Genomic DNA, 129,484 nt, shown 5'->3' with positions numbered 1-129,484 from the left:
TAAACAAATAAAAGGCATCATTTGCTAAGCGATGTATGCGTGGATTCTAACCACACTGTTAAGTTTTCTACCTACTTTTACATATTTTTAATATAATTGCCTAAAGAAAAAATTTAAATACAACGAACTTCACTCATTTATGAGATCTCTGTTTAACTTTGAGTCATTTCTTTTTTTCTGTGGAATCGTAGGGAAGAGACTGTTTTATTCTGTTTTAATTATTTATACAGTAGCAGCCTATTATCTGCCAGGTTATTTCAAAATCTGTGGGATTATTTTTTATTTTTATGTTTAAATCGGTTGGTGTTGGTATGTAACTGGCCCAGCCATCATACATTTTCTGATTCCGCCACTGTACCCACTAAATACTTTCATTCTTAAAAAACACTCGTTTGGCACATTATTTCCACTTTTTTACTGAAAATAAATTAGTTGTTACTGTGATAATTTAGAGGGCAAGGAACGATTCTACATGTATGCCCCACAAGCGTTAATATGCCCGCATATTAACAAGGCAATGCCGAAGCACAAGCATGGGACATAAGGTATGTGTCACAGATTGAATGAGGTTGGAGAACGGCATACATAGACGACATTTAGAGACGACACGGAGAACGACATATACAGACAACACGGAAGACGACATATGCAGACGACACATACATACATACATACATAGCAAAGGCAGACAATTTCAATAGACATATACAAATGTATTGTATAAAGCAGACAACATTATTTTGACACATTCGGAACCTCATAGTAAGAGACATTGGGGCGTTACCCATTCTCGAAATTAGTTTGCAGTTATTTCAGCCATGCAGTTTGTACACATGCACGCACGCGCACACACACACACACACACACACACACACACACACACACACACACACACACACACACACACACACACACACACACAGACACAAAAACACTTACATTCAGTCAAATTTCTGTGGCATTTTGCAAAAACAGACATTTCAAAATGCATCAAAAACTACAAAAGATTCTACTATTTGAAATAATATTTATTTTTAATGACCTTTCTAATGTTTATATAAACATAAATTCACAAAATGTATCACTTAAGTACTGATGTTGAGCAGTTGGCCACATCCAGTAAAATGAATGGGTCTCTATGGGCATCTGCTGGTCGAAGTGATTTATTTCCTAAACTGTAATTTTTTATGGTTTTTTTTTTCTAAACACCAAATGGCTGGATTCAACACATAACATCTAGATCAATATCTAAAAACAATTTAAATCAAATTTAGATAATAATTTATGTGAATTTTCCATAAAAATTGATATTTTCCAAGCAAGCTAATGGTGTAGTCGAGAAATTGAGTGGTAAACAGGTACAAAAGTACATCATATCTCCCAAAACACAGCATTAATGTGTAGATGGGAAGTAAATGAAAAAAAATTATATATTATTTGTATCATTAAAAATGTATATATTTTTTGTAATGACTCTTTTAATTTCTGGGGTCATTTTTAACCCCAAGGAACTCTAACGTGTACAGGAAAATAGGGGCTTATGAGGGTTAATACGTATCTGTGTCATAAAAAAAATATAAACATCTTTTCCTATTTTGCCTGGAAACGCTTCCAACACGCTTGCGTGTCACATGAAAAATAGGCGTTGGTTTTATTTCTAGCATGCACACATTTCCTTGTCACGCAGGCAGTGTGCAAGTTCTAACCTGTTAACATGACAAAATAAAAACGCTCACGCCACCCAGCCAGTGTCCCCGGTCTCAGTGTCCTAAAATAGGATATACAGCAATTATACTGTTTAGCATTATTGGATAAAAAAATCTGAAATCAGAATGCAGTGGCCAAACTGATTAAGTATACAGAGAACTTTGTAATAAATCAAAATCTAGAATATAATGAAATGTAAATAAAAAGACGAATTAGTCACATCCAATTCAAAATTGTTAACAGAGTAGACGCAACGATGTGACTGACTTCAAACGCACAACTGCAGCTGCGCTCACTCAAGGTGATTTTATTAACACTTCAATCACATTAGGTACACACCCACATTAACACTCACAGGTGTCTGTGTAGAATGATTCAATCAAATAAGCAAAACAAAAACAAAACAAAAACATAATACAAGTTGAGAGCACACAGTTAACACCCCCACTTGCTCTCACATGACAATGAAAATACTGTGACAGTAAGTGCATTTAAAGCAGGGCTTGTTTGGTGTCACACAGTACATGATGGTAAATGTGACCAGTCACGGAAAGTAGGGACGCAAGTCGGATCTGGGCATTTTGAGTTATTCACAGATTCTGAAAGTGCAGTTTCTAAGCTTTCCAACGATGTGTAACACATGGAAATCTGATAAGATTTGGAGAAGTTGTGGCCATTTGAATATAGGAACTCAGAAATACTCAATCCGAGAAAATCCGAGAAAGGGACTCTTCTTTTCAGCTGGGGGAGACAATAGGGCTCATTTACATCTCATTTAGCTAAGCCATACCCCCTGTAAAACCCTTTTTGAGATGTTCTAGCATCATATGTAGTATTTTATGACCAAATGACAACCTGCAAAAATAAACATGACTCTTTTACCTTTGTGGGGATCACAAGTCGAATCCAGTCTGTTTCAGATTATCCTGACCATATTTGTCCACAAATGCGTATAATCCGTGAAATATAGATTGTTTACATCAGATTTCGCATGAATGTCTGGTAATACAATATAATATATAATCTGAAGACTATTTAAATCGTAACATGTAAGGGTATATGAGCTTACACTCCGTTAAACACATGAACCCGCCTTCAAAGTTTGTATTTAAAATAGGGAAGTAGTATAATAGATCATCCAAACAGCGCCGTCGAAAACGTGACATCCTTTAGAGATGTTACCAATGGCTCGCTCGTTCCTCCATCAGCCAATGACTTCATGGAAAATATTGATAGACAAAACATGTAGCCAATTAAATGAAGAACACAACGATATCTGTGTAACTTCTGTGTGTCTGGACTCATGTTGCGCTGCAAGAACTGACATAGAAATGACGTCAAAGTACCGCGAGAGCGAGTCAAAATTAAACTACTGCGTAAGATTTCTTGAAGAGCTCTCGCGGTACTTTGACGTCATCCCACTGGGGCGCCGCATAAAGTCAGTGACGCGGCTGACATACGATGCGGCTGACTGTTATTTGTTCCGCCCCATCTTCTTGTATTTTTCTTTTGTTTTTTGCCCCCGAGCTTTACAGTCTGGGGAGACGCACGCTATAAGTTAAAAAAAAAAAAAAACTTAGCAAACATATCTGAGGAACAGGGCACTACAGTCACGTGACTTCACGCTCGAGCCGGAAGAGAAGACAATGCTGAATAAAGTCGTAATTCTGCTATTTTTGGACCTACCTTTATTTTCGATGCATCAACACAATCTTACTGACCCACTGATCTCACATGGACTACTTTGATGATGTTTTATTACCTTTCTGGACATGGAAACATAGATTTTCAATGAAGGGGATAGAAAGCTCTCGGACTAAATCTAACGATAAAACATCTTAAACTGTGTTCCGAAGATGAACGGAGGTCTTCCGAGTTTAGAACGACATAAGGGTGAGTCATTAATTACATTATTTTCATTTTTGGGCGAACTATCCTTATTTAGTAGTCACGCTGTTCCCTTTGGGGGCGGAGGCGAAAACACAAGCTTATCCAGTATGTAAATATACACACAGACAATGACGCCCCCCCGCTGCACGCTAGAATCTCCGGAAAAACAAGCCTATTTTAACCGCAAAATGTACGCTTTTAAATATACAAAAACTGCTATCTCAAACATGGAGAGGCTTCTTCGTGATCTCAACTAACAGATTCTGCAATAAAACGAAAATCACAAATTTTGAAAAAAAACTTTGTTTCTCATTTTCTCGAAACTTGTGCTGCCGACTTGTGCCCCTGGTTTCCGTGACGGGTCACAAATATATATAACATCATTTCCCAAAAATAAATGCAGCAAACTTCATCAGCTTACACTTGGTTGCAGGCTTTGTCAATACTGCTACCATTTCATCAGTTGGACAATACTCTAACAAGATTACACCATTATTTACAGTAGACCTAATAAAATGATACTTGATGTCTACATGTTTGCATCTTTGTCTGCTTACGGGATATTTTGCTAAGGCTATTGTACCTTGGTTATCTTCATATACTTTAGGTGGTGAGTACTGACATTGGTCAAGATTTTCTAATAGATGTTTAATATAGAGACAATCTTGGATGGTTGTGGCTAGTGCTATATTCTGCCTCACAAGTGGACAGTGCGACAGTGGGTTGTTTCTTGGTCTTCCATGAAATCAAAGCACCACATTTGGTTAGACTCACACAATAGCCTGTTGTACTACGTCTGTCATTACTAGCTGCCCAATCTGCATCACAGTATGCTTTTATTCCCAGTGTCTCATTACATTTTGTATAACACAGCTCTTTGTCAATTGTACCTTTAAGATACCTCAGTAAATGTTTAACCGTGGCCCATCCCTTACGAAAATTAACCATGGTTTTACTACAGTTAAGACCAAAAAACCATGCTCATAGTAATCAATTTACCAAAAAAACATGGTTACTACACTTTTACCACAATAAAACCATGGTTAATTTTCGTAAGGGATTGCTCAACAGTTGGCTCTGTGAAATACCGTGCCAGTTTGCTTACCACAAAGCTTATATCAGGTCTAGTACAGATGGTCAGATAGATAAGGCTTCCCACTGCCTCTCTATATTTTTTCACATCAGTCATCTTTTCGGCATACTCAGTATAGTCTAATTTTTGTTCACAGGGTGTCGATCTAGGTTTGCAATCCTGCATGTTAAACCTTTCCAATATTTTCCCACATATTTTGTTTGTGACATTTTCACACAGTTTTCACTCTGGTTGAAATCAATACCTAAAAAATGCATTATTTTGCCCAAGTCCTTCATTTTAATTTTTCGGTAATCATGTGCTTCACATTTCTGAGTACATTTTCATTACTTGCAGCAATCAACAAATCATCAACCCATATAACAATTATCACTTTTTCATTTTCTGTTTCCCATGTGTAAACACAGTGGTCAGCATGATTCTGCTCAAAATGGTTTTTGGTTAGGTACTCATGTAGTACTTTATTCCAATTTCTGCCAGATTGTTTTAGCCCGTACAATGATCTTTCCAATTTACAAACCAATTTTTCATTTGTGTCTGATTTCACCTCATAGCCTTCTGGCTGTTCCATGTAAATTTCATGGTCTATTGGTGCGTTCAGGTAGGCAGTTTTCACATCCATTTGGTGCAGAATCAGGTTTTCTTGCGCTGCTTTTTGCATTATCACTCGGATACTTGTTAAATTAGCTGTAGGAGAAAATGTCTCCTCATAGTCTACACCTTTCTTCTGACTGTATCCTTTTGCCACATAACGTGCTTTGCACTTTTCAGAACCATCTATGTTGTTTTTGATTGCGTAAACCCATCTACCCCCCACTACTTTCTTACCCTCAGGCAAGATACTTAGGGTAAATGTGTTATTTTCTCTAAGTGACTGCATCTCCTCATCCATTGCAGCAGCCCACTCTTTTGATCTGTCTGAGGTTACAGCTTCTGTGAAAGTTACAGGTATGTTACATGTCACTCTATAACAGTAATCTATGTTAATCTGTACCTGATCAGTTTCCTCATCAGATGCCTGTTGAGAAACATAGTCATGGATATAGGCTGGCCTCCTCCTCTCTCTAGAAGGGTACCTTGAAGGCTCAGGCATAGGTTCAACTGTCTGGGTCTGAGGACTGCTACTCACTACTTCCTGTTTGACTGGAACTTGGTCATTTACTGTATTTGCATTCAAATTCTGCCTAGTCCTATTGGCCCTCTGCTCCAGATCATCATCATCATCATCAATATCATCTACAATGGTGGTCTGAGTATATTGCTCAACACAGGTCTTAGAAATAAACCTGACTAACCTGTGCTTTTGCACTTTCCTGCTGTCAGGGAAATAGATAATGTATGCTGGACTGCTTTTGTCATTACCAATAAAAACACCTTTTTCACATCTTGGATCCAGTTTTCTTTTATCTTGTTTATTAGCAAAACACTCTGAACCAAAATTTTGCATCTTGGATAGATTGGGCCTTCTCCCTGTTAACATCTGAACTGGTGTATGTTTGGTGCGTTTGTTAAAACACCTGTTCCTGATTATGGCTGCTGTCTGCACTGCGTAAGGCCACAAACCTTTAGGTAAACCACTCTTTATCAACATGCACCGTGCCATGTCAAACATTGTGCGCCAATTACGCTCCGCTGTACCATTTTGATGGGGAGAATAAGGTGCGGAGGTTTCATGTTTAATACCATTCTTAACCAACAGTGTTTTGTAATGTTTTCCAGTAAACTCAGTACCATTATCAGATCTAAGGCATTGAATTTTACCATATGGGGCCGTATCTGCAAGAAACCTCTCTTTTGCTTGCAGTGTGTCACTTTTATTCTTAAGGGCATATATAAACACTGCTCTGGAAAAATCATCAGTAAATGATAGACATATTTGTACCCCTCTCTGGAATCTGGGTGAATTGGACCTATTAAATCTGTGTGCACTAACTCTAAAGGTCTTTTAGCCCTCACATCAGGTTTTCTGTTTCTAGTTTGTGTAAACTTGCCTTGGGTGCACACTTCACAAGATGGAGGTTTGTTCATTGGACCCTTAATTTTCATGCCATCAACAATACCCTCTAAACTCTTAACATCAACAAAATAACAGTGTCCCAATATCTCATGCCATGTTTTAAAATCATAGCATCCCTTAACTTGGTCATCACATTCATCAGGTACTGTATGCAAGTAATATAGTCTATCATGTACATGTATTGGAAATTTTGTGCATCAGAATGTCCTCGCCTTTCTTGAAAGTCACCGTTGCTCCGCTGTCAGCCGCTGCTTGCACCGAGAATATATCCTGCGGGTAAGAGGGAATTTACAGCGCCCGTCTCAGCATAGTTTTGAGGTGGCATCCTCTGCTGTCCATCAAGAAGACCTCTGCATCACCTCGGCGCTCTGCCACTCCTTTGCACTTTATGCCGTCAGCCAACTCCATGCAATGTGTCCCGGCTTGGAAGTCATCATCAAACCTCTTGAATTTGGTGATATCTGTGACAATATGTGACCCGTCACGGAAACCAGGGGCACAAGTCGGCAGCACAAGTTTCGAGAAAATGAGAAACAAAGTTTTTTTTTCAAAATTTGTGATTTTCGTTTTATTGCAGAATCTGTTAGTTGAGATCACGAAGAAGCCTCTCCATGTTTGAGATAGCAGTTTTTGTATATTTAAAAGCGTACATTTTGCGGTTAAAATAGGCTTGTTTTTCCGGAGATTCTAGCGTGCAGCGGGGGGGCGTCATTGTCTGTGTGTATATTTACATACTGGATAAGCTTGTGTTTTCGCCTCCGCCCCCAAAGGGAACAGCGTGACTACTAAATAAGGATAGTTCGCCCAAAAATGAAAATAATGTAATTAATGACTCACCCTTATGTCGTTCTAAACTCGGAAGACCTCCGTTCATCTTCGGAACACAGTTTAAGATGTTTTATCGTTAGATTTAGTCCGAGAGCTTTCTATCCCCTTCATTGAAAATCTATGTTTCCATGTCCAGAAAGGTAATAAAACATCATCAAAGTAGTCCATGTGACATCAGTGGGTCAGTGAGATTGTGTTGATGCATCGAAAATACAGGTTGGTCCAAAAATTACTTATAGCGTGCGTCTCCCCAGACTGTAAAGCTCGGGCGCACAAAACAAAAGAAAAATACAAGAAGATGGGGCGGAACAAATAACAGTCAGCCGCATCGTATGTCAGCCGCGTCACTGACTTTATGCGGCGCCGCAGTGGGATGACGTCAAAGTACCGCGAGAGCTCTTCAAGAAATCTTACGCAGTAGTTTAATTTTGACTCGCTCTCGCGGTACTTTGACGTCATCTCTATGTCAGTTCTTGCAGCGCAGCATGACTCCAGACACACAGAAGTTACACAGATATCGTTGTGTTCTTCTTTTAATTGGCTACATGTTTTGTCTATCAATATTTTCCATGAAGTCATTGGCTGATGGAGGAACGAGCGAGCCATTGGTAACATCTCTAAAGGATGTCACGTTTTCGACGGCGCTGTTTGGATGATCTATTATACTACTTCCCTATTTTAAATACAAACTTTGAAGGCGGGTTCATGTGTTTAACGGAGTGTAAGCTCATATACCCTTACATGTTACGATTTAAATAGTCTTCAGATTATATATTATATTGTATTACCAGACATTCATGCGAAATCTGATGTAAACAATCTATATTTCACGGATTATACGCATTTGTGGACAAATATGGTCATTGGATAATCTGAAACAGACTGGATTCGACTTGTGATCCCCACAAAGGTAAAAGAGTCATGTTTATTTTTGCGGGTTGTCATTTGGTCATAAAATACTACATATGATGCTAGAACATCTCAAAAAGGGTTTTACAGGGGGTATGGCTTAGCTACATGAGATGTAAATGAGCCCTATTGTCTCCCCCAGCTGAAAAGAAGAGTCCCTTTCGTCTCGATTTTCTCGGATTGAGTATTTCTGAGTTCCTATATTCAAATGGCCACAACTTCTCCAAATCTTATCAGATTTCCATGTGTTACACATCGTTGGAAAGCTTAGAAACTGCACTTTTAGAATCTGTGAATAACTCAAAATGCCCAGATCCGACTTGCGTCCCTACTTTCCGTGACCCGCAATCGACCATCAGGCCTCTCGTGTAGATAACCTGGCTGCGTGGCTGGGATCCAGCCGCCCCATCGGTCACCAGGAACACATACTCGTCTGTCACTTCCTCTGCGGCCCTCCACGTTGCGTCCTGACGCCGTCTCCTTCTGCAGGTTGAGTCGCGGTGTGTGTTGTTTTTGCAGTGGCTGCACCACAGTTTGCGCTGGCAAGCGCGAGATATGTGTCCTTTCAGACCACACCTGTAGCACACCACGTCCGCTGCAGCCTGCTCAGCTCCACGTTCAGTTGAACTTGCGCTGGCGGGTCTCGCTGTCCTTTGTCGCGCCTGCACTGACATTACGTTGTCCTCGTCGGCTGGGGCACGCATCTTCTCGATGTCCTCGTAGCTTCGAAGCTTAGTTTTGAATTCGGCAAATGTTTTTGCAAATGGTTTAAAAGTCTCAGGAAGCCCCTTCAGAACCATAGCTATCAGCAGTCCGTCACTCAAAGTTTCTCCAGCATTTCGTAATGCCGTGATAGCCGTTTCCGCATGAATAACATATTCAGTCACACTCTCGCTGCTTGATTTTTGAAGCGAGGTCAGCTCAGTATACAGGCTTATTACTCGTGGCTTTCCTTTACCTGCATAATAGTCTTTCAAAATCTTTAGCGCTGCACGCCCATCATCAGCTGCCTCCCGCATAACTAGCGATAAACTTTTATCATCCAAGAATTGTATCAATTCTGCATATGCCTCAGCATTTGACGCCGCTTCCTCCGGTGTCTCAACACCCTCGGGCTCCGAAGTGATAATCCATTTCAGTCCTTGCAGCTGGAGGTGACCCAAAAACTTTGTCTCCCAGAGTTCATAATTTTTCTCGTCCCCATCGAACAAAAGCCGCGACCAGCGACCGTTATGTTCTGACGATCTTCTCGCGTTACTCATGGTGCTACTTCAGCACACTATAAAACAAAAAACGCGGTGTATCTTGACTCACTCTGGGCCCATAACCTGTTAACAGAGTAGACGCAACGATGTGACTGACTTCAAACGCACAGCAGCAGCTGCGCTCACTCAAGCTGATTTTATTAACACTTCAATCACATTAGGTACACACCCACATTAACACTCACATGTGTCTGTGTAGAATCATTCAATCAAATAAGCAAAACAAAAACAAAACAAAAACATAATACAAGTTGAGAGCACACAGTTAACAAAAATACAGTACACTTTATTGTTTATTACTTAGTTACTCCTTTTATTGTAGTTTTACTGATAAATGATCATATGATATCGACATCTCATTTTCTGCTATTGATTCAACGCTTGCTTTGTAAAATAGCATGATACTAGTTTTTAATACAAAAATTTCCAATTTTCCAAGGGACAAACACTTTAAAACAGAATAATTCATTATCATATCTTTACAATTGTCATTGTAGACAGTATTTTAAACATCCTATAGCAAACAAACCATAATGTATTCTTAAATGTTACTATAAAACCTACTAAAAATATTGTTTGGATTGATTTATCAATTAAAATGGATTAAGGATTTAATTTAATATTTGCTAATTACCTCTGACCCAACTTAATCATTATCTTATAGGTTACAAAAGGTACGTACATCAATTTACAAACTGAAGGAAAGTTCACATAATAGTTAGAATTAAATAGAGTTGTATTCTGGTTACCTTTATATCTGGTTAACATTATAATAGACTGAATAGAAATTTAGTGAAATTTAGTGATCTACATTTTTAAATTGGATAAACGTGAGTTAATTGTATTGTTTAATAAAAGTACTACTGATTCTCCTGATTCTCCTCCAGGATTTTAGTGAGAGTTTCTAGTGTGCTGTTTGGATCCAGCAGAGTCACTAGAGGGACATTCACACCTCTATCATTGAAGATACGATTCTGCAGAGTCAAGGCTAACATTGAGTCAATGCCTAAATCAAAAAGATGAACATCATCATTCAGCTCATCCATCTCAACACCATTCGTTTCGCTAATCATAAACCTCAAATAATCATGTGGTGAGGATGATGTCATGAGTTGTTCAGGTCTAGAAATGTTCACTTCAGTCTTAATCGTGGCTTCCTCTCCTAATTTGTAAAACCGCAACTTTAGTGGAGTGTTCTGACTGAAAATGTTAATCCATTTGTTTTTGAAATCGAATTTGCATACAACCTGTTGAGGTTTGTTGATCAAGAGGCACTGCTCAAGACTTTCATGGATTTCTGGAATCTCCAAAAGCATAATTCCCTTTTCCTGCAGAAATCTTTGAAGATGGACTTTGTTTAACAAAAGACCAAGATTCAAAGCCCCCCAATTAATAGACTGTCCAGAAAGCCCAATGTTTCTGCGATACTGACAGAAAGCGTCCATGAATGTATTAGCTGCTGCATAATTAGTTTGTGAGGCACTCCCAATGAAGGCAGCAATAGAGGAATAGCACACAAAGTAATCCAGATTGCACTGTATGGTAGCACGGTGAAGGTTAATCACTCCGTTAACTTTTGGCCTCATGACTTTCTCAAAAAGAGATTTGTCAAGATGTTCAATCAGCGCATCATGCAAGACAACCGCACTGTGAAACACCCCTTTGATGGGACTGGATGGAAATAGTTTTCCAATGTTAACAATTGTCTGGTCCACTTTCTCAGATACAGAAACATCACATGGCAGAGACTTAATGACAGAGCCCCAATCATTACTGACCTGACTTATCTCTTGTTGCATCTGAGTGTTTGGATTACTTCTAGACAGAATGACAATGTTTCCTCCTCCTTTCTGAGCAATGAACTTTACTGTCTCAAATCCCAACCCCGTAAGACCACCTGTGACAATATAGACAGCATTTTTCTTGAATAGACTCTGTTTGGCCATTACTGGGATGTCAAACAGCTGGTTCTTGTCTTGACTATTAAGGATGATAATGGGTATGATCTGGCAACTAAAGTATGATTCAGATTCTTTTACAGACAGAAGATCAGTGTCTTGAGATTTCACTCTTTGATTGGCTTTTGCATCCAAATATAAGGGCTTTCTGTCCAAGTGCATGGAGTTCAGCCAACGGTAGATTTGTTGCATTTGCATTTGCAGAGACCCTTTTTGCATTATCTGGGACATGAGGAGGGCATGAAAGCGGACTTCCTCATTTGTACCTCGAAATGTTGTAGTATTGAATGGAAATTCTGTCTGGTTGTCATAGACAAGAACAATGTCTTTAATGCCTTTAACACTACTAGCTATTTCAGCAATTTCTACATTAAAAGGCGGTAAAAGAACAGCTCCCACAACCTCATTAAAATCACAAGACAGCTGATTAGCCTGGGTGCTCACTCTGACATTCCAACCTGATCTGTTTGCAATAGTAATTAACACATTCATCAAAGCTGAGTCAGGAACTGTGGAGAAAATTCCCAGTTTCCATTTCTGTTTAGCTTTGGGTAAAGACTCATGCAGGATCTCCCAAGCCAGTACCATATAAGAGACACAAGGTACATCTTTCAGGAATGAAAGCTTTTTTGCTTTACAGCAAACAGCTGCTGGGATAACTACTTTAGTGGTTGCAGCCACAGGGAAACAAGATACAACGTAATCACCAACTTTAAATTTACTGACATTTTTACCCACAGATGTGACTGTGCCACTGAAGTCAAGGGCCAAGAGCTTATGGTTTTCATTTGTGTGCTTGTTCCAGTACAATGTCTTACCATGATTCAGGTCAGAAATGCTGACTGGAAAGTAATCTGATGAATGAACACAGATTTTACTGAGATGAAGCTCAATATGTTTTCCTTGAATCAGTTCAGTTGAATTATCCATTTGAGTTGCAGAGACATTTTTCAGTATATATGGGTCAGATGTTTGCAAGATAAAGATTTCTTCATCCAACATGTTGATGTTTCTTGAAGAAATTACCATAGTTGGGGGAGGTGTGTGGTTGATTTCAGGTTTGAGAATTTTGCCCTCCTTCACTACTAGCTCTGGATATTTCTTACAGGGGTATGATCTAAGGACCCGAACCAGAGCTTTGATGTCTTCAAAACTATCAGAGCCCATGTCAATCAGCTGGAAGGAATGTTCTGGCAGCTCAGCTACACATGCTCTTATCATGCCAGACAGAACAAACCCAGGATTGATGTAGTCCACTAAGCTCTCAGAGCACCTATAGGTTATTACTTTGATATCGCCTGGGAAATGAAGTGCCCTGAGATATATGATAATCTTTCGAAAAATCTCACAACACCCTGCCACACTGTCCAAGACCTTCTCTGATTCAAGAGAGGTTAGGTTTGCATCACCCCACATGAACAAAATTTCCTGGAAGTTTTTCTTTACATCTGAAATTTTCAGTTTTGACAAAAGAAGTTCAACTCCATCTTCTAACAGTATGTTACTGTTTGATAAAGACACATATCTAGATGTTGGGTCCAAATACTGTTGCAAAGCTTTACCAAGTCCTACCTGGTCAGAAAAGACCAGTGCCTTAATTGGCGTATCAAATGTTGCAACTTCAGAGAGGTTGCTGAAATTGTTATGAAAAAAGTACTCCTCAACAACTTGAGAACGACTTCCAAGCATTCTGATCTTCCCATGCCTGAGTTCAACTAACACCCTACCCTGTTTGTTGGCTAAGCAGCCACAAATATCAAACTCATCTTCTCCCATGTGTACTGCTCTCAGATATACAACCATCTCCTCTTGCAATGGTTCAAATACAGTCAGGCTTCCTATTTGCACAGGATATCCAGGTCTTGCTGATAAACCCCATATAGCTGCAGGAATAAGTTGCAAGATATAATCCAAGACCACAGGGTGAAGGTGATAGTCATGTAATTGAGGCAGTAATTCTTTTGGGACACTCACAATAGATATAGCCTCTCTAAGTTCTTCCCCAAAATAAACATCTGCATGATTTCTGAAGATAGATTCATACTCAAATCCTGCTTGACTTAGATACTTGTAGAGTTCTTCAGCTGTCATGTGGGATGTGCATCTTTTGAAAATACAGTCTAATGAAAGCAACTGTACTTCAGGTCTTCTACCTGGTTTTGATTCGACTGTGCCAAATGCATAGACTGCAGAAGTAGACTGTATTTTGAAGTTACATGTGTTATCAGTCACATGGTCAGAATGATACAGCTGAACTTTTAAATCTGGTGCATTCTGGGTAAAAACGAATGGATTCTGGAATGTTATACTCAGCTGCAGAGAACTTAGTGGGACTTTAGGCTTTGTATATGCCATGTAAGTTGCCAAACCCAATTCTGTATAAAATGCCCCGGGAAAGATGGCAACTCCTCTGTGCTTGTGGTGCTGCAGAAAGGCCACTGATTCAGAGGATAAATCACAGCTAAACATTGAACTGTCTGTACCAATTTGTGTAACTACTGGATGGTTGCCAGTAGGACTGATCAACTGTGCATTAGGAGGAAAGACATCTCTCTTCACATCATCAAACTGGTAACGTGGGTAGGAAATTGGTTCAGTCTCAAAACCTTTGTAGAACACTTCCCAGTCAACTTTGACCCCAAGCTCAAACAGTTTGGAAACAACAGCAAGCATGGTCTCATGATCTTTATCAGGCTGCACTGAGGGAATCACAGTGAAGTCATTTCCCAGAGTCTCAGTGATGTACCTTTGCAAAGATCTTCTTGGACCAATTTCAACAAATATCACACTCCTTTTGTTTTTAGCTGCAGACCTTACAGATTGTTCAAATTCAACTGTCTCCCTGATATTCTTTGCCCAGTATTCACCAGTAATAAAATCTGTGGAACACAAACTAACACCTGTCACTGTTGAGAACAATTCTGTCTCCAAATTATGTGCCTGCAATGAGCCTATACTCTGTTCAACTTTGGATAAAATGGGATCCATCTTATGACTGTGGAATGCTGCAGGTACATCTAAAATGCGAAGGAACAAATCTTTTCCTCTGGCTGAGTTGCTCAAATTCTGTTGCAGCCTGTCAATGTCATCTGCATCTCCTGAGAGTGTGCAAGACTGAGGGCTGTTATAAGCAGCCAGACAAACCCTTCCTGAAAAAGATGGAAGGATTGTCAAGATTTCAGAAACAGCCATATTACTGACTACAAGCATCTTCCCTCCCGTTACAGTGCTTTGCAAAGAACTGCGATAGTGGATGACTTTCACTGCATCTTCAAGTGACAGCAAACCAGAGCAATGAGCTGCAGCAACTTCTCCAATAGAGTGCCCCAAAACAGCATCAGGAGTGATGCCCCAGTGTTTCAGAAGTGTGACAACAGCAACCTGAATAGCAAACAGAAGAGGCTGGACAATCTTTGGATCAGACGGCTCTGTAGTTTTCTCAGATTCATTTTCTAGCATCTCTATCAGATTTAAACTTCTATAGTTTTGCAACAAAGTTTCAATCTTAATGATTTCCTCTCTGAAAACTGGCTCTTGTTTTAGGAGCTGTTTGCACATACCGTGATATGTAACACCATTGCCGCAAAACACAAAAACTAGCTTGGAGTCTGTCTTGGATGGTGCAAGCGTTTTCTCCATAGCAGCAGTAAGTTTCACTTGCAGATCTTCCAATGTTGATATTTGAAATACTTTCCTATATTTGTGTTTCAAGTGACTTCTTCTACATGCAGATGTGTACAGTAAAGACTGTAGATCTGATATTTTCCCTTTGCTGATCTGTTCTGTCATATCTTTCATTATATTCTTCATGGATTTTTCTGATGCTGCAGAGACCACAAAATACTGATGGGCCTTGCTGATCTGCTGAGCTTTTGGCTTTTTTGACTGCACATATTGTCTGACAATTGCATGTGCATTTGTTCCACCAAACCCAAAGTTATTGATTCCTGCACACCTCCCTGAATTGTAGTCACTGATCCATTTTTCTGCTATGGTTGGGATTTTGATATTGAGCGATTCAATGTCTATGCTGGAGTTTTCCACTGAGTAGAACAATGATGGCACTATGGTTTCGTGCTGCATCATCAAAATAACCTTTATGAGCCCCGCAACACCTGCAGCAGATTCTGTGTGTCCAATATTGCCTTTAACAGAACCAATGGTGAGTGGCCCTGACCTTCGAGGTCTTGCTTTGGCAATTACTTTTGAGATGCTACCTGCCTCTATTGGATCTCCAATTGGAGTCCCAGTCCCATGAGTCTCAATGTACTGAACATTAGTCAGATCAGCCTCTGTTGAGTAGATTTTTCTGAGCAACTCCTCCTGCTGTACCATGGATGGTTTGGTGATTGGACTAACGGTGTGGCCATCTTGATTTACTGCAGTTTTGCTGATGATACCCCAAATATGATCATGGTCTTCCAAAGCCTGTCAAAATACAGACAACAAATGGGTGTTTCTTGCAGTAGTTTATCATTAGGTACATTGCTGTCATTGTGTTGTGTTTATATAAGTCAATCTTTTTATTTACTTTTTTCAGAGGCTTTAATAAAACGACACCGCATCCTTCACCTCTGCCATATCCATCAGCTTTGCTGCTGAAAGGTTTACACGTTCCATCAGAAGAGATTAATTTTGCCTTGGAGAGAGTCACAAAAACGGTCGGCTCCAGCATAATGGTTGCACCACCACACAAAGCCATATCACAATCTCCTGTTGAATACAGAAAACCACACAACTTAGGGGGATAGGAGGAGCCTAATGGCTAATAATTTGTTTGATTAATTCAAAGGCAAAACATATTTAAAACATGAAGCATCTAATGTAATTTCCACAGTACTATATATTAGTACACATACAATATACAGTATTTGGATTCATAAAATTTGAAAATCAATTGATCCACATGGTTTGCATGCATATATTTTTTAAACCTACCTTGTTTTATGGCTTGACAAGCTAAGTGAAGGGCGACAAGGGATGAGGAACAGGCACAGTCAATGGTCAGTGAGGGACCAGTGAAGTTGAAGATGTATGAGATGCGATTGGCAGCTATGCTTATTGCAGAGCCAGTGCCTGTGGTGTGGTCTATGTATTTCGGATTATTCCTCACATTTGCCAGCTCAAAGTCTCTGTTCATGAGTCCTGAAAAACAAGCAAACAAAAAAACATGTTAGCTGGCAATATTTTGTCCATAGTCACTTATTGTATTCATATTACAAGGCAACCTAAGGTTAAGTGCTTTGCTCAAAGCAACAATAGTTGCAGTTGCAGGGCTCAGAGAAGCAACAATAGTTGCAGTTGCAGGGCTCAGAGAAGCAACATTTATGTTACCAGCCCTTAGCTGTGGACACCTTGTGTGCTGTTTGTGATGTGACACAAATTAGTTAAAGCACAATTGCACATATTGAGGTCAGGACAAGTTAGATCCCTCTTTTAAATAGGAGGAAAAACTGAGAAAGTGTATGTGCTGAGCTGGATGTGCTGCTGTCTTCCTTCCCCGAGGAAGGCACCCCACTTGTAGTCTTTGGTGACATCAACATTCATCTCGAAAAGCCGTATGCAACAGACTTCATCTCTCTCCTAGCCTCTTTTGATCTCAAACGACTCATCACTACAGGTACTCACAAATCAGGCAACCAACTGGACCTGGTTTACACATGCAACTGCATCACTGACAATATTCTGGTGAGACTGATGCCTGGGGGACATCTCGACATGGATGAAGGAACATCACCTGCAGCTCAACCTGGCTGAAAAAGAAGACTGAGCTTCTCGTCCTCCCTGCCAATTCGTCTCTACAGTACGACTTCACTTTCCAGCTAGATTCATCATCAATCACCCCTTCAAGGTCGGTCAGAAATCTTGGAGTTATAATGGATGACCAGCTGACCTTCACAGATCACATTTCAAAGACAGCTCGATCATGTGGGTTTGCACTGAACAACATCAAGAAGATCAGGCCTTTACTAACTGAGCATGCAACACAACTTCTTGTCCAGGCCCTGGTCATCTCTAGGCTTGACTACTGCAATGCTCTTCCAGCTGAACTTCCATCATGTGCAACTTAACCTCTACAAATGATTCAGAATGCTGCAGCTCTTCAATGAGCCCAAAAGAGCACACGTCACTCCTCTGTTCATCTCTCTGCACTGGCTACCTCTCGCTGCTCGCTTCAAGTTCAAGACATTGACACTTGCTTACAGATCTATCACAGGCTCAGCTCCGTCCTACTTTCACTCTCTCCTATGAGCCTACAACCCTACCATTTAGCAATAAATCTTAACCAGAGGTTGCTTCCGAAGGTACTTCCCATGCAGTTAGTGCATATCATTTTTTACTCTGATTAAAGACACCAAAAGTAACTTTATTATGTATCTTATATTAGCTTATATATTACCCAAAAATACTCCTGTGCGCGTTCCACTGGCCTTTTCCATTGGTATCCCAGCATCCTCTAGGGCCCTGTAGGTGCACTGCAACAAAAGTTTGTGCTGAGGGTCCATGGTGATTGTTTCAGTATTAGTGATGCCGAAGAACTTGTAGTCAAACTCGTTCAAGCTGCAGAGAATAAAAGGTTATTGCTTTTTGGAGTTCAGATCCAACAGAGACAGTTCACCTATAAAGGACAATTCCATCATCACTTATCCTCACGTGATGTTATTTCAAACCTGTATTACTTATTTTCTTTGACGGAACATGATGAGACTTTGAAGATAAGTGCGCTCCAAACAACTTGGAACCTCACTGACTTTCACTGTATGGGAGAAACCCACATTAATTCTAACAACAACCCTATGCCTTAACCCTCTGGGGTCTAAGGGGTTTTTAGGGCCCTAGGGAAGTTTTGACATGCACTGACATTTTTGTTTTTTCAGTTGCTTAAAAACATATTAATGGCAAAAGTCTCATAACACTGTGTTCAGCACAAACTGGGCAACAATATTATGTGATCAACATTTATGTACATGTTTGTATTTTTGAGAGAAAATTAGATTTTAAAGTGTTCGTATCGAGCCTGTCTCCTCTCGTGTTCTTTCCTCATCAGGGGGAGCACGGAGAACAGACTCGCACGTCGGCTTGCAGCCTCCGACTGGTGCTTCACAATAAGTGTCAGTATGGAAGGCTATTAGGACAAAAATGCGTTGATGTTGATGTTGCGGAGCATTGGCTTTCAGCCTCTCACTAGCTGTATCCTCGCGAACCTATGTGTTGGGCTCAAGCATCCACATTGCATCCCCTAAGCGGGCTTCCTTTGTGAGTATTTTTCTGAGGGGTTAATCCTACTAGCCCACGTTTCCCTCAGCAGAGCACTGCTTTGCTTACACAGCCACGCCTGTCCATTCTCAGCTACAGATGTCTTGCGTCCACCATTAGCCCTTAATGGGGCAGTGGCTTCCGCAGCGTTTCTATCCCGCTCAGATAGGGCGCTTCCCAGTCACTGGCACTACTATGGGGTTAAAGGAACATCTCCTTATGTGGAACCGGATGGCTTTTGACAGACACTGGAAGAGGTCAGCCCCAGTGGCGTTTTGGTAGGGATTCCCAATTCGTTGGTCACGACGTGACGTCGTAGTGACCGACTGAAAGGGAACGTCTCGGTTCCCTGAAGGAAGGGAACGGAGATGTCATGTCCCGTCGCCACAGGTGCTGCTCCCTGCTGTCACGGCCGGTCACATTCTCCCTGCTTTCTCAGCGAAAATAAGCTAATTTCGTATTCTGCAGCTGTGGCTTATATACGGGCGGCACCAGCATTATGCAAATACCTCAATGCCAAGTTTATTGCGTTTTAGTAGTATATCGAAGCAGATTGGTCTCTCTAAGCGAGTTCCCAATTCGTCGGTCACGATGTGACGTCTCCGTTCCCTTCCTTCAGGGAAAGTGGGCTACATACGTAACCGAGATATTTTTTGGTGTATTGATTACTATCAGCTAGGGATGGGTATCGATAAGGTTTTAACGGTATTACTACTCTTACCGATACTGCTTAACGGTCCGGTACTTTAACGGTATTCGTATCGGTACTTTGGCCGATGTTAACATTTGATCATGAACCTATGTTCACATGATTAAGTTAATTATGTGTCTGCATTTCATCATTACAAATTAGTTTCTGGATATCATTTCTAAATAATGTACATATATTTGTTAATGCACCAGCGTGAAAGCTGCAGAAAAAATACTCTAAATAAGATATTTATATGTAGGCTATTTTTTAAACTAACTTGAAGTGCTGAGCATTTAGCCAAATAAATGTTTACATACTGATTTTTCTTTATTTAGGATTTTAAAACAAGTAGACAATATGTTGAATGCATTACGTCATTTCTCCCAAAAGAAATCAACAGAATTTTAATGTAAGGTAAGCAAACCAATTAGGGAGATGGTACATTTATATTAAATGAGGTGAACAACGTTGATTCAACATGATTTTAGCATACATGCCTGACAGGCGCGGTGGGCGCGTGCAGCAGGTGACGCAAATTATAGGTCCTCCGAGGTTTAGACCATCTCATTTTGAAAGACCAAGTGCTCGGTAAAGTTGCATGCTTAGAAGGTCGCAGCCCTTGAATTGGGACAGTTTCTGACAGCACGTAATGCACTTCTGAAAGATGCTTTGACAGATTGCTTGTGTTTCCGCCCTTACATGCAAACATCTTGTTGAACTTACCTGTATGACAATGAGCGTTGTCTGCATCAACTCTTGTGAAGTATAACCACACTTTTGAACGTTTTCCTCTATCCGCCATTGTCACTCTTTGAATTAAGCGGGAGTTGTGTGCTACATTTGCGTGTGGCCGTGCGCCACGCTCGTTGTGTGTGACAGACAGCTTCCGCGGCGCACATGAGAGATCTCTCTGATCTCACAGACAAACGTCTTGATTTTATCGCAAATTAGAAATGTTTGGTGAGATAAAATGTGCACGAAAACATCCTTAAGCAAGAATACATAGTACATTTATTTTAATTTTTTTCTCCAGGACCGAAAGCAGAACCGATAGCGTCAGATCTTACTGATACTACGGTCTTTCATAATTTAGCCCCGGGGCCAGTTTAATACCGGGTTTCGGTACCCATCCCTACTATCAGCCAACATTGATATGTGGGCCACACCTGGGTCCTATCTGGGCAGCATGGGTTACATGTGGGCATGGGCTTCACATGGGCAATGTCTGTGGGTCACATATAGGTTTGCCCATGTGGGATGGTAATGTGGGGCCCTTATGGCACCCTTGTGGGCAAAATAATTTTATGCTTGAAATACATGAAATACATACGCCCATCAGCTGCTTTAGTTTTATCAATGAAAGGCTAAAAATAGCGCTGTACACCGTGTGTTTGTGCTAGAGGTCAGAAAAGATGTAAAACACTGATCTCATTACCTCAGATTACATAAATGGGCGGAGAGACAGCGTGTGGCTGTTCGAACACATTAAACCACATGCCCGTTTACACTAACAAGAGTTATGCATAACCATGCTATAGTTAGCCAAGGAGCTATAAAACTTTGAGTTTACACCATAGACTGTATAGATTTAAACAAATATGCTGAATTACCGGTGGAGAAGATAGAAAGCAGGCAACTTTTGCGTCTCTTGAGCCTCATGAGCTGTTTCCATCTTGGAAAACTAACGTTACTCCAATATTGATTTTGGTCTTGTAGTTTTTCCGGTCGCGTTGTCATCTTAAATCTCTTTTTCATTTCCTTGGCGACTTGTTTTAATGTCCTCGAGAATAGGTCTTCAACAAGCTTTCAAATCTGCCTCAAATCAAAGGATTAGATTGCGGGATCATCACGGTGTGCGGCTGTTGTTTAAAGGTGCTCTAAGCGAATTGACGCGTTTTAGACCATAAAACATTTTTTGTTACATACAGCAAACATCCTCACTATCTGCTTGCTGCCTGTCCGCTGATCAAACTGTAAAAAAACGTGATCTCTGTAGACAGCCCAGGCTTCACAAACGGCAATAACAAAAGAGTGGCCAAACCTACAAACAGAAACCATAACAAAGTGTTCCAGCCCATAAACGACAAGAAGGATTTGGGGGTGGGGGTTGGGCGCGTTCATGAAAGCACGGAAGGGAGGGGGAGGGGGAGGAGTTAGCTACGCTCCGTCTGTTTGAAAACAATTCAAACGTCAACAATAACTAACGTCTCACAGATTCGCTTAGAACGCCTTTAATCCGAAGGATTCAGTCTACGCAGGTCGCATATGCAGGCTGCATACGTCATCAAGCCTGGTTTAAGTTAACTGAGCATAACATTCGAAAGTCATAAGCATATTATATCAATTTACAATTAACTAAGAATAATTGTCAGATTTAAAATTGTTAATTTTCTGAAATAAGATGTCTTGATGACCTATACCGCGTACACATGCAAGAGGCTTCAGCTAGCGGCCGGGGTGAGTGTAGTCTGAAAGCGCGAAAGGCGGAGCTTGAATATTTGGAATGTACCTTGTCGGCGAATGTATTTTAAAGATGGAGGCACAACATGGATTCAGCCAGTCGAGTGACTCGCCGGTATGTATTCTAAATAGCAGATTCTACACTTACGAGAATACTTTGATTAGTGGGTGGAAGTAATTACACATGAATGAGCACATACTCTTGAAAGAACACATGGGTTTTTGCTAAGAATTAAGTAAAAAAAAACTACACAGTGAAGCTTTACAGAAACGTTTCAACATTCTGGAAAGAGGGTGATTAGTAGAGTCAAGTGTTTCATATAAGGAGACCTCATTACGATCTGCTCACTGCTGTGAATTTTCACATAATATAATATCGTATTTTATATAATCTTTGCTAAAATAGGCAGACTTTTAAAATTACAACTATAAAGATGATAAACATTTAAACTACAAGAATTCACACTCAGCCGCAAGGATACAGATTCTACCGAAGCAGCAGGAGTCCCTCACAATGGTTACACTTGTAATTTATGAGTTGTGTTTTTAGATAATTTAATACTATGGTGCAAGTTCACAAACTGCACAGCGATGAATCAAAGCAAACGTGCAAGGACGTAAGAGTTTGACTTCATTCATTGTGTAACGTGGGTGCTTTTAAGAAAGCGAAGGAGAGTTGAATCCATGTGCAAAAGAGGTTTATTAAAGTAAATCCCAAGAGGGCAGGCAAACACATCCAGTCAGGTGCAATCCAAAATGTAATCCAATAAACAGGCAAATGGTCAGGGCAGGCAGAAAACAAACAATATCCAACAAAACAGGCACAGGTCAAATACAGGCAGTTACAGGACAGGAAACAAGATAACACTGGGGAGACTAACAAACAGGCTAAGTAATAATCAGCAGTGATATTATCCAAAGGGAGTGGCTTTATACTAGACAAACAGGAAGTGGAAAGTAAAGCATGGCATGATGATATTTCAAAATAAAAGTCAGAACAGGGTGTCAAAATAAAAGTACAAAACACAACATATGACCTGGGTCATGGGGCAGGCTTGGACCTGGGTCATGGGGCAGGCCTGGACCTGGGTCATGGGACAGACGTGGAACTGGGTCATGGGGCAGACGTGGAACTGGGTCATGGGGCAGACGTGGAACTGGGTAATGAGGCAGACGTGGAACTGGGTCATGAGGCAGACGTGGAACTGGGTCATGAGGCAGGAATCGACTAGGGTCGTGAGGTAGGCTCGGATCTGGGTACACCTGGGCCTCCTCCTCAGTGTCCTCTGCCTCCCTCCTGTGTCCGGGTACTACCCCCCCCCAAAAAAAACTTGGGGAAGCTTCCGCTGACCAGAGTGGTGCTGGAGGCGCTTTAGACCCTCCAACTGGAACATGACGTGAAGGTGACTCAGGTGAACCAGACGACCCAGGTGACTCAGGTGAACCAGACGACTCAGGTGACTCAGGTGAACCAGACAGCTCAGGTGGACCAGACGGCTTAGGTGAACCAGACGGCTCAGGTGAACCAGACGACTCGGGTGACTCAGGTGAACCAGATGGCTCAGGTGAACCAGACGGCTCAGGTGACTCAGGTGAACCAGACGGCTCAGGTGACTCAGGTGAACCAGACCGCTCAGGTGAACCAGATGACTCAGGTGTCTCAGGTGAACCAGACTGCTGACTCAGGTGAACCAGACGGCTCTGGTGACTCAGGTGAACCAGAAGGCTCTGGTGACTCAGGTGAACCAGACGGCTCTGGTGACTCAGGTGAACCAGACGGCTCAGGTGACTCAGGTGAACCAGACCACTCAGGTGAACCAGATGACTCAGGTGTCTCAGGTGAACCAGACTGCTGACTCAGGTGAACCAGATGGCTCTGGTGACTCAGGTGAACCAGACGGCTCTGGTGACTCAGGTGAACCAGACGGCTCTGGTGACTCAGGTGAACCAGACGGCTCTGGTGACTCAGGTGAACCAGACGACCCAGGCAACTCAGGTGAACTAGGTGGTTCAGGTAAGCCAGGGGATTCAGGCGGTTCAGGTAAGCCAGGCGATTCAGGCGGTTCAGGTAAGCCAGGCGATTCAGGCGGTTCAGGTAAGCCAGGCGATTCAGGCGGTTCATTTTTGATGGGAGGTGCGGGGGCTCGGGCCTTCTAGTCATGGTATCAGGTGCAGGAGACACAGGTTCGAACCCTCTAGCCGTGACAGGAGGTGCATCAGATGATTCAGACACAGGGGCTTGATGAACACAGTAAACAAAAGAGCAGAAAGCAAACCAGATGACTCAGGTGTCTCAGGTGAACCAGACTGCTGACTCAGGTGAACCAGATGGCTCTGGTGACTCAGGTGAACCAGACGGCTCTGGTGACTCAGGTGAACCAGACGGCTCTGGTGACTCAGGTGAACCAGACGGCTCTGGTGACTCAGGTGAACCAGACGGCTCTGGTGACTCAGGTGAACCAGATGACCCAGGCGACTCAGGTGAACTAGGTGGTTCAGGTAAGCCAGGGGATTCAGGCGGTTCAGGTAAGCCAGGCGATTCAGGCGGTTCAGGTAAGCCAGGCGATTCAGGCGGTTCATTTTTGATGGGAGGTGCGGGGGCTCGGGCCTTCTAGTCATGGTATCAGGTGCAGGAGACACAGGTTCGAACCCTCTAGCCGTGACAGGAGGTGCATCAGATGATTCAGACACAGGGGCTTGATGAACACAGTAAACAAAAGAGCAGAAAGCAAACCAAACACACCACAGGGCAATGGCAAATGCAGGAAGCACAGAGTTCATGAGACATACCTCAGTAGCATTAGAAGTCACAGAACAGGATACAACTTGATGTGAGATTCGGGACGTCTGTACTGACACCATCTGGGTATCCAGCAGACTCGATCTCACTCCTCGGTTTAAGGGGTGAACTGTAAAAGTAGGTGAGGCAGCCATTTTGTGCAGTGGCTCAGGTGTGACAGCCATCTTGTGAAGTGGCTCAGGTGCAGGTATGAAGGCCATCTTGATGGCAGGTGCAGGGTTAACAACAGCTCTCTTCAATGCAGGTGTGGTGGTGACGATGGCTCTTTAGATCACAGGTGTAGGAATGGTGGTAGCCATCTTAAAAACAGGTGCAGGTAACATGACAGACATCTTAGGTGCAGAGACAGGCATGGTGGCGGCCATTCTAGAAACAGGCATGGTGGCGGCCATCTTAGAGACAAGCATGGCTTGAACAGGCTTGGGCAAAACAGGCATGACTTTTACTGGCTTTTGTGAGGTGGTTGTGGTTGAGCTGTAGTGTTCCTCATCTACAGCTCCCACGGTGAAACCAAAATGAACCAAAATGCAGACACTATATTGAGGAGCACATGCAATGTCATCTAAACGATATTATAATATAATATTTTGAAAGACAACATGTTCTGAAAGTTGCGCTGTGCAGAAGATGGATCAGCAAGGCCACCTTAATGCACGGGCCTCCCAAGTTCAGGGGCCACCCATGTTCACGTTCATGATGAGCTGAAAAAGTCATATTGTTTTGTAACTTGTCAGGTTTTCTGTCAATCATTCTAATTGCACGTTACATGGATGCTGATTGGTCCTTGTAACTTACTGTGAAATAAAATCAGTCAGACGTAACAGATTTTTTTATTCCGTGCAATGTAATTAAGTGCGCATTGTCATCTTGGCATTCCTGCATGTTAGACTGAGTGTGACAGAGAAACTGGAAATAATCCACCAACAAATGAAAGAGTAATTTCTGAAATTTCATAATAACCACTAGTGAGGTGCAGGTCTCTTTCGCTTTTGCGTGTGCACTCACTTTCTCTGTGCTCGTGCAGCTGAGTCTCTGGCATGCAGAAGTCTCTCCAACCGTGCGCAAGAAACTGTGCCGCCAAATAAAGAAACGAGTTCCTGCACATAATGCTGTTAGTTGTTATAAAGTTTAAGTTTACTCGCGTTTATATCAGTGACGCGTCCGCAGCTGGAGTGATGTAGTTTGACGCGACGTTAGCTCACAGTACACACATCTTAGAAAGACGAGAAAGAGACGCAATGGTAAAGGTGCAAGTCTAAGAATGTAAAGAGCGAAAAAAAAAGAATGTAAAGAGCGACAAGACCATCTCAAATTATCATCCCCTGATAGCACCATTCATATTTATAATCTCCATATCTAAAGATCTTATATACAGGTATGTTTCCTGTCTGTTTTGTGCATATTCATACTTGTTAGTTTTACATGCTTATGTATGCATAAATACTAAATAAAATGCATACTATATCTTCAATAGCCTACAAAATAAATAACTGATTAAAAAACAAGATTCTGGCTATAAAGACTTATCTTTTGTTATCATTAGGGCATTTTCACTTTAAAACTAACTTTAACTTATTATATTTTTTAAACTATTTGTGTGCATTTAGTAAGTGAGTGGCAATTTTCTGCAAATTTGTATATTCCAAAAACTATTTAAACTTAAAGCTTATATATACTTTCACACATTTTGGTTTTATTATCACCACAAGTTGCTGTGTGTGGTTGTTAAATAAACTAGTCTTGTGTTTAGGCTCAAGTGGGCTCAGTAATATGTTAATAACGAAATTATGGTGTTTTCTGGGTCAAAGAGGGAAAACTCACTGTTGTATGTCTCGAAAGAAACAAATGCATTTTGTGATGTAGATTACTTAGATATTACACTTAAAAAAATCAAACTATAAATTGAGGGGATGGGGGCCCTACAAAACCTTTCAGCCCCAGAGCCTCACATTAGGTTAAGGCGGCCCTGCGGATCAGGTATGAAGTTTTCAGGCTTTTGCGCTGCACAGATAGAGAGAGGTATGCGCTGTATACGTGGCGTTCATTATTCATACAAATAGCTATTCAGACAGTGGTCTATAGCCATGTAATGTGTTTATTTTATGTTACTAACACCCAAAGTTCATAAAAAAAATAGTTGTTCAAACACAATTATTTCAGTCCCTCCAGGATTTCATGATTTATTTTTGCGATCAAAATGACGGTAATTTTGTGGCAGTAATTTCCAGAAATTTGAACAAAAAATTTATATTTTTTCTCTTCAATTAGGATACCAATGCTTGTATAATATTAAATTAGAAGTTCTCAAGTAATGAAATAATTAAGCAAACAGTCAGTGATATAATAAGAACAGAGAAACAAAATGAAAATATGACAAATAAATACAACTTCAAGATACAGATACACTGTTTGTTTTTTGATTAACCTAGACAGCTGTCATACAGTGGTTTTAAAAAGTGGGTTGCCAGGATGATTTAAAGAAAATGTTATTAAAATAATTAACCACTTCAGGTGCATAAATATTTGATAAATGTTTGATATTAATGAGAATATATAAATCAATCCTTATCGCCAACACTGAGAGAGTTGCGTTGCATAATCTTGTTTTTTAAAACGTTTGAAAATGACTTACCTACAGTACAGTAAAGCACAATAGCCACAAGTCCAAAGCTACATTTTTTCCCTATAATATGTGTTTACTTTGTGTGTTATTATTATGCGTGTATGTGACCGGACCGTTCAAGTGCAAAGCCTGAAAGGAAAAAGATCGGTCCTCACGCGCTGACGGAATGCGCACATGTTTGCTAACGCGGAGATTAAATGATAGTGAACAGATGCCTTTCTTTTGTGTCCCAAGTTCCCAACAACTTAATACAAGGACTAAAAAACAGTAAATTGAAATGCATTATTGCTTCAACCAGTTTTTGGCATTTATGTGAGACAGCAGGTGTCGCACACAGCTCACACAGATATTTCACGTATGTATCCTCATGAGAATAATGCATTATACTAGATAACAATTTAAAACTTTAAAATTAAAAAAGATAACGTAGTGAGATGCGGGGTTGCTGGTAATGGGGTGCAGCATGCTGGAGAGAGATTGAAGTAAAATAAAGCCAGAAATGTTTACCAAGTTGTCTAACTCTGTATCAAAGAATATTGGATAATTTTATAAAAAATATAATAAGACATTTTACATTTCTGCTATTATTTTGCCATGATATAACAAATAATGCAGGTTGGCAAGACATTTCTTTTGATTTTGCATTTTTCCGCGATCGCGGAAAAGTTAAATTATATGCTGATTTAGATGGTCTGTTTGTATGCATAATATTCTACTATTACAATTAAGGTATTCAAAATCATTGCCGTACAGCACATACACACAACATAAACTGCTTGTAAGTGCGTCTCCCACTAGCAGAATAACAATAATATAATACATTTGGTGCTAATCGAGGTTGGTACATGTTCACACCTTAAATGAACCGTCCAGAGTTCGTTTGGAACCGGACCGAGACCACCTCTTCAGCTGTCAAACTGTTCACCTTTCAATTTCCTCTTCATTGATAAATATAGTATGACGGTAAAACAATTCATTCTATTTATTCAATTATCTGGACTAATATTTTGCCAAGGAATCTGAAGGCAATAAAAGATGCTAAATTAACAGTTAAGGGGACAAAGAGAGTTCCCCTTCTCAGCTCTGATTGGTCGATTCAAACTTGGATGGGCAGTTACTCCCCAAAGTATAAATACTGGCAAAAACTTTATCTCATCAGTTAGCTGTTCTTTCATTCGACTCATCTCTTCTACAATTGAGCTCTTCCAGCCACCCCTCCCCCTTTGGGGGAGGAGGACAATGGGGCCAAGAAGCATCTTCTTTGTTTTGTGAGTTTTAGGCCAAACTCACCTGAGTTTTTGACCAAGAATGGATTTTCAACAATCAGAAAACCACCAACTCACATCTAAACCTTTCGGAACAACTCTTCAAATGGACTGGACGCTCGGTTCGCACACCGACAACCTGGTCTGTTTTTCCAGCATGAAAATGCTACAAGCCATCTTCTTCCACCTGAACCTAAGACTTTCAAATGCCTTCAACTGCACAGACATGCAAGTATCCTATATCTTAGAATATAGCTGCGTTTAAGTCGGTTAAGTAAGATGAATGTGGTTTATGCAACTCTCTCGTGACGCCGCCGCTGTCCATCGGACACGGGATTCGGTTTGTTACCGATCCCGGTAGTACGATGGAATCGGATTTGCTTGCAGTTGGTGAGCAGATTGGTTATAATAGTATAGCTTATGCCTCCCGAATGAACAAGGCGGTGGTTGTTTTTTTGAAAGAGGAGCGTCTAGTTCATGAGTTGATTGAAAGTGGTATTTTCATAAATGATTTGTTTATTCAAGTTTCGCCACTATCAGTGCCATCCACAAGAATAGTCATATCAGGGGTTCCACCTTTTATCCCTAATGATTTGACTGAGAAAGAACTATGCAGATTTGGAAAGTTTGCGAGCGGATTTAAAACAGTGACTCTCGGTTGTAAGGATGCGCGTTTAAAATATGTGATTTCACTACGGAGGCAAGTTTTCATGTTTTTGGATAATCCGACAAATTCTTTGGACATCTCCTTTAAGGTAAAATATGATGGTGGACATTATATGGTTTTTGCTAGTTCAGGAAGTATGAAATGTTTTGAACGTGGTGATGTGAGGCATAAGCGTCTTAATTGCCCACATAGAGAACATGCTGAAAATGCAGAGCATCCCATTGAACGACTGAATGTTAGATCAGAGGAAACTGAAGTTCCCAGTAATGTTTCTATTGTGCAGGATGAACAAGTGCATAGAGAAACTAATGTGGAAGCAGAAAAGAGTACAGATGAAGTAGCAGCTGAGGGACTGGAACAGTCAACATCTGTTGATTCTGTTGTCATGGTTTCAAAAACTGTTGAACATACAGGGAGTAAAATTGATGAAAGTGAAAACTTGAGAGTGGGTGTATCTGTGCAGCAGAATGTTCAGTTTGAAACTAAGGAGAAGGAAGGGCAGTTTTTGTCAAATAGTCAAGTGAGTAGTCATGTAGAAAGTGATATGGATGAAATGGATCAGGATGAGTCGGATGGAGAAAGTGTTGATGGATATAGTAAGATAAGAGATTTGTAGGATATAAATCATTTTCTGGATGAAACATTTGAACAGTCTGTGAAGGTTGATGATTATTTTGCTGACACAGACAAATTTATCAGGTCAGCAACATTATTGCAAAAGATGGTCAGTTTTGATTTATTGGATGAAAGGAAGAGATACCGTTTGAGAAAACATGTTACAACTTTGAAGAAAGCAGCTAAGTTAAATATAACTAGGAAGGGCAAAAAGGCTTTAACAAAAATAAAATGATGTCAACCTTTATCATGAATAACGCTTGGAGGTTACTTTTTGGTTGTCTGTCCCTCTTTCTCTTTTTTTCTATGGGAGGTCTAAGAATGGGCTCTTTGAATATAAATGGTGGGAGGGATAGACAGAAGAAGGAAATGGTAAAGGAGATAGTTAAAATTAACAATCTTGATGTATTACTTTTGCAAGAAACTCATAGTACAATGAAAGATGAAGTTGATTGGGGTTTATTTTGGGGAGGACAACTCTTTCTAAGCCATGGAAGTTCAGTTAGTGGAGGGGTTGCAATTTTGTTCTCTAGTAAATTAAAAATAAATATTTTAAGCTCTATTGATATAGTTAAAGGTCGAGCTTTAATGACTAAAGTTAATATAGAGGGTTCATTTTTTGCTTCATAAATATTTATGCACCTAATGTTGGGGCTGAAAGGAAAATTTTTTTAATGATATTAAATTTTTTTTAGAAAAACATGATTGTGATTATCTTATCTTTGGTGGTGATTATAATTGTACGATTGATTTTAATGTTGATAGGATTAGTGAGGAGCCACATTTACAATCTAGCAAAAACTTAAAAAGTCTAGTACTCCAATTTGATTTAATAGATGCATGGAGAATTAAAAATCCAAATGTGAAACAGTTTACATGGGTAAAAATGTTGGATGGTAAAGTGAGCACAGCTAGATTGGATAGAATTTACTTGTCACAAGATTTAAGATCAAAACTAATTGACAGTAAAATTATAACGGTTGGCTTTTCAGATCATCATCTTATTGTTGTGAATTTACTTTTAAAGCATGAAGCTAATAAGTCTCAATGGCATTTTAACAATAAGTTGCTCCAAGATGTAGCTTTTTGTGAGAGCTTTAAGATTTTTTGGGAGAAATGGAAGGAAAGAAAACATTATTTTGAGTCACTAACTAGATGGTGGGAAGTTGGCAAGACTCAATTAAGAATTTGTTGTCAGCAGTATACTTCTTTTTCTACTGTTATGTTAAAACGGGCCATAAATGACCTTGAAGAGTCTATAAAACAAATTGAAAGTCAGATTTTAAATGGTGGAGCTGCTGAAAGTAATGAAGATTTACAAAAGAAAAGAATGGCATTGAGTTTTATGTTACAAGAAAGGGTTAAATGTGCCCTTGTGAGGTCAAGATTTATTCAATTAAAAGACATGGATGCCTCAATTACTTTTTTCTTTGATTTGGAGAAATCCATTGTGAAAGATCAGAGAATGTCATGTCTGAGATGTCCTGATGGGAATATTACAACAGATGGAGTGGAAATGAGGAGATGTGCAAAGGGCTTTTTATACAGACTTGTATGGCAAGGAACAATGTGATGAAGACTGTGTACAGGAGCTGGTGGAGGGTCTTCCCAAGCTCAGTAAAGTTAAGCAAGCTGAGCTGGACAAAGAAATAACTCTGGAAGAACTTACTATAGCCGTCAATCAGATGAATTCAGGGCGTGTTCCCGGAATTTATGGACTTAGTATTGATTTTTATAAGCACTTTTGTGGACTTATTGGACATAATCTACATGAAGTTCTTGCGAGCTCCTTTAAAGACAATTTACTTCCCACTTCCTGCAGAAGAGCAGTTTTAGCTTTACTTCCTTAAAAAGGAGACTTCAACTTAAAAAACTGGAGACCCGTAGCTCTCTTATGTACAGACTACAAAGTTTTGTCTAGAGTTTTGTCCAATAGACTGAAGCCTTATATAGGCTTGCTTGTACACAGTGCTTTAAGTGGCCCAAAAGAAGTGCCGGTACTGTATTTTTTTTTGCTGACTGGACTTCTATATTAAAGGGGTTTTATATTCAGCAGTCAACAGACGACATTGTAAAAAATAATAAATCCTTATATAAGTTTGTGGATTTGCTTGAGCTAGAAATAGCTATTGAACATACATAAAATGTGCAAAAGGTAGATATATAAGTAAAATTTTCAGCATGGTCAAATGCTAAAACTAGTTGTTCAGATAGAAAGAGCTTAAAGACAAAAACTTTAAAATGACACCAAGACCATGTCTATGGGTTCAAGAATAACAAAATACTGGCAATTTAAAACTAGAAAGTTGTCACTTTATTTTTTCCCATTGTTTTCCATTTTGCGGGTGGTAAAACTACTGTGCGCGTCGTTCAAATTCATTGAAATTTAGTTGGGCAGTGTCCCAAACCAAAAAGGGCGCTAAGGGCCACTATTAGTATGGTTTTAATAAAGTATTATAAATATGATGTGTTATATTACTACCATCAACTTAGACAGGTGATTATAATGGGAAATATAATAACTAGAATTAAAGTGTGACAAAAAAATATTCAATATGATTTACCTGCTGGCTTGATGGATCTTTGAATCCATGTTTGCAATGTTGAAATGCCTTTAGAAGCAGCCTCCCTTTCCGTTCTCTGTCTTTATTTTGTGAAGGCATTTGTGTTTTTTGTATTTTTTGCCTACAAAGTGTGCCAACAACAGCAAATTTAGTGTTTATATTAACTTAGATCTGATCGGGAACATTAAATCCATTAGACAAGCGATAATAGTAAGAATGTGGATATTTTGTTGTTGTTTGCTTGCTAAGTTGTTAGCACTTTTACATTTTACAATACATAAACAAACTTCCAAATGAGTAATTCTGCGGTTTAACAGCTGATATAATGTAATAAATCTACCTGTTAATGCAACGAACTTCAGAAACTGTCGTCCAGGCAGAGAGTGCACACAGAGATGCTGCGGAGCAGCGGGAAAACACGAAGTGGATTAGCGGAATCAGTGGATCTTTAGAGATCTTTAGGATCTTTTTATAGATCATAACCTTTGCGTGCGAAATTACGGAGGATAAAATATGGGAGATTTAAGGGAAAATACTAATACGGGAGGACGGCGGGAAAGAAGGGTAAAATACGGGACTTTCCCAGCCAAAACGGGATACTTGACAGGTATGGTGAGTCACACCTCTCCACACCACATTGAGGCTGACTGACAGCAAAGGCGACGCATGCGCTTTTAACTTGTAAACTCAAGGGTGTATGGGTAATGTAGTCTCTGCTCTCGGTGGGACGAATTAGGAAGTGTACATTGTGAAGAGCGCTCTGAAAAGCGCCAGCGTAGCCAAAGGATTAAAACCTCTGATTTAAACAGATGTGCAAATTAGCGTTCCTGTACGCTAAAAGCACGTTCTGGGCTCAGGGAGAGGTGGTGGTACGCTCAAGAGCTATTTTTAGAAGTGGCGGTACTGAGTACCGGCACGTTCTGGCCCACTTAAAGCACTGCTTGTACATATGGATCAAACCTACTGTATCCCAGATCGATCTATAATGGACTATTTATTTTTAACAAGGGATATTCTGGATGTGTGCAAAGTGTATGATCAAAAGGTTGGGATTTTATCCCTTGATCAAGAAAAGGCCTTCGACAGAATTGATCATTATTTCTTGTTCTCTGTTTTAAAAGCTTTTGGGTTTGAGGAGAGCCTGGGTAAGCCTCCTTTACAATGAAGCTTCATGTATGGTGAAGGTGGGAGGAGGGCTTAGTCACCCAATAGCAGTTAAAAGGGGTATAAGACAAGGTTGTCCTATTTCTGGGCAACTTTATTCATTGGCTATTGAGCCCCTTTTATGTTTTTTAAGAAATAATTTGACTAGTTTTAATTTGCCTGGCTCTAAGTTTGACTCTCCTCTGGTTGTTTCTGCATATGCTGATGACATTAATGTTTTTATCAAAAATTATGATGATGTACATGAAATTGTAAAGGTTTTACAAATTTATGAGAACGCTTCTTAATCGAAGGTCAATTGGGATAAAAGTGAGGCTTTGCTAGTTGGCAATTGGGAAAGGGTTTTAATACTCTGTCTACCTGGTGGCTTGAAATGGAGAAATTATGGGTTAAAAGTTTTAGGTATTTTCTTTGGCACACAGCAGTATGTTGAAAAGAACTGGGAGGGTTTAATAGAGAAGACCAGTGCAAGAATTGCCAAATGGAAATGGTTATTGCCACAAATGTCGTATAGAGGACGTGTTTTAGTCCTTAATAATTTTGTTGCTTCCATGTTATGGCATAAATTTACGGTTTAAATCCACCAAAAGCATTGGTACAAAGTTTGCAAAGAAATATGTTGATTTTTTTTGGTCGGGTTATCATTAGGGGTCAAGCCCCGAAGGGGCGAAGACCCCTATTGTATTTGTTAGTTTTCTTATTATTAGTTATTCTTCCGTTTCTTCTTCCGCCATTGCGGTCTATGGCAGCCCATAGAACCGTACGTAGGAAAGTTATGAAATTTGGCACACTGATAAAGGACAGTCTAATGTGTCCCCACAGCAAATTTGGAGTCTCTATCTCCAACCCTCTAGCGCCACCAACAGTCCAAATTTGCACTTACGTTTTTGCTTATAACTTCTGATCCGTAAGTCCTAGAAACGAAATTCTTGTTTCCTCTGATTCCTTGGCTCAAGACGATTCGATTTGACCCTATGACGTCATTTTCCGTCATGGAAATTTTTCCGCCATTTTGAATAATTCGTAAAACCTACTTTTGCGAACTCGTCCTAGAGCTTTTGCCCAATTTCCACGAAAATCGGTATGCAGCATCTACAGACCCTCACGGCAAAAAGTTATGGAATTCATGTCAATTCGTCCATCCGTTTGTGTAAACCGCGCCAACGAATTTTACGTAGAGCGCAAAAAAACGGATTTGAGGCTGTATCTTTGCCAAACTTAAGCCTATTGACACGATACTTGGTACTTGTGATGCGAGTCAGGAACTTAGGGTGCATGCAGAGTTTCGTCACAGCGCCACCTAGTGGTCAGACTTATGCTTTAAACGCCTATAACTTTGGCTCCGATTGACGTATTTTCACGGGACTTATTTCTTTGGAGTTCTGAATAGTTGCCGAGTCCAACGATACCAAACATGCCAGAATTCGCCTTACGGTTAACCCTGCGCGGCAAAATAGCACTTACAAAACACGTGCGAATATCTCCGCGAGCGTTAGTCCGATCGACTCGAAAACGCCATAGGAAGAACATTGCATTACCTTCTGAACAAAAAACTCTATTGGCGTTATATTAAAATTTTCATCAGAAATGGCCGAAAATTGCAAAAAACGAAAAATTACCTTTACATTTTGTGTTTTTTACACATAAATGGTTATAACTTCGCAACGAAAACAGATTTTTTCACCAGATTTGATACGCTGATGTATGAGCAGAGTCTGAGGCCACACAAAAAAATTGGTATGCCTGAACCACTAGGTGGCCCTATAAATGAACATAATCTTTCATATCAAGCAAGCCCTATGGTCATACAACTATTTCTTTACTGAACTAAAGTGTATAGTCATGAAACTAGCTAGATGTAACGCAGTCATGACCTGAGGTTGCATGCACGATTCTGTCATAGTGCCACCTAGTGGTTTGGAGATAGAAAATAGCTATGTTTGCCTAAAACTACTGCAACAACACATCTAAAACCATGAGTCATCATGGATTCTTCATTTCATATGGCTTGGACTATAATCACTGGTGGATGTGAATTTACTCTCTAGCAACCAATGAGAATACCTTATCAACCGTTTTTGAAAGAGCTTTGTCTTGGCATCAGAACATCGTAGAGACATGGGGATGGTCTCTTTTGACTGATTTAACTTGTTGTAACATGTTGTGACATGTTGTGTTTTATGCCACTGCAAACATCACTCACATGTCCTTCAGTGCTCTAATGTTCCATGATTGTCAATAACAGAAGGACGATTGCAGTAGACAAGAACATAGATTATTTTTGTTGATTACTTTTGTGGTTTTTTCATCTGAAATCATGAGGTTTACATAGGTTCTTTAGTATTCTTATCCAAACTCAACTTTACACCCTTCTGTGCCCTTTTCGGCTTGACCCCGGTATTGCTGCTTGCAGCTATATTTGGATTAGAGCTGTTGCTGTAGACCTTTGTGAGGGGGGACAGGGTCTCACTGATTTATCTTCACACATAGTGGCTTTTAGATTGAAAGCTGCTCAGAGTTTTTTTATATGGAAGTGGTTTAAGAAACTGCTAAGCTGCTCTTACGGAAGGTAGGGAGGTTGGGTTATAGTAGGCAACTTTTCTTGCTAAAATCCGAAGAAGTAGATTTTGGTGGGTTAACACCTTTTTATGATTCCGTCTTACAGGCATGGCAAAAAAAAAGATTGATTAAAAAACTTGTTGATGAAGTCTATGAATCAGTGCTTGATATTTCCTCAACTGTCGAAGAATGCTTTGGTTTAGAAAATAGTTTTCTTTCTTTTCTAATGTACAGTTGGGTGTTTTTGAAGAGTTGGACAAAAAAGAGACATATATTTTATGTGTTAAGTTACTCCATATGAAACCACTGGAAGAAATGAAATCATCGAGGTGGTTTGATATTTTTGGCCCTGAACAGTCCGTAAAAGGCTGTTGGAGATCTTTGTATAAACCGCTAATTGATAAAAGAACTGGTGATCTCCAATGGAGAATAATACATGGGGCTTTTGCTACTAATAAACATGTAGCCCACATAGATCCTAATCAGAGTATTGATTGTCCATTTTGCTCACAAAATGAAACATTGATTCATTTGTTTTGTGGTTGCTACAGGTTGGGATCTTTGTTCAATTTATTGGAATAATGGTGTTTGCTTTGGGAAGAATGTTTTTCTTTTCCTTTGTTTATTTTTGGACCTAAGTATTCTGTCAATAAGAAACAAAAACACATTTTGATGAATTTTGTCTTTGGAGTGGCTAAACTTTCTATATGGCTTTCAAGGAAGAATATAATTCAAAACAAAGGGTCAAAAGAGGTCTATGACATTTTTGTAGGCTTATTAACAGCTCGGCTTAAAATAGAGTATGCCTACTATAAATTGGTAAATAACTTGCAAGCCTTTGTTGACAAATGTACCATTGCCAATGTTCTTTGTGATGTTGATGAAAATTATTCTTTTTTTAAATTATTTCTGGAGTGTGTAAGTGTGATGTAGAAATTTTAATATTCTGAAATGTTGAGTTGTTAAAGGGCGTGTTGCAGGTTAACCACCACTGTCGATTAATGGGTACATAAATCACTCAAGATATGTATATCATTTTTAAAATGTCTCAAAAATGGTCTTATAGACCACTTTTTTACATTTTTGGTATTAACGTTTTTTTTAACGCAATTCGGTGATGACGTCACGTTGGGGAGAAGTGGAGAAAGCCTCAGCCAGAGCCATAGAGATAGATGAGATATTTATTGCCGTTTATTACTTACATATATAATTTGGAAATCATATATACATCGTAGGAAATATATAATGTGTTATACTGCAAAGTTACCATGCTAATTATTATTTATGATATCTGTGGAGATAAATAAAACTTCGCAAATCTGCTGATTTGATCCATTCATGTCCTGACCACCAGGCTAGAGATTTTTAAACATCCTTAATCCACACTTACTAGTCTATCAAAAATAACTAAAATATATTGTTTTGTGAAATAAAAGGATGTTTGTTATATTGTTTATGCGATCATAACGAATCACACGATCATTTTATACACAATAGCAGCGGTCAGCAGCTGCAGCACACTCGGATCCAACCGCATACATACTGTAATAAACAGGCGTTCGGCAGCTTTTTACATCAAATGATGTCAAAGGCTATGCCATTTGAGGAGGAATGATCTAGGGCTGGAACGACGCGTCGACGTAGTCGATTACGTAATTACGTCGATTTGCCGGAAATGCGGCGATGCGTCGCACTGTTTACATTTTGAAATGAAGGCGGGCTTCAGCTCCGACCGGGTGATACAAGTGTTATACCAAACAGACAGAACGCGATCAAAAGTGTGGGAATACTTTAAGCAGAGACCAAATAAAACACATACTGTGTAAAACTGAAATGGCATACCACAGCAGCGCAACACCTGTGTATGATCATCTTAAAAGAAGAAAACCTGGTGCTCTCCGACCTCAAAATGACGAGACGTCAGCGTAAGAATTTGAACTATTACAGTAAGTTTTTATACTTACTCTATAAACAATAGAATCAATACATATTGTGCTTAATACAGCTGCGTTTACATCTTCGTTTAATACGAGCTGCGAGACGCCTGACAGACGCGACATTGCATCGCTTCTGGGCAGTATGTTGAAACAGTAAATAAAGAGCAGGACATGTTTTTATATTAAGAAGTTATGAAATAATAAGTTACTGTCACATTGAGAACTGATAGGCATGTGCCCGCGTGCACTGAAAGCCAGCTGGCAGTGCGGAGTTCCCAATGAACGTCTTTTTTGCGAATATGTGCGCAGATATTACAGAAGCTCGTCTTGTAAGGTATTCCTGACATGCGTTTATTTAAAGTAACAGCGGCGTAAACGCTGTTTATAAAATATTAGAAGATCATACTAACTGAACTTGTTTTTTACCCGGAACTTAAGAAAAGTTAAATGTTAAAGTTAAATGAGAATGCAGTACTACTAATAGTAATAATATTAACAGTAATAATATAACCATTACATTTTATATAAGGGTTCATGAGTCACAATGAACTTATTTTTACTTCAGTCTGAACTAATGCTGAGTTAATGCATGTACTAATCATAAACTAATGTTTAAAATATTAATATATGCCTATTTTATTGTTTAAGGTGAATAATGCCTCTTTTAAAGTGGCACTGCCACTTTATTTTTCATGTTGAAAATTTTGGTTTGTGTGTTTGTTTAATTAAGAAAATGCTTAAATAAAATGTTGGCGTTAATGGCAGATGTTACATTTATTATTTGTTGGGGAATATATGTATTAAAAAATCATTAGACTATTCGATTAATCGAAAAAATAATCGATAGATTAATCGGTTGAAAAAATAGTCGATAGTTGCAGCTCTAGAATGATCACCGTATTTTTATAATGGTTGGACCTGCCGAACAGGTTGAGCACTTTTATATACTTTGTTGAGCAAAGAGGCTGCACAGTTTGACCAGCGGGCTGCGGGAACCGGCCGCACATCACGCCGCCAGACGGTGTTGCTAATATAACTCGAAATGTATAACTATTATCAGATCGCCCCACGGGGAAAGTCCCGACTCTCCCGATTGCCACTCCGCTACTGGCTGTAAGGAAGTGAGTGCGTTTTGGTTGCTGGTCGACCCCGTGAACAGATGTGACGTGCCTCACTCACCTTCCAGGATTTGACATGCTGCCTAAATCCGTTTGTGCTGAAGATCGCATAAAGTTACACCCATTTCAGGCAGGATCATGGACCCCCTCAAGTCAGCACGCACGAGTATGTTAATTTTTGGTTACTTTCTACACGAAGTTATGCTAACGATATGCTATCTGGCTGTCTGCCTATCTCTCTATACTAGCCTATCCGTCTGTCTGTCTGTCTGTCTGTCTGTCTGTCTGTCTATCTATCTATCTATCTATCTATCTATCTATCTATCTATCTATATCTATATCTATCAGAACTGTAGTTTACTCGTCTCTCTATAGTCACTCTCAATGCTCTCAATGCGGCTTTGGTAAATTCTCTCCCCAGCGTGACGTCATGCAGTGCGTTGTGGGGGAAAGGAGAATCATTGCAAACCGCTGTACTTTTTCGTATTATATTCAGTTTTGTGATACCCAACAACATAAAATACAATGGATAACAGTTTAAATGTTTATTATCAACAAGCAAATTGCACAAATTCGTTGAAAAATTTAACCTGCAACACGCCCTTTAATAAATGAACTTTTTCAATCTCTCTCTCTCTCTCTCTCTCTCTATTTCATGTTAAATGTTAAATTCCTGTTTTGTCCATTGTATACTGTATGTCTCATATAATCCCAGTAGAGTAGTCAAATAAATGTGCATGTTTATCCATGGATGCCTTCTGAGTTCTGATTAAATTCAAAGTCACTTAAACTTTTGATCAATGCTACCTCATGCTCCAGATTTCAGCAGAATTGATGTAGCCTACAATTTTAGATATATATTCGCTGGTGAATTAATCAATTAATTGTTACGATTCATTCTGCTAAAACCTACAAAATATATATAGTTAATGATGATTAATTGTATGTATTTGCATTTGAGCTAAATCAACAATTCCCCGAATTGGAATAGTGATAAACAATAATTTCCCTTAACAGGGTGGTGGAGAAAATATCAACATTAATAATTGTAATTATCAATGAATAACTTATCATTATCAAAATGATGATTGGTTGTTTAAACAACACTATTCCGTAACCCCTCCATTTGCTACACTCCGCATGATATTTGATGCAGAAATATATTTCTAAACACATTATTAATGCTGCTGTGAAGCTTTGCCTCTAATGTACAAAACTTGAGAGATCGCAAGCACCGTATACTGACACAGAGTTTGAGTTAGTTAAAGGTAGGGTAACAGATTTGATCCTGAAACATTTTTTGTTATGCTGGTTAAAAGTCTCGTCACATCCGGATATCACTGTGTTAAGTTGTTTAAATGTATTTGTAGAAATGTATGTCATCTGTGAAAGGCGTAGGACCAAAACATGTTCAACAAATAATAGATTTCGGTCCGAACGGACGTTTCCATTTTTGTCCCTCATACGTAAGCATAATTTGAATGCCCAACGTGCAGCGAGTCCACGCAGACACCATACGTCATCAACGCGTTCACATGCGCTCACCTCCTGTCTGTAAACATTGAGAACAGCAAACTTTTCTGCTGAATTGACCGTCTGATCTGTGCGTTTTCATGTGTTTTGTAAGAGGCGTGACTTTGGATGGCGATTTGACTTGCCGTTAGCATTTTTCAAAATGTGTTACCCTACCTTTAAGAGCATTGTATCATTTTTGTAGTAGGTCCTTTTCGTATTTAAAAAATAAATGCAAAAGTAACGTTACATTATTACTAGGTGGGAAGTGATTTTATGTACTGTAAACTCACTAACAATAACAAACATTACAATGTCTGTAGTATCCCACTTGTATTTTAGATAGTTTCACACTAGTGTGTCTTATAGGGTATCCGAATAAATAGTAATGAAAAAGAAAAGAAATAAAGAAAGTCAGATGTTATCGTTTTTAGGCTACTATAATGAACTATGAATAGTAATTGCTGTTACAGTAATAGCCTACATACTATTGGCATTCTACATACTATACATATGGCTATGATTAGTGAAGTCCCCCAAATATAAATGCAACGTATAAAATACAGTCTAAGAATAGTGTATTTAGTGGTTTCAAAACAATGTAGAAGCAAACCACTCAAAGTCACACTCCGTTGAGTACGTTAGTAAGTGGTTCTTAAACTGGGGCCCACCAGATGGCACCAGAGTGAGCGACAGTTTTGACATTTGCGATATATGAATGATATGAGCTGAATAAGTGGGCCAGGTTAAGTATGTTATTAAGGATTAGAGTCATATTTACTCCATAAACATTTATAATGCCTGCCATCTGTTACAATTTAACAGTACTTGATCTATTTAAATTATTGTCTTGGTATATGTCTACTAAGATGGACAGGACACACTGTGTTTTCTATCAAATAAAATTGAGTAGATGTAATAAAAAATCCTAAAGAAAAGCAATAGTCATGATTAGTGAAATCAGGCGCGGAGCTATCCCAATCAGAAAAAAAATACTACTACTCTGTATACACTGTTAAACCTTGCTGTACACTGTAAAACCAAACAGTAAAACTAACTTATAATAGAAAGTACCTGGTACTCAAAATGTGCCAAAAAGTTTAGCTAACTATTATTTTTGAGTTATTCAACATCTATCATAGATTTAAGTTAACAGTAAATAGTTTTTTGAGGTTTTACAACTACACCAAAGGTAAAGAGTTTAGGGAACTTGAAAAGTAGATTCAACCATAATTAAATATTTTAAGTCAAAAGCGGTGGTGGCGGTTTTTACCAAAAAGTGATGTCATCATTGAAAGGGCACTCAGACGTGTTTTAAACGGATGAATTTGCTCTTGGATGCAAATAATTACAATTAGAGTCTGTCACTGCAAATTTACTTCATTTTAAAGTTAAATCAACACCATTGGTTGAGGAGGTTCAGTTCCCAGCATGCTAGGCATGAGCCAGCAAAACGAGAGCATTTTTTAAAATTAAGTGATATTTTATGTGGTTTTTAGTAAACAAAAAGACTCAGGGCCCTATTTTAACGATCTGAAACGCAAGTGCGAAGCGCAACACGCAAGTGAGTTAGTGGGCGGATCTTGGGCGCTGTTGCTATTTTCCTGGCGTGAGAACTCTTGCGCCGGGCGCAAATCAATAAGGGGTTGGTCTGAAGTAGGTTCATTATTCATAGGTGTGGTTTGGGCGTAACGTCAAATAAACCAATCAGAACGCTATCCAACATTCCCTTTAAACGCAAGGGTGCAAGTTCCATGGCGGGTTACTATTATTATGACGGATTTACCAGGCGCACGCCAGGAGCGGTTCACAGCCGAGGAGACCGAAGTTCTTGTAAGAGCAGTCACAGACAGATAAGTTGTTTTGTATGGGGATGGGAGAAACCCGCCCAAATCAGCGTAGGTTAAACAGACGTGGGAGGAAATAGCCACAATTGTCTCATCAGCTGGCATGCCCCTCGTTGCGCCAAGCTTGCCAGCATAAATCGGGCACGTCGTGTAACGGGAGGTGGATCTGCCTCTACACAGGACCTGACGCCAGCAGAGGACATCGCTGTGTCCACCCTCACCGCTGAAAGGGTTTGGGGGCTTTGAATTTCTACTTAAGTACAGTAACGAAGTATTTTTACTTCGTTACATTAAAACACTGGTTCCCGCACCCGTCAATCATCCGTTTTGCGTCTTTTTTTTCGTTGCGCGTCTTGCTTTTTTATATTTTTTTACTCAGTAACGAATATGATTTAAAATGTAGTGAAGTACAATATTTAAAAAAAAACACTTAAGTAAAAGTAAAAGTACAGATTTTAAAAACCACTCAAAAAAGTAAAAGTACACAAAAAAACGACTCAATTACAGTAACGTGAGTAAATGTAATTTGTTACTTTCCACCTCTGCCTTTATCATATAAACAATACCTATGAGAAAGTCAGCACTGAGCTCAGTCTCAACACACTTTCACTGGTATCAAATTTGATGACCCAAACATGATATGTTTCTGTGATTTGTGAACAAAATTAAATGGTAGTTAGTTTACTTGAATATTTTTAGTACTCTGAACTTGTCAGGTTTTACAGTGTTCTGTTAAGTTGTCAGTACTCAAAACTTTTAAGTTGGCAAACTTAGAAAAGTAGCGGCAATCAGTTGCCTCAATTTTTTTGAGTTAGTAGAACTTATCCGGGTTTACAGTGTAGTTTTCTGGGTAAATAACTGTAAAATTGGCAGTATTTAGCTTTAACATCGGTGATAGGTATTTTACTGTGATATGAGGTGCAGTTATGCTGCACTAATAATAAACTACAGTAAATTACTCTTTGCACCAATTAACAGAGGATACCCAAAATCTGTACTCAAGTAAAAGTACAAGTACTTATACAAAAATGTACTCCAGTAAAAATAAAAGTATCAAATCTAATTATTTACTTGAGTAAGAGTAAAAAAGTATTAGATGAAAAACTACTCAAGTAGTTAGTTACTCGTTACTTCCGATCTGATGAAGAAGTAGCGCAAAAGCACTGAATTTCAGACTACTTGGAGGGTTTTCACAAACCTCTCTTTTTAAAAGTCTCATTGTTCTGCTTATATACAAGTAAAGCAGCCTATCTCAGTCCTGCAATGGTTACATTAACATCACATAACTTGTCATTTGAGAAAAAATCTCAAACACACACACAGATAATTTCTGACGGTTAACTCTGTATTTTTTTTTATGTTCACAACACAAACTTGTCAGCGTCTGCCTTTAAACATGCAAACAGTAAACAAAAAAGAACATGTGTGTCTGTTTGTTCTCATGTTTTTATATGAATAGGTTATTTTCATTTCCATTAAAGTGCATTTACTGAACATAAACAGGAGCTTAATAAAAATGATCATTTTAGAATTTCATATGGAACTTATCTGTTTGTGCAAATCAACTCTACATTTATTATAATATATAATACATGTTTCTTTAAAATCAAACTTTATTCTTTTATTTTTATTCATTCATTCTTTAGGAAGGATTTAAATAAAATGCAATCCCGTTTTTATTTGAATGTATTTTCTACACATTAGTGAGGTGTCTGGATTTGTGTATAAATGCAAGACGTCCTTACATTATGCTGTTCAGTTTGTTTAGTTGTGGAGAAATGATATAGAAATGTGCAGATGTGAACGTGCTGTTTGTATGGTTTAACTTACACTAGGTTTTGTCATCGCTTGCACAAGAGTGCATATGGCAAAAAAAACTCGGAAAGTGTGTCACATAATAGTGTTCAAATAGACATTACTGTGACTTACCACTTCAGGTTGGATCTTGAATTCCGGTCGCGCGCACTAAAGGGTGACCCCGCGGTTGCGCGCGCTAAAGGATAACGCAGCCTGTCTCGCGAAACTTTCGAACACGCCCTATAAAGTTTAAAAATTAATTATTACCATTTGAAAGTAGCGCAGTAACGCCGCCAAATGTAGCGAAGTAAAAATACAGTTTTATTTATCATTTAGTATGTTTTTTTAGCGTTTCAGTTTATGGGGACACTGTCTGTGTCCCCGTAAACCACCTTTATAGCATAATAAACATGTCATTATACACTATTCATGTCCTCATAAACCACATAGACCAACCCACACACACACACACGCACACACACAGGTGCAGGTGTCACCGATTTTCCTTGATTGTTTGTTTGTTTGCTGTGGAGCATGCTGTGTTGAACAATTGAATAGTGGATTTATATGTTTAAAAGCTTACAAGCCAACTAAGCTGAAAATGGATCACTCAACTATGAGTAAGTAAACTGTTAAAATATTTGTGAGTGTCTTTGAAGACATAAATTAAAGGTTCCAAATAGCTTACTGATTAGCAAGTGTTTACAATGTACAGATGCAAACTTTGCAATTTGCCTTTTCGCCAACTAAGTGGTTTTTATGCAAATATAAAAATAAACGAACATAGAGCAAATTTTCAGTTTGCGTGTGGAATGCAGCAGTGCTATTGTACATTTAAGAAATTTTCCTCATTACGGTCACATATGCACCGCAATCACAGACAGTCACAAACACAGGACCCACATAGGCATCCCCAGGCGAACCTCCACTCTCAGGTCCCTGGATGTGTATTTGTGGCTAATACTTTTTCAGAGCTGTGCCTCCACCTTCGTATTCATATCAGAGATGGCAAAAAAGTGTGCTGTCCAGTCGAAGGCTGTTCAAAATATTAGTAAGAACATCATTCACCACTCATTTGTCACGGAAGCATAAGCAGCCTGGTCCAGTAGAGCTGTCTTTTCTCCACAGACAGTGTGAGACAGTATCCACAATAGATTTGAGTATTTGATAATGAAGTAACTGCTACAGATCAGTGTCTAAGTGAGGTACCATCAACATCAATTGAAAGCCAAAGAAATGCCATAGATGAAGAGCCTTTTTTACATAACTTGGCTCTGTTTTACCTGAAGATGCAGGCCAAAATGTTGTTGCCTGCTAGTTCTATTCAGTGTATCATTGAGGAGTTTTAAGCACTTCATGTTGATAGAATGCAGGACATGCTTGACTGACTAAAGAAAAAGTTGTTGTCATCAACAGACATACCCTCATGTGATGTAGACATACTTCTGGATGAACTAGTGTCTCAAGATTTGTTAACTTTGTACAATGAAGGTCAGTTAAGGTCTGACAAAACCAGGAAGAACTTCTTCAAAGAAAAGTTTAACTTTGTTGAGCCAAAACAGATTTATATAGGCACTGACACAGCTGGTAAGGAACGCTTTTGTCAATACGTGCCACTTAAAGAAACATTGGCATCTCTGTTTAGGCAGACATCAATGAGGGAACAGTACAAAAAGACAAAAATGCTTGGTTCTGTTAACAAAGTAATGGAGGATTTAAAAGATGGCACATGCATTACGCAGAATTCCATCTTTCATGAGCATCCATCATCATTATCAGTTATCTTGTACCAGGATGCATTTGAAGTTGTTATTCCACTTGGCTCAGGTAGAAAAAAACATAAAATATTGGCAGTGTACATGACACTAGGTGAAATTTTGCCACAAAACCGCTTCTTAGTTGACCTAATGCAGCTTGTCTTACTGTGCAGAGAGGAAGACTTTAAACAGTTTGGTCAGCAGAAGGTCTTTGCCTGCCTTGTTGCTGATCTAAAAGATTTAGAGGAGTCTGGATTTGAGTCCGTAGATGGCACTATTCTTAGAGGAGGTCTTATTGCCATTTGTGAGGACAATCTTGGGTCTCATTGTGTAGGGCGGTTTTGTGAGAATTTCAGTATCAACAAGCATTTCTGTCGCTACTGCCTAATTGACAGAGACACATTTCGTCAGCAACCTTTACATCTTGGCCTAAAAAGAACAAAACAAAATTATGCACATAGTGTTGAACAGCTCACAACCACTGATCAATGTATAATAGAGGGCATCAAGTTCAATTCAGTTTTCAATTCGCTTACTTATTTTCATGTCTGTGGTGGACTCCCTCCATGTGTAGGGCATGATTTATTTGAAGGTACTGTATTGTGGCTGATGACTTGGCAATTTACATTAAACATTTGGTTTCAGTTGAAAAGCACTTCACCTACAATGAATTGAATAGAGCCATTGCACAATTTAGGCATTTAGGAAGTGACTGTAACAATGCCCCCTGCATGGTTAACTCTTTCACCGCCAGCGTTTTTTAAAAAAAGTTGCCAGCCAGCGCCAGCGTTTTTCATGATTTTCACCAAAGTTTAATGCCTTCCAGAAAATGTTCTTCTTTAAATATATAAACATACAATATACCAAATGAAAGAACAGACCCTCTGCTTTCAAACAAAAAAAACCCGTTTCATCCTACCTTCAGTGGTTCTTTTGTAATCAGCTTTTGAATATGGGTAGGTTTCTGCAAAAACACCACATTTTGAGCAAAAAGCAGTAGTTATAGCGGTCCACCATTCGTCAAAGTAATGATTTATGACCCCCTTGACAGGTTGCGTTTTGACAGGTCGTGTTTTGACAGGGGGGCGGGACTATCAATCAAAAGTTGTACAAGCTGTCTAGTTTAGACAGCGAGTGTCCGGACTGTGATCGTTTTACGATGTGTCAATCAACGTGTTGTTTTTCCTGCATCTGTGTTTTGTGTCAAGTGTATGCTGTCATGTTTATTGCTGTCAAAAAAGTTTTATTGTTTTAGACTGTTCAGCTTCTGTCAGTTTATACAACCGGCCGGTGTGTGCTCCCCCTCCCTTCTAGCCCGTGCGATTCTTTCACTGCGTGTCTCACAACGGGGTGCATTGTTGTAAACGAGTAAAGATTTCTAAAAAAAACTCAATGTTGGTAAAATAATTCACCATTACAGTGACAAAAAGTAAATGTTTATTTTAGATTTAGACAAATCATGAACAAGGCTCTGATTAAAACTTTTGATTGTAACATCACATGTTATTTAATTAAATATTCCGTATACGTGTTTAGTTTAAGCAATGACCTAAGCCATAACCTTCGGCGCCGTCAATACTACAATCTTTAGACGAAAGTCTAAACTAAATTAAATTTTAAACGGTTCATGAGTTCCGTGAATCTTTTCATGACCTGCTCTATAGTTTCACGCGTATTAAAGATCACTCTCCAGTGGTGCCTGACAACGCGCCGGGTGAGCGTACATATCTGCCGTTTTAAAATAAACTTAATAAATGTAATTCTGTCCACTATGGCAAAATAGGGGTTTATTTTAGATTTAGGGGATTCTTTCACCAAGTCTCTGATTAAGACATGCACCGATGGTGATAGAGAACTTATATCTGACGTTAATAAACTTTTTAAATGTTTTTAAGACGTGTTCATCCCATCTTAGGGGTTTATTTTTAATTAAATGCTTCTTAAAACCAGGTGTGAATATGTGTATATTATACAACAAGTCTCATATTGTCTGCTCTGACAAAAATAAAGTATTATTTTAGATTTTAGGTAAAGTGGCTGCGTGTATGACAAATACAGCTTGATATAAACGTTTGTTTTGTCAAGAGACTTCTTTAAAGTCACACAAGAATCAAATATTTTAGTTGTAACTGGTTAAACTTAAATCTGATATTTTCTATTTAACTATAAGCTATTTTACTGGTCAGTCAGCGTTCAGAAGCTGAGCTGTGAGCGTCTGTGTGTAAGAGATAATTCACAGCAGAGGGCTGATTGTAAACTAGTGTCTTTTAAAACCGCAGTGGTAATGTGTAATATGGACACTCTGACAAAAATAAAGCTTTTGCTTGTAACATCACAAATTATTTAATTAAATATTCAGTATGGGTATAGCAATGAACTGTGCCAAAACCACCGGGGGCCGACAATAACACATTCTTTAGACTAAAGTCTATTTATTTAAATAAAAGTTGAATCTTTTCATGCCCCGTATTCTGATCACGCCATTAGATCGCGCTCCGGCGTTTACAATAGAACATACGCGGATGCGTGTTCATATCTACCGTTAAGAAACTTTTAAATGTTTTAAAACATTCCCTCTACTGGTTTGAATTCATTAATGTCATCTAATATCCAATTGTGTACATGTGTATTTACGAAAAATGTAACACGGTACGCATTGTCAAAATAAAAGGTTTCTTGAACATGGTATTCCAGCGTGTGTTTCTTGTCTTGCGAGTGCTCGTCATATTTATTGATGTGAAAAAAGTTTGTTGTTTTGTGCTGTCGGTTTCTGGACGGACAGTTTTTATGAGTCTCTCCTCACCATACGTTATCACCCAGCGGCCCTAGTGTGTCTGAACAGCGGTGGTGTTCAGTGGACCGTACTGTTTCTAAAACTCTGTGTTGATAAAATAAATGTAATTCAGCCCCCATTGACAAAAACTAAAAGGTTTATTTTAGATTTTAGGTAGAGCACCAGAGCCTATTTTAGGGGAGACACTGCAGGATCTAAAAGTTTGTAACATTACAAATTTATTTAATGAAATATTCAGTACGTATATATTTAAGCAATGAATTGTACCAAAACCACCGGAGGTCGATCTTTAGACTAAAGTCTATTTATTTTAAACTAAATAAATGTTGAAACATTTTCATGAACAGTATTCTGTTCATGACATCAAAGATCGGTCTCCGACGGTTAGAGAACATACGCGGATGCATGCACATATCTGTCGTTTTCAGAGAAACATTTTATCTAATTTCTGTTTTTTATTTAATGACACCTTAAACCCGACTGTGAATATGTGTTTATTGCACAATAAATGTAATTCTATGCGCTCTGACTATATAAATGTTTATTTTAGGTGTATCATTATGCCACCACCACAAGGTAATGATTAAAACACATTATTGCATAGAGCAATAAGCACATGCGCTCACATATCTATGGTTTTAAAAACAAACTTTTTAAAGTTTAAGACATTTTGACCCCATTTTCTGGTTTTGTATCCACTGTGGATCCCAACCTCTAAGTGTTTATTATACAACAAATGCAATTCTGTCCGCATTTCTAGTTTTAGAACGACTCTGATTTCAACATGTGGGGTTTTTAAAATGAAGCGCCCATGTGACTTTTATGACAAAAGCTATTCGATCTTAATTTTTTAGTTTTTAACATCCAAAGCTTCTTATACACAATCCAGAATTAAACATTTAGGTGTGTATGAGTAAGTTTATATCTAATGTCACATGAGCAGCACCGAGTCACGCTTGTGTCTGTGTGTGCATCCTGTCTGTTTATGTGTGTGCGTGTTTATGCGCCCGTGTCTTTGGGAGGTGTGTGTGTGTGTGTGTGTGTGTGTGTTTGCATGGGGTCTATGATGTCTCTGTTTGTTACTAAAGCCTTGATATTAAGTCTGTGCCCTCATTGACAATAAGTAAGGGTTTTTAGATTAAGGCTTCATTACACAGATACTGATTAAATCATGTTATCCCTTTTTTGCGATTTAAAAAAACTTAAAAGGTTTAAGACATTTTATCTCACATTTTGGTTTTGTTTTTTAATTAATGTAGCCTTAAACCAATCTGTTATCCATTTAGGGAACAATAAAATGTTTGCAAATATTATTTATCAAAGTTGACGACGTTATAAGCCAGGTTGTCACTAACGTGACAACAAACATTTATTTAAAGAAAAAACATTTAACAAAATTGCCATGGCTTACAGAGACACACTAGACTTTTTTTTTTGTGTGTGTGTGTGTGTGTGTGTGTGTGGTTTTGTTAAACATGATTGTGTGCTACCATTAAACTATCTATATCAACAACACCAGATAGGATGTACCTCTACATAACAGTAAAATCATGTACACATATTAAATAGGTAAACCTTAACATTTATTAAAAAAATAAAAATACACTATTCCAACATCCTAACCTGATATTAGGTTAGATTAGGTTTTAAGGTCAATCAGCGTCTTTAGCTTTACGACGTACAGCACAAAACCCCCAGAGGATATGGGTGTGTGTGTGGATTGGTAGTTATCACGTGATAGGGGGGCCCAAATGAGCAATGACAGGATTTTTTATGAAGTGGAGCAGACCCATGGTTTGCCTGAGGGGTTAGGTTCAACTTAGGTTAACATCTATCATTGCGTAATAAGCAAACATGAAATTATATTTTACCTATGGTTTGTTACTGATGTTCCTAGTTTCGCGTATTTTTTCTGAAACAAACTTTTCTTTTCAAACTTAGGCAGCATTCATATATTAGCCTTTTTCATACATTGTAAATAGATTTCTTCACTAGTGTCAACTTATGTGTGAGCTTTTGTAAACTCATCAGACGTTCTCAGGTGTCTTTTCATAATTTGTTCACAGTTTTCTTCGCTAGTGACAACTTATGTCTGAGATTTTTTTTTTTTTTGTAAATTCATCAGATGTTCTTACTTGTGTATTTTCTTAAACAAACATTTTGCTTTTCAAACTTAGGCAGTCTTCATACATTTGTCTTTTCATACGTTGTTCATATTTTTTATTCGTTAGTGTCAACTTATGTCTGAGATTTTGTAAATTCATCAGATGTTTCTTACTTGTGTATTTTCTGAAACAAACATTTTGCTTTTCAAACTTAGGCAGTCTTCATACATTTGTCTCTTCATACACTTGTTCAAAGTTTTTTCTTCGCTAGTGTCAACTTATGTCTGAGATTTTGTAAATTCATCAGATGTACTTACTTGTGTATTTTCTTAAACAAACATTTGCTTTTCAAACTTAGGCAGTCTTCATACGTTTGTCTTTTCATACGTTGTTCATAGTTTTTATTCGTTAGTGACAACTTATGTCTGAGATTTTGTAAATTCATCTGATGTTCTTACTTGTGTATAGGTTGGTTTCACGTGACGTCACATTGCTGCTTCGCGAAAGCGCGAAACTCAGATGGAGGGCAGGAAGTGAAGTAGCTGGATCTGCCGTATGTTAAAATGCCTATGTTTTGTGTAATTTACGGCTGTTTCAATCGGTCTAACCGAGAAAAAGGGAAAGGGGTTTATAGAGTTCCAAAGATTGTCGTTCATAAAGGTGAAAAATGTAAAAATCTCACAAAACAACGACGGAAAAAGTGGATTTTAAGCGTACGTCTGCCGTCGGGAGGAGCAAACTCTGCTAATGCCAGCAGCGATCACTTCGTCGGAGGTATGTTGATATATAACTTGGTTTTTTTGGCTGTGTTTATATAACATTAGGTTGATGTTAAATGCTTGTTTACGTAGTAATAATTATTAAGTAACCAGTAGTCTAATGGACCTCATTTCTACTTTTTAGGCTGCCCTACTGCTTTGTGTGATGCTAAGTCGGATTGAGCTCCGACATTTAACCTCGGTTAACTTACCAAAAACTAAACTCAAATCATAGGCATCTCTGCCACGAGAGCAGATGACGAAGTTTAAGTAACACAAACAAAGACGGTCGGAATGTACAGAGGCTAATAGACAGCTGAGAGCCCGGATCTGACGCAGACAGCCGAGAGCTTCGAACCGAAGCAGCCAGCTGACAACTACTCACAATCAGAGGGCATCAGTGGGAATGGGACATTAAATGATCAAGGAAAATTATTGTACTAAGATGTGTAACTAGCATTATTATTAAATGTTACAAACGTGATTGTCAGAAAATCACCCTGTGTAATTGGACCAGAGAACTTGAATATTTGTAAAAAGGTTGTCAACAAACTCCACAAAAATTCACATAATTCATATTCAATTTTTGAATATTGTGCAAAAGTTGACGAAGATGACAAAGTTCTACACAGGGCTCCCCAACTTCTTAGTTTTAATTCAGATTTTTTAGCTGTGCGAACCCTACATCACATGTGGTCGTATGTCTGTGCTGTCTAAATTTGAATAGTTCATTTGAGTTTGCTAAATAAATGTAAGAGCTGTCCAAATTGACATTAATTAACATTTATATAGTCAGAGCGCATAGAATTACATTTATTGTGCAATAAACACATATTCACAGTTGGGTTTAAGGTGTCATTAAATAAAAAACAGAAATGAGATAAAATGTTTCTCTGAAAACGATAGATATGTGCATGCATCCGCGTATGTTCTCTAACCGTCAGAGACCGATCTTTGAATACTGTTCATGAAATGTTTCAACATTTATTTAGTTTAAAATAAATAGACTTTAGTCTAAAGATCGACCTCCGGTTGTTTTGGTACAATTCATTGCTTAAATATATACGTACTGAATATTTCATTAAATAAATTTGTAATGTTACAAACTTTTAGATCCTGCAGTGTCTCCCCTAAAATAGGCTCTGGTGCTCTACCTAAAATCTAAAATAAACCTTTTAGTTTTTGTCAATGGGGGCTGAATTACATTTATTTTATCAACACAGAGTTTTAGAAACAGTACGGTCCACTGAACACCACCGCTGTTCAGACACACTAGGGCCGCTGGGTGATAACGTATGGTGAGGAGAGACTCATAAAAACTGTCCATCCAGAAACCGACCGCACAAAACAACAAACTTTTTTCACATCAATAAATATGACGAGCACTCGCAAGACAAGAAACACACGCTGGAATACCATGTTCAAGAAACCTTTTATTTTGACAATGCGTACCGTGTTACATTTATCGTAAATACACATGTACACACTTGGAAATTAGATGACATTAATGAATTCAAACCAGTAGAGGGGCTGAAATGTTTTAAAACATTTAAAAGTTTCTTAACGGTAGATATGAACACGCATCCGCGTATGTTCTCTATTGTAAACGCCGGAGCACGATCTAATGGCGTGATCAGAATACGGGGCATGAAAAGATTCAACTTTTATTTAAATAAACAGACTTTAGTCTAAAGAATGTGTTATTGTCGGCCCCCGGTGGTTTTGGCACAGTTCATTGTTCAAGTTCAAGTTCAAGTATGCTTTATTGTCAATTTTCCACATATACAGTACATACATGCAGAGAATCGAAATTGCGTTACTCTCAGAACCGGGTGCTTACAGATAACATTTAAATTAAAGCCTAAAAATCTAGAACAAATATAAATTGTAGAAACAACTATACAATAAGGGAATATGAAAAAAAGAAGAAAAACAAAGGCATATAATAAAATAAAAAAATATTGTTAAATAAAGCAGTGCAAGGCAAATGACAAATATAGTGCAAATCAGTGAAGTGAACAACTGTGCAGATAAAATAAATTTAGTGCAAAACAGATCCGTTAAAAAATATCTTAAGTCTGATTGAAAGTGACAGGGGCTCAGAGCAGTTATTTTATTTAACTGACTTATGAGGTAGTGGAATGACATCTATCATTGAAATACCCATACTGAATATTTCATTAAATAATTTGTGATGTTACAAGCAAAAGCTTTATTTTAGTCAGAGTGTCCATATTACACATTACCACTGCGGTTTTAAAAGACACTAGTTTACAATCAGCCCTCTGCTGTGAATTATCTCTCACACACAGACGCTCACAGCTCAGCTTCTGAACGCTGACTGACCAGTAAAATAGCTTATAGTTAAATAGACAATATCAGATTTAAGTTTAACCAGTTACAACTAAAATATTTGATTCTTGTGTGACTTTAAAGAAGTCTCTTGACAAAACAAACGTTTATATCAAGCTGTATTTGTCATTACACACAGCCACTTTACCTAAAATCTAAAATAATACTTTATTTTTGTCAGAGCAGACAATATAAGACTTGTTGTATAATATACACATATTCACACCTGGTTTTAAGAAGCATTTAATTAAAAATAAACCCCTAAAATGGGATGAACACGTCTTAAAAACATTTAAAAAGTTTATTAACGTCAGATATAAGTTCTCTGTCACCATCGGCAGGGGCGCCGTAAAGGGGGGAAAAGTTAGGACGATTCTAAGGGCCCATGAACTTTTGAGGGCCCCAGCCAAGGACTGTGCCGCACACGCAACCCCCTTCAGCTGAGCCCTCTTAGCTCCGCCCCGTCTTTACTCTGCGTTTTAGCGCCGTCTTCAATCCACGGTCTCACAGTGCGTGTGAACTTCAGAAGAGAACAAGGTGTGTGTATTTACTGCTATTTCCTATGATATCTGCATATGTGCACTTCCTTCCCAGCTAACAATTTTACGTTATAAAAACGTTCCCGGAACATCTTACGAAAGTTTGGAGAACGTTTTTTTTTTAACGTTCTTACAACGTTAAAAGCGTCCAGTTTTTTAGACGTGGTATTAACGTTAATGTGTGGTTATAAGAACGTTATTCAAAACGTTTTTAGAAAGGTTGTTATATTAATGGTCTAATAACGTTTTTAAAAACGTTATTGAAACGTTCCATTCACCATTATATTCATGTTCTCAGAACGTTTTCCTAACGTACGTTACAGGTTATAAAAACATTGTTTAAACGTTCTTACACAGTACAAACGTCCAGTTTTTTAGACGTAGTATTAACGTTATTGTTTGGTTACAAGAACGTTTTTAAAAACGTTTCTAGAATGGTTCGGTTTGTTGTTATGTTAATGTTCTAAGAACGTGTTTCAAAACGTTATTAAAACATTCCAATCACCATGATATTATTGTTCTCAGGACGTTTTTAAAACTGTTCTTGAAACGTCCCATTTGCCATTATATTAATGTCCTACGAACGTTTTTCTAACGTTTGTAACTGGTTACAAAAACATTCGGTTGAAACGTTCTAGGAACGTTAAAAACGTCCAGTTTTTTAGACGTAATATTAACGTTATTGTTTGGTTACAAGAACGTTTTTAAAAACGTTTCTAGAATGGTTCGGTTTGTTGTTATGTTAATGTTCTAAGAACGTGTTTCAAAACGTTATTAAAACATTCCAATCACCATGATATTATTGTTCTAAGGACGTTTTTAAAACCGTTCTTGAAACGTCCCATTTGCCATTATATTAATGTTCTAGGAACGTTTTTCTAACGTTTGTAACTGGTTACAAAAACATTCGCTTGAAACGTTCTAGGAACGTTAAAAACGTCCAGTTTTTTAGACGTAGTATTAACGTTATTGTTTGGTTACAAGAACGTTTTTAAAAACGTTTCTAGAATGGTTCGGTTTGTTGTTATGTTAATGTTCTAAGAACGTGTTTCAAAAAGTTATTAAAACATTCCAATCACCATGATATTACTGTTCTAAGGACGTTTTTAAAACCGTTCTTGAAACGTCCCATTTGCCATTATATTAATGTTCTAGGAACGTTTTTCTAACGTTTGTAACTGGTTACAAAAACATTTGGCTTGAAACGTTCTAGGAACGTTAAAAACGTCCAGTTTTTTAGACGTAGTATTAACGTTATTGTTTGGTTACAAGAACTTTTTTAAAACCGTTTCTAGAATGGTTCGGTTTGTTGTTTTATTAATGTTGTAGGAACAAGTTTAAAAACGTTATTAAAACATTCCATTCACCATGATATTAATGTTCTAAGGACGTTTTAAAAACGTTCTTAAAACATTCTTTTCACCATTATATTAATGTTCTTAAAACGTTTTTCTAATGTTTGTGACAGGTTATAAAAACATTGTTTTAAACGTTTTTTAGACGTAGTATTAACGTTACTGTTTGGTTATAAGAACGTTATTTAAAACGTTTTTAGAAAGGTTCAATCTGTTGTTATAATAATGTTCTAAGGACATTTTTAAAAACATTATTAAAACATTCCATTCACCATTACATTAATGTTCTCAGAACGTTTTTCTAACGTTTGTAACAGGTTACAAAAACATTATGTTCTAAACGTTCTTAGAACGTTAAAAACTAAGTTTTGACATTTTTATAAACGTTGTTTGGTTATGATAACGTTATTAGAACGTTTTTAGAACGTTCCAGTCTTGTTATAAAAATTTTCAAATAACTTTAAAACATTATAATGTTTCATCCCCATTATATTAACGTTTTCCTAACGCTTGCATTAAACTACAAAAACTTTGCTGAAGGTTTTTTGGTTATAAGAACATTATTCAAAACATTTTTAGAGGAACATTCAAGTCACTTGTCAGGGACAGAAGACAACAGAGGCAGAGAGTAAAATCAAACAGTTTATTAAAAGTTGTGGTAAACTGTAATGGTAAAAAATGAAAGTCCAAGTGAAGAGCAGGCACAAACACACCACCCAGTCACAGGTGTATTCCAGAGTATCCAAATATCCAACACAAATGACGACAATGGCTGAAAGCCTCTGGTAGATAGAGTCAGATTAGTCCATGCAGCATACAAACATAGCTAGCACTGGACAGTGTGTTTGTGTGTGAGGTAGGGGTTGAACCAACTAGTCGACTAGTCGACTAGTCGACCTTAATGCCATGTCGTGACGCTTTAAGCCTGAGGTCGACTAGTCGCGTTGATCACACAGACAGTGGACTAAACGCTACTACAGCTAGTCATCTATTTCTTTCCAAGATCTTTTTGTGTGAAGTGAAAAAATCCCTCACACTCAGTTTTTCATAACTTGCCTGTTTGTACTTAATAAACCAATAAAAAACATTTGGCGCGAGGTCACTGTATTTGGTTTCGCACGCTCACAAGGTTTGCGAAAAGTAAATGCTTGAGGCTATTTTTAAAAATAAATTAATAATAGATAAATTCCTTTATTCGAATAGTAAATAAAATACAGCAATAAAATAATTAAAATTAAAGTCTCTCCTGGTTGTGTTCCAAATTATTAACATTATGTCTTTTAGGCTAACAGTTAAGTGCAGAGTAAGATTTGTTTCTGTAAATCCTCAGACATTATTTTTACCACTTAATTAAGTTTTGCTTTGTAGAAAGCATTTCTTTTAAATGAATTTCGTTTTGTATAAATTGTATCTTAATTTTAATAAATGTTTCATCAACCAATTGCATGTATTTAATTAATAAAAAGCAAATATAGCAGAGAATTTAATAACCGGTCCGTGCATGAAGGCGCCGGCAAGGCTCGTTCACTTGCATTGCATTGTTAACTAGAACGCACCTCATCATAAATGAATAAAACGTAGGTCTATATGCCTCATACATTTGCATTAAATATATTTGCTGTATTTCTAGAGCAGACAAGGGCTTTCAGACCTGCCTTAGCCGGTGTGTCTTTTACGCATTCTGAAGGTGCCCGTTTTATCGTGTTGCAGTCTATTAGGCAACTTTTCGCATAAGATGGGTTTAGATTTGGAAATACATGACATCTACATTTCAGTGGTAACAGATAAGGTGATGATGATCATCCTCTGTCTTTATTATTGTTAGCAGCACTACCTCAAACTAAAGCGCAGTCTCTTCGGAGCTGTCATTTTTTTTAAATGAGCCGCGGCAATTTTCAAATGAGCTTCACAAACGACCTTGTACCTAAACTATTTCGAAACTAAGCAGCCATTTGTCCTCCGATTCGGCGCCACGTTTTTGGGACTCATGTTCCACGCTGTAGGGGATTTAAAAAAGTGTGTTTGTTTGTGAGCCGGAGGCAGAGCGCAGAGAGATGCGACAGAGTTGCGAAATTGCAGGCGCGGCTCGAAATGGCTGTTATTTCAAACAGCGTAGCATATTTTAAACCAGCTAATGAGGCTCGGTGGCCGGTCAAGAAAATTTTTAGTTTTCGCCATCCCTAGTTAACATTAAGTTGCAACATAGGAGCTGTATAATTTTAGCATTGTTATGCCGTCATGCATCGATTAAAAAATGCTCTGAAACTGGACTAAGTGTTGCATTGTTACGTTAAGTTGCAACATATGAGCTGTATAATTTTTTTAATTTAAGTTGCAACATAAGCTGTATAATCAGCATCTGTATTAATGTTCTGCTAATAAATTGTGGCATGTTGCAAAGCAGTCCCATCTCTTGTGTTTTGTATGATTGACATCAACGACTAGTCGACGTTGACTCGACTTTGATGTCATAACAGTCGACTTTAAATAATTTGAAGTCGTTCAACCCCTAGTGTGAGGGTCTTAAATGGTGCAGAGATGATAAGGTGTGCCAGGTGATCGTGATTAGTAATTGGGTGATTTTGATCTGGTGAAGTGAGTGAGGGAAAACCTGGCAAATCCGTTACATCACTCATATAAACAAAGTTTTTTATATATATTTAAAAAAATAACCTTCCTTTCACTTAAATATTCTCAAAGTTTTTGTATGTAAATGTTATTGCAATTATATTTGTCTCTAAAATTCCAATATAGAAATTATAAAATGGAAAGCTAAAAGATTATTCATTAGCCTTCCCACCCCACAGTTGAGTCAATACTGGATCATTGAAATAATCAATTAGATTAAAATAAAATGTGACTGAATCACAAAAACCAGTCATAAGTACCACAGGTAAATTTGTAGCAATAGCCAACAATTCATTTTATAGCTCAAAATTTTAGATTTTGATTTATGCCAAAAAGCATTAGGATATTAATCGGACTAGGCATTTTATTTTTCTCATCCTTAAATTTACTTAAATTTCTTTAAATCTAGGGCTGGGCCGATACAACTTTTTCCATGTCTGATACCGATGTCGATACCATAACCTTGAGTATTTGTTGATACCTAAACCTAACCAGTTACAAACGTTAGAAAAACGTTCTGAGAACATTAATATAATGGTGAATACAATGTTTTAAGAACGTTTTTAAAACATCCTAAGAACATTAATATCATGGTGAATGCAATGTTTTAATAACGTTTTTAAACTTGTTCATAGAACATTAATATAATAAAAACCGAACCATTCTAGAAACGTTTTTAAAAACGTTCTTGTAAACCAAACAATAACTTTAATACTACGTTTAAAAAACTGGACGCTTTTAACGTTCCAAGAACGTTTCAACCGAATGTTTTTGTAACCAGATACAAACGTTAGAAAAACGTTCCTAGAACATTAATATAATGGCAAATGGGACGTTTCAAGAACGGTTTTAAAAACGTCCTTAGAACAGTAATATCATGGTGATTGGAATGTTTTAATAACGTTTTGAAACACGTTCTTAGAACATTAACATAACAACAAACCGAACCATTTTAGAAACGTTTTTAAAAACGTTCTTGTAACCAAACAATAACGTTAATACTACGTCTAAAAAACTGGACGTTTTTTACCTTCCTAGAACGTTTCAACCGAATGTTTTTGTAACCAGTTACAAACATTAGAAAAACGTTCCTAGAACATTAATATAATGGCAAATGGGACGTTTCAAGAACAGTTTTAAAAACGTCCTGAGAACAATAATATCATGGTGATTGGAATGTTTTAATAACGTTTTGAAACACGTTCTTAGAACATTAACATAACAACAAACCGAACCATTCTAGAAACGTTTTTAAAAACGTTCTTGTAACCAAACAATAACGTTAATACTACGTCTAAAAAACTGGACGTTTTTTACCTTCCTAGAACGTTTCAACCGAATGTTTTTGTAACCAGTTACAAACATTAGAAAAACGTTCCTAGAACATTAATATAATGGCAAATGGGACGTTTCAAGAACAGTTTTAAAAACGTCCTGAGAACAATAATATCATGGTGATTGGAATGTTTTAATAACGTTTTGAAACACGTTCTTAGAACATTAACATAACAACAAACCGAACCATTCTAGAAACGTTTTTAAAAACGTTCTTGAAACCAAACAATAACGTTAATACTACGTCTAAAAAACTAGACGTTTGTACTGTGTAAGAACTTTTAAACGAAGTTTTTATAACCTGTTACGAACGTTAGAAAAACGTTCTGAGAACATGAATATAATGGTGAATGGAACGTTTCAATAACGTTTTTAAAAACGTTATTAGACCATTAATATAACAACAGACTGAACCTTTCTAAAAACGTTTTTAATAACGTTCTTATAACCACACATTAACGTTAATACCATGTCTAAAAAACTGGACGCTTTTAACGTTGTAAGAACGTTAAAAAAAAACCTTTTCCAAACTTTCGTTAGACGTTCCTGGAACGTTTTTATAACGTAAAATTGTTAGCTGGGGTACTCCCTTCTACAATATTCGATCTGGCCATTTTTGACAATATCGGACTAATATCAATACTGCATATCGGATCGGCTCACCCCAATTTAAATCACCAGAAGATACATTTTTATGCTAACATTTGTAGAATATTCCACTATGCAATGGAAATGTTGTAATGCTTACAATACAATTATAACATTTTCAATGCTACTATTGTAAGAAAGTTACATTGCATACACAATGGTAACGTTTTCAAAGCTACAGTTTTAAAAACTTTACATTACATACACAATAGTAACGTTTTCAATGCTAGGGTATGAAGAACGTTCTGCTCACTATGCAAATATAATGTTTGCAATGCTACCATTTGAAGAACGTTACATTACATACACAATAGTAACGTTTTCAATACTAGGGTGTGTAGAACGTTCTGCTAACTATGCAAATATAATGTTTGCAATGCTACCATTTGAAGAACGTTACATTACATACACAATAGTAACGTTTTCAATACTAGGGTGTGTAGAACGTTCTGCTAACTATGCAATTAAAACGTTGTCAATGCTACCCTTTTAAGAACGTTACATTACATACACAATAGTAACGTTTTCAATACTAGGGTGTGTAGAACGTTCTGCTAACTATGCAATTAAAACGTTGTCAATGCTACCCTTTTAAGAACGTTACATAACATACACAATGGTAACGTTTTCAATGCTACAGTTTTAAGAACAGTACATTAAATACACAATAGTAACGTTTTCAATGCTAGGGTATGAAGAACGTTCTGCTAACTATGCAAATATAATGTTTGCAATGCTACCATTTGAAGAACGTTACATTACATACACAATAGTAACGTTTTCAATACTAGGGTGTGTAGAACGTTCTGCTAACTATGCAATTAAAACGTTGTCAATGCTACCCTTTTAAGAACGTTACATAACATACACAATGGTAACGTTTTCAATGCTACAGTTTTAAGAACAGTACATTAAATACACAATAGTAACGTTTTCAATGCTAGGGTATGAAGAACGTTCTGCTAACTATGCAAATATAATGTTTGCAATGCTACCATTTGAAGAACGTTACATTACATACACAATAGTAACGTTTTCAATACTAGGGTGTGTAGAACGTTCTGCTAACTATGCAATTAAAACGTTGTCAATGCTACCCTTTTAAGAACGTTACATAACATACACAATGGTAACGTTTTCAATGCTACAGTTTTAAGAACAGTACATTAAATACACAATAGTAACGTTTTCAATGCTAGGGTATGAAGAACGTTCTGCTAACTATGCAAATATAATGTTTGCAATGCTACCATTTGAAGAACGTTACATTACATACACAATAGTAACGTTTTCAATACTAGGGTGTGTAGAACGTTCTGCTAACTATGCAATTAAAACGTTGTCAATGCTACCCTTTTAAGAACGTTACATAACATACACAATGGTAACGTTTTCAATGCTACAGTTTTAAGAACAGTACATTAAATACACAATAGTAACGTTTTCAATACTAGGGTATGAAGAACGTTCTGCTAACTATGCAAATTTAATGTTTGCAATGCTACCGTTTGAAGAACGTTTCATTACATACACAATAGTAACGTTTTCAATGCTAGGGTGTGTAAAACGTTCTGCTAACAATGCAATTATAACGTTTTCAATGCTACAGTGTTAAAAACGTTACATTACATACACAGTGGTAACGTTTTCCATGCTAGGGTGTGCAGAAAGTCCTGATAACAAAGCAATTATAACGTTTGCAATGCTACCGTTTTAAGAACATTATCTTACATACAAAATGGTAATGTTTTCAATGTTGCCGTTTTAAGATTGTTACATTACATACACAATGGTAACGTTTTCCATGCTAGGGTATGTAAAACGTTTTGCTAACAATGCATTTATAACATTTGCAATGCTACCGTTTTAAGAACGTTATATTACATACAAAATGGTAATGTTTTCAATGTTGCCGTTTTAAGGACGTTAGATTACATACACAATGGTAACGTTTCCAATGCTAGGGTGTGCAGAACGTTCCGCTAACAATGCAATTATAATGTTTGCAATGCTACTGTTTTAAGAACGTTACATTACATACACAATGGTAACATTTGCAATGCTTGGGTGTGTAGAACGTTCCACTAACAATACAATAAAAACGTTTCTAATGCTAACGTTTTAAGGACGTTTATTAATTGCAGATAACGTTAGGGAAACGTTCTACTAATGTTTTTGCAAGAACGTTTTTGGATAACTTTGGGAGAATCTTTACAGAACGTTAGCCAAAGTTATAAGAACGTTCCCTGTTAGCTGGGTTACTATAAATGCAGTTTACACAATGTGACGCTGGAGCAATACAATGCAGTTTTCTTTCCACTGTAAAGTCTTCGCTCTGTTCACCCCAGTTTAAAAAAACACAAGGTGATTTACGTTCCCTGTTTTATGTTATGATTCTAACGCGAAGTCAGCCCTTATAAGCTGTTTAAATAACACAGTCTTACCCCATGGCGTCAATATTTGACGACACTTGACCATGCGTCAATATGTTGACGCGGAGGGTATACCTTTCGCGTCATTTTTTGACGAACTGGGGACTTCAATACTATTACGTCCGTTGCATTCTCTTTCCTATTTTCTTACCATTTTCGCGTCGGTTTAGGGTTAGATTACGCAAAATTAAACAGTGTACGCGAAATTAAACAGTTGTTACCTGGCGTTGGGGTTAGAGTTAGGTACGCGAAATTAAACAGTTGTCACCTGGCGTTGGGGTTAGAAGTTAGGTTTGAGTAGGGATGTCATTATGTAAATCTAACCCTAAACCGACGCGAAAATGGTAAGAAAATAGGAAAGAGAATGCAACGGACTTAATAGTATTGAAGTCCCCAGTTCGTCAAAAAATGACGCGAAAGGTATACCCTCCGCGTCAACATATTGACGCATGGTCAAATGTCGTCAAATATTGACGCCATGGGGTGAGACTGGGTTGGTTTAAATTAACGTAGCCCGTATAAGCTAATTAACATAAACTAGAAATGCGATCGGTTACACACTGTTTTGTTTTGTAACGCAATATGCCAAGGAAGGATTTGTATGCAGTCGTAAATCGAGTTGGTTGTGATAAAACTGAAATGCAACTAAGGCTAAACTAGTCAAATTATGTATATTAAAGCTTCTCAACTTGCAACAGGGTTAAGAAATCAATGGAAATCTATGTCGTAATCTGCTATAGTTGTCATTCATTTTATTTTAGAGCCCCGTTGATTAAAAAACAGTCTGAAGAATCATTTAATAACAGTATAGCTGTTTTCTTAAAGACTAACTAAACCCTAAACCAACTTTTTTAGTTAATGATCTGTAAGAATGGGGTTTTATTAGTGCTGTTCATTGATTTTAGTAAGTTTTTTGACATTTGGATATAAAGTGTTTCAATACTACAATATATGGTGTAAAAACGTCTGAGTGCTGCCCTCTTCAGGTTGAACGGTGGCTACTGCAGTTGAATTTTCCTATTGAATGTTGGGTCCAAAAAATGCCTCACCAAGCTCACCACGCCGCTTTGGTCAAGCATTGTTGACCCAGTCTTATTTCAGGCAGAATGTACATAGAAAAGATGCATTGTTGTTGTTCGCCATTTTTAAATGTTACAATGTCATGTGTGTAACAGCTCAAGTATACAGTATGTCACTAAGACTGTCTCTTAAAATCAGACTAAAGCCTCAAATCTTATTGTGAGATAAAAAGCATCACAGTTTAATTTCAAGCATTCATTTCACTATGATTTCAATCGCTGACATGACATTACTCAGTCAACATTAAAGATATCAAGTTTATATTTTCACAAATGTTCTTTACATTATATAGGATGATTTTATGTGGAAAACAGTAAATCACAAAGAAATACTTCAGCTGGGTTTTCACAGGCATGGTCACATTTATCTTTAATCTTTAAGAATGTTGCATTTTCTCTGAATATTTGATTTAATGTACTGTATTTTTCAATTAAATTTGCATTGCACTATAAATTATCTTAGCTGCAGACATTTTAGGTATCTATAAATACTGATAACTGTGGTCAAAACAATAGCAAAATAAATAGTTCTGTATTATTAAATTACAGACAAAGATTTTGAATAGCTACAGTAGGTTGGATTGTATGTTTGGTACAAAATGGGTATGGGGGGGCCTGACCCCCTATTTGTTCATAGGGCCCAAAATTGCTAGCGGCGCCCCTGACCATCGGTGCATGTCTTAATCAGAGACTTGGTTAAAGAATCCCCTAAATCTAAAATAAACCCCCTATTTTGCCATAGTGGACAGAATTACATTTATTAAGTTTATTTTAAAACGGCAGATATGTACGCTCACCCGGCCCGTTGCCAGGCACCACCGGAGAGTGATCTTTAATACGCGTGAAACTATAGAGCAGGTCATGAAAAGATTCACGGAACTCATGAACCGTTTAAAATTTTATTTAGTTTAGACTTTCGCCTAAAGATTGTAGTATTGACGGCGCCGAAGGTTATGGCTTAGGTCATTGCTTAAACTATACACGTATACGGAATATTTAATTAAATAACATGTGATGTTACAATCAAAAGTTTTAATCAGAGCCTTGTTCATGATTTGTCTAAATCTAAAATAAACATTTACTTTTTGTCACCGTAATGGTGAATTATTTTACCAACATTGAGTTTTTTTTAGAAATCTTTACTCGTTTACAACAATGCACCCCGTTGTGAGACACGCAGTGAAAGAATCGCACGGGCTAGAAGGGAGGGGGAGCACACACCGGCTGGTTGTATAAACTGACAGAAGCTGAAAAGTCTAAAACAATAAAACTTTTTTGACAGCAATAAACATGACAGCATACACTTGACACAAAACACACACGCAGGAAAAACAACACGTTGATTGACACATCGTAAAACGATCACAGTCCGGACACTCGCTGTCTAAACTAGACAGCTTGTACAACTTTTGATTGATAGTCCCGCCCCCCTGTCAAAACACGACCTGTCAAAACACGACCTGTCAAGGGGGTCATAAATCATTACTTTGACGAATGGTGGACCGCTATAACTACTAGCAGAGATAATTCAATTTTTGTGACAGACTTTTCATAGAGATCCCATTCAGAGCGATCTTTAAAACAGACACGGACATGCAGCCGCTTGCCATAGGGCAATACTTCCTGGTTTAAAAAGATGCGGAAGGGCGCCACCTGGTGGATAATAGCGGTATTGCGGAAAGACGGAAAATCTCGTCATTGGCGGGGAAGCGTTTTCTCTTAATTGGCGGGGAAAGAGTTAAAGATGATACCAGACGACTTGGTGGTTCTGCTGCACAGAACTGGTGTCTCTTGAGGCTCTTACCAATCTATATAGGCCATAAAATGCAAAATGCCATGGACAGTGAGGTTTGGCAGTTGTGCCTTAAACTGAAGGAAATTGTTGAGCTGATTTGAAAAATAAGTCATAATGAAATAGGCGAGTAAGAGTCTGAAAGCAAAGCATCACTACTTGTTGCACTATGCAGACCTTATTCTACATTTTGGCCCATTGATTCGCTTGTGAAGTAAACATTCATATTTTAAGAACTGTGCAAGGAAACTGCATAATTTTGTTCATCTTTGCAAAACTTTGGCAGAAAGGCACCAGTTGCTTCAGTCCTATCTAGCTTGTGGTAATTTATTCCCTCCTAAAATTCAGTCTGTCAGCGAATCACACGAACACAATGACCAGTTATATATTACAGAAATAGAACATTCAATAAGGACAGCTAACTGTGTCACTCAAGAGTACTTCAGAAGTATCAGGGGTTGTTTATAAAGGAACCAAATATACCAATGGCCTTGTAGTTATTGTAGACCACAGCAGGTGTGGGTACATCTTTGGAAAAATATCACTGATACTTTTAAATCCAACTGATGTCTACTTTGTTGTCAAACTGTTTGACTCTGTGCTATTGTCTGACCTTGGAGTTCACTTTCTGCACAACTCTGATCTTAAGTATGTGTGTGTTAATGCTGACAATCTCTTGGATTACTATCCCCTTCCGGTGTATGAAGTGGCAGGCCTTTCTTTGGTGTCATTACATCACTCAATATGTTCTTTTTAACTTTAGATACTGAGCTGATTCAACAAGAAATCACAAAAATTCTTCCAGAATTGGACATTCAAAAATTTAATGCAATAGTCAATCATCTTTGTTTTGTGGTGGGCGTTGAAAGCACACAGGACCTTGCGCTAGTAGAGCTGACAGACCTTCAGGACATCTTATTTCCAATACAATGTCGAAAACTAATGATGGCTTTTAAACGAAGAGTTAAGGCAAATCCATTCTGATTCCATGTTTAATCATATTTTGTGATCATTATTTTCAACATCATATTCCATAATATTTGTAGACTTTTTTCTGAAACACAACAAAGTCCTAGACAATGTACTCCTATAATGTCTCATATAAATGCATTTAATGTTTCACTTTGTTCCTCTTTATGTATTTTTAAAGCATCAAGAGACCAAGTGGATGAGACCCCATTAGAAATCACATTTACCTCATTACCACCACCAGAGTCCTTATCTGAACAGCCATCCACTTCTTACACTCCTCCAAATTCATACTGGCTCAATATGTTTCAGATTCCTTGGAACCACATGCCTCCAGCACTTCTTCATGCGACATCCAATAATGAGAAGGCTTCACTTGGACCAAGAAGAGAATTTATAAGAGTTGTTGTAGGAGCCATAAGGAAATTTTGCCCAAACCCAAGCTTAGCCGACTGTGGGGAAGTGGCAAGAAACATTTTTTCCAAATTTCCCCTAACATTTGGAGACTTTACAGAGGAAGGGGAACAACTGGGGAAAGGCTATAGTTCACTTCAGAGACAACTAAGAACCTGAGTAGAACATGTTAATAGAGACAATGTAGCACACAGGATCCATCAACCAAAAAGAACCAACACAGCAGATCAAGAACAAAACAGCACAACCAAAAAGGTTCGCTGTAAAGTTGATAGTTACGGGTGCATTAATTGGCAAACTACCTTCATGCCAGAAGGAGAGACCTCTGAATCTTTTGAAATGAAGAGCCAGACTTTATTAGAAATGTTTCAATCTGGAGGCCCAAGGTCTTGTGAATTGTCTGAAGTGGACAAACTAATAAAATGATTAATTTATGCCCCCCTCCTGTCATTAGTGACAAAGCACTGGAGTGGCCATATTTATTTTCTAAAAGAGGACTATGCAATCATTTTGAAACACTTACAGGTGTTGACATTAGCAGTTGCCTGAGTGAATACCAGAATGGAAAATGCATCCGGATTGTGAACTACTTTCAAAAACAGACATTAAAATGAAATGCCGAGGTCCAAGCTCTCCTTAAAGAAATTGAAGCCACACCAACAAACAATAACAAGACTGCCATATCAGCCATCCTACTGACAATGAAATACTTCAAAGAGAAGGAAAACTCTGTCTTCATTTTAGTAGATGTAAGTAATTAGTACATTACATGACTAGTAAAGGAATACCTTGAAAAAATTTATATAGGCCCAGTGTGGCCCCCCCTAAATGTGGGGTGTGAAATTATTATTACAAATTTTTTTGCGATTGTTGTTTTTTACATCCGTAATGGACTCTATGCACGGCGTTGCTTGACGTATTTCCGGTGAAATCTCAGGATGCTGGACTACTTCCGCCAGTCATAGAGCTCAATGATATTCAGGAACGTTGGTTGCCAAAATAGCCAAAATAACACTGCAAATTTTGTTGATGGTTGTTTAATTTACATAGAAATAACTTATACTTCACATTTAATACCATAATGACATTTAAAAGTATGAAAGTATATTTTTATAGACGGGAGAACCGAACTTCTAGCCACCACTGGTGTGTGTCATAGTGTTTACAGCATTAGACTCAAGCATGACAACTTCTACACTGCTACCCTGTATCTGCATTAACACTAGTTTTAGAAAGAAATTGCACTGATAACAGTGCTATTCATCTGTTGTTGATATACTTATGAATTTTGTATAATTGTTATCATCAGTACTAGCGAAGATAACATCTGTGGTTATACAAGCAAAATGTTAGAACAGTAAAAAACGAGTATTTTGCGCATTTGTGCTTTATTAATAACAAATGCAAAAGACAAATAGAAAATTCATATCAATGACAACAAGAATAACTTCAGAGAAAAATAAAACACACACACAACAAACTAAATACACGGGGTATTAATATAAACAAACAGCACAAGAAATAAACAAATAATGGAATAGATTTCTTAAATGGACTTTACCATAGTCAATAGTTCTTTTTGCGTTGTTATTTATATCCTATAAAGTTCCAAGATATGACTCAAAAATATCCAAGTAAAAATGTTTTGACAATCGATGTGAATATACAAAAAAAAAAGGTATTAAACGTCACATTTAATATAAGTCCTGCTGCAGTTCGTGTTGCTTTTTCCTCATATAGCAGTGAGATTTCATTTACGTCTTTTAATTTACCTGACACTTTAAGATAACATTACAAAGACATTAATCCTGAATCATAAAAACAGCACAATGTAAGCTCTGCTAGTATGATGAACATATCATAATGATTACAGAGATAAGACGACTTGCAACCTTTCTCGAGTTTGCACATCTGGACAATTCTTCACACATCACAGGTTGTAAATTTGGGTAAATCCAGCAAACGACGAGTAAATTTAGCGATTCTGCCATCACTCCTCTTTAAATCTCCCGTACCGGAAACTGAAGAGCAGCCTTGAGTCAAACGCGGAAGTTAAGCGTGCATAGAGTCCATTAGACAGTAGCATAAACATGGTATTTGGCCTGTTAATGCCTTTAGTGCACACTGCAAAAAATGATTTTCAAGAAAAATAATTCTTAGTATTTTTGTCTTGTTTTCAGTAAAAATATCAAAAAATTCTTAAATTAAGATTATTTTTCTTGATGAGCAAAACGACCCAAGAAAATAAGTCTAGTTTTTAAAGTGTTTTTTTTTTATTTAAGTGATTTTATGCATAAAACATGTATTTAGGGTTTAAGAAAAATGTTCAATATTTTTTTTCTTACCCCATTGGCAGATTTTTTGCTTGTTTTATGCACAAACTCACTTACATTTGATACATTTTGTCTAAAAACTAGACTTATTACTAGACTTAATGTTTAGATATTCTTACTGAAAAAAAAGACAAAAATACTAAGATTTTTTTTTCTTGAAAATCTTTTTTTTTGCAGTGCAGTGCAGAAAATGATATGACAAGAATAAGGTCTAAATGTAACTGGCCCCTAACAGTACAACTGGCCCCAGATTGGCCCTCCCAGTTGAAATGGTCTAGATCCGCCACTGTATAGGCCTGGTTTTACAGATTAAATGTGACATATTTAAAGAGTCTGGAACTAGGCTTATGTCTCGTCTTCAAAGCAAGGAAATACATCTTATTTCAAAAGGAATGACTAGTGGTATTTAATGCATTCTGACTTATTTACATTTTTTATTAGTTTAATTCTTATGCTAAACATGGGCAAAGGTATAATAAACTAGTTGGATGCATGATGTCTTTATGTGCCACATACAGTCTGTTGAAGGGATAGTTTACTTTAAAATGAAAATTCTGACATCATTTATTTATCCTCATGTTGTTCTAAACCTGTATAAATGTATTTTTTTCTGATGGACACAAAATAAGATACTTTGAGAAATGATGGTAAACACACAGCAATAGGTGACAATTGACTTCCATAGTAGAAAAAATATTGTGGTAGTATTGTGATAAATGACTAAGAAAATATTTTGATAAATGATGGTAATCACACAGTTGACGGTACCCATTAACCCCCAGGGGTCCAAAAACGCGGGGACGCGTTTTCTCCTTATCATAGCAGAATCAACTTAAAATACTCCATCATTCCAATCAAATGGACATACAGCCACATTGTGCGCAGTAATAAAACGATCCGAAATTAATTATTTTACACACATTTCAAGTAGCAAAGCTGTATTAACACTTTGGTGACCTGAATAAATACGTAAAATAAAAATAGTCTCAATTATTCTAGCAGTAGCCTATGTGCACAGAAAGCTGTTACTGTACCCAATTATCATGATAATATGGTTCCGATAAGTTGTTTAGGCCTACACAAGAACACAGACAATATTTAATTAAAGTACATAACTGTAAATATTCATAAATTCAACACTTACCAGGATTTTTGAGGAGTTTCTGAGGTGTTTGTAATCATGCAAGAGGCGCAGTTTCCTCTGCTGCGGATTAAAACCCCTTGGCTCTGTGTTTTTAAATTACTAAATGTGTGATCAAAATTTTTTGCCTACATTTACTCAAACAATGTAATGTAAAAATGTTTCACCAAAAATATTAAGTAAATCATAGTTAAAGTTAGGCGAGAAACTTACTCAATTTTTAAAAGTTGAAGATAAATACAAATAAAATTAATTTGAAATGAGCAATAGGCTACAGTTTTAAAATCTTATAAAAGTGTGACATTCACAAATATATTGATTAAAATGTATAATAAATATTTAGGATAGGCTATTCATAAGAAATAATATGTTAGTTAAATACTTCTTTTATTTGAGGTATACACTTTTTTGTATGTACATTTTACACACAAAAAATTGTAGTAATTTATTTTGGTTTGTCCAACTAAAAAACACCTAAGTGACATTAATAGATTTTATTAAGATAATTTAATCATTTATTTTAGTGATATTTACAAAGCCACTGCATCATTTTTTACAGTGCAGGATTTAAAAGAGAGACTTTGTCTTTAAAATCCGTATTTACACATTGAAAATATTAAATAAATTGTGTTTTTATTGGAATGTTTTGTTGTTTTTATCTAGGCCATTTTCATGAAAATTGTATTCCTTTAACAACTGCGGAACAATTAAATAACAGATGCATAGGTGCAGGCAAATGCATATAGGTGAGTCAATGGAAAATGATGTGCAAACACTTGATTTAAATTTCAACATTTACAGTGATTACGTCAAATAATTTTCCATCTTGTGGGTAATACAGTACTTTTTACTTTTGCATTTATAACTGAGACACAGAAAGGTAAGCTACTACAAAAATGATCCTCACACAAATAAAAATTAATACAATCTCAAACTCTGTGTCAGTATACGGTGCTTGAGATTTCTCAAGTTTTGTACATTAGAGGCAAAGCTTCACAGCAGCATTAATATTAAAATTAAAACACATTAAAATTAATGTGTTTAGAAATATATTTCTGCATCAAATATCATGTGGAGTTATCAGTGAGCCCTGCTTTCCGTCACGAACTTGAAGGACTCTTATTCTGCCTGACACAAGGAAGCCGGGCCGCGGTTTGGCCAATCGGATGAAGGGGGCGTTTCGGTGCCGACCAGAGGCGTAAATGAAATATAGAACCTATTTACTGATTTGTAATCCACAAATGAAAATTGAAAAATCGAGCCGTAATCTCATTTTCCATTTTTTGAAATAAACGGAAAAATGAAAAAAATAACCGATTTCCCATTTCTCTTTACATGATTTCAGATAGGATATCAAATTAATAAAACTTACAAGGACCTGTTTTGAATCAATAAATGCACATTTCAAAAGTTATTTTCGACAAATATTAAACTAGAGACAAAATCATGGAAACAGTTTATAGAGCTGAGTTTCGAACTCTGAACGCTTGAGGCATATGTTGTAGTGTTGACCACAGAATATCGTCTAAAGGCTTAACATCTTACACTCATGCAAAGCTTTTTTGATGTAAAATTTTTTCTATTACAATGTTTTATTTTGAAATGTTTTCATTATTTATTACAAAAATAAAATAAAATAAAAAATGATGTTAACCATAACAACCAACTGTAAGCCTATTTAATTCTTAATATAATAAAAAAAAAAATGCTACAACACAGCTGTTACCGACCAGGGATGGACTGTATTTCAGTAGCCTGGCTCCGCCCTCCTACGTGCTTCCGCTTAATTTTCATTTCGCTTCAGTAGTACGTCTGGGACTGCTCTGTAGAGTTTTGTTTTCTCATGCGAAAATCTGCATGACCAATCAGCGAACAGAGGGGGGTGTCTAAGAATAATTACGTTGAGGTTGTGCGTCAGTTTGAGTTGTAGTTCAGTAATTGCAGCGGAGAAAGACGTGAGAAAAGCTATTCGGTCCGCTGTTGCAAAACTGCAGAATATACAGAAGTTAAAGCCGGAGCAAGACCCAGGTTTGCGAAGTTTTGTTTGTCTGATATACGTCACGACCACACGTTAGCGATTGGCTTTGGCAGATCCTGAGTGACTCTGGGCGGATCCAATAGTTTTAAATTTCAACAGAGGACCCTCCTTAATGGAAGTAACACTTTGCAATGGAGCGTGGCCAGACTCTCTGTACAAATGAAATGAATGTACGAGTCTGGTTGGACCAGGCTAGTATTTCAGATATATGTATTTAAAATACGTATTTGATATACAAAATAGTATTTTGTATTTTAAAGCCTTTGGAAAACTGAAATGTAATTTGTATTTAAACACATTTAAGATGAGTATTTTTGTATTTTTAAAATACTCAAAAAACTTTGAGCCAGTCAACCTGTCAGGGTGCTGTTTTCATGCATCAACTAGTTCAGACCAGACACGCCCTTTCTCCCAACCCCAACATTCATGCAGGTGAGCCGCAGCTGTACAACCCAGCCTTAAATCAGCAACTTTTCTGGAATAAGGTGAGGATGTGCTACTTGTTAAATAAAATAGCTTGTCAAATGTGTTTAAAGCATTAACTTTACTGCGTGTTAGGGATGGGTGATATCATATGACAATACATGTCTTAGATTGGTAAGCTAGCGATGATTTTTCAAACTTTTTCTAAATTGTTTACATAGAAAGGCCCATCGGGGTAAGCAAATATATCTCTGCAGCTTTCAGTGGGCATGAATAATTGAAATGTTAGAGTGGGAAAAAAGCAAGAGAGATTGAGTTATTGGGTGTGATGTGAATTGTGTTATTATAACTGTCGCGGAAGGAAATTCAAATTCACTCTTGCATGATAGCAGGGAGTTTAATGCACACACGAGATGGAGTGTGGAACGCTGACCAATTGGCCTACACTTTTAAAAGGAAAACACCACTTGTTCTGGCAAGCTACTGGCGCCCCCTCTCAGCCAGATTGCACTAGTTAGAATGCACCAGTTCAAATGCATCAGCCAGCATGCACCAGGTGAAGTTGATTCACTAATTAGCAGGGCAGACGCAGAGGTAGCTTTAGAGTAGCAGTTTTGAGTGATAACAAGAAACAAAGCAGAACTAACTGAGAACAAAGCACTGCAAGCCTGCCATTTCTTGGATTTAAAGATCCTTTGTGCAGAGTTAAGCTACTACAAACAATGAAGATGTAGCCGGTGAGCTTTTATATCTTTATTCTATGGGTCATTCTTAAAGTGCATTTGGACATTATTTGTTTGGTTGAGGGATTAAGCTTTCTAAAGTAAATTGTTTTGTATAAAAGACAAATGTTTAAAGTATTAAATCTTTAGAATTTAGATGTATTTACTGTGTAAGTGGCCAAATATCTGCTGTTATTTAAATGGTCTGCTTTATGGTAATTTAAAATTAAGCATTTGATCACTGTTAAATCATGTTTGTATGAAATGGTATTTGTCTGTTTGTTTTAAAAAAATAATAATATTTGTATCTGTATTTAATCTGTATTCACCTAATTGGTTGACTGAATGAACACTGCATTGAATTTCCAAATAAAAAAGGGAAAAGGAGAGCAAAAGTGTGGTCAATGAGTGAAACCTAGTTGGATTCTTCTTGTAGTGGGATGACTTTTTCAAGTGAAAGAATTCTGCATATTGTTTACCTTGCAAACAGTGAGGAAGCACTTGACAGTGAAAAACCGCCTGCTGGTTTGGATAAGAGAAACCAAAACCAACTAGGCCTGGAACAGAAACCTGCTAAGACTCTGAATACAGAGGTGTAAATTATCACTTGCTTTACTTATATCCTGCTGAAGAAAAGATGGATGACTCAAAGTCTCTGGAGCAACTTAAAGCAGATAGAACCACAGCAAAACGCCAATTCTCTCGTCTGGTCAACAATGTTGTAAGGATGTGCTCAATGCTGTCTGAAGAGGAGCTCAAAGACAGTTTCAAAAAACTCACAATTGAGGCCAACAAAGTCATAGAAGCCAATGATGATGTAGAGGCCCGGTATATTGCAGAATTAAAGGGAAATGAAGATGTTTCTGTGCTGACTGAGCAGCAAAAGGCTGATATAGAAAAGACTGCATGCGAGTGTGAGGCGAAACTAAAGGAGTTGAAAGATCTTATCCAAAATACACTTTGGACTAATTTTGGAGAAGAGGAACTAACTATGGCAGTAATGGCTTCAGAGGAGGAAGCAAGGCAGGTGTCATCCCTCGGATCAAAAGGTAATAAAGAGGCCTTTGATTTCTTGTTCAACCATCTAGAAAGACTTGTTAAAATAGCAAAAGAGCTGTATGTACAGTGGAAGTGTTGGATTCCTCCAAAACAGAAAGACCTCCAGTTCCGTGTACGAGACCTCGAGCAAGTCCTTCTCAAGTTAATTGCAAGGAAAGCTGATTTTATTCAAGCAAAGGTTGAAGAAGATGCTGTTAAAGTGGGGGCTGCAGCTATTGGTAGCTACTCAACACCTGCCATTAAGCTGAAGCCAACATCCCTTCCTAAGTTTACTGGCATTAAGCGTGACTTTCATCGTTGGAGAAGAGATTGGGAAGCCCTTCAGAGACAAGGGGATCCAACTGGATCAAAAGAAGTTAAAAAGTTTCAGCTACTTGACAGCCTGGATGACAGAATAACGAGAGATTTTCGCTTCATGTCTTATAATACAGCAGACGATATCTTCCGTGTTTTAGAGAACCGCTTTGGATGTCAAACTGCCATTGCTATTGAGATAGTAGAGGAGATCCAGAAGCTTCCAGCTGTTAAAGGTCACCAACCAAAGAAGATAGTGGAACTCATCCAAATTGTGGAGAAAGCCCTTCAGGATCTGAGTGACCTTGGTGACACTGGTGCTATAAAGAACCCATTAGTGACTAAGTCAATCGAAAGCAAACTTCCTGATGCCTTGAAGAAAGAGTGGCTTCTCTATGCAGCTGAGAATAACATCGCTTTAGTGCCAGACAAGCGCTTTGATAGTCTTCTGGCTTTCCTCAAAGGTCAGGAAACTATTTATGAGCAACTGGACCAGTTGAAGGATGAAGATCTATCAAGGAAAGAGACCAGGATCGAGCCAAGGCAAGCTAGAACTAGGACTTTAAACCAGTCAAGTAGCCATCCTTCAGGATGTGTTGTCTGTGGAGATAGTAAGCACAAAGAAAAGCTGTATTTCTGCAAAAAGTTTCGCATGCTTAAACTTACAGAGAAGAAGGATGCAGTAAAAAGACTGGGAGCTTGCAGGAAATGTCTGGAAGTTCATGATGGTGATGATCACTGCAAGACTTCATTCCTATGCAAAAATCCAGAGTGTAAGCGAGCCTCAGACCACCATTATTATCTGTGCCCCAGTAACGAAATGTTTAGAGGTAACACGGGCCGGGGAAAAAGTAAAGTCAGTATAGTGGGAAATGAAGACAGAAGGAGCTATACAGAGGCCCAGGAAGAATTCTTTAGAAAACTCTCACCTGAACTTGCCCAACAATGTCGAGATGCTTTCTCTAATACAGTGTCCAGGACCTTCAATACTGCAGGAAGTCAATCAAGCCTTCTGGCGGAAAATGGCTTAATGGAGTGGCCTGTAATTATGATGCTGCTGGAGGTTAAAGCTAATGATGGACAGAAGATCGGCACTTTAATTGACCTTGCTTCAGACACTAATTATATTACCCACAAGGCAGCTAATCGACTTAACCTCAGGAGTGAAGATATCACACTTGTTGTCCATGGTGTTGGAGGCATGAAAGTTCTTGTCAAGACAAAGCGTTACCTGTTGAAGATACGGGTCGGAACTCCAAGAGGTACCCTCAAGTCCCATCAATTGGTCTGCTATGGTCTGGACAGCATTGCCGATGTTCATAGACATGTAACAGCGGAGCAACTGCAAAAATTCTTCCCTGATGTTCCCCTCAATGAACTGGTGAGGCCAACAGAGATCCACCTCTTGATAAGTCACAAGGAAGGTCAGCTAGCTCCCCAGAAGATTCGCATTGTAGGAGACCTTGTGTTGTGGGGTGGACCACTAGGAAAGACGGTTGCTGGTACCCATCCTGAGTTGTTTGAAGAGATCGCTGTATCAGCTCATACATCCAGAACACATTTTGCAAGGTCTATGAGAACCGCTGCTGTAAAGTATGAAGAACTTACCTCTGTTGTCTCGAGTCATTCCCCACTAAATCAGAAAACTCCATTACCTATCCAAACTCAGGAGTCCAGTTCTGCAGCTACTGCCTGTGACTTTCTGAAATGGTGGAAATGGGACAGCATTGGTGCTGCATGTAACCCAAGGTGTGGAGGTTGCCGCTGTGGAAACTGCCAGCCAGGCGGTAAAGAGATGACCCTTGCCGAAGAAAGAGAGTTAGAGGTGGTGAGAAATGGCCTTACATATGTAGTTGCAGATGACCATAGTGAGAAGCCCCACTGGCATGCCAGATACCCCTGGATAGAAGACCTAACTACATTGCCCAACAACAGAAGGGCAGTTGAGAGCACCTTTTTTAGGACAGAGAGACAGCTGGCCAAAGAGTTGGTATGGAAAGCTGCTTATGCTGCTCAAGTCTATGACATGGTTAACCGCCAGGCTGCAATGAAGTTGTCTGAAGAAGTTCTATGTACTTGGTCCGGACCAGTCTGGTATATTAGCCATCTTATTGCTCCAAATCCGCACTCTGTCACGACACCGATAAGACTTGTCTGGAATAGTAGCCAGAAATTTAGAGGCCTGAGTATCAACGACCTCCTGTTAAAAGGACCAGATGTCCTTAATCAAATTCGTACTGTGCTTCTCAAATTTAGGAGAGGAGTTTTTGCTGCTTTGGGAGACATAAAGAAAATGTATAACTCTGTTTGGCTTGAAGAGAAAGAAGTACACTTGCACAGGTTCCTGTGGCGTGACTCTGAAGAGGAAGAACTGAGTGAGTATGTTATCACAAGAGTCAATATTGGAGACAAACCAGCTGGTTGTATCGCTCAGCTCTCTATGAGAGAGACCGCTAATCTTCCCCAGTTTACCCACCTTAGAGAAGAGCGTCGGGTGCTGCAGGAAGACAGCTATGTCGATGATATTTTGACCTCTCACAACGACTTGGACAAACTTAAAATCATCACAGCAAATGTGGAGCAGATCCTGAAAGCAGGAGGTTTTGAGTTGAAGCCATGGGTCTTCTCTGGCCAGAGTAAGAGAGAAGAATCTGCTGAGAAACAGGAACAAGAGGCAGCTTCAAAGACATTGATCTTGCCAAACCAACTCAAGGATGAGGACAATAAGGCTCTTGGCCTTGGGTATTCTGTAGAAGAGGATACGTTTCATGTTATGGTTGCAATAAACTTCTCAAAAAGTAAGCAGAAGATGCGTATTGGCCAAAATCTCTTGCTGGAGGAAGTTAGAAGCCAGACACCTGACCCATTGACACGACGAGAATTGCTCAGTCAAGTGTCTGGTTTGTATGACCCCATTGGCCTGACAACACCTGTAAAGCAGAGAGGGGCCATTTTGGTTCGAAGAGCATTTCAAGAGGCCAAACCCAAATGTAGCACCATTAAGGATACTTGGGATCTTGCACTATCTGACAAACTTAGAGAAGATGCTATTAACCTCTTTGAAGAATATGTTCAGCTAAGCAAAGTTAAGTTTGCCAGGTCCTTGACTCCAACAGGCGTTCAAAATGAACCTTATGCAGTCACTTTCTCTGATGGCAGTGAACATGCCTATGGTGCTGTCCTGTATTTGTTGTGGGTCTGTGAGCAAGGTGCAACGGTGAGACGACTAGTGGAATCTAAAGCCAAATTGACCCCGCTAGACCACAAGGGGGAAGTAAATAAAGCAGAGTTGTGTGGGGCAGTTTTTGCCACCCGTCTAAGGACATACTTTGAGCAACACAGTCAAATTCATATTAAGCAGTGGTACCACTTGGTTGACAGCCAGACAGTCCTTGGTGCGATCCAAAGAGAGAGCTATGGCTTCCAAATTTTTTTTGCCAATCGGATTGGAGAGATCCAAAGCAGCACACAAATTCAGGATTGGTGGTGGGTCCCTGGACCACTGAATATCGCTGATATTATCACTCGAGGGGCTGGCCCAGAAGACTTGGGGGAAGATTCGGAGTGGCAGCAGGGCCCAAGGTTTCTGAGTCTGCCAGTCAATGAGTGGCCAATCAAATCTGCAAAGGAGGTTACAGTGGCTGCTCGAGAAAGCATTAGGAAGATGCAGAAGAAGTCCTTTGTTGCTGCACTCACAAGAGCTCAAGTGAAAGAAAAATCCCAAGATCGAGAACAGCAAAGACCACCAGCTGGCGCAGCTATTCGAGAGTTGGTAGATGAGAAACGGTTCAGTAATCTAACTCATTTGGTCAAGACAGTTGCTTGGGTCTGGAGAGCAGCCAAAAAGTTTGCAGCAAGAAATAGGATCTTGGGAACTCCAAAGTGGGAGGCAGTCTTGTTAGCAGGAGTTATTACTGCAACAGAACGCCAAGATGCCCTAAGAGATCTCTTTATTGCTGCACAAGAAGGCATGAACTTCCCTACTACCACTACAGACCGGCTGGTAGTTTACAGAGATCAAGAATCCGGGTTGCTGGTTTGTGGTGGAAGAATCCAAAACTTTAAAGAAGATAAAGTCAGTGTTCCCCTCTTACCCTACAGTGCGTTTCAATGTTGTTAGCTCGTGAGGCACATGATGAGGGTCATGAGGGAGTGGCCGCAACCCTATTAAAGATGAGGAAGAAAGCATGGGTTATCAGAGGAAGAAAAATCGCTCAGAAGATCGTTGACAACTGCATAATCTGTAAGAAATCCAGAGCTAAAAGATGTCAACAAGTAATGGGCAACTTGCCTCAAGAAAGGACCAGACCCGCAGCCCCATTCGAGTACACAGCTGTTGACCTGTTTGGACCCTATCAAGTCAAAGATGATGTGAAGAAGCGGGTCACAATGAAGGTGTGGGGAGTTGTATTCTGCTGCATGGCTAGTAGGGCTATTCACACAGAGCTGGTCAATACTATGTCAACTGAGAGTTTTCTAATGGCATATCAGAGGTTTACTGCAATTCGAGGGCACCCTAAGAAGATATGGTCTGACCCAGGAACCAACTTTGTAGGTGCTAAATCTGTCTTGGAAGAACTATATACATTCCTGAATGGTCTGGACAGATCTGCTGTGGAGGAAGTTTCGGCTCGAAATGGAACTGACTGGCAGTGGAAAATTCAACCCGCTGATTCGCCTCATCGTAACGGCGCTGCTGAAGCTGCAGTTCGCATTGTGAAAAAGGCATTCCAGAGTTTGGGAAGAGAGTCGGGTCTCAGTTATAGTGAGTTCCAGACAACACTTCAGATTGCTGCCAACCTTGCCAATGAACGTCCAATAGATGCCAGAGTGCAGAGTCATGAAGATAGTGTGCAATACATCACACCTAATACACTTCTGTTGGGACGAGTATCTTCAAGTGGTGACTTTAAGACTTTTGATTTCACAAGCTACCCTTATAAGAGACTTCATGAGATGCAGCACCAGGTCAACAGGTTCTGGAAATCCTGGAGCCAGCTTGTTGGACCCAACCTGTTTGTGAGAAGCAAATGGCATACCCTAACAAGGAATGTTACTGTTGGGGATATTGTGTGGCTGTGCGATCAGAATGCATTGAGGGGCCAGTTCAAGCTTGGAAGAGTTGTTAGTGTTAACCCTGACCCTGGAGGTGTTGTGCGAGATGTAAAGGTTAGAATCGTTCAAAGCTGTTGTGTCCCTGTTGCAAAATCAACACCCAAGCATCCTGTTTCTAAAGTCCAGAAGGACTTTCAGTCCACAATTTTACACAGGGATGTCAGACGCTTGGTTGTCTTGCTGCCAGCTGAGGAGCAGCTAGGAGGCCTAGGAGAAAAGCTCTGATTAAGTCGCCATTGAACTTGCGATCTTTCCAGCGGTTTCTTGGAAAGATCGAGTGGGAGGTGTTCTGGCAAGCTACTGGCGCCCCCTCTCAGCCAGATTGCACTAGTTAGAATGCACCAGTTCAAATGCATCAGCCAGCATGCACCAGGTGAAGTTGATTCACTAATTAGCAGGGCAGACGCAGAGGTAGCTTTAGAGTAGCAGTTTTGAGTGATAACAAGAAACAAAGCAGAACTAACTGAGAACAAAGCACTGCAAGCCTGCCATTTCTTGGATTTAAAGATCCTTTGTGCAGAGTTAAGCTACTACAAACAATGAAGATGTAGCCGGTGAGCTTTTATATCTTTATTCTATGGGTCATTCTTAAAGTGCATTTGGACATTATTTGTTTGGTTGAGGGATTAAGCTTTCTAAAGTAAATTGTTTTGTATAAAAGACAAATGTTTAAAGTATTAAATCTTTAGAATTTAGATGTATTTACTGTGTAAGTGGCCAAATATCTGCTGTTATTTAAATGGTCTGCTTTATGGTAATTTAAAATTAAGCATTTGATCACTGTTAAATCATGTTTGTATGAAATGGTATTTGTCTGTTTGTTTTTAAAAAATAATAATATTTGTATCTGTATTTAAAGGTTTTTCACCTAATTGGTTGACTGAATGAACACTGCATTGAATTTACAAATAAAAAAGGGAAAAGGAGAGCAAAAGTGTGGTCAATGAGAGAAACCTAGTTGAATTCTTCTTGTAGTGGGCTGACTTTTTCAAGTGAAAGAATTCTGCATATTGTTAACCTTGCAAACAGTGAGGAAGCACTTGACACCACCTTTTTTCAATATGTTCTTCAATCTCGGGCGCAGTAATATTGACGGAAGTTTGAGCGAGAGGGGGAGTAGTCAGGAGTGATGATTTTACTGCACGCCAATGTGGAAGTGCTGCAAACTAAGTGCTCTTCCACCATACAATATAGTTCTTATTTTTTATCCACTTAAAAAAATCACCACTTTTTATTTTGTGCCACCATACTTACTCATGTAACTACTCATGTAACAGAATGGGGAAAACATGGAAGTGTTTGGTGGCTTCTAAATTCTTCCCTGTTTGGATCCTAAGGAATAAATGGGGCTAGGCTAAATGCTAACACATTCATGACACGCTGTGCAAAGATGAAGTACACACAGTAAAATAAGATAGGTATGTATTCATTCGTCTAGGTAGAGGTAAGAACATCGTAAAATATTGAAAAACCGTGGTGTTTTCCTTTAAAGGCGCTTTCACACATGACACGGCAAGTGGTGGAATCAGCACACAGTTGCTGCTATCTCTTTACCGTTGTGCAGTTAAAGCCTTGTTTACACTTTTGGCTCTACTCTATGGGGTGAACCTGCTGAACCCGCGGGCTCCTCAGTAAACCTACAAGACTTTTATGCTTGACGTGCTCTCAGTTGTATAATTCTGTAAATGACAGAGGGCGACTCTTGAGTAATTGTTCTCAAAACCATCAAAAAGCAGCGATGAGAGGAAGTAGTTTTTTTGTTAATTTGTCAAACACTCGTCTCATGAGAAGTTTGTAAATACATGGATTTCTTCACATATAAACTGATTAGGTTGTGGGTCATTTTGACGACACATGAAAAAGTTTTTATGATGTTTTTATAAAACATCACTTTAGTTGAATGGGTGTTCATAAGGTTGACATGACACTTTCATAACCATTACATGACACATGTCATGAATATGAAGGAGATTTTATGCACGTTTATGACAACTGTCACAAGTGTCATTTGTTCAATTATGTCATTTTTATTGCAAGGATGACAATGTTTGAGATATCTTTGTTATAACAACTTGACATTAACCAATTCATCATAACTAAATATACCTCACGCGCACACACACGGGTATATTTAGAAGTTTTATTTAAGATCGTTATGATATTGGGACTATTTCTCCACCTGCAGCTCTGAAGTTCAAATTCGCATGCAGTCCGGTTATAACAAATGTAAAAGATATGAAACATCACTCAACAGCGATATCAATTAAGTGCCATCCTAAAATATGATTTAAAACATAACCCTTTCATTGTTAAGTATGAGAAATTAAAATGAATTAAATCACGTTTAAACGCCACAGAGATATCAGAGCCAGCAGTCGATTTCTGATGCGCTTGCCGAGGCGAGGCTGAGCACATTTTAAAATAGACGCTATCTTTATTAACAACTCTTACAATTACATTTTGTGACCAAATAACAGTAATATTATGAGCATTTTGTGGTCAGGAAACGTAGCTGTCATAAAACCACATATTTACCTGATTTGTCTTAATTAGTTCAGTCAACACTAGCCATTCTGAATGTTGACTGGATTTGAAAATCACCATTCATTTAATGTTTTAAACACAGATTTATCTAGACTTAAAATAATATGTCTTCTCAACTAAGCTCAAACAAGAAAATTGGTTTAACTTATATATTTTTGCCCGTCCAACATTTCATTAATTGGATTTTTTAGAGTGCAGTCACCTCAGCTTCACCCACGACCCGCCTCTTTACCCATTTTCAGATATCCGCGATTGATGCACAGTGACGCGCGGCCAAGATGGCGATGGCAGACACTAGTGCTGAGTTCAAAATATCGATACGACGATACATTGTCATGGACGCCTGACGATACGCGCATCGATACAGCACCTTCCGTATCAATTCGGATGTACTTTTGAACGTAACGTGACGAATTGCTGTTGATCCGTAATCCATATGGAAAGGACGCATGTGTCCCGCGGAGTACGTAGAGTTAAAGGTGGTGCGGTGTACTTTCACTTTGCGTGTCTGTCTCGCTGGCGCACGTGTCTGCATAGTGAGCCGCGTACTTGCGCGCTCTCTCTCTCTCCGCGCCCATTAAAGTCAATGAGTTCAGTATGAAAGCGCAGATATCTTAGCCTATACTACTGCAAAGGGCTTTATTAGCCATGCTCTTATAAAACAGTACTAACGCATTTGAGAAAAAACACGACAAAGATTTGCATTTGAAAAGTGGATGTCTAGAGAAGAGATACAGAGCTACTTCAAACTTTAACTGTCACATTAATAATCTGATTTCTATTAAATTACATAGAATCATAGAAACTTGCTAGGAGGTAGTACTAATTAAAATCATTCAAATCAAAATAGCCAACTATACTGTAAAAAAGCTGTATAAATTACAGTATTACTGGGTATTACTGGCAACTAGCTGCCAGTAACTTACTGTAGATTTTACATTTATGTTATTTACTGACAACAGTTTGTTAGAAGTTAAATGAACATTAAACAGTTTCAGTCTTTATCTTCTACAGTAAGTTACTGGCAACCAGCTGCATAATTACAGTACATTTTTACAGTGTACCTGTTGGTTGGAGCGAATGACTGTAAATTAGAAAGTCATAAGTTCTTGTTATGAGGGCTCATGAATTGAAGACTTACCCATCAATTAGCGCTGCTTTTGCCGTGTGCGTCTTCCCTGCCTTACTCTCGTCTGGATCGTACCATTGAGAGAGCTTAAACCTGTCATCTGGGATTTGAACTGTACAGTTCTCTCCATGAAGGAGGACTCGCCAGAAGTTTTCAAGCCCCTCGCCTAAAATAAAGGAGAACTTACAATGTAAATACTATTAAGGCCAAAATCATAACAAATAATGAAAATTGTTAACAGTTACCTCCAGGAAAATGGCATCCAATGCCAACAACAGCCATTTCTACATCATCATCCATCATGTTTTATGTATGATTTCCAATCTATAGAAAGCAAAAATAAATAATGAGGCAGTTAACATAATATTCATTATCAGGGAGCTTTCTCCTTTATGCATTCTTTGAGCAGAAAAAAATACATACATTTACTACTTATTACTACTAGTCAACCAGAAAAAAAGACCTGTATAATGTAGAGACAATCTGAACATCGGATAAAAGGTGGAATCTGATTTTTAAATATAGCTAAGGTAAAAAAAAAACTTTTTCTAGAAGTAGATATATATTCCACTGCATATGAAAACATTTTTTTTTTAATTGCATTTATTGTTTCTTGAAAATGTATAATATATATAATAGATAAATATAAGCTGAAGCTGCCCAACACTTTTCTTAAATAGTTTCTCTTTTGTATTATTATTATTATTTTCAATTTTGGCATGGAGAACAAGAAAAAATAAAGCAAATGAAATGAAAAATATTGAATTACCTTGTTACTCATGTTGAATCTTGTCTTGTTGAAAATGTTTACATGATGCTGAGTCTACCAAATATGTATTGCGCTTAAGGAGAAGTATAAGATCAAGATTTGTCACGTGACTTCCTGTTAGCTCATGAAACAATTTCTTATAAATGTTCCTTTAAATAGATAAAGTTGACTCAACTCTTAATCACATCTTTATTTCACCCAAACCTCTGAATTAGCAGAATATGAATGATCCTAAAAACTAAACAGTCAGTATTTTCCTTCTCAGTTCTGACAACACAGGTATTAGCTGTTGCATTAGACAAGTGAATATTATTTAGATTTTTTGGATTTACTGTTTGTCATTTTCTTGGCCATTATCTCAGACCCTTAAGGGTTAAGAACCTGGATGTTATATTTTATAGCAATCTATAATTTGACCATCACATTTCCAATGTTTTCAAAACATACTTTTTCTACCTTTGAAATGTTACCTAAGACATATTTTCGGCCAGTGGAGAACTGAGCTGACTGGGCCTGTCCATTCTGTCACCTGATGGTCTTTCTCCTTTAAACTTGAACAGTGTACAGTGTCATGATACCTCCTGTTTTAGCCTAGTAATTCACACCTCAGGGTTAGGAAAAGTGGAATGGGCATGTAAAGCTTTGCAAGAATGGAAAGAAGGGAAACAACAACCAATCAAATGCAGACCTGCAAGACAACCACATGGAGAAAAACACATTTCAGGGGTTTCAGCTTGTGTACGTTTTTGAGGTACCGTGAACTTGCGTGCAGCATAGTAATTGTAGTGGACAACTGTAATGAGAGCCATTTGATTATTATGTTTATTTTCCTAAAGCCGATTAATGGATCATTAACCATTGAATGCCTAGATTAACCAATGTCAAATTGCACTGGTTCTTGAAACTATGGCAAAAACATGTCCCAATAAGAAAGTGCTAATTCTGTTGGAAATTAATAAAATTTTCATGAAGAAAAAGAATCAATGTTATAATCAGGGTGTCCTTTGCACATATGTAAGGTTCTTTTATAGGTTTATTTTTATTTTTTATTAATTTAATGATTATATGCTGGCCCATTGCATACAAAATCAGCTGTCCTCGGTTAAGAGATATTCATTTCAACTTGATTAAAAAAGCCAAAAGTAATAATTTAATTGAATAATATGTTTACCACATGAAAGAGTACATTGTAACATGTATTAAAACTACAAACAGTGAGTTTGAACAATATTTACTATTATTTTGTGATTGCTCAAAATGTGTCCCATATATTCATCACCACCATCAGATATTTATAAAAAGCTATAAAATCAGACAACTACAGGGTCAACTGCATGAGGACCCCATTTTCAAACCTTCAGCTCTACTGCATGCTTCAAGATCACTCAAGCTCCTGTATGTTTGCTATTTTCACTTAAAGGAATAATCTACCCTTTTGCCATATTAAACTATGTTATTACCTCAACCTAGACGAATTAAAGGAGCTGTCCGCAGTGTTTCTACTTAAACTAATCCCTTTTCAATTGCCTTTGTGTGAAGGGGTTGTAATCTCACATTAAAATGATCCACTTTGCAGGTTTTGCTATTACCTCTGAAAAAAAGTATTATTTTTATGTGAAAGTACCGGGCCGGATTTGGCGCGAAATCCAGTGACATCACCTGCATGCGCGCTCCCGAGCCTCTCGCCTCGTCTACTGACTTTGCGCTCAACAGCGACGACACTGATAACAGACTGAACCGACCTGCTCCCAGCACAACACAGACTCCACATATTGTGAAGAAAAAAGTTATCTGCTGAAGCTCGTAAGGCCAAACGTGAATCGGATCAACTTCGGACAAAAACATGGATTAACATTGGCAGGGCATTTGAATTATGGAGAAACCTCCGCTTTGTTTTGGGTATAAAAACAGATCCGGAGTTGGCTTTCATCCTTTTGGACAGGTAAGCTATAACATTACTAAAAAGCATGTCAAATATATTTCGATTATGTGCTTTAGTTTTTTAGATGTTGTTTCGGTTTGCTAGCCTTCGCTTAAGCGTGTTTGCCCAGCCGCGGTCGATCGATGACGTAAAACTGCGGACGCGTCTGTTTGCGTGCGTCCGCTTTTTAAAAGTCTTTAAACTCGTACAGTCTGACATTGATGGAAACTGAGATTATACAGTGTGACATGGACTTAACTACGATATTGATCGCACAGTGTGGCAAGCAACAACCCTAAAGGACTATTTACCTGAGTTTCCTGCATGTTGTGTGATGCTTTCTCCGGTGTGTTACATCTCAGTCTGGCCGTCGCTCATGAGTTCGAGCACGCGCTTGTAAACTTCTTGGTTGCAATCTGAATCATCACCCCTAGAGGCCGCTGTAAATTACATACAGCGCCTTTAATACATGCCTATCTTTTTTCAATGCGTGCACTGTACAGCGCGTTGTGAATGTGTTAGCATTTAGCCTAGCCCCATTCATTCCTATGGTACAAAAAAGTTTTATTTTGTGGCACCATACTTACTGGTATAACTCATCATGTAACAGTCTTTAAATAGGGAAAACATGGAAGTGTTTTGTGGCTTCCCTGTTTGGTACCATATGAATGGGGCTAAATGCTAACACATTCACGACGCGCTGTACAGTGCACGCATTGAAAAAAGATAGATATGTATTAATCATCTAAGTTGAGGTAATACCATAGTTTAATATGGCAAAAGGGTAGACTATTCCTTTAAACTTCTTCATATTTTTGGACACTGCTACTGTGACAACCATAACATGTCAACACCGTCATCTTTGTAAAAAAAATATTAGATTAGATTATGAAATAGATGTATCATTTTTAAAAGAGGTCTGAAGTAGCTAGCAACAGAAGGGAAACAAGATGGCTAATGTGAACAACTCATCTATTTTTTTTATCTATATTAGGTTTTTGTCACCACCGTCAGATGTCACCACCGTCAGGTTTTCTGTCTTTTCTGTCAGGTCTTATGTATTTTAGGAAGTTATGATTTGATATTTGTTCATCACAGTGCTCAGGATTGTTATTTTTTGGACCAAATATTTACATAAAGTTTAAGTAAGAAGCCATTGACTTGAGTGGTATACATTTTGGAATAATGAGGCCAATGTCACCACCGTCAGACAGAGTTTTATTTGTTTTAAATGAATATGCTTACAATATGTTTCTTCGGTGCTGTTGAGTTATTAAATTAATAGTCTCTCTTAATACAAAAATATGTTTATTAAATAAAAAAATCATTACTTTTCTATTTAAGCTTAAAGTAAATGTTGTATGAGTAATAACTGGAAAAACGCCTATTTTATGAAAAAAATACGAACAGAGGAGGTTGCACCAGTAAATTACTGAGCAGCCAAGACCTTGGTCTATAATGATATACCTTGAGATTTTTTTATTTAACTAACTATTTTTTCAAAATCTAAACCTGTTTTATCCAAATTCCTAAGAATCACTGTTTAAAATTATAAAATGAGTGTCTGTGACACATTTAAAATAATATTTTTTCAAGGGTTTAGCTTCATGCAAAAGATGAACGCACTTTTTTAGAATTTGAGCTAAAAGGTGCGCGAATATTAGAAAATGTGACTTATATCTATGTATAGCTTGAACGGATAGTCTGTGGGCCGAATAATAAAAATTCATAAATAACATTCATCATCATCATTGTGATGTGTGTTAAATGTTTAATGAGACTTTCTCCGAAATGTACCATTAGAATTCATTTAGATTCATTTGACACTATTTACCCATTTTTATTATTATTTTTATGTAGGCCTACAATAAAAATAAAAGCTAAAGATGTTTGTGGAGAGTATCATTCATCAGTGTTTGTTTTTCCACTCCAACATTCCCATAATTCCTGCCCACTAAAAGCTTCATGGATAAATTTGCTTACCCCACAAATAGGCCCATCTATGTAAACGATTTAGAAAAATTTCCATCAATTCACATTTTATAAAATCTATATGATATGATATGTAGTTTCATATCACCCAGCCTTAACATGCAGTAATGCTTTAAACACATTTGACAAGCTAGTTGATAAAAATCAACAACCGGTCAAGACTGATTGGCTTACACTATTTTCCTAATTGTCTGTGCTCTTTAATTCTTTTATGTTAAGTAGAATTGATCAAGACATTCTCAGGTGCTGACAGTCAACCAAAGATTAAAGTTACACTGCTCAACTTAAATGCTCAAAAAAATTGACAGAATGACCAACCACAAACCGAAACCATCCTTTTTTCCTACTATGAAAGTCTATGGTCACTTACTGCTGTGTGTTTACCATCATTTCTCAAAATATCTTCTTTTGTGTTCATCAGAAAAAAGAAATTCATACAGGTTTGGAACAACATGAGGATGAGTAAATGATGACAGAGCGCCCGGTTCCCCAAAATGTTCTTATCGCTAAGAAGTTGTTAACCTATTCCTTAACCTCTCTCTTAACTCTATGGCACGATTCCCAAAACGTTCGTATGATAAGTATATCTTCTGTAAGTCACACTTTCGTAAGGTTGGTCTGGACCATTCGTAAGCTCTCTCTTAGCATTGTTTGAACGCAAAACGCTATCGGTGCCACTGTGCAGCAGTCTTTAGAAATCAGCACAGACAGTACAAGTCAAACTATGGTATGTTGACAATGATTTTATATTATGGACATTTTAAGACTTATAATAAAATATGTTTACAATGGACACAGGACTATTTATGCAGTTGACTTTATTTGGTATCAGAACTAATGAATCAAAGACGGTGCCGGTGTTGTGTCGAAGTTTGTTCCCCATCGAAGTCTGTTCTCTCTATGTTTCTCATAGTGTTTTCATCACGTTACATTTAAAATGTATTTAGAAAGTTTAAAGATTTGGACAAAAGCAATAATATCATGTATTCTATAATACAATTAATTAAATAATTCATACATTTGACAGTTTAATATTAGGGTATGTCTAACATATTATTACATTATACAGTTTGTTTTAAAAAGTTATGTTTGCATACATAATACATATATATTATACATATAATATGATTCATACTGTAAAAAATAATTGACTTACCATTAAGAACAATAAAGATACATTACATAAATGAACACATACATCTCAGTAGCCATTAAAACGTTCAATGTATATAAAGAATAAACGTATAATGTGATAAAACGCTATAAATAAACTACACAAATGGGAAACATAGAGAGAACAGACTTCGACACAACAACGGCCGCGGAGCCGCTTAGTCCATGCCAATTTTTTTATTCGGCAACACTTAAACCCTTTTGACATTTTGCCTGACGTGGCTAAATTGAAAAAAATTCGCCTCCCAAGACAACTCATTATGGAGCTGCTGGATCTTCTCAGACCATATTCTGTATTTAACTCTCTCTCTCTCTCTCTCTCTCTCTCTGTTTATTGTAGATAGGTTGCTTTTTATTGAAAACATTAAGCAATGGCAAGCAATACAGCATTAAACAGAAGTAACTGCAGCTGCTTGCCAATCAGTTCTGATTGTAAAGTACCTTACCATTAGTATAAAAGTTTATTACATCATTTTTAAAAGTTGTTAAACCCATGTCAAGAAGCGGCACAAGTGGCACAACTGGATAAGGAGGGTGGATGATTAGCGAGGGATACCCGGTTTGTCTACCCGTTTCAGCCGTACTGACAATTTGATAATTTAATTAGTCTATATTTTACGGAAATACTTAATCTATGATAAAATAACTAAACTATGTTAAAATAAATGTTACTGGAATTATTTTAGTGATGTTCCATTTGTATATAACGTGTTGTCTGTCTTAACGCCGCAATGCACCTTCGTGTGAAGTGGAAAATCAATCTCTGAGTGATCGATCGCAAATAATTCAGCACCTTCACTTGGGACAGTGCCATTGTTACGTCAAACTTAGAGGCAGCGTGTTAAGAAGCTTCCTATACTTCGGGGAACACACTTAGGAACATAAACAACTTTGGTAAGATATATCTTTTTTATATCTTCTTGGTGCACTAAGAGTGAGCGTTATCAGGGAACCGGGCCCAGATGTGTTTTGAAGACCTCTAGCCTATATTACTCGAAGAGAAGTTTCTCAGGAAAGAATGGGATTTAGCTAAAGTTGCTTGTGGTTGGCATCTGCACTGATAGGAAGTTGATCTTTTGGTCCACATGATCTTCAACATGTTTGTTATGATAATGATGGTGTGTAAGGGGTTCCTTCAACGTGCTTACGTTCTATGGGTGACTGGACATTTTCTTCGTTTGCTCCCAGGCTCTGGAATACTCTTCCCATTGAGATTCGACAGGCCGACTCTCTAAGTACTTTTAAATCCTCACTTAAAACTTATTTTTTTAGGTTAGCTTATAAGTGATTTTATTCCCTTTGTATGCATCTTCTTTTATATGTTCTTAAATTTGATGTATGTGTATTTTATAATGTATTTTTATGATTCTGTTAAGCGCTTTGAGATGCAACTTTAAAGGCGCTATATAAAATAAAGTTTATTATTATTATTATACGTAACATTATTTATTAAAAATATTATTTAGCGTGTCAGGCAATACAAAGAAACAAGGGTGCGGTGCAAAAACAGGTGGTTTATTTAAACAGTGAAGGTGATTGGTGTACAAAGTGCTGGTTATATATTTTATATTTGCAAATATTTACAATAATAATTTTAAACAAACAAACAAACAACAAGGAAGGGGAGGAGAGAAGGAACGCGAGAAGCGCTAAATAAAAGAAATAAACAAAACCAAAAAAATTTAACTCATGTTCAATTCTATAAACTGTCTAAACTCAAAAACAAAGAGAGAAAATAAAATATCTTCACGTCCAAGACGACCTAAACTACACTCGCTAACCAAAAAGTCGGGGGAAAACATACAATGGGTGGCACTCGTGCCTTACCTAATGTACTAATACAGTAAATTCAGAAAAACGTAAGTGTTGCAAAATGTGCATCACATGACAATCTTTCCTGTTCACTCCTCTCCAAACATACAAAAGGGATTAACATGTAAACAGATAAACAAGGTAACGTACACATAAGATTACCAGAAAAAGTAGCATAATGTAACAATGAAGTATCAAAATGAATTTTTTAACCCTAAAAGGAGAATAAGTGTTGGGAAGATTCCAGCAGGGGCGCTGCTAAGGATTTTGGGCCACATGAAAAGAATCTTGACAGGGCCCCCAACACAGCTGAGACTTTTTTCATATTAATTTACATAAAATCATGCGCTTTTATGGTATTTTGACTAACAATGGGGTGAGAAAATTGTACTTGAATTAAGTATTTAAGAAAAAAGAAATCTTATTTCACAATTTTTCTCACCCCATTGGCAGATAATTTTCTTGTTTTAAGGACAATTTCACTTAAATTGTAGATTAATTTATATTAAAACTAGACTTATTTACCTATTTACATCTTAATTTAAAATTCCATGTTAGAGTATTCAGAGTTTTAGTTGGGTGTCGAAATAAAATCTTTATGCATGATGTTAAAGGGTTATCTCACCCACAAGTGATCATTTGGTCCTCATTTACATCTTGTCTTTCCAAATTAATATGACTGATAAATCTTTCTTCTGTGTAATCTAAAAAATATGCTGGTAACAACTGTTTCAGTTCCCATTGGACCAACAATTAAACAGAAGTCAACGGGAACTGAAACTGAACTTGCTGGCATCCTCCAAAACAGCTTGTGAGTTATTAACTAAATGTGTGTGTGTTAAAAACAAATCTAGGCCTAAAACGGACCAAAACTTAGATGCACTCCGTTTAACAGAGACCTGGCTTAAAGCAGGCAATTACATCAGTTTAATCAAATCCACCCCACAAGACTATTACTATAAACACGTTCCTCAACTAAAAGGGAGAGGGGGTGGTGTAGCTACAATATACAACAAAATATTTAAAGCAAACCATAAATCCGAACTAAAATTTAATTCGTTTGAAATAATACTGTTACATATGGAAATAACTGATTGTAACAACAAACAGCTTTCGTTCGTTAGCTACCATATATAGGCCTCCGGGCCACCACACAGATTTTCTTAAAGAAATAGCAGACTTCCTTTCTGAGCTTACAGTCACTGGATAACCCAAAAGATGCATAAGGACGTGCGTTTATGGATGTTCTACATTCTCTCTGTATTAAACAAAACGTGTCAGGGCCCACGCATACTCGTAAGCACACATTAGACTTAATTCTGTCACTCGGACTCAATATTAATGACATCGAAATATCACCCCAGAGCGATGCCGTTTCAAACCATTGCCTTGTGTCATACATGATACTTCTAGATAGGATCGCTCAGTCTACAACATGATACAAATTAGCCAGAACAATAATGTCCACCACTAAAGATAGCTTTAAGGACATGGGTTTAACAACTTTATTAGCACTCTTCCAGACCTGTCTCAAATTAAACATGTAGCAGATAACCGTGAAGATCTGGATATTATATTAGAAAACCTGAACAACGTTTGAACTAGCATGTTGGATACCGTTGCTCCCATTCGAAAAAAGAGAATCAAAGAAAAAATGCCAGCTCCATGGTATGACCATCATACTGCAGCCCTTAAAAAGGTAGCTGAAAAATGAAAAGAAACTACCGAAGCACAAAGTTAGAAGTATGGCGTTCAGCATGGAAACAGAGTGTTCAACACTACAGACAGGCTATTAAAACCGCCAGATCTCAGCAAGCTTATAAATGAGAATCATAATAACCCTCGTTTCCTCTTTAGCACAGTTGCGAAACTGACAAGAAACAAAGAACAAACAGAAACCAATAGTAAACTTCAACACAATAGTAACGATTTCTTGAACTTCTTTTCTAACAAAATTACAGCTATTAGGGAAAACATCGTAGCTACCCAAGCAGCCACCACTCTATCCATTAGTACATTTACCACTAGATTACCATATGAACATCTTGATTCATTTAAACCTACTACAATAGATGAGCTCTCTAAACTAGTGACATCATCCAAATCATCGTCCTGTATATTAGACCCCGTTCCCACATCGCTAGAAATAGGATACGTTCCAACAGCTTTCAAACTAGCAGTTATTAAACCGCTGATTAAAAACCCACAGCTTGATCAGGGAGAGCTTAATAACTTTAGACCAATCTCAAATCTCCCTTTTCTTTCTAAAATATTAGAAAAAGTAGTGGCAAGCCAGTTACGCACATTCTTGACAAATAGGCAAGGCAAGGCAAGGCAAGTTTATTTGTATAGCACATTTCATACACAGAGGTCATTCAAAGTGCTTTACATAGAAATGAGAAAACAAAAAAATCAAAGATACATGAATTTAAAATATAAATTAAAAGAAAATAAATGTGATTTTAATAAAAACTTTTAAATGTGTGAAAAAGAGTAAAACAGGAATAAAAGTATAAAACAGTTAATAATAATAAAAACAAGAGAAATAAAAGAATTAAAATAGTGCATATTAAAAATATAGTGCAATCAGTTTGGACGCAGCATAGTGCTCATTCAGTAAATGCATAGCTAAACAAATGTGTTTTGAGTCTGGATTTGAATGTGACTACTGTTGGAGCACATCTGATCTCCTCTGGAAGCTGGTTCCAGCTGCGACTGGCATAATAGCTAAAAGCTGACTCTCCTTGCTTTGAGTAAACCCTTGGTATTTCTAGCTGATGTGATCCTAATGATCTGAATGATCTGTTGGGTTTATATTCAATGAGCATATCAGCAATGTATTGAGGTCCTAGTTATATAATCAGTGTAGAGACCTGAGGACTGGTGTGATATGTTCATATTTTCTGGTTCTGCTCAGAATCCTGGCAGCAGGGTTCTGAATGAGCTGGAGCTGTCTAATGGTCTTTTTGGGAAGGCCAGTGAGGAGGCCATTACAATAATCCACCCTGCTGGTGATGAAAGCATGCACAAGTTTCTCTAAGTCTTGTCTGGAAACAAAGCATCTAATTCTTGAGATATTTTTGAGATGATATTATGCTGATTTAGTTATTGCCTTGACATGACTACTGAAACTACGGTCAGACTCCAGAATCACACCAAGATTCCTGACTTGATTTTTAGTTGTTTGGCCCCAGGTATGCATTCACCTTGAGAACTTCATCTTTGTTTCCAAACACAATGGCCCTCATTTATCAAAAGTGCGTACGCCAAATTTCCAGCGTACACCTGGCGTACACCCAAAACCACGGTGACTTTGATATTTATCAATATGGACGTTGGCGTACGGCACGCTCAAATCCTACGCCAGCTCAGGAGGTGGTGTACGCACATTTTGAGTTAGTGCAGAAATGCGCAAACAATTCCTAACACCACAAAACGCACTGACAAACTAAAATATATGATATATTATGACCCACTGTAAAAAACAAAAACATAGTAATTATAAACTTCAGTGTTTATTTTTATGCAACATGTACTTCAATGTTTAATTTGTGAGACTTTACCAAAGCATTTGATTTGTAGGCATATGTATTCCTTCAGTTGAGAGCCTGGGCGCTTTACCTGACGTTTCAGGGCAAAGCATGTGAGCGGAGCGTAGCCTTGAGCGGTGCGGTAATATCAAAGCGCCTCTCTTAAAATTCCGCTTGCTCAGCACCGCTCATTGAACCCAGAACGCCCTTTGATAATTTGCTAGTTCGAGAATCTGTAAAAACGTCTAGCAATAAGTTATGGAATTCAAGCCTTATACATAAATGTAAAGTAAAAATCAAAGTTAAGATTGGACAGGAAGAAAACATTGAAAGGAAGTGCGTAGAGACTGTAAAAGTTAGCAAATATTCATCCTGGAATCTGAAGCGGCACATTGCAAGAAAGCACAAGGATGTGCTACAAAAACATGGTAATAATGCATCAAACGGTAAGCTAGTTACATACCATTCGATGATAAATAATTAGCTACACATGTAAGGTAAAATGCTTGTGTTGAATGGAGCCATAAATCCGATCATGATGACATGCGGACAAAATCAAATTATTTTTTATGCTACATTATGGACACTTCTTTTTCTTATTTAGTCTAAAGTATGGCCATAATATAAAATTTGTTCCCAATATTCAACAGTTTGTTCCTTGGAATTAATTATTATAATATTTCGTAATTACTATTACAATTATTATTACTTCAAATTATGAATTAGCCTAGTAAAACATGTGGATGTCGTGGAAACAAATTGTTAATTTGAATTATATACGGAGCTCCGTATCAAACTGGATCTTAGCTAACAAACAACTGTATGTAAATACAGAAAAACACACTACAAAAGTTACTACATCATTTTAAAATATTATTTAAAAAAAAACTTAACCGAACCATTAAGCAGACATATAATTTAGATGTAGGTAACAGTAAATAATAATAATAATAATAATAATAAATAATTATTCTTCTAAATATCAATTAAGCGTCATTAATAATAAAAATAATAATACAAATATTACAAAACGTCATGCAATTATTAATGTGTCTTTAATCCCGCTCTTTAAACTCCCAAATAAAACAATTCTGTTTCTTTCCACTTCCCTGGTTTCTCTTTTTTGCCGTCTTCCATGTGTCAATGTCGTAAAATGAGGGCGTGGGGGAGGTGAAGACTTGAATTTATATGGGCATGTTATTCTAATGACGATCGTTTTCAGCCGCGGCATTTATGAAGGGCAGATACTGCTTACACCTGAATTTCAGAGGTACGCACAGCTACATAAATCAGGCCGTGAGAGGAGTGTAAGCATAATGTTACGCCAACATATACGCCCGTTTCTACGCAAGAATGATAAATGAGGGCCATTGACTAAAGTTTTCTCTTTGTTTAACTGAAGAAAGTTTTGGCACATCCAACTGTTAACTTCATGAATGCATTTGCACAGGGAGTCAATGGGGCTGTAGTCGTTAGGGGATAGAGCTAAGTAGATCTGAGTGTTGTCTGCATAACTGTGATAGGCAATTTGGTTCTTTCTCATTATTTGGCTTAGTGGGAGCATATACAGGTTAAACAGGAGTTGGGCAAGAATTGAGCCTTGCGGGACTCTGCATGTCATGGATGTTCACTCAGATTTATGGCCACCTATACTTACATAATAACCTCTCCCTTCTAAGTATGACCTGAACTATTTCAAGACCATCCCAGAAAGCCCAACCCAGTTTTCCAGCCTGTCAAGAAGTATGTTGTGATCGACAGTGTCAAAAGCAGCACTGAGGTCGAGTAGCACAAGCACAGATAGTTTGCCTGTGTCTGTATTGAGGCGAATATCATTTTTTATCTTTATGAGTGCTGTCTCTGTACTGTGGTGCGGTCGGAAACCAGATTGAAAAATGTCAAAGTAACCATTAAAAATTAAGATTTTGTTCAGCTGATTGAAAACAACTTTTTCAATGATCTTGCCTATGAAAGGAAAATTTCAGATTGGTTTGTAGTTGCTCAACACAGTGTTATCCAGGTTGCTCTTTTTCAGGAGGGGCTTAACAACTGCAGTTTTAAGGGACTTTGGAAAAGTCCCAGAGATAAGTGATGAATTTCCACTTCTAGGAGATCTGCTTCTAAACAGTTAAAGACACTTGAAAAAAGATGTTGGGAGTGTGTCAAAGGCGCAGGTTGATGTTTTAAGATGCCGTACTGTTTCTTCCAAAATTTTACCATCAACTGCTTCGAAATCAGACATAGTAACTACTTCCTGATGTTGTGGTCTGACTTGTATGACCCTGGCGCAGTTCAAGGATGTGCTGATCAACTTTCTGATATTATTTATTTTCTCAGAGAAGAAGTTAGCAAACTCACTACTTTGCTGTCTGAGAGCATTTCACTTGGAATGTGACTTGGGGGGTTGTTAGTCTCTCTATAGTAGCAAAAAGAGTGTGTGTGTTATTTATGTTGTTGTTTAAAATATTTGAAAAGGAAGTCTGTCTAGCTTTGCCTAGTTCCACACTGAAAGCACGAAGGCTGTCTTTATAGATATTATAATGGACTACAAGTTTTGTCTTCCGTCACATGCGCTTAGCTTTTCTGCATTGTCTCTTTATATTCTGCACCGCTGTTGAGTTTCTCCAAGTGTTAGGCAAAAAACACAGAGAGATCCCAGTGCAGATGAACAGAAATATTTATTCAAATAAAATAAAATAAGGGAGAGTCAGTAGCACGTCTGGACACAGAGACCACATCGAGGCAGATGGCAAAAAGGCGATTAGCACACACACACACACACACACACACACACACTGGGTCAGAGAGAGAACCACACACGTCCGGGCTCCAGCCACACTTTAACGGACAGTGGGAGAGATATAAGAAGACACACTGCACAGTGAGAGAAATCCACAACTCGCCTGGGCGCAACGCCACACTCGGCAGACGAGAGTAGTGATCCTGTGGCGGGCAGAGAGAGAGAGAGCGTTAGTGGTGCTGAGTGCTGACGGGGAGAAGCTGGACAGCTCCTGAGGCGAAGGACTGCCCTACTGGACAGCAGCAAAGCTGCGGCGAAATCCTCTGCACGTAGATGGAGAGATAACAGTCTTTAATATGAAGAATGGAGCAGAGGACAGCCAATGATATCAGAGGCGAAAATATAATTCTTCCGGGTAGCAGAGAGCACAGATAAACAGGGAAAATAACTATAAACAGACTAGTATAAAAATTTCCAAGACACGACAGGACAAGAATAGAATCTAGCCACGTTAGAAACCGGCGAGTACATACAAAGACGAACTTGCAATGAGACACAAAACACGCAGGGATTAAATAGCAAACCGATTGGGCATCAAAATGAGGGGAAGCTGTGAAGTGACGCACGTGAAGGAAATCACACTGATGACACCCATGTGAGAGACGTGCACGTGTGAAGCTGTCAAAACAGAACACAAAACACAGGGAAACAAAAACACAGCAGCCGGTAAGACCGAAATCATGACACCAAGGTGATTTTTGCCTGCCATTCTTCTTCCTGACTTTTACAGGAGCAATATCATCGATTGCACTCTTAACTTTCGAATTAAAGGAATCAATGAGAAAATCAACAGAGTCTGCAGATATGCTTGGTGTTAAAGATATAGCCTTTTTTTATTATTTGTTTTTTTGAATAGGGACAGATACAAAAAACATAGATATTACATCAAGAACAATCCGATGCCTGTATCACAGTGTTTATAGCCATGGCTAATTCGCAACACCTGTCCCTAGAAGGGCTTTTTAACAGTTAAGATAATATGAGAATAAAACATAAGAATAAAAAACAGCAAGTATAATAGAATGTCCACAAAACTACCAGTAAAAATAAATTTAGTAATTTAACACATCCACTCTAACTCACACAGATGCACACCTCACACACAGCTATACATCTCATAAGACATGATCACACTGCTGCTGCTGTATGAGCCAGGCTTTTGCTAACTTTTTAAAAGTGGACAGTTTAGTTAGAGTCTTTATATTTGTAGGAAGCCAGTTCCACAGACTGGCTCCTTTCACAGAAAAAAACATATTGAGCAAAAGATGTTTTAAAGAATGGAACTTTACAGTTTCCACATGTAACTGCTCTTGTTGATCTGGATGGTTCCAGCCTGTTAACAAATTTACGAAGTGGCTCCGGTGCAAGTCCAATCAAACATTTAAAAAACAACATTATACATCTGAGATTAACAAAATTAGCAAAGTTTAAAATTTTATATTCATTTAAAATATAACAATGATGAAATCGAATAGGCTTTTAACTAACATTTTTAGAGCACGGTTATAAAGCCTCTCAATAGGCTTTAGGGTAGTTTGACTAGTCTGGGTCCAAACAGTGGTGCAGTACGACAGGTGGAACATGATCATAGTGTTCAAAAAAACATGAGCACATTCTAATGTTAGACAGCTCCTAATCATTCTAAAACAGTTCATACTGGCCTTCATTTTTCTTGAGATGTTTTTAATATGACTTTTAAAATTTAACTGAGAATCTAAAATCACTCCTAAGTTTTTTTCTTGTTCTACCTGATCAATGAGTTTGTCATTCATTTTAATGTTAAGGTCATTTATTGTACAAGTTCTTGTAATAGAGAAACACATAGATTTAGTTTTCCTCAGATTAAGTGTTAAACAGGATTTATTCAGCCAATTAGACACTTTCTCAAGACTTCTAGTTAATGTTTTTGTCAGACGAGTGGGTCTATTTACAAATTGATGAAAGTCATATTTTGATGTTAGTTCTTTGAGTTGTTTCCTACTGGATTTATTTTACCAGTTAACATTAAAGCTCCACAGTGTAAGATCTACTCCCATCTAGCGGTGAAAGTCTATATGACAACCAACTGAATATTACTTTCTAGCCCCCGCCCATTCGGAATGCGCTTTAACTCGTACGGTGGCCCGGCCGTGTCATGCCAAGGTTAACATGGCTTCCAGTAGCTACAAAGCAAAAGCAATGAAAAAATATAGCTGCAAGCAGCGATGGCGGGCCCTCGCACGTTTTTTTACCGCTACACGGTGCGTCCGAGAAAACGATGCACGGTGGGCAAAGGCATCAAGTGGGTAAATATCAGTGGGCTATTTCATGTTGCTACTGACCCATTTAGGTACAGTAGGTAAAAGAAACCCCATATTTTGGACAAACGGGGGCGCTAGTGAGCCACTAAAAAGACACTCCTTTATCTGACGTTTTTGTCAACACTTAACAGCCGACAACTCTGATGGGTATGCCAAATTTAAAGTTCAACTAAGCACGCCAAGAGCCTTAAACATGCCTGAAATTAGAGTAAAGTTTGACGCGTTGCCATGGGAACAGCGTTCGAGATGTCAAAAATTCCTTTGCAATTTATCATCTACAATGTCTCGGCATCATGTTGACCACTTCTGGTGTCAATCGCATGAATCCCATACGAGGAGTGTTTAAAAGTTCCCAGCATGTAACTGTCAGCTTTAAATATGTGTAAAAAAGAAAGTAAAGTTTGAAACGTTGCCATGGGAACAGCTTACGAGATATCAAAATCCTTTTGCAATTTAGTGTCTACAATGTCTCAGCATCATGTTGACCACTTCTGGTGTCAATCGCATGAATCCCATACGAGGAGTATTTAAAGGTTCACAGCATGTAACTGTCAGCCTTAAATATGCTGGAAAATAAAAAAGCAAAGTTTGACGCGTTGCCATGGGAACAATGTTCAAGATAATCCCTTCGCAATTTATCATCTACAATGTCTTGGCATCATGATCACCACGTTTGGTGTCAATCACATGAATATCCTAGAAGGAGTATTCAAAAGAACATCGGCATCAACTGAAAGGCTTAAATATGCCTTTAAAATTAAAGTAAAAAGTTTGACACTTTGCCATGGGAACAGCGTTTGAGATATCAAAAATCCCTTCGCAATTTATAATCTACTATGTCTCGACATTATGTAGACCACTTCTGGAGTCAATCGCATGAATTTTCTAGAAGGAGTATTTAAAAAAACATTGGCGTCAACTGAAAGGCTTAAATATGCCTTTAAAATGAAAGTAAAGTCTGACGCGTTGCCATGGGAACAGCGTTTGAGATATCAAAAATCCCTTCGCAATTTATCATCTACTATGTCTCAGCATTATGTTGACCACTTCTGGTGTCAATCACATTATTTCCTCAGGAGGAGTATTTAAAAGTTTACCGCATGCAGCTGTAAGGTTTAAATATGCCTTAAAGCTGTAGTCTACGATGTTGAAAATCGGTTGAGAAAGCCTGAGGCGGTTAGTAAGTTTTAAAAAACTCATCCCGCCCCTCTGTGCTACCTGATCCCTCCCACCGGGAAACGAACTGAACAACGTCACTCATTCAAGCTTTGATCACTTGTAGTAAACATCAGAACAGAGATTTACAGAGCAGTAAACACATAAAGCCTTGAAGGAATGAACAATTACAATTATGATTGCAATTGACGTTATTTACATTCACAACAACGTTTGGCATACGTTTCCCCTCCTGAGCTTCAAGGAATGACTTTGTAAATATAATTACTTTGACCCGTGATACGCGATGCTAAACGGCTAACATTCCAAAGCCGACCGGCAGCATGAGCATGTTGTTGCCAGACTGATAAAAAGATTTATGTAACACCACACACAATCTTTGTAAATATTATTACTTTGACCCGTGATACGCGATGCTAAACGGCTTCAATGCCGACCGGCAGCATGAGCATGTTGTTAACAGACTGATAAAAAGATTTATGTAACACCACACACAATCTTTGTAAATATAAGTACTTTGACCCGTGATACGCGATGCTAAACCACTAACATTCCAATGCCGACCGGCAGCATGAGCATGTTGTTACCAGACTGATAAAAAGATTTATGTAACACCGCACACAATCTTTGTAAATATAATTACTTTGACCCGTGATACGCGATGCTAAACGGCTAACATTCCACTGCCGACCGGCAGCATGTTGTCAGACTGATAAAAATATATTTATGTAACCTCACACAATAAAATTATAAATAGATGCGTACCTGTTCAACAAAAAGTCCGCCGTGTCGGCGTCGGTTTTCAGCCCCAAATCTCCCTGAAGCTTCCTCCAACGGTCAATTGCGGACCCTTTATTGATTCTACTTAGAGTCCGGCGTTTTTCACCCTTTTTTTTACCTCTGCTCTTTCCTCTACAGACTTCCCTTTTCTTCTAACCTTTACTGTAGGGACAAGAAGCTTGCTGCTGTCAGTTAGTTTTTTTTCCATTAGGTAGATGTTGCTGCTTCGCTAGCTAACATACACTGACACAAATGTCATGTCGCAGGCACGAGAGGGGCGGGGTGGTGAGCGATGGGGTGGAGACGCGATCGCGAGGTGGATTTTCAAGTGTACGGGGATTTGATGAGAGCAGTTAACCAATGTAAGCTGTCCGGCCGGACAGTTTACATTGGTCAATTTATCTGCCGTCGTACACCCAATAGACTAAATGGATTTTTAAAATTCTTTTTTCTCTTCATATTGTTAGGATTTTACTGTAGAACCATAACCAGCATCTAAACGAGTTTATTAATAATGAACAATCTTTGAAATCGTAGACCATAGCTTTAAAAATGAAAGTAAAGTTTGACACGTTGCCATGGGAACAGCGTTCGAGATATCAAAAATCCCTTCGCAATTTATCATCTACAATGTCTCGCCATCATGTTGACCACTTCTGGTGTTAATCGCATGAATATCCTAGAAGGAGTATTTAAAAGAACATCGGCGTCAACTGAAAGGCTTAAAAATGCCTTTAAAATGAAAGTAAAGTTTGAAGCGTTGCCATGGGAACAGCGTTTGAGATATTAAAAATCTCTTCGCAATTTATCATCTACAATGTCTCAGCATCACGTTGACCACTTCTGGTGTTAATCGCATGAATATCCTAAAAGGAGTATTTAAAAGAACATAGCATGGAACTGTTAAAAAAATCCAGCTTTGTGACCTACACACTTCCTGGCCCCTGGTGGTGGCGCTATAACCGGGAATCTCAATAGGCACATCGATGCGATCGGAATCTTCAGACGAACAAACACCCCGCATGGCATCACAATAAGATATTTTTTGGCTTAGAAATTAGACACTTCCTGTTTCTCTAAATTCGCCATAAATTCGTCGCCTCGCAATGGCAGAACCGTTTGAGATATCAAAAATCCCTTCGCAATTTAGCAAGTACAATGTCTCGACATCATGATCACCACGTTTGGTGTCAATCCCATGAATCCACTAGGAGGAGTATATAAAAGTTCAACGAATGCATTTTTTAAACAATCCAAAATAGCCGACTTCCTGTTGGGCGGAGCTTAAATGTTAGAGGGCAAAAGTTGTTCGGGTCGATGAGATCTATATGCGTACCAACTCTCGTACATGTGCGTACATTTTTGCCCGATCTGTGCATCAATGTTTTTTTTTGCATTACAGGGGGCGCTATAGAGCCCCCGTGCCACGCCCGTGTTCCAGCCTTTGGATTTCTGCGATGACGGACGACTCTGACGTCTGTGCCAATTTTCAAGAGTTTTCGAGTATGTTAAGGCCCCCAAAAAGTCCAAAAGTGTTAAAAAAAAAAAAAAAAAATATAGCTGCAAGCAGCGATGGCGGGCCCTCGCACGTTTGTTTACCGCTACCCGGTGCCTCCGAGAAAACGATGCACGGTGGGCATGTGCATCAAGTGGGTATATATCAGTGTACTATTTCATGTTGCTACTGACCCATTTAGGTACAGTAGGTTAAAGAAAACCATATTTTAGACAAACGGGGGCGCTAGTCAGTCACTAAATAGACACGCCTTTATCTGACGTTTTTGTCAACACTTAACAGCCGACAAATCAGATGTGTGTGCCAAATTTAAACTTAATCTACGCTGCCAAGAGCCTGAAATATGCCTGAAATAAAAGTAAGTTTGACGCGTTGCCATGGGAACAGCGTTCGATGTGTCAAAAATTCCTTTGCAATTTAACATCTTCAATGTCTCAGCATCATGTTGACCACTTCTGGTGTCAATCGCATGAAAATCCTAGAAGGAGTATTTAAAAGAGCATCGCATGGAACTGTAAGGCTTAAATATGCTGGAAAATGAAAGCAAAGTTTGACGCGTTGCCATGGGAACAACGTTTGAGATATCAAAAATCCCTTCGCAATTTATGATCTACAATGTCTCAGCATCATGTTGACAACTTCTGGAGTCAATTGCATGAAAATCCTAGAAGGAGTATTTAAAAGAGCATCGCATGGAACTGTAAGGCTTAAATATGCCTTTAAAATGAAAGTAAAGTTTGACAGGTTGCCATGGGAACAGCGTTCGAGATATCAAAAATCCCTTCGCAATTTATCATCTACAATGTCTCTGCATCATGTTGACCACTTCTTGTGTCAATCGCATGAAAATCCTAGAAGGAGTATTTAAAAGAACATTGCATGGAACTGTCAAAAAAATCCAGCTTTGTGACTGACACACTTCCTGGCGCCTGGTGGTGGCGCTATACCTGGGAGTCACAATAGGCACATCGATGCGATCGGAATCTTCAGACGAACAAACAACCCGCATGGCATCACAATGAGATATTTTTTGCCTTAGATATTAGACACTTCCTGTTTCTCTGATGTCGCCATAAATTTGTCGCCTCGCCATGGCAGAACCGTTCGAGATATCAAAAATCCCTTCGCAATTTAGCAAGTCCAATGTCTCGACATCATGTTCACCACGTTTGGTGTCAATCCCATGAATCCCCTGGGAGGAGTATATAAAAGTTCACTGCATGCATTTTTTAAACAATCCAAAATAGCCGACTTCCTGTTGGGCGGAGCTTAAATGTTAGAGGGGGAAAGTTGTTCGGGTCGATGAGATCTATAAGCGTACCAATTCTCGTACATGTGCGTGAATTTTTGCCCGATCTGTGCATCAATGTTTTTTTTTGCATTACAGGGGGCGCTACAGAGCCCCCGTGCCACGCCCGTGTTCCAGCCTTTGGATTTCTGCGATGACAGACGACTCTGACGTCTGTGCCAATTTTCAAGAGTTTTCGAGTATGTTAAGGCACTCAAAAAGTCCAAAAGTGTTAAAAAAAAAAAAATAATAATAAATATAGCTGCAAGCAGCAATGGCGGGCCCTCGCACGTTTTTTACCGCTACACGGTGCGTCCGAGAAAACGATGCACGGTGGGCAAGGGCATCAAGTGGGAAAATATTAGTGGGCTATTTAATGTTGTTACTGAGACATTTGGGGACTGTAGGTAAAAGAAACCCCATATTTTAGACAAACGGGGGCGCTAGTGAGCCACTTAAGAAACACGCCTATTTCTGACCTGTTTGTGCACACTTAACAGCCGACAACTCTGATGTGTGTGCCGACTTTTAGGTTAATCTAAGCACGCCAAGAGCCCTAAATATGCCTGAAATGAAAGTAAAGTTTGGGGCGTTGCCATGGGAACAGCGTTCGAGATATCAAAAATCCCTTCGCAATTTATCATCTACAATGTCTCGGCATCATGTACACCACTTCTGGAGTCAATCGCATGAATATTCTAGAAGGAGTATTTAAAAGAACATCGGCGTCAACTGAAAGGCTTAAATATGCCTTTAAAATGAAAGTAAAGTTTGACGCGTTGCCATGGGAACAGCTTTCGAGATATCAAAAATCCCTTCGCAATTTATCATCTACAATATCTCGGCATCATGTTGACCACTTCTGGGGTGAATCACATTATTTCCCTAGAAGGAGTATATAAAAGAACATCGCATGCAACTGTCAGGTTTAAATAAGCCTTTAAAATGAAAGTAAAATTTGACGCGTTGCCATAGAAACAACGTTCGAGATATCAAAAATCCCTTCGCAATTTATCATCTACAATGTCTCGGCATCATGTTGACCACTTTTGGTGTCAATCGCATGAAAATCCTAGAAGGAGTATTTAAAAGAACATCGCATGGAACTGTCAAAAAAATCCAGCTTTGTGACTGACACACTTCCTGGCGCCTGGTGGTGGCGCTATACCCGGGAGTCACAATAGGCACATCGATGCGATCGGAATCTTCAGACGAACAAACACCCCGCGTGTCATCACAATAAGACATTTTTTGCTTTAGATATTAGACACTTCCTGTTTCTCTGATTTCGCCACAACTTTGTCGCCTCGCCATGGCGGAACCGTTCGAGATTTCAAGAATCCCTTCGCAATTTAGCAAGTCCAATGTCTCGGCATCATGATCACCACGTTTGGTGTCAATCGCATGAATCCCCTGGGAGGAGTATATAAAAGTTCAACGCATGCATTTTTTAAACAAACCAAAATAGCCGACTTCCTGTTGGGCGGAGCTTAAATGTTAGAGGGCGAAAGTTGTTCGGGTCGATGAGATCTATAAGCGTACCAAGTCTCGTACATGTGCGTACATTTTTGCCCGATCTGTGCATCAATGTTTTTTTTTGCATTACAGGGGGCGCTACAGAGCCCCTGTGCCACGCCCGTGTTCCAGCCTTTGGATTTCTGCGATGACGGACGACTCTGACGTCTGTGCCAATTTTCAAGAGTTTTCGAGTATGTTAAGGCCCCCAAAAAGTCCAAAAGTGTTAAAAAAAAAAAAATAATAATAATAATAATAAAAAATATAGCTGCAAGCAGCAATGGCGGGCCCTCGCACGTTTTTTTACCGCTACACGATGCGTCCGAGAAAACGATGCACGGTGGGCAAGGGCATCAAGTGGGTAAACATCAGTGGGCTATTTAATGTTGTTACTGAGCCATTTGGGGACTGTAGGTAAAAGACAAACCCCACATTTTAGACAAACGGGGGCGCTAGTGAGCCACTAAAGAGACACGCCTTTGTCTGACCTATTTGTCCACTCTGAACAGCCGACAACTCTGATGTGTGTGCCAATGTTTAGGTTAATCTAAGCACGCCAAGAATTCCTAAATATGCCTGAAATAAAAGTAAAGTTTGGGGCGTTGCCATGGGAACAGCGTTTGAGATATCAAAAATCCCTTCACAATTTCTCATCTACTATGTCTCGCATCATGTTGACCGCTTTTGGTGTCAATCTCATTAATATTCTAGAAGGAGTATTTAAAAGAATATCGGCGTCAACTGAAAGGCTTAAATAAGCCTTTAAAATGAAAGTAAAGTTTGGCGCGTTGCCATGGGAACAGCGTTCGAGATATCAAAAATCCCTTCGCAATTTATCATCTACAATGTCTCGACATCATGTTGACCACTTCTGGTGTCAATCTCATGAATATTCTAGAAGGAGTATTTAAAAGAACATCGGCGTCAACTTAAAGGCTTAAATAAGCCTTTAAAATGAAAGTAAAGTTTGACGCGTTGCCATGGGAACAGCGTTTGAGATATCAAAAATCCCTTCGCAATATATCATCTACAATGTCTCGGCATCATGTTGACCACTTCTGGTGTCAATCTCATGAATATTCTAGAAGGAGTATTTAAAAGAACATTGGCGTCAACTGAAAGGCTTAAATATGCCTTTAAAATGAAAGTAAAGTTTGACGTGTTGCCATGGGAACAGCGTTCGAGATATCAAAAATCCCTTCGCAATTTATCATCTACAATGTCTTGGCATCATGTTGACCACTTCTGGTGTCAATCTCATGAAAATCCTAGAAGGAGTATTTAAAAGTTTCCTGCATGCAACAGAAAGGCTTATATGCCTTTAAAATGAAAGTAAAGTTTGACGCGTTGCCATGGGAACAGCGTTTGAGATATCAAAAATCCCTTCGCAATTTATCATCTACAATGTCTCGGCATCATGTTGACCACTTCTGGTGTCAATCTCATGAAAATCCTAGAAGGAGTATTTAAAAGAACATTGCATGGAACTGTCAAAAAAATCCAGCTTTGTGACTGACACACTTCCTGGGGCCTGGTGGTGGCGCTATACCCGAGAGTCACAATAGGCACATCGATGCGATCGGAATCTTCAGACGAACAAACACCCCGCGTGTCATCACAATAAGACATTTTTTGCCCTAGATATTAGACACTTCCTGTTTCTCTGATTTCGTCACAACTTTGTCGCCTCGCCATGGCAGAACCGTTCGAGATATCAAAAATCCCTTCGCTATTTAGCAAGTCCAATGTCTCGACATCATGTTCACCACGTTTGGTGTCAATCGCATGAATCCCCTGGGAGGAGTATATAAAAGTTCAACGCATGCATTTTTTAAACAATCCAAAATAGCCGACTTCCTGTTGGGCGGAGCTTAAATGTTAGAGGGCGAAAGTTGTTCGGGTCGATGAGATCTATAAGCGTACCAAGTCTCGTACATGTGCGTACATTTTTGCCCGATCTGTGCATCAATGTTTTTTTTTGCATTACAGGGGGCGCTACAGAGCCCCTGTGCCACGCCCGTGTTCCAGCCTTTGGATTTCTGCGATGACGGACGACTCTGACGTCTGTGCCAATTTTCAAGAGTTTTCGAGTATGTTAAGGCCCCCAAAAAGTCCAAAAGTGTTAAAAAAAATAAAAAAAAAAAAAAAAAAAATAATAATAAAAATAATAAATCCGAGCAAAAACAATAGGGCTTCGCACCTACGGTGCAGGCCATTCTGGCCTGCTCCTCGGTGCTCGAGCCCTAAATATAGCTGCAAGCAGCGATGGCGGGCCCTCGCACGTTTGTTTACCGCTACACTGTGCCTCCGAGAAAACGATGCACGGTGGGCATGTGCATCAAGTGGGTACATATCAGTGTACTATTTCATGTTGCTACTGACCCATTTAGGTACAGTAGGTTAAAGAAACCCCATATTTTAGACAAACGGGGGCGCTAGTCATTCACTAAATAGACACGCCTTTATCTGACGTTTTTGTCAACACTTAACAGCCGACAAATCAGATGTGTGTGCCAAATTTAAACTTAATCTACGCTGCCAAGAGCCTGAAATATGCCTGAAATAAAAGTAAGTTTGACGCGTTGCCATGGGAACAGCGTTCGATGTGTCAAAAATTCCTTTGCAATTTAACATCTTCAATGTCTCAGCATCATGTTGACCACTTCTGGTTTCAATCGCATGAATCCCATACGAGGAGTATTCAAAAGTTCACAGCATGTAACGTCTCGGTTACGGATGTAACCCTCGTTCCCTGAAGGAGGGAACGGAGACGTCACGTCGTGACCGACGAATTGGGAACTCGCTTAGAGAGACCAATCTGCTTCGTTTACTACAAAAACGCCAATGAACTTGGCATTGAGATATTTGCATAATGCTGGCGCCGCCCCGCCAGGTGCCTTTATAAGCAGCAGGTGCAAATAGGGAAATTAGCTTCTTTTCGCTGAGAAAGCCGGGAGAAAGTGTGACCGGTCGTAACAGCAGGTGGCAGCACCTGTGGCGACGGGACGTGACGTCTCCGTTCCCTCCTTCAGGGAACGAGGGTTACATCCGTAACCGAGACGTTCCCTTTCAGTCGGTCACTACGACGTCACGTCGTGACCGACGAATTGGGAATCCCTATCAAAACGCCACTAGGGGCTGACCTCTTCCAGTGACTGCGTAAAAGCCCTCCGGTTCCACTTAAGGAGGAGGAGGTAGGTTTTAGGGCAGAAGGCCGGGCACTAGATGTTCCTTTAACCCCACAGAAGTGCCAGCGACTGGGAAGCGCCCTACCTGAGCGGGATAGGAACGCTGCGGAAGCCACCACCCGTCTTAAGGGCTAATGGTGGGCGAAAGTCAACCGTAGTTGAGGAATAAAGACAGCCGTGGCTGTGTAAGCAAAGCAGTGCTCTGCTAAGGGAAACGTGGGCTGGTAGGATTAACCCCACGGAAAAATACTCACAAAGGAACCCGGTGGGACACAATGTGGAGCCCGAGCCAGACACGTAGGTTCGCGAGGATACAGCTAGTGAAAGGCTGACAGCCAATGCTCCGCAACAAAGGCTGCCAAGGCAGCGGAGGAAGAACAATTCAAACCATTACGCATCTTTGTTCTGAAGGCCTTCCATACTGACACAGTTATGAAGCATCAGTTGGAGGCTGCAAGCCGACCTGCGAGACTGCTCTCCGTGCTCCCCCTGGTGGAGGAAAGAACACGAGAGGATACAGGCTCGATACGAACACTGTAAAATCTAGTGAACGTATTAGGTGTCGCCCAACCAGCAGCTCTACAGATGTCTGTTAGCGAGGAACCACGAGCTAAAGCCCAAGATGAGGCAACGCTCCGTGTGGAGTGCGCTCTCAAATTAAAGGGGCAAGGAATACCCTGAAGATTATAAGCCAGGGTGATAGTATCAACTATCCAATGAGACATCCTCTGCTTAGTGACAGCTTTCCCTTTCTGCTGGCCACCATAACAAACAAAGAGCTGGTCTGAGGTCCTGAGGCTTTGCGTGCGAACCACGTTGAGTCGCAGTGCGCGTACGGGGCACAACAAAGCCATGGTTGGGTCTGCGTCCTCCGGGGGCAGCGCTTGCAAGCTCACCACCTTATCTCTGAAGGGAGTGGTGGGAACTTTGGGCACCTAGCCTGGTCTGGGTCTCAGTGAGACAGCAGGACCAAACTAAAGCACGAATCGTCAACAGAGAATGCATGTAAATCCCCTACTCTTCTTCATGGAGGCCAATGCTGTCAGGGTCAGAGTTTTCATTGATAAAAACCTCAGACTCGTAGACTGCAAAGGCTCAAAAGGGAGACCTGAAGGCTTCAGCACCATGGACAGGTCTCAGGAGGAAAGAGGGAGGGCGCGAGGGGTTTAGCCTGCGAGCGCCTCTTAAATGTAATAATTAAATCATGCTGGCCAACTGATCTGCCGTTGATAAGAGAGTGATGAGCAGAAATAGCGGCGATATCAACTTTAATGGCGGAGGGACAGCCTACCATCTAACCTATGTTAAAGATATAAAAGCACAATGTTAATGGGCATTCTCTGGGGTCCTCGCGTTGCGAAGAGCACCGGGTGACGAGAAAGGTTTCTTTAAGCGCGTAAGCCCGTCTTGTGGACGGTGCTCGAACCGCGTCGATGGTGTTAGATACCGCTTGCGATAAATCACCTAAACCTTGCGCGCGCTCAACGACCATACATGGAAATCCCACAGGTCGGGGCGCGGGTGCCATAATGTGCCCCTTCCTTGAGAAAGAAGGTCTTTCCTCAGGGGAAATCGTCAGGGAGGGGCTGTCGCGAGGAGCATTAACTCTGAAACCCAATTCCTGGAGTCCAGTACGGGGCGACTAATAAAAGGCTCTCCTCGTCCTGCCTGACTTTGCACAGAGTCTGCGCAATAAAGCTCACTGGAAGGAATGCGTATTAACGCACCCCCCGCGGCCAGCTGTGTGCCAACGCATCCACGCCGAGGCTGCCCTCGGTTAGTGAATAAAATAGGCGACAGTGGGTATCGTCCGGCGACGCAAACAGATCTATCTACGCACAACCGAACTTCTTCCAAATTAGCTGGACCGTCTGGGGGTGGAGTCGCCATTCGCCGGGGGCGCAGCTCGGGAAGCGCGTCTGCCGCTGTATTGAGCGTACCCGGGATGTAAATGGCACGAAGGGACCTCAGATGCTTCTGACTCCAAAGGAGGAGATGACGAGCGAGATGCGACAGGTGACGAGAGCGCAAAACCGCCTTAACGGTAAATAACGCAACAGTCGCAATATTATTGGTGTCGGCTAATACATCCTTCCCTCGCATCTCCATAGCGGAGCGTACAAGTCCCAGATATACAGCGCACCGCTCGCGGCAGTTGGGGTGCTATGCACACCCCTGAGACTGCAAGCCCGTCATACGTGGCTGATCATCCCGTGCTGAGGGCATTGCAATATACAGAATGCCAGGAGACCCCTCAGGGGCATATCGGAAATGCCGGGTCTACCACGGGGAAAAATTGAAATGACACGCAGGTGCAATGTTTACACGGTGTATGTCGGTGTGCCACGCTCTCCTCGAGACTCGATCGTAAGCCAACGCTGAAGCGGTCTCATATGAAGCAGCTAGGGCGGCGTCACAGCCGCAGCATGCTGTCATATGTCCAGGAGCTTCTGAAATTGTTTCAGAGGGACCGCGTACTTCCCTCGAATTAAAGCGAGGCAAGTCAGAACTGACTGGTTGCGCGCTCTTGTAAAACACGCCAATTAGTCGATCGAGTCTTATTTCCATACTGAGAAAAAGGATCCTCTGCACAGGGCAAAGTTGCTCTTTCCCAGCCGACCTGAAGACTTAAACGAGCTAGATGCCGAAGCATTAACTCTCTGTGTTCGCGCACGTCTGCCAAGAACGGGCTATTATAAGTCGACGTAGCTAAAAGCAGAACGCGAACAACGCTCTCTCTCTGACATTTTAATGCCGTGACTATGGAGACACGGAGAGAGAGAGACAGCTCGAATGGTGCACTTAGTATTAATATGCCCACCCCACGACGCAGAGCGAAAAAACGGTCTAAAGCGAGGGGAGATGGACACATAAAATACACGTCTTACAGGTCTAAGGCTGCAAACCGATCTGAATATTGAAATACGAGCCTCGGCGTTATCATCCAAAAAGAACACCTTCGTAGAGCCGGTGCGTAAATCAAATCGATCGTAACCCGCCGCGTATTTTGGGTACTATGAGATAAAGGCTGGAAAAACCCCATCATCATCATCTCGGTAAGAGGGACCGGCTCGAACATCCTTCGCCAACAGGATATCGACTTTTGCACGCAGTACATGTGCATCGGACGCTTTCACCACAGTGAAACGAAAGCCCGAATTTTGGGGTGTGCCGGATTCGTAACCGAGGCGGATCGTGCGTAAAACCCAACGAAACGGGCTGGGAACTGAAGCCAAGCACCCAGGCACCGTACGAGGAGAAATAACGACACTACCGAAGTACCCGCGGGGGGGCAGCGAAGCGAGACAGGTGGGACTGCCGGTGCGTCTGCTGTGACAGCATAAACATCTACAGTATGTGTGTGTGACACTGACCTGAGCCCGCTGAGGGTAACGGTCGTCTGGTCTCCTCTACAGAGGGCGCAGACTCCGATGAGGGTGCTGGTGGTCCGGTCTCCTCAGCGGAGAGCTCGGACTCCTCAGGTCACCCGTTGGCGATAGAGGAGAGGTAGGGGAGCTGGTGTGTACCCGCTCACGGCTCTCTCGATCCTCCGGAGACCTAGAGAGGGAAGAGGAATGCACTCTTATGTGTGGTTAAGTGGGTACCGGCCGAACAGCCGGTGGAACATATGCAAACCAAGGATTTTCCACCCGACCCTCTATCGGGGGAAGGAGCTCCATCTCCTGAAGAGTGATCCTCTGCCAATCCGGGTCGCCCTTCACTGGCCACTTAAACTCCCGAATTTCACGGGAAGCGGCTAAGCGGGCGGGGCGAGCTGCTGACGACCGGTTCCCCTGCGCTGCCGAGATGGGGTCCGAGGAGGGGAACGGAGGTGGTCGCCGCACGACGCCGACGGCGAGAGGCAGACTGAGGAGCCGGCGTGGTGGACCAAGGGCAGCTCTCTTCCGCCGGGGCATGACCTAGGAGATCGCCTCAGTCTGCGCAGCGGAGCTGTCCGACTCCCCTGGCTCGCCGAAGAGGCCGGTCTGTGAGACAGGAGCATTCAAGTTGTTCTCGTCTGCGTCCGTCATGTCAGCCAGACACAGCCAAAGGTGGCGATCTTGAACCACTGTGGTGGACATCGCACGACAGAAGGTCGCGGGCTCCCTCGTAAATCCTTGGTGAGCCTGCAGCAACGTTATTGCGTGCAGGGCCGAAGCCGCCTCTCCGGCATGCCTGATGGGCAGCGTCCGTAACCGGACGACTGTCTACAAACACGGGAGGAAAGGGTTGGGTGGTCCCTCCAGGAACGCATCCCGCTCCACTGAAGGGGTCCCCGCCCTTAGCGGCTCCGTTGGTGAGGGAGGTGAGGGGTGAAGCTGAACGGCCGGACGGCCGCAAATCACGTCAGCTCTTCGTGCCGCGGGAAAGAAAGGCACAGGAGGAGAGGACCGAGAGGCCCGAGCAGCTCCGAAGTACCAATCATGTGGGCGGGACGGTTCGGGCGGAAAGGGGTTAACCTTTCCAACTCTACCGTCTCCGCCGCTCGCGGGCACGGCCGCCATCTCCGGAACGACTCTGCCTCGGAGGAAAAATGGACACCCCTCTGATGCTGCAGAAGTGACGGGACCAGAAGGAGGTCCAATGGATTCGGCAGACATCGTAGAACACGACTCTGCAGTCTCCACCGGAGCCTCAACCGGCTGAGGATGAGAAGGCCGGTAGGCGGAGGACGCATCCTCCATCCTACTCAGCGTAGTGACGCGAAGGGCGCCCTGCGAGCGCTTGACAGCCGCACCATGGCGGCGTCAGCACTGCAAAGGCGCGGACAGCGTTCCCGTAGAAACGACAGTCGTCTCCGCAATCCAAGAGGGTTATGCTCTCACAGAGAGAACAGAAACTCTCCACGAACGCAGCCCCGGAGTGCTCGATGCCTGAGCACGAAGACAGCGCTCGTGACCGTCACTGGAACCCTTATACTTCTCGCATCCAAGATCGCACGGGCGAAAAGCTATCCTGAAAAGGACGCTGATCTCCGCATATACGAGAGAGTGGCTGCCTTTAAAAAGACACAGAGCTCTCACGTATCACTCTTTTAGGGAAATCACTCTTTGGGTGCTCAGCTGATGATGCGCACAGGGAAGGCAACGCACACACTAAACTCAAAACAAAAAAGATGCAGAGCCGTGGAATACTGCGAGCGTCCGCTGTGTTAGTACTGCTTGTCAATCAACTTCAGCAACCGTTCCCAGAAGAGCAGAGAGTAGCTTCTCAGTAGCAGATAAAGCCGGCTTTCGAAGCGAAAAAGCTAATTTCCCTATTTGCACCTGCTGCTTATAAAGGCACCTGGCGGGGCGGCGCCAGCATTATGCAAATATCTCAATGCCAAGTTCATTGGCGTTTTTGTAGTAAACGAAGCAGATTGGTCTCTCTAAGCGAGTTCCCAATTTCAGTCGGTCACTACGACGTCACGTCAGCCTTAAATATGCTGGAAAATGAAAGCAAATTTTGACGCGTTGCTATGGGAACAGCGTTTGAGATATCAAAAAACCCTTTCGCAATTTATCATCTACAATGTCTCGGCATCATGTTGACAACTTCTGGAGTCAATCACATGAAAATCCTAGAAGGAGTATTTAAAAGAGCATCGCATGGAACTGTAAGGCTTAAATATGCCTTTAAAATGAAAGTAAAGTTTGACAGGTTGCCATGGGAACAGCGTTCGAGATATCAAAAAACCCTTTCGCAATTTATCATCTACAATGTCTCTGCATCATGTTGACCACTTTTGGTGTCAATCGCATGAATCCCATACGAGGAGTATTTAAAGGTTCACAGCATGTAACTGTCAGCCTTAAATATGCTGGAAAATGAAAGCAAAGTTTGACACATTGCCATGGGAACAGCGTTTGAGATATCAAAAATCCCTTCGCAATTTATCAGTTACAATGTCTCGGCATCATGTTGACCACTTCTGGTGTTAACCGCATGAATATCCTAGAAGGAGTATTTAAAGGAACATCGGCGTCAACTGAGAGGCTTAAATATGCCTTTAAAATGAAAGTAAACTTTGACGCATTGCCATGGGAACAGCGTTTGAGATATCAAAAATCCCTTCGCAATTTATCATCTACAATGTCTCGGCATCATGTTGACCACTTTTGGTGTCAATTGCATGATTATTCTAGAAGGAGTATTTAAAAGTTAACTGTAAGGCTTAAATATGCCTTCAAAATGAAAGTAAAGTTTGACGCGTTGCCATGGGAACAGCGTTTGAGATATCAAAAATTCCTTCGCAATTTATCATCTACAATGTCTGAGCATCATGTTGACCACTTCTGGTGTTAACCGCATGAATATCCTAGAAGGAGTATTTAAAAGAACATCGGTGTCAACTGAAAGGCTTAAATATGCCTTCAAAATGAAAGTAAACTTTGACGCGTTGCCATGGGAACAGCGTTTGAGATATCAAAAATCCCTTCGCAATTTATCATCTACAATCTCTCGGCTTCATGTTGACCACTTTTGGTGTCAATCGCATGAAAATCCTAGAAGGAGTATTTAAAAGAACATCGCATGGAACTGTCAAAAAAATCCAGCTTTGTGACTGACACACTTCCTGGCGCCTGGTGGTGGCGCTATACCCGGGAGTCACAATGGACACATCGATGCGATCGGAATCTTCAGACGAACAAACACCCCGCATGGCATCACAATAAGATATTTTTTGCCTTAGATATTAGACACTTCCTGTTTCTCTGATTTCGCCATAAATTTGTCGGCTCGCCATGGCAGAACCGTTCGAGATATCAAAAATCCCTTCGCAATTTAGCAAGTCCAATGTCTCGACATCATGTTCACCACGTTTGGTGTCAATCGCATGCATCCTCTAGGAGGAGTATTCAAAAGTTCACCGCATGCATTTTTTAAACAATCCAAAATTGCCGACTTCCTGTTGGGCGGAGCTTAAATGTTAGAGGGCGAAAGTTGTTCGGGTCGATGAGAACTATATGCGTACCAACTCTCGTACATGTGCGTACATGTTTGCCCGATCTGTGCAACAATGTTTGTTTTTGCATTACAGGGGGCGCTACAGAGCTCCCTTGCCACGCCCGAGTTCCAGCCTTTGCCGGGTCCTAATGGCCGACGACTCTGACATCTCTGCCAATTTTCAAGAGTTTTTGAGTATGTTAAGGCCCCCAAATTGCCCCGAAACGTAAAAAAAAAAAAAAAAAAAAAAAAAAAAAAAAAAATTAATAAATCCGAGCAAAAACAATAGGGCTTCGCACCTTTCGGTGCAGGCCATTCTGGCCTGCTCCTCGGTGCTCGGGCCCTAATAATAAATCCGAGCAAAAACAATAGGGCTTCGCACCTACGGTGCAGGCCATTCTGGCCTGCTCCTCGGTGCTCGAGCCCTAATAAATATAGCTGCAAGCAGCGATGGCGGGCCCTCGCACGTTTTTTTACCGCTACACGGTGCGTCCGAGAAAACTATGCACGGTGGGCAAGGGCATCAAGTGGGTAAATATCAATGGGCTGTTTAAAGTTGTTACTGAGCCATTTGTGGACTGTAGGTAAAAGAAACCCCATATTTTAGACAAACGGGGGCGCTAGTGAGCCACTTAAGAGACACGCCTATGTCTGACCTGTTTGTGCACACTTAACAGCCGACAACTCTGATGTGTGTGCCGACTTTAAGGTTAATCTAAGCACGTCAAGAGCCCTTCATAACAATAACATGGATCAGCATGTAATGTCTATTGTTGTATGCCATGTTATGTTGCTAACTGGGCAAGACATTCATTTGAAAATAAATAAACAACAAGTAAATGTTGTAATAATAACATTAATTAACATGCTACTATATTTGTGTTGTATACGTGTGTCTGAATTTGGTGTATGAATGTGTTTAGAAGTTTAACTCAACATTTTATTTTTTAATGTTAAAATCTTCTGAGACAGTCTTGCACTGTCTAAGTGCAGCAGTATTTTTTAAAGATTTTAAAAGTGTACCTAAGTCTTAAGATCAAGACAATATATTAGGCCAAACAAGTAAATGCACGATTTGGTGAGACTGGACAATCCTGACAGAACCTGAACACCATTCCAGAATTATTTCAGCCTCAAATGGAGTGTCATCTGGTGCGCCCCCTCTGGTGACAAATTAAAGACATTAAAGTTACATAAAAATTAAATCTGATTTATAAAGATACATATATAACATTGTGGTTGCACTAATAGCCTGAAATGAATGCTGCTTATTTCTTTTATTGCTTTTCTAAAGGCAGTAAATATGGTTTTTGATTAGCTGCATAGTTATTTTGAAGGAAAGCACTGCAACCTCAATGTTACCACTGTCTCACCATAACAACCATAGTTTAACCATGATATGATAATCAATCCTGGATAAAAACAATACTTTCTCTTTTCAATTTCATATATTATAATAGTGACCATCTCCACTGTGAGACATATGGAATTATCAAATCATATTTGATGATAACATTGCTAACATTAGATAAATATACTACTGGATGATGAAAACAAATATGAGGTTGTAGCCTTTAAAATGCCAATACTTTCTTTACAAAACACTTACTGTTATTGTCTGATATATTTAATGTCCATTCTTTCTTTAACACGTGACATTTAGAGCACGTGCTCATTTCTAACCAGTTAGCCCACTCACGTCATCTATTGATTTCATTTTGTACTGCAACAATTTAGTGTTTTAGACCAAATGCAGCGACATTCAATAAATGTAAAAATGTTATGTACATAAATGTTTTACGTGTTTGAGTGGGTCTCTGATTGAAAACGCCCTAACCATAGAGAATTTGTTGACAATTGATTTGGTAGAAAATATCAGGTGTTCGGGTGTTTGTCAGATCACTTTTAAGTCATCATTTAAGGCTGATATGGGGTTGTACCTCTTTTTTTTATGGGTTGTACCCACACCATGTAATAAAACAGACCCTTCAGGGCTAATTTTTATTTGTTTCTTGTATGTAACTTACACAAATGAGCAATGTTAGTTATCGTTTTAAAAACAAATTACTCTTAGTATTACTGTTATGATAATCGGATAACCAACTTAAGGACAAACGTTCTCAAGGGTGTCCTATGGTGTCTGACAACAAATATAGTTAAAATCCTGTTTTTGTGCGGAAATTGAAGTTGCAAAACACATTTATTTAATGTTAATCTTTAAAAAGTAAAGTTCTTGTCACGAAACACCTGGACCATATAACGTTCGATATTCCGGAAACTAGCCAACTAACTTTAATTTCAATTTCAAACACAAGAAATCTGTATTAAACGTCATTTTATAAAAGAAATATGTACTTATTTCAGGTAACATTTAAATGTAGAATGTAATTTTATTTACCTTAATTCCTGAAGAGGTCTTAACAGTAACACCACCGTTTAAAATGGCTGCTGCGCAGGCTCCCGATTTGTGTCACGTGACTCTTGACTTTGCTTAAATTGCTTATAGTGTTAACATTTTTTATAAGTAAACCAAAAGCTCAGTATATTTAGTAATGATTAAAGCCATAATTCATGTATTGTGCAAAACTTAAATTAATGTGCAAAATCTTTACATTTATTTTAGCTATATTTGCTAAGGACAGGAATCTATTTTTACTTAAATTTATTAGTAAAATATGCTTATATTTTTAAGCTATATTTGCTGAGAATTAAATTCATTTTACAGTGTTAAAAATAATTAGCTCGATTTACTTAAAAATATAGTGCATAATTTTTGCGTCCCTTTTTTAAGCAAGTTTCACATGGAATTTTAAGCAATTGATTAAATTTTTTTAAGCTTAAACTGCTAAAAATATATATATATATATATATATATATATATTCAAACAAGTCATGCATTGTTTTGAAGATTTTTTATTAAAGAATGCAAAATATAAAACACTCACTTACTCATTCTAACATAATTTGTCAGCACAGCTCACAAATGATGCAGCAGCAAACATCTATATTTGTCTACACCCATGATGATTAAAGTATATGTATATATTAGGGCCGGGACTCGATTAAAAAAATTAATCTAATTAATTAGAGGCTTTGTAATTAATTAATCTAAATTAATCGCATTTTAATCTCATATAAATATTTGACCTGAGAACATTAAGAAGTATTTTTACATGGATTTTTATGAATAATGACTGAATACATAAGCTTAACAAAATATTGTTTATTTTTGTTCAACGAAGTCGTTGTACCCGGAGTCGGGCTAATGTCCACGCTAGCTGCTGTATGTTTTGCATTGAGATGATACTTGAGGCTCGATGTGCTGCGGTGATATGTGAATTCCTTGTTGCATATCTTACACACAACCATGCTCTTATCGACGCTTACCAGTGATGCGCGGGTCAATGTATAAACAACCCGCCCGCAAATCGGACCGCAAAGAAAATATATACCCGACCCGCTTCCTGGCCCGCATTTCTTAAAGTAGTTTGTTTAATATTGCAGGGTTCGGGACTTCTCAGGTTTTGACTGTCTGTGTTCTGGTACCTATGTGCGCGGATGCCCCACCTCGCGTATAAAAACAACAAAACATAATATACTATATAGCCTATATTAAAATTAAAATATATAAAAATGTGCATAATATATTTTTTAAGTTGCACATCGTTTATAGGTTTCTTAAGTGAGATTCGGATGTGAAAAGCGCTGCATAATGTACGCGCCTTTAGTGTTACCATTGAAACTTAACTAAATTAAAAAAATAAGAGGTGATATATAGCTTTAGCCTACATAAATGCTTATTGCTTTAATGTTGCGAGTTCCTCTTCGACTTTTCTTGCTGTTATGTTTATAATAGTTCATTGTTCAGAGTTCATATTGATGATCTTATAGTCAATTTAAAAATGCTCTTACAAACTGACTCTATTCGTTTAACTTTTTTCCTTTACCTGCCGTCGCTGTTCTCTGTGCGTGTCCTCCGTCAAAGTAGCCTATTAAAATTAATATGAAGTTGATTTTTAAAAGTCTTAAGCACACCGCAAATCAAACGTGCTGCTACGCTCTAAATGCGCGTGTAAATTTAACTTCTGGGCACTGCCAGGCTGATTTTTTGAAAAGTAAGTGATATAGGCTACTCACTGCATGTTTTGGCATTCGGTAGCATATGCATCAATGAGATGCAAGGTGTTGCTTTTAATGTTCTTTTTAATTTATATTCACAAAACCTAACTAAAAAACATTGTTTATAATTACGAGACAAATTATTTGAAACGAAATTCGTTTTAAAGTAGCAAACAAAACTTAAATTAAACTCGTAATAAACTAATTAAATTGAAACAAAACAACATTACAACAATATTTAAACCCAACAATACTCAAACATTAACATATAACAGACATTACGATACATGTTAAAATAATCTGTAGTTTGTTGGTAGATGTTTATTGGGCAAAACCTGCGTTGCAAACCTCCATTTACCAGAATAAATCATTTTTACTTTGAAATTGATGCGTTGTCACGTTAAAATCAGCTGTTCGTTTAGGTTCCGTCTACTTTTATTTACACTGCATCACAACCCCGGAGTTCTCGAACTAAAACAGGGTCTGCAGCATTTAGGAATGACTCTATTAATAAGTGCGATTAAAATGCGTTAAAATGTTTAACGCGTTATTTTTTGTGTAATTAATTAATCTTAATTAACGCGTTAAAGTCCCGGCCCTAGTATATATATATACTTTAAACAACAATGGTGTGGACAAATATAGATGTTTGCTGCTGCATCATTTGTTAGCTGTGCTGACAAATTATGTTAGAATGAGTAAGGGAGTGTTTTATATTTTTGCATTCTTTATAAAAAATCTTCCAAACAATGCATGACTCTTTGAAACAAAGCATTGAATCTTCAACTTGTTTGATGTGGCCAGTGTCAGCAAAGGTAATTTTGTGAAAAATTCCAAATTACCATTAAATTTCCACATCCATATCTTAAAGGTGACATAGAATGGTTGAGCGGGGTATTTATCCTTGTTCTGTGATGTGACATGTAGACAAAAACGTTTTTGTTTGGGTCTGTAATACCTTAGAAGCTTCCTAAAAACCTCTCTCAGATAGCTCTATTAGGGTCTGGGATTGTAAACAAGTGGTTTTGCACCTATTTGGCTCCCCCTACTGGCTTACCTTGCAATCTCATTACTGATTGGCTGACTTTGCTGCCACTCAAAAAATGTAGCCAATTATTTTAAAGTGGAAGGGCAGTTAGATGCCTGTGATGTCATAAGCATCAGTTTTTCAGATTGGGCTGTTTTCTGGCTGACATTTCTAAAAGAGGAATTTCTATGAGACTGAGATGTTTAGCATGTCTAGCACTTTTTGTATGTTTGTGAATGCGGGTAGACTACCATTATTCAACAAAGACAAGGTAAAAATGGTTTTTCATTCTCTGTCCCCTTTAAAATAATAGATTTAATAAATTGATTTAGCACACACAAAGTCAAAAACAATTTAAATATATGTTAAACTTTTTTCTTTTTCTTTTGTATTGATATTGAGACAGACAACTTTAAGATCTACTTTAATGCATCAGATATTTTGACCACTATAATACATCCTACCCGTTTTACAGTTAACCAAACATTCACGTCAGATATAACAGATTATTGGTTCCATTTGCATGAATACTTGTCAAACAGATATTTTTAAAACTATAATTTTGTGTAGATGTCTACATATCGGAGTCGGGCACTTGCGTCTCTGTGTGCACGTGGAAGATCGCTTTTGAGGCTTGTCGCTCTTAATAACTCTTTAAACATTAATCAGGTCCCGAAATTAATCTCTTTTAATAACCATTTTAACATCAAGCAAGTATTGAAATTTATATTTACATTTCTGCATGCTTTAAAAGGGAATAAAAAATACGCGTATGAAGACCCGTGTTTGCATTAGAAAACGTACAAATAAATCATTTTAGATGTTTATTGACTATTTAGAGCATTGGATTTGCTAGACGAGAGCTTAATGTTTTTATTTTTATTGAAATCTTTGATTCATTTAGATAGGGTCACAGTTAGGCTGCGTCCTAATATTTCCATCCATATATCAATGATAGCAAAATAGCAGATGGATTTTAATGGTAGTTTTAAAAACATTTTTGTAAAGGTATTCACTACAATATATGATGTGTATTATAGTATTTTTGCAATTGACATGAGAGTAAAAGTAAACTTTGATGCATTAAAAAATTGTATGTTCACTGATATAACATAGTGTATATCAATAGTGATAAGAGCTGGATAATATTGGAAAACAGACTAATGTGACATTGTGGAAGTAATTTAAGTGTTGTAGTTAGTAAGGTTGTAAAGAGTTTTTAATAAATGTGATATATAAGTGATATGCAGCAATACATTTAAAATGAAATAGTACTATATTTGTTTTAAAACTATTACAGATAAGCATGTTACAGGTTTATTATGAAAATGTAAACTTTGACTGAGTACTTAATTGTTTATGCAGGAATTATGAAAATACATCTGTGAACGTTTAGGATCGGGTAATGTGTTTAAGAAAGGTGTGGCAAAGCTTTGAAGTGGCAAAAATTCCAAAGGAAATGTTGAAAGTATGCGAAAAGTTTTGTTTTTCCTTCTTGATTCAAGTGTAGGCCATCGTGTCTGTAGAAACATCTCACAATTTTTCCGTTTCTGAGAAAAGGTTTAGAGGTATTCAGAAACACGATGTTGTTGGTTTGTGAAGCCCAATGTTTCATCATGTTGTTGCATTGTTTGATTGTAGATTTTGTAGCGCCGTCGTCTGTCATCCGTGGTAATATAGCGCTGACTGCAAAATAGATGACTTGTTGATTTACTTCTGATATTGTTTTTAAGAGTGTTTGCATTCTTTGTAGGAAGACAGTTGGTGTTGCTCCATTTGCGATGTCATTGGTCCCTATGTGGATTAGTAAAAGAGTTTTTTCGCGAAGACCGTGAAAATGCCTCACGTGTTGACTTGTTGATCGTTGAAGAGTGGTCCCAGGGTGAACATAGCAGTGAGCTGGTTTCAAAAAGTTGTTAATATCTCGACACATTGAATCCGTTAGAATGCAAACTTGAAGACCTGCAATAGAAAAAAAACAAGTTATATTGTTGTTTGAAGATTGAATAATTTGTATTTATGTTGCTAGGTTTTATGTTAATAGTTACCTTGAGGTATTATGAATTTTCTGTTGTTGATTGTAGTTGTGAAAGAGATGTAGCTGTTATCTAAAGATACACCAGTTATTGTTTTATAAATAATAATAAACTACTATTTGTAGTAATTTCAATTATTTAGAATTAATTAGAATTAATTTTTTGCCTACCTTGTAGTGCCATAGTTCCTATTGGTATCAGTAGAATGAGGTTTCAAGAGTGTGGGTTTTGTTAAAATTGTGGGTGGAAATTTGTGATGGTTTAAGAGTAGGCAGTTGCTGAAACTAAAAGGGGTGGGGTTTTGTCGAGGAGTTGATGTGGTAACGGTGTTGTATTATAGTTGTGTTTGTATTAAGAGACAAGAAAATGTATCGTTATTAGGTTATTTCTGTAACTGTGGCGATTTTGGACAAATGTGCATTAGTAGTGTTGCGTATTCTGAAAAAAAAATCATTCGTGTTAAGGAAAATTGGCTTTGTGTGCGGTCCAGTTGCGTTTTTGTTAACAAACTATTTATTGTGTATTGACTAAGAAGGGTATGAAACATGCCAGAGGTCTCGTTAAAAAGGTAAAAGGGTTTTAATTTCTAAATGTAGTTTTATAAAATAAATGTTCTTGCAAAATTAATAATACATTTTATGCAAAGAGGTAATATCTGAATGTGTTATTTTTATAAAAGGACATATGAAACTGCTTGTCTATTTTAATTACAGACGAGCTTTTCAGCGTTGCTGAAATTTCTATGTTAAGTGTTGACAATGTAACATCCATTTGCAGTTTTAGTCCACAAAAGTATATGAGAAATAGAGATTCTTTTCCGTTGTTGCTATCGGATTTCTATAAAATAATCATTCATCCATACAATGTAAAAATTGATTCAGTCAATTTACTCAATTATTTAGGGTAATTTGTTTTAATCAATATATTTAATCTGTTAATCTAGACAGCCGTTTTGTGGCCAAATCATGAAATGTACATGCCCACACTAAAACAGCTGTTGTTCCAAAACCCTTTGACCTGCAGACTCAATTTGATATCTCTAAAAAGGAGACACTTGTGTATTTACTTCTCAGTTATCAGAATTCAGATATGTAAGAAAAGCTAAATGTTATAAACACTGAAGTGTGGTGAAAATGTTTCATTAAAATTAAACGTGTTTTTATTTAATTAATAATGTCATATTAAATGTGTCATACCAACCCAAATACAACATAGACTTAAGACCACATGTCTGACCAATCTATGTTTCAAATTTGAAGATGATATGATAAAAAATGAGGTTACTGTAAGCTTTGATCTTCACCATGGCACATTTCAAAAAATGGCCACTGGGCTGCTCCAAATCATCAAATGATGTAGAATAAAGTAGAAAAAGATTTATAAATTAATCATTTACATGTGGTTATTACCTAGAGTATGTATCTACAAAACTTTATTTTTTATATAAAAACATTGTATACACATTTGACAAAAATGTGTTTTAACTTAAATATTGAAATAAACTAGTAACCGTAAACTACACAGTACTTAGTAATTATGAAGCTTTTAAAATATAAATAAAACTATTTACATTGTGGACACCTCATGTTTTACAAACTAAAGCACTCACCAGTTGTTGTGAAGTGATAAAAGAAGCATTCATATTAATGGCGGTGACTTATCTCTATCGCGAGTAAATTGCGTAACCATTTATTCACTGATGGGCGATAGAAAAGCACCCAGACAGCGATCTGTTACTAATAATAAGCTTTTGTCCTCACAATATACATTCAGAGTACCTGCATAATGTTAGGTACATCAACAATGTCTGCAAATAGCGATGTGCATCAGAATGACAAGCATTCTAAGTTACTGCAGATAACAGTGCACGAAAATAAAACACTAAATATTAGCTGTATGTGAAATATTAATCATAATGTGTGTGTGTGGACTCATTTTAAACATAATACTCTGACTGACCTGATCGCGTATGCCTTTTCCATAGTAGAATCGCGCTTCGTGTGCAGTTGTTGAATAACAATATGGATGTAGGATTATTATGCAAAATCCCATGGAAACAACGAAGAAATATCAATATTTGTCATATGTAATACGTTTGTGGACTAAAACTGCGAATGGATGTTATATTGTGAATGCTTAGTAATGAGATTTTAACAGTGTGAAATCATCTAAAGTTATGAGGGAGGCGCAGGTGCATAATAAGAGTGTGAAGACATTTTATGAATCAACAAATTTAAATATGTCTTTGTTGCATAAAATGTATTATAAATTTTGCTAGAGTATTTATTTCGTGGAACAGCACTTAGAAATGAAATCTAAACCCTTTAACTTTTCTAATGATATATGGCATGACAAGTATAACTAGATATGCAATTCCCAAGGAATTACCAGTGCATGAAAATGCAAAAAGTTGATTGACAGAAATGTAAAAGAAATTTAGTCTAGTAGTTTACCTGGCTGTTGACATGTTTTAGTGTGAAGCTAGCATGATTTAAAAAAGTTATCATGATTCAGCATGACGTTAGCATGATGCTAGCATGAAGCTAGCATGATTAGCATGAAGCTAGCATGATGCTAGCATGATTAGCATGAAGCTAGCATGATGCTAGCATGATTAGCATGAAGCTAGCATGATGCTAGCATGATTAGCATGAAGCTAGCATGATGCTAGCATGATTAGCATGAAGCTAGCATGATGCTAGCATGATTAGCATGAAGCTAACATGAAGCTAGCATGATGTTAGCATGATTAGCATGAAGCTAGCATGATGCTAACATGATTAACATGAAGCTAACACGATGCTAGCATGATTAGCATGAAGCTAGCACGATGTTAGCATGATTAGAATGAAGCTAACACGATGTTAGCACGATTAGCATGAAGTTAGCACGATGCTAGCATGATTAGCATGAAGTTAGCACGATGTTAGCATGATTAGCATGAAGCTAGCACGATGCTAGCATGATTAGCATGAAGCTAGCACGATGCTAGCATGATTAGCATGAAGCTAGCACGATGCTAGCATGATTAGCATGAAGCTAGCACGATGCTAGCATGATTAGCATGAAGCTAGCACGATGCTAACATGATTAGCATGAAGCTAGCACGATGCTAGCATGATTAGCATGAAGCTAACACGATGCTAGCATGATTAGCATGATGTTAGCATGATTAGCATGAAGCTAACACGATGCTAGCATGATTAGCATGAAGCTAGCACGATGCTAGCATGATTAGCATGAAGCTAGCACGATGCTAGCATGATTAGTATGAAGCTAGCACGATGTTAGAATGAAGCTAGCATGATGTTAGCATGATTAGCATGAAGCTAGCATGATGTTAGCATGATTAGCATGAAGCTAGCATGATTAGCATGAAGCTAGCATGATGCTAGCATGATTAGCATGAAGCTAGCATGATGTTAGCATGATTAGCATGAAGCTAACATGATGTTAGCATGATTAGCATGAAGCTAACATGATGCTAGCATAAAGCTAGCATGATGCTAGCATGATTAGCATGAAGCTAGCATGATGCTAGCATGATTAGCATGAAGTTAGCATGATGCTAGCATGATTAGCATGAAGCTAGCATGATGCTAGCATGATTAGCATTAAGCTAGCATGATGCTAACATGATTAGCATGAAGCTAGCATGATTAGCATAAAGCTAGCATGAAGCTAGCATGATTAGCATAAAGCTAGCATGAAGCTAGCATGATTAGCATGAAGCTAGCATGAAGCTAGCATGATTAGCATGAAGCTAGCATGAAGCTAGCATGATTAGCATGAAGCTAGCATGATGTTAGCATGATTAGCATGAAGTTAGCATGATAAGCATGAAGCTAACATGATTAGCATTGAAGGTAGCATGATGCTAGCATGATTAGCATGAAGCTAGCATGATGTTAGCACGATTAGCATGATGTTAGCATGATTAGCATGAAGCTAGCATGATGCTAGCATGATTAGCATGAAGCTAGCATGATGCTAGCATGATTAGCATGATGCTAGCATGATGATAGCATGATTAGCATGAAGCTAGCATGATTTAGCATGAAGCTAACAAAATTTAACATGAAGCTAGCATGATTTAGCATTAAGTAAGCAAGATTTATTATGAAATTAGCATAAAGCTAGCATGAAACTAGCACGAAGCTAGCATGACTTAGCATGAAGCTAATATGACCCAAAGACCCAACCCCCATGTCTCTATGATGTCCGGATCCAGAGATATGAGGCTTTGTTTATTATGTTGCTAGGCTGCTCATATTTGGTTGCTATGGGCGTGGCTTAATACCTCAATAAGGATGGTGAGAGACTGATTGGATGCCTGAGTAAAATGAGCCCACCCCCATGTCTCTGTGACACTGTGCTGCAAAGATATCCATCTGGGAATTTTATAATGGCAGTCTATGGGAGATGTTGCTAGGGTGCCCAAAATGGTTGCTAGGGGCGTGGCTTGATAGCTCAATAAGGATCCTAAGGGACTGATTGGATGCCTGAGTAAAATGAGCCCACCCCCATGTCTCTATGACACTGCGCTGCAAAGATATCCCATCCGGGACGTTTTTAGTTCCTTATATGGGCATGATTCCTGCCCCATTATAAGTCTATGGGGAAATTTGGGGACCTCTTACACCCCAGGGGTACAACTTACACCCCATTGTGAGGTATGTTCTTACAGAGCCTGCCAGCCTCTTCAAATGTGGCAAGTCACAAGTTTCTGTGAAATCCTAGGTCTGAGCTACGACTCGTCAAAGTTTGTCGCAATGTTAAGTCTATGGGATTTTTTGGCTGCTTTTTCGCCCCTGGGGTGAAGACCGTACCCCCGATCGCTTATAAAAGTCATAGCACACTATTCCCGAATAGTCCGCACGTTTGAAAGTTTGAATGAAGTTTCTAAGTTAAACGGTTCGAGCCGTATTAATTGCGGAAATTTGGTTGGAAGAATAATAATAATAACTAGATAGGTACATTTCCTGAAGAAAATGTGAAGTGGTGCTTGCCGTGGCAAATTTCGGGGGACAATATATGATTATACTCCAAGCCAAAAGTAAAACAATTCAACCCACATGTCTCTACGATATTCTGATGCGAAGATATAAGGCTTTGTTTATTCGGTTGCTAGGGTACTGTATTTGGTTGCTAGGGAGAAAATTGGCATCCACTAGTGATTACACTCCGAGTCACGAGTCAAACGGTCAAACCCCCTGTGTCTCTACGATGTTCTGATGCGGAGATATAAGGCTTTGTTTACTCTGTTGCTAGGGTACTGTATTTGGTTGCTAGGGAAAAAATTGGCATCCACTAG

At 38.7% G+C, this 129,484-nt stretch overlaps 1 protein-coding gene and 1 pseudogene across 1 annotated transcript; one reads left to right on the top strand and one right to left on the bottom strand.

Moving 5' to 3' along the window:
• Positions 1–9,820: 9,820 nt before the first annotated feature.
• On the bottom strand, positions 9,821–85,144 carry LOC135780906 (mycocerosic acid synthase-like polyketide synthase). Its single transcript, XM_065291220.2, has 7 exons — positions 85,068–85,144; positions 84,544–84,622; positions 84,311–84,464; positions 18,068–18,228; positions 16,606–16,812; positions 16,199–16,380; positions 9,821–16,095 (listed from the first exon to the last, which is right to left on the bottom strand). Exons 2-7 carry the CDS (start codon positions 84,599–84,601, stop codon positions 10,570–10,572), a joined length of 6,288 nt encoding a protein of 2,095 aa, XP_065147292.1. The 5' UTR covers positions 84,602–84,622; positions 85,068–85,144; the 3' UTR covers positions 9,821–10,569.
• On the top strand, positions 65,063–68,261 carry LOC135781711 (uncharacterized; annotated as a pseudogene).
• Positions 85,145–129,484: the final 44,340 nt, after the last annotated feature.

Source organism: Paramisgurnus dabryanus, chromosome 23 (assembly GCF_030506205.2).
Source record: "Paramisgurnus dabryanus chromosome 23, PD_genome_1.1, whole genome shotgun sequence".
NCBI lineage: Eukaryota > Metazoa > Chordata > Actinopteri > Cypriniformes > Cobitidae > Paramisgurnus > Paramisgurnus dabryanus.
Note: the sequence above shows the minus strand (reverse complement) of the source record. Positions and strands in the feature narration are given on the sequence as shown.

What these genes read in the sequence shown, in the direction of transcription:
- LOC135780906 (XM_065291220.2), bottom strand. Translation starts at nt 84,601, where the DNA reads ATGATGGATGATGATGTAGAAATGGCTGTTGTTGGCATTGGATGCCAT. An exon ending in TGGATGCCATTTTCCTGGAG is followed by an intron (nt 84,465 to 84,543) that starts GTAACTGTTAAC and finishes CCTTTATTTTAG; the next exon opens with GCGAGGGGCTTGAAAACTTC. An exon ending in TATTAAAGCCTCTGAAAAAA is followed by an intron (nt 16,096 to 16,198) that starts GTAAATAAAAAG and finishes GTATTTTGACAG; the next exon opens with GCTTTGGAAGACCATGATCA.